The sequence below is a fragment of the Schistocerca nitens genome, chromosome 8 (genome assembly GCF_023898315.1).
Source record: "Schistocerca nitens isolate TAMUIC-IGC-003100 chromosome 8, iqSchNite1.1, whole genome shotgun sequence".
In the NCBI taxonomy this organism is placed as follows: Eukaryota; Metazoa; Arthropoda; class Insecta; order Orthoptera; family Acrididae; genus Schistocerca; species Schistocerca nitens.
In genome coordinates, this window is record NC_064621.1 from 64,664,178 (window position 1) to 64,808,356 (window position 144,179).

A 144,179-nucleotide genomic window follows, 5' to 3' on the forward strand; every position below is an offset into this window, starting at 1 on the left:
TACCACACACAAGTTGACCTGCTGTAGGGAAAAAACGAGTTAGTACATTTAAAACATGATAAAGGTCATTTTAAAATCAACATGAAAAACCAAAATTCCAAAAGAAAGAAATGCTTACCACAGAAAGAAAATGTGTCCTGCTGTGCACCCTCCTCCCACCCCATGGTGCAACAGATGTCCCTTTCTCCAAAATGTACTCAATGGGATCGTAATGTTGCTACCACACACAAGTTGACCTGCTGTGAGGAAAAAACGAGTTAGTACATTTCAAACATGATAAAGGTCATTTTAAAATCATCATGAAAAACCAAAATTTCAAAAGAAAGATATGCTTACCACAGAAAGAAAATGTGTCCTGCTGTGCACCCTCCTCCCACCCCGTGGTGCAACAGATGACCCTTTCTCCAAAAATGTACTCAATGGGATCGTAATGTTGCTACCACACACAAGTTGACCTGCTGTGAGGAAAAAACGAGTTAGTACATTTCAAACATGATAAAGGTCATTTTAAAATCAACATAAAAAACCAAAATTCCAAAAGAAAGAAATGCTTACCACAGAAAGAAAATGTGTCGTGCTGTGCACCCTCCTCCCACCCCGTGGTGCAACAGATGTCCCTTTCTCCAAAAATGTACTCAATGGGATCGTAATGTTGCTACCACACACAAGTTGACCTGCTGTGGGAAAAAAACGAGTTAGTACATTTCAAACATGATAAAGGTCATTTTAAAATCAACATGAAAAACCAAAATTCCAAAAGAAAGAAATGCTTACCACAGAAAGAAAATGTGTCCTGCTGTGCACCCTCCTCCCACCCCGTGGTGCAACAGATGTCCCTTTCTCCAAAAATGTACTCAATGGGATCGTAATGTTGCTACCACACACAAGTTGACCTGCTGTGAGGAAAAAACGAGTTAGTACATTTCAAACATGATAAAGGTCATTTTAAAATCAACATGAAAAACCAAAATTCCAAAAGAAAGAAATGCTTACCACAGAAATAAAATGTGTCCTGCTGTGCACCCTCCTCCCACCCCGTGGTGCAACAGATGTCCCTTTCTCCAAAAATGTACTCAATGGGATCGTAATGTTGCTACCACACACAAGTTGACCTGCTGTAGGGAAAAAACGAGTTAGTACATTTCAAACATGATAAAGGTCATTTTAAAATCAACATGAAAAACCAAAATTCCAAAAGAAAGAAATGCTTACCACAGAAAGAAAATGTGTCCTGCTGTGCACCCTCCTCCCACCCCGTGGTGCAACAGATGTCCCTTTCTCCAAAAATGTACTCAATGGGATCGTAATGTTGCTACCACACACAAGTTGACCTGCTGTGAGGAAAAAACGAGTTAGTACATTTCAAACATGATAAAGGTCATTTTAAAATCAACATGAAAAACCAAAATTCCAAAAGAAAGAAATGCTTACCACAGAAAGAAAATGTGTCCTGCTGTGCACCCTCCTCCCACCCCGTGGTGCAACAGATGACCCTTTCTCCAAAAATGTACTCAATGGGATCGTAATGTTGCTACCACACACAAGTTGACCTGCTGTGAGGAAAAAACAAGTTAGTACATTTCAAACATGATAAAGGTCATTTTAAAATCAACATGAAAAACCAAAATTCCAAAAGAAAGAAATGCTTACCACAGAAAGAAAATGTGTCGTGCTGTGCAGCCTCCGCCCACCCCGTGGTGCAACAGATGTCCCTTTCTCCAAGAATGTACTCAATGGGATCGTAATGTTGCTACCACACACAAGTTGACCTGCTGTGAGGAAAAAACGAGTTAGTACATTTCAAACATGATAAAGGTCATTTTAAAATCAACATGAAAAACCAAAATTCCAAAAGAAAGAAATGCTTACCACAAAAAGAAAATGTGTCCTGCTGTGCACCCTCCTCCCACCCCGTGGTGCAACAGATGCCCTTTCTCCAAAAATGTACTCAATGGGATCGTAATGTTGCTACCACACACAAGTTGACCTGCTGTGAGGAAAAAACGAGTTAGTACATTTCAAACATGATAAAGGTCATTTTAAAATCAACATGAAAAAAAAAATATTCCAAAAGAAAGAAATGCTTACCACAGAAAGAAAATGTGTCGTGCTGTGCACCCTCCTCCCACCCCGTGGTGCAACAGATGTCCCTTTCTCCAAAAATGTACTCAATGGGATCGTAATGTTGCTACCACACACAAGTTGAGCTGCTGTGAGGAAAAAACGAGTTAGTACATTTCAAACATGATAAAGGTCATTTTAAAATCAACATGAAAAACCAAAATTCCAAAAGAAAGAAATGCTTACCACAGAAAGAAAATGTGTCCTGCTGTGCACCCTCCTCCCACCCCGTGGTGCAACAGATGTCCCTTTCTCGAAAAATGTACTCAATGGGATCGTAATGTTGCTACCACACACAAGTTGACCTGCTGTGAGGAAAAAACGAGTTAGTACATTTCAAACATGATAAAGGTCATTTTAAAATCAACATGAAAAACCAAAATTCCAAAAGAAAGAAATGCTTACCACAGAAAGAAAATGTGTCCTGCTGTGCACCCTCCTCCCACCCCGTGGTGCAACAGATGACCCTTTCTCCAAAAATGTACTCAATGGGATCGTAATGTTGCTACCACACACAAGTTGACCTGCTGTGAGGAAAAAACGAGTTAGTACATTTCAAACATGATAAAGGTCATTTTAAAATCAACATGAAAAACCAAAATTCCAAAAGAAAGAAATGCTTACCACAGAAAGAAAATGTGTCCTGCTAAGCACCCTCCTCCCACCCCGTGGTGCAGCAGATGTCCCTTTCTCGAAAAATGTACTCAATGGGATCGTAATGTTGCTACCACACACAAGTTGAGCTGCTGTGAGGAAAAAACGAGTTAGTACATTTCAAACATGATAAAGGTCATTTTAAAATCAACATGAAAAACCAAAATTCCAAAAGAAAGAAATGCTTACCACAGAAAGAAAATGTGTCCTGCTGTGCACCCTCCTCCCACCCCGTGGTGCAACAGATGTCCCTTTCTCCAAAAATGTACTCAATGGGATCGTAATGTTGCTACCACACACAAGTTGACCTGCTGTGAGGAAAAAACGAGTTAGTACATTTCAAACATGATAAAGGTCATTTTAAAATCAACATAAAAAACCAAAATTCCAAAAGAAAGAAATGCTTACCACAGAAATAAAATGTGTCCTGCTGTGCACCCTCCTCCCACCCCGTGGTGCAACAGATGTCCCTTTCTCCAAAAATGTACTCAATGGGATCGTAATGTTGCTACCACACACAAGTTGACCTGCTGTGAGGAAAAAACGAGTTAGTACATTTCAAACATGATAAAGGTCATTTTAAAATCAACATGAAAAACCAAAATTCCAAAAGAAAGAAATGCTTACCAAAGAAAGAAAATGTGTCCTGCTGTGCACCCTCCTCCCACCCCGTGGTGCAACAGATGACCCTTTCTCCAAAAATATACTCAATGGGATCGTAATGTTGCTACCACACACAAGTTGACCTGCTGTGAGGAAAAAACGAGTTAGTACATTTCAAACATGATAAAGGTCATTTTAAAATCAACATGAAAAACCAAAATTCCAAAAGAAAGAAATGCTTACCACAGAAAGAAAATGTGTCCTGCTGTGCACCCTCCTCCCACCCCGTGGTGCAACAGATGTCCCTTTCTCGAAAAATGTACTCAATGGGATCGTAATGTTGCTACCACACACAAGTTGACCTGCTGTGAGGAAAAAACGAGTTAGTACATTTCAAACATGATAAAGGTCATTTTAAAATCAACATGAAAAACCAAAATTCCAAAAGAAAGAAATGCTTACCACAGAAAGAAAATGTGTCCTGCTGTGCACCCTCCTCCCACCCCGTGGTGCAACAGATGTCCCTTTCTCCAAAAATGTACTCAATGGGATCGTAATGTTGCTACCACACACAAGTTGACCTGCTGTGAGGAAAAAACGAGTTAGTACATTTCAAACATGATAAAGGTCATTTTAAAATCAACATAAAAAAACCAAAATTCCAAAAGAAAGAAATGCTTACCACAGAAAGAAAATGTGTCCTGCTGTGCACCCTCCTCCCACCCCGTGGTGCAACAGATGTCCCTTTCTCCAAAAATGTACTCAATGGGATCGTAATGTTGCTACCACACACAAGTTGACCTGCTGTGAGGAAAAAACGAGTTAGTACATTTCAAACATGATAAAGGTCATTTTAAAATCAACATGAAAAACCAAAATTCCAAAAGAAAGAAATGCTTACCACAGAAAGAAAATGTGTCCTGCTGTGCACCCTCCTCCCACCCCGTGGTGCAACAGATGACCCTTTCTCCAAAAATGTATTCAATGGGATCGTAATGTTGCTACCACACACAAGTTGACCTGCTGTGAGGAAAAAACGAGTTAGTACATTTCAAACATGATAAAGGTCATTTTAAAATCAACATGAAAAACCAAAATTCCAAAAGAAAGAAATGCTTACCACAGAAAGAAAATGTGTCCTGCTGTGCACCCTCCTCCCACCCCGTGGTGCAACAGATGTCCCTTTCTCCAAAAATGTACTCAATGGGATCGTAATGTTGCTACCACACACAAGTTGACCTGCTGTGAGGAAAAAACGAGTTAGTACATTTCAAACATGATAAAGGTCATTTTAAAATCAACATGAAATCCAAAATTCCAAAAGAAAGAAATGCTTACCACAGAAAGAAAATGTGTCCTGCTGTGCACCCTCCTACCACCCCGTGGTGCAACAGATGTCCCTTTCTCCAAAAATGTACTCAATGGGATCGTAATGTTGCTACCACACACAAGTTGACCTGCTGTGAGGAAAAAACGAGTTAGTACATTTCAAACATGATAAAGGTCATTTTAAAATCAACATGAAAAACCAAAATTCCAAAAGAAAGAAATGCTTACCACAGAAAGAAAATGTGTCCTGCTGTGCACCCTCCTCCCACCCCGTGGTGCAACAGATGTCCCTTTCTCCAAAAATGTACTCAATGGGATCGTAATGTTGCTACCACACACAAGTTGACCTGCTGTGAGGAAAAAACGAGTTAGTACATTTCAAACATGATAAAGGTCATTTTAAAATCAACATGAAAAACCAAAATTCCAAAAGAAAGAAATGCTTACCAAAGAAAGAAAATGTGTCCTGCTGTGCACCCTCCTCCCACCCCGTGGTGCAACAGATGACCCTTTCTCCAAAAATATACTCAATGGGATCGTAATGTTGCTACCACACACAAGTTGACCTGCTGTGAGGAAAAAACGAGTTAGTACATTTCAAACATGATAAAGGTCATTTTAAAATCAACATGAAAAACCAAAATTCCAAAAGAAAGAAATGCTTACCACAGAAAGAAAATGTGTCCTGCTGTGCACCCTCCTCCCACCCCGTGGTGCAACAGATGTCCCTTTCTCGAAAAATGTACTCAATGGGATCGTAATGTTGCTACCACACACAAGTTGACCTGCTGTGAGGAAAAAACGAGTTAGTACATTTCAAACATGATAAAGGTCATTTTAAAATCAACATGAAAAACCAAAATTCCAAAAGAAAGAAATGCTTACCACAGAAAGAAAATGTGTCCTGCTGTGCACCCTCCTCCCACCCCGTGGTGCAACAGATGTCCCTTTCTCGAAAAATGTACTCAATGGGATCGTAATGTTGCTACCACACACAAGTTGACCTGCTGTGAGGAAAAAACGAGTTAGTACATTTCAAACATGATAAAGGTCATTTTAAAATCAACATAAAAAAACCAAAATTCCAAAAGAAAGAAATGCTTACCACAGAAAGAAAATGTGTCCTGCTGTGCACCCTCCTCCCACCCCGTGGTGCAACAGATGTCCCTTTCTCCAAAAATGTACTCAATGGGATCGTAATGTTGCTACCACACACAAGTTGACCTGCTGTGAGGAAAAAACGAGTTAGTACATTTCAAACATGATAAAGGTCATTTTAAAATCAACATGAAAAACCAAAATTCCAAAAGAAAGAAATGCTTACCACAGAAAGAAAATGTGTCCTGCTGTGCACCCTCCTCCCACCCCGTGGTGCAACAGATGACCCTTTCTCCAAAAATGTATTCAATGGGATCGTAATGTTGCTACCACACACAAGTTGACCTGCTGTGAGGAAAAAACGAGTTAGTACATTTCAAACATGATAAAGGTCATTTTAAAATCAACATGAAAAACCAAAATTCCAAAAGAAAGAAATGCTTACCACAGAAAGAAAATGTGTCCTGCTGTGCACCCTCCTCCCACCCCGTGGTGCAACAGATGTCCCTTTCTCCAAAAATGTACTCAATGGGATCGTAATGTTGCTACCACACACAAGTTGACCTGCTGTGAGGAAAAAACGAGTTAGTACATTTCAAACATGATAAAGGTCATTTTAAAATCAACATGAAAAACCAAAATTCCAAAAGAAAGAAATGCTTACCACAGAAAGAAAATGTGTCCTGCTGTGCACCCTCCTACCACCCCGTGGTGCAACAGATGTCCCTTTCTCCAAAAATGTACTCAATGGGATCGTAATGTTGCTACCACACACAAGTTGACCTGCTGTGAGGAAAAAACGAGTTAGTACATTTCAAACATGATAAAGGTCATTTTAAAATCAACATGAAAAACCAAAATTCCAAAAGAAAGAAATGCTTACCACAGAAAGAAAATGTGTCCTGCTGTGCACCCTCCTCCCACCCCGTGGTGCAACAGATGTCCCTTTCTCCAAAAATGTACTCAATGGGATCGTAATGTTGCTACCACACACAAGTTGACCTACTGTGAGGAAAAAACGAGTTAGTACATTTCAAACATGATAAAGGTCATTTTAAAATCAACATGAAAAACCAAAATTCCAAAAGAAAGAAATGCTTACCACAGAAAGAAAATGTGTCCTGCTGTGCACCCTCCTCCCACCCCGTGGTGCAACAGATGTCCCTTTCTCCAAAAATGTACTCAATGGGATCGTAATGTTGCTACCACACACAAGTTGACCTGCTGTGAGAAAAAAACGAGTTAGTACATTTCAAACATGATAAAGGTCATTTTAAAATCAACATGAAAAACCAAAATTCCAAAAGAAAGAAATGCTTACCACAGAAAGAAAATGTGTCCTGCTGTGCACCCTCCTCCCACCCCGTGGTGCAACAGATGTCCCTTTCTCCAAAAATGTACTCAATGGGATCGTAATGTTGCTACCACACACAAGTTGACCTGCTGTGAGGAAAAAACGAGTTAGTACATTTCAAACATGATAAAGGTCATTTTAAAATCAACATGAAAAACCAAAATTCCAAAAGAAAGAAATGCTTACCACAGAAATAAAATGCGTCCTGCTGTGCACCCTCCTCCCACCCCGTGGTGCAACAGATGTCCCTTTCTCCAAAAATGTACTCAATGGGATCGTAATGTTGCTACCACACACAAGTTGACCTGCTGTAGGGAAAAAACGAGTTAGTACATTTCAAACATGATAAAGGTCATTTTAAAATCAACATGAAAAACCAAATTTCCAAAAGAAAGAAATGCTTACCACAGAAAGAAAATGTGTCCTGCTGTGCACCCTCCTCCCACCCCGTGGTGCAACAGATGTCCCTTTCTCGAAAAATGTACTCAATGGGATCGTAATGTTGCTACCACACACAAGTTGACCTGCTGTGAGGAAAAAACGAGTTAGTACATTTCAAACATGATAAAGGTCATTTTAAAATCAACATAAAAAACCAAAATTCCAAAAGAAAGAAATGCTTACCACAGAAAGAAAATGTGTCCTGCTGTGCACCCTCCTCCCACCCCGTGGTGCAGCAGATGTCCCTTTCTCGAAAAATGTACTCAATGGGATCGTAATGTTGCTACCACACACAAGTTGAGCTGCTGTGAGGAAAAAACGAGTTAGTACATTTCAAACATGATAAAGGTCATTTTAAAATCAACATGAAAAACCAAAATTCCAAAAGAAAGAAATGCTTACCACAGAAAGAAAATGTGTCCTGCTGTGCACCCTCCTCCCACCCCGTGGTGCAACAGATGACCCTTTCTCCAAAAATGTATTCAATGGGATCGTAATGTTGCTACCACACACAAGTTGACCTGCTGTGAGGAAAAAACGAGTTAGTACATTTCAAACATGATAAAGGTCATTTTAAAATCAACATGAAAAACCAAAATTCCAAAAGAAAGAAATGCTTACCACAGAAAGAAAATGTGTCCTGCTGTGCACCCTCCTACCACCCCGTGGTGCAACAGATGTCCCTTTCTCCAAAAATGTACTCAATGGGATCGTAATGTTGCTACCACACACAAGTTGACCTGCTGTGAGGAAAAAACGAGTTAGTACATTTCAAACATGATAAAGGTCATTTTAAAATCAACATGAAAAACCAAAATTCCAAAAGAAAGAAATGCTTACCACAGAAAGAAAATGTGTCCTGCTGTGCACCCTCCTCCCACCCCGTGGTGCAACAGATGTCCCTTTCTCCAAAAATGTACTCAATGGGATCGTAATGTTGCTACCACACACAAGTTGACCTACTGTGAGGAAAAAACGAGTTAGTACATTTCAAACATGATAAAGGTCATTTTAAAATCAACATGAAAAACCAAAATTCCAAAAGAAAGAAATGCTTACCACAGAAAGAAAATGTGTCCTGCTGTGCACCCTCCTCCCACCCCGTGGTGCAACAGATGTCCCTTTCTCCAAAAATGTACTCAATGGGATCGTAATGTTGCTACCACACACAAGTTGACCTGCTGTGAGAAAAAAACGAGTTAGTACATTTCAAACATGATAAAGGTCATTTTAAAATCAACATGAAAAACCAAAATTCCAAAAGAAAGAAATGCTTACCACAGAAAGAAAATGTGTCCTGCTGTGCACCCTCCTCCCACCCCGTGGTGCAACAGATGTCCCTTTCTCCAAAAATGTACTCAATGGGATCGTAATGTTGCTACCACACACAAGTTGACCTGCTGTGAGGAAAAAACGAGTTAGTACATTTCAAACATGATAAAGGTCATTTTAAAATCAACATGAAAAACCAAAATTCCAAAAGAAAGAAATGCTTACCACAGAAATAAAATGCGTCCTGCTGTGCACCCTCCTCCCACCCCGTGGTGCAACAGATGTCCCTTTCTCCAAAAATGTACTCAATGGGATCGTAATGTTGCTACCACACACAAGTTGACCTGCTGTAGGGAAAAAACGAGTTAGTACATTTCAAACATGATAAAGGTCATTTTAAAATCAACATGAAAAACCAAAATTCCAAAAGAAAGAAATGCTTACCACAGAAAGAAAATGTGTCCTGCTGTGCACCCTCCTCCCACCCCGTGGTGCAACAGATGTCCCTTTCTCGAAAAATGTACTCAATGGGATCGTAATGTTGCTACCACACACAAGTTGACCTGCTGTGAGGAAAAAACGAGTTAGTACATTTCAAACATGATAAAGGTCATTTTAAAATCAACATAAAAAACCAAAATTCCAAAAGAAAGAAATGCTTACCACAGAAAGAAAATGTGTCCTGCTGTGCACCCTCCTCCCACCCCGTGGTGCAGCAGATGTCCCTTTCTCGAAAAATGTACTCAATGGGATCGTAATGTTGCTACCACACACAAGTTGAGCTGCTGTGAGGAAAAAACGAGTTAGTACATTTCAAACATGATAAAGGTCATTTTAAAATCAACATGAAAAACCAAAATTCCAAAAGAAAGAAATGCTTACCACAGAAAGAAAATGTGTCCTGCTGTGCACCCTCCTCCCACCCCGTGGTGCAACAGATGTCCCTTTCTCCAAAAATGTACTCAATGGGATCGTAATGTTGCTACCACACACAAGTTGACCTGCTGTGAGGAAAAAACGAGTTAGTACATTTCAAACAAGATAAAGGTCATTTTAAAATCAACATAAAAAACCAAAATTCCAAAAGAAAGAAATGCTTACCACAGAAAGAAAATGTGTCCTGCTGTGCACCCTCCTCCCACCCCGTGGTGCAACAGATGTCCCTTTCTCCAAAAATGTACTCAATGGGATCGTAATGTTGCTACCACACACAAGTTGACCTGCTGTGAGGAAAAAACGAGTTAGTACATTTCAAACATGATAAAGGTCATTTTAAAATCAACATGAAAAACCAAAATTCCAAAAGAAAGAAATGCTTACCAAAGAAAGAAAATGTGTCCTGCTGTGCACCCTCCTCTCACCCCGTGGTGCAACAGATGACCCTTTCTCCAAAAATATACTCAATGGGATCGTAATGTTGCTACCACACACAAGTTGACCTGCTGTGAGGAAAAAACGAGTTAGTACATTTCAAACATGATAAAGGTCATTTTAAAATCAACATGAAAAACCAAAATTCCAAAAGAAAGAAATGCTTACCACAGAAAGAAAATGTGTCCTGCTGTGCACCCTCCTCCCACCCCGTGGTGCAACAGATGTCCCTTTCTCGAAAAATGTACTCAATGGGATCGTAATGTTGCTACCACACACAAGTTGACCTGCTGTGAGGAAAAAACGAGTTAGTACATTTCAAACATGATAAAGGTCATTTTAAAATCAACATGAAAAACCAAAATTCCAAAAGAAAGAAATGCTTACCACAGAAAGTAAATGTGTCCTGCTGTGCACCCTCCTCCCACCCCGTGGTGCAACAGATGTCCCTTTCTCGAAAAATGTACTCAATGGGCTCGTAATGTTGCTACCACACACAAGTTGACCTGCTGTGAGGAAAAAACGAGTTAGTACATTTCAAACATGATAAAGGTCATTTTAAAATCAACATAAAAAACCAAAATTCCAAAAGAAAGAAATGCTTACCACAGAAAGAAAATGTGTCCTGCTGTGCACCCTCCTCCCACCCCGTGGTGCAACAGATGTCCCTTTCTCCAAAAATGTACTCAATGGGATCGTAATGTTGCTACCACACACAAGTTGACCTGCTGTGAGGAAAAAACGAGTTAGTACATTTCAAACATGATAAAGGTCATTTTAAAATCAACATGAAAAACCAAAATTCCAAAAGAAAGAAATGCTTACCACAGAAAGAAAATGTGTCCTGCTGTGCACCCTCCTCCCACCCCGTGGTGCAACAGATGACCCTTTCTCCAAATATGTATTCAATGGGATCGTAATGTTGCTACCACACACAAGTTGACCTGCTGTGAGGAAAAAACGAGTTAGTACATTTCAAACATGATAAAGGTCATTTTAAAATCAACATGAAAAACCAAAATTCCAAAAGAAAGAAATGCTTACCACAGAAAGAAAATGTGTCCTGCTGTGCACCCTCCTCCCACCCCGTGGTGCAACAGATGTCCCTTTCTCCAAAAATGTACTCAATGGGATCGTAATGTTGCTACCACACACAAGTTGACCTGCTGTGAGGAAAAAACGAGTTAGTACATTTCAAACATGATAAAGGTCATTTTAAAATCAACATAAAAAAACCAAAATTCCAAAAGAAAGAAATGCTTACCACAGAAAGAAAATGTGTCCTGCTGTGCACCCTCCTCCCACCCCGTGGTGCAACAGATGTCCCTTTCTCCAAAAATGTACTCAATGGGATCGTAATGTTGCTACCACACACAAGTTGACCTGCTGTGAGGAAAAAACGAGTTAGTACATTTCAAACATGATAAAGGTCATTTTAAAATCAACATGAAAAACCAAAATTCCAAAAGAAAGAAATGCTTACCACAGAAAGAAAATGTGTCCTGCTGTGCACCCTCCTCCCACCCCGTGGTGCAACAGATGACCCTTTCTCCAAAAATGTATTCAATGGGATCGTAATGTTGCTACCACACACAAGTTGACCTGCTGTGAGGAAAAAACGAGTTAGTACATTTCAAACATGATAAAGGTCATTTTAAAATCAACATGAAAAACCAAAATTCCAAAAGAAAGAAATGCTTACCACAGAAAGAAAATGTGTCCTGCTGTGCACCCTCCTCCCACCCCGTGGTGCAACAGATGTCCCTTTCTCCAAAAATGTACTCAATGGGATCGTAATGTTGCTACCACACACAAGTTGACCTGCTGTGAGGAAAAAACGAGTTAGTACATTTCAAACATGATAAAGGTCATTTTAAAATCAACATGAAAAACCAAAATTCCAAAAGAAAGAAATGCTTACCACAGAAAGAAAATGTGTCCTGCTGTGCACCCTCCTACCACCCCGTGGTGCAACAGATGTCCCTTTCTCCAAAAATGTACTCAATGGGATCGTAATGTTGCTACCACACACAAGTTGACCTGCTGTGAGGAAAAAACGAGTTAGTACATTTCAAACATGATAAAGGTCATTTTAAAATCAACATGAAAAACCAAAATTCCAAAAGAAAGAAATGCTTACCACAGAAAGAAAATGTGTCCTGCTGTGCACCCTCCTCCCACCCCGTGGTGCAACAGATGTCCCTTTCTCCAAAAATGTACTCAATGGGATCGTAATGTTGCTACCACACACAAGTTGACCTGCTGTGAGGAAAAAACGAGTTAGTACATTTCAAACATGATAAAGGTCATTTTAAAATCAACATGAAAAACCAAAATTCCAAAAGAAAGAAATGCTTACCAAAGAAAGAAAATGTGTCCTGCTGTGCACCCTCCTCCCACCCCGTGGTGCAACAGATGACCCTTTCTCCAAAAATATACTCAATGGGATCGTAATGTTGCTACCACACACAAGTTGACCTGCTGTGAGGAAAAAACGAGTTAGTACATTTCAAACATGATAAAGGTCATTTTAAAATCAACATGAAAAACCAAAATTCCAAAAGAAAGAAATGCTTACCACAGAAAGAAAATGTGTCCTGCTGTGCACCCTCCTCCCACCCCGTGGTGCAACAGATGTCCCTTTCTCGAAAAATGTACTCAATGGGATCGTAATGTTGCTACCACACACAAGTTGACCTGCTGTGAGGAAAAAACGAGTTAGTACATTTCAAACATGATAAAGGTCATTTTAAAATCAACATGAAAAACCAAAATTCCAAAAGAAAGAAATGCTTACCACAGAAAGAAAATGTGTCCTGCTGTGCACCCTCCTCCCACCCCGTGGTGCAACAGATGTCCCTTTCTCGAAAAATGTACTCAATGGGATCGTAATGTTGCTACCACACACAAGTTGACCTGCTGTGAGGAAAAAACGAGTTAGTACATTTCAAACATGATAAAGGTCATTTTAAAATCAACATAAAAAAACCAAAATTCCAAAAGAAAGAAATGCTTACCACAGAAAGAAAATGTGTCCTGCTGTGCACCCTCCTCCCACCCCGTGGTGCAACAGATGTCCCTTTCTCCAAAAATGTACTCAATGGGATCGTAATGTTGCTACCACACACAAGTTGACCTGCTGTGAGGAAAAAACGAGTTAGTACATTTCAAACATGATAAAGGTCATTTTAAAATCAACATGAAAAACCAAAATTCCAAAAGAAAGAAATGCTTACCACAGAAAGAAAATGTGTCCTGCTGTGCACCCTCCTCCCACCCCGTGGTGCAACAGATGACCCTTTCTCCAAAAATGTATTCAATGGGATCGTAATGTTGCTACCACACACAAGTTGACCTGCTGTGAGGAAAAAACGAGTTAGTACATTTCAAACATGATAAAGGTCATTTTAAAATCAACATGAAAAACCAAAATTCCAAAAGAAAGAAATGCTTACCACAGAAAGAAAATGTGTCCTGCTGTGCACCCTCCTCCCACCCCGTGGTGCAACAGATGTCCCTTTCTCCAAAAATGTACTCAATGGGATCGTAATGTTGCTACCACACACAAGTTGACCTGCTGTGAGGAAAAAACGAGTTAGTACATTTCAAACATGATAAAGGTCATTTTAAAATCAACATGAAAAACCAAAATTCCAAAAGAAAGAAATGCTTACCACAGAAAGAAAATGTGTCCTGCTGTGCACCCTCCTACCACCCCGTGGTGCAACAGATGTCCCTTTCTCCAAAAATGTACTCAATGGGATCGTAATGTTGCTACCACACACAAGTTGACCTGCTGTGAGGAAAAAACGAGTTAGTACATTTCAAACATGATAAAGGTCATTTTAAAATCAACATGAAAAACCAAAATTCCAAAAGAAAGAAATGCTTACCACAGAAAGAAAATGTGTCCTGCTGTGCACCCTCCTCCCACCCCGTGGTGCAACAGATGTCCCTTTCTCCAAAAATGTACTCAATGGGATCGTAATGTTGCTACCACACACAAGTTGACCTACTGTGAGGAAAAAACGAGTTAGTACATTTCAAACATGATAAAGGTCATTTTAAAATCAACATGAAAAACCAAAATTCCAAAAGAAAGAAATGCTTACCACAGAAAGAAAATGTGTCCTGCTGTGCACCCTCCTCCCACCCCGTGGTGCAACAGATGTCCCTTTCTCCAAAAATGTACTCAATGGGATCGTAATGTTGCTACCACACACAAGTTGACCTGCTGTGAGAAAAAAACGAGTTAGTACATTTCAAACATGATAAAGGTCATTTTAAAATCAACATGAAAAACCAAAATTCCAAAAGAAAGAAATGCTTACCACAGAAAGAAAATGTGTCCTGCTGTGCACCCTCCTCCCACCCCGTGGTGCAACAGATGTCCCTTTCTCCAAAAATGTACTCAATGGGATCGTAATGTTGCTACCACACACAAGTTGACCTGCTGTGAGGAAAAAACGAGTTAGTACATTTCAAACATGATAAAGGTCATTTTAAAATCAACATGAAAAACCAAAATTCCAAAAGAAAGAAATGCTTACCACAGAAATAAAATGCGTCCTGCTGTGCACCCTCCTCCCACCCCGTGGTGCAACAGATGTCCCTTTCTCCAAAAATGTACTCAATGGGATCGTAATGTTGCTACCACACACAAGTTGACCTGCTGTGAGGAAAAAACGAGTTAGTACATTTCAAACATGATAAAGGTCATTTTAAAATCAACATGAAAAACCAAAATTCCAAAAGAAAGAAATGCTTACCACAGAAAGAAAATGTGTCCTGCTGTGCACCCTCCTCCCACCCCGTGGTGCAACAGATGTCCCTTTCTCGAAAAATGTACTCAATGGGATCGTAATGTTGCTACCACACACAAGTTGACCTGCTGTGAGGAAAAAACGAGTTAGTACATTTCAAACATGATAAAGGTCATTTTAAAATCAACATAAAAAACCAAAATTCCAAAAGAAAGAAATGCTTACCACAGAAAGAAAATGTGTCCTGCTGTGCACCCTCCTCCCACCCCGTGGTGCAGCAGATGTCCCTTTCTCGAAAAATGTACTCAATGGGATCGTAATGTTGCTACCACACACAAGTTGAGCTGCTGTGAGGAAAAAACGAGTTAGTACATTTCAAACATGATAAAGGTCATTTTAAAATCAACATGAAAAACCAAAATTCCAAAAGAAAGAAATGCTTACCACAGAAAGAAAATGTGTCCTGCTGTGCACCCTCCTCCCACCCCGTGGTGCAACAGATGACCCTTTCTCCAAAAATGTATTCAATGGGATCGTAATGTTGCTACCACACACAAGTTGACCTGCTGTGAGGAAAAAACGAGTTAGTACATTTCAAACATGATAAAGGTCATTTTAAAATCAACATGAAAAACCAAAATTCCAAAAGAAAGAAATGCTTACCACAGAAAGAAAATGTGTCCTGCTGTGCACCCTCCTCCCACCCCGTGGTGCAACAGATGTCCCTTTCTCCAAAAATGTACTCAATGGGATCGTAATGTTGCTACCACACACAAGTTGACCTGCTGTGAGGAAAAAACGAGTTAGTACATTTCAAACATGATAAAGGTCATTTTAAAATCAACATGAAAAACCAAAATTCCAAAAGAAAGAAATGCTTACCACAGAAAGAAAATGTGTCCTGCTGTGCACCCTCCTACCACCCCGTGGTGCAACAGATGTCCCTTTCTCCAAAAATGTACTCAATGGGATCGTAATGTTGCTACCACACACAAGTTGACCTGCTGTGAGGAAAAAACGAGTTAGTACATTTCAAACATGATAAAGGTCATTTTAAAATCAACATGAAAAACCAAAATTCCAAAAGAAAGAAATGCTTACCACAGAAAGAAAATGTGTCCTGCTGTGCACCCTCCTCCCACCCCGTGGTGCAACAGATGTCCCTTTCTCCAAAAATGTACTCAATGGGATCGTAATGTTGCTACCACACACAAGTTGACCTACTGTGAGGAAAAAACGAGTTAGTACATTTCAAACATGATAAAGGTCATTTTAAAATCAACATGAAAAACCAAAATTCCAAAAGAAAGAAATGCTTACCACAGAAAGAAAATGTGTCCTGCTGTGCACCCTCCTCCCACCCCGTGGTGCAACAGATGTCCCTTTCTCCAAAAATGTACTCAATGGGATCGTAATGTTGCTACCACACACAAGTTGACCTGCTGTGAGAAAAAAACGAGTTAGTACATTTCAAACATGATAAAGGTCATTTTAAAATCAACATGAAAAACCAAAATTCCAAAAGAAAGAAATGCTTACCACAGAAAGAAAATGTGTCCTGCTGTGCACCCTCCTCCCACCCCGTGGTGCAACAGATGTCCCTTTCTCCAAAAATGTACTCAATGGGATCGTAATGTTGCTACCACACACAAGTTGACCTGCTGTGAGGAAAAAACGAGTTAGTACATTTCAAACATGATAAAGGTCATTTTAAAATCAACATGAAAAACCAAAATTCCAAAAGAAAGAAATGCTTACCACAGAAATAAAATGCGTCCTGCTGTGCACCCTCCTCCCACCCCGTGGTGCAACAGATGTCCCTTTCTCCAAAAATGTACTCAATGGGATCGTAATGTTGCTACCACACACAAGTTGACCTGCTGTAGGGAAAAAACGAGTTAGTACATTTCAAACATGATAAAGGTCATTTTAAAATCAACATGAAAAACCAAAATTCCAAAAGAAAGAAATGCTTACCACAGAAAGAAAATGTGTCCTGCTGTGCACCCTCCTCCCACCCCGTGGTGCAACAGATGTCCCTTTCTCGAAAAATGTACTCAATGGGATCGTAATGTTGCTACCACACACAAGTTGACCTGCTGTGAGGAAAAAACGAGTTAGTACATTTCAAACATGATAAAGGTCATTTTAAAATCAACATAAAAAACCAAAATTCCAAAAGAAAGAAATGCTTACCACAGAAAGAAAATGTGTCCTGCTGTGCACCCTCCTCCCACCCCGTGGTGCAGCAGATGTCCCTTTCTCCAAAAATGTACTCAATGGGATCGTAATGTTGCTACCACACACAAGTTGACCTGCTGTGAGGAAAAAACGAGTTAGTACATTTCAAACATGATAAAGGTCATTTTAAAATCAACATGAAAAACCAAAATTCCAAAAGAAAGAAATGCTTACCACAGAAAGAAAATGTGTCCTGCTGTGCACCCTCCTCCCACCCCGTGGTGCAACAGATGTCCCTTTCTCCAAAAATGTACTCAATGGGATCGTAATGTTGCTACCACACACAAGTTGACCTGCTGTGAGGAAAAAACGAGTTAGTACATTTCAAACAAGATAAAGGTCATTTTAAAATCAACATAAAAAACCAAAATTCCAAAAGAAAGAAATGCTTACCACAGAAAGAAAATGTGTCCTGCTGTGCACCCTCCTCCCACCCCGTGGTGCAACAGATGTCCCTTTCTCCAAAAATGTACTCAATGGGATCGTAATGTTGCTACCACACACAAGTTGACCTGCTGTGAGGAAAAAACGAGTTAGTACATTTCAAACATGATAAAGGTCATTTTAAAATCAACATGAAAAACCAAAATTCCAAAAGAAAGAAATGCTTACCAAAGAAAGAAAATGTGTCCTGCTGTGCACCCTCCTCTCACCCCGTGGTGCAACAGATGACCCTTTCTCCAAAAATATACTCAATGGGATCGTAATGTTGCTACCACACACAAGTTGACCTGCTGTGAGGAAAAAACGAGTTAGTACATTTCAAACATGATAAAGGTCATTTTAAAATCAACATGAAAAACCAAAATTCCAAAAGAAAGAAATGCTTACCACAGAAAGAAAATGTGTCCTGCTGTGCACCCTCCTCCCACCCCGTGGTGCAACAGATGTCCCTTTCTCGAAAAATGTACTCAATGGGATCGTAATGTTGCTACCACACACAAGTTGACCTGCTGTGAGGAAAAAACGAGTTAGTACATTTCAAACATGATAAAGGTCATTTTAAAATCAACATGAAAAACCAAAATTCCAAAAGAAAGAAATGCTTACCACAGAAAGTAAATGTGTCCTGCTGTGCACCCTCCTCCCACCCCGTGGTGCAACAGATGTCCCTTTCTCGAAAAATGTACTCAATGGGCTCGTAATGTTGCTACCACACACAAGTTGACCTGCTGTGAGGAAAAAACGAGTTAGTACATTTCAAACATGATAAAGGTCATTTTAAAATCAACATAAAAAACCAAAATTCCAAAAGAAAGAAATGCTTACCACAGAAAGAAAATGTGTCCTGCTGTGCACCCTCCTCCCACCCCGTGGTGCAACAGATGTCCCTTTCTCCAAAAATGTACTCAATGGGATCGTAATGTTGCTACCACACACAAGTTGACCTGCTGTGAGGAAAAAACGAGTTAGTACATTTCAAACATGATAAAGGTCATTTTAAAATCAACATGAAAAACCAAAATTCCAAAAGAAAGAAATGCTTACCACAGAAAGAAAATGTGTCCTGCTGTGCACCCTCCTCCCACCCCGTGGTGCAACAGATGACCCTTTCTCCAAATATGTATTCAATGGGATCGTAATGTTGCTACCACACACAAGTTGACCTGCTGTGAGGAAAAAACGAGTTAGTACATTTCAAACATGATAAAGGTCATTTTAAAATCAACATGAAAAACCAAAATTCCAAAAGAAAGAAATGCTTACCACAGAAAGAAAATGTGTCCTGCTGTGCACCCTCCTCCCACCCCGTGGTGCAACAGATGTCCCTTTCTCCAAAAATGTACTCAATGGGATCGTAATGTTGCTACCACACACAAGTTGACCTGCTGTGAGGAAAAAACGAGTTAGTACATTTCAAACATGATAAAGGTCATTTTAAAATCAACATGAAAAACCAAAATTCCAAAAGAAAGAAATGCTTACCACAGAAAGAAAATGTGTCCTGCTGTGCACCCTCCTCCCACCCCATGGTGCAACAGATGTCCCTTTCTCCAAAAATGTACTCAATGGGATCGTAATGTTGCTACCACACACAAGTTGACCTGCTGTGAGGAAAAAACGAGTTAGTACATTTCAAACATGATAAAGGTCATTTTAAAATCAACATGAAAAACCAAAATTCCAAAAGAAAGAAATGCTTACCACAGAAAGAAAATGTGTCCTGCTGTGCACCCTCCTCCCACCCCGTGGTGCAACAGATGTCCCTTTCTCCAAAAATGTACTCAATGGGATCGTAATGTTGCTACCACACACAAGTTGACCTACTGTGAGGAAAAAACGAGTTAGTACATTTCAAACATGATAAAGGTCATTTTAAAATCAACATGAAAAACCAAAATTCCAAAAGAAAGGAATGCTTACCACAGAAAGAAAATGTGTCCTGCTGTGCACCCTCCTCCCACCCCGTGGCGCAACAGATGTCCCTTTCTCCAAAAATGTACTCAATGGGATCGTAATGTTGCTACCACACACAAGTTGACCTGCTGTGAGGAAAAAACGAGTTAGTACATTTCAAACATGATAAAGGTCATTTTAAAATCAACATGAAAAACCAAAATTCCAAAAGAAAGAAATGCTTACCACAGAAAGAAAATGTGTCCTGCTGTGCACCCTCCTCCCACCCCGTGGTGCAACAGATGTCCCTTTCCCGAAAAATGTACTCAATGGGATCGTAATGTTGCTACCACACACAAGTTGACCTGCTGTGAGCAAAAAACGAGTTAGTACATTTCAAACATGATAAAGGTCATTTTAAAATCAACATGAAAAACCAAATTTTCAAAAGAAAGAAATGCTTACCACAGAAAGTAAATGTTTCCTGCTGTGCACCCTCCTCCCACCCCGTGGTGCAACAGATGTTCCTTTCTCCAAAAATGTACTCAATGGGATCGTAATGTTGCTACCACACACAAGTTGACCTGCTGTGAGGAAAAAAACGAGTTAGTACATTTCAAACATGATAAAGGTCATTTTAAAATCAACATGAAAAAAAAATATTCCAAAAGAAAGAAATGCTTACCACAGAAAGAAAATGTGTCCTGCTGTGCACCCTCCTCCCACCCCGTGGTGCAACAGATGTCCCTTTCTCCAAAAATGTACTCAATGGGATCGTAATGATGCTACCACACACAAGTTGACCTGCTGTGAGGAAAAAACGAGTTAGTACATTTCAAACATGATAAAGGTCATTTTAAAATCAACATGAAAAACCAAAATTCCAAAAGAAAGAAATTCTTACCACAGAAAGAAAATGTGTCCTGCTGTGCACCCTCCTCCCGCCCCGTGGTGCAACAGATGTCCCTTTCTCCAAAAATGTACTCAATGGGATCGTAATGTTGCTACCACACACAAGTTGACCTGCTGTGAGGAAAAAACGAGTTAGTACATTTCAAACATGATAAAGGTCATTTTAAAATCAACATGAAAAACCAAAATTCCAAAAGAAAGAAATGCTTACCACAGAAAGGAAATGTGTCCTGCTGTGCACCCTCCTCCCACCCCGCGGTGCAACAGATGACCCTTTCTCCAAAAATGTACTCAATGGGATCGTAATGTTGCTACCACACACAAGTTGACCTGCTGTGAGGAAAAAACGAGTTAGTACATTTCTAACACGATAAAGGTCATTTTATATCAACATGAAAAACCAAAATTCCAAAAGAAAGAAATGCTTACCACAGAAAGAAAATGTGTCCTGCTGTGCACCCTCCTCCCACCCCGTGTTGCAACAGATGTCCCTTTCTCCAAAAATGTACTCAATGGGATCGTAATGTTGCTACCACACACAAGTTGACCTGCTGTGAGGAAAAAACGAGTTAGTACATTTCAAACATGATAAAGGTCATTTTAAAATCAACATGAAAAACCAAAATTCCATAAGAAAGAAATGCTTACCACAGAAACAAAATGTGTCGTGCTGTGCACCCTCCGCCCACCCCGTGGTGCAACAGATGTCCCTTTCTCCAAAAATGTACTCAATGGGATCGTAATGTTGCTACCACACACAAGTTGACCTGCTGTGAGGAAAAAACGAGTTAGTACATTTCAAACATGATAAAGGTCATTTTAAAATCAACATGAAAAACCAAAATTCCAAAAGAAAGAAATGCTTACCACAGAAAGGAAATGTTTCCTGCTGTGCACCCTCCTCCCACCCCGTGGTGCAACAGATGTCCCTTTCTCCTAAAATGTACTCAATGGGATCGTAATGTTGCTACCACACACAAGTTGACCTGCTGTGAGGAAAAAACGAGTTAGTACATTTCAAACATGATAAAGGTCATTTTAAAATCAACATGAAACACCAAAATTCCAAAAGAAAGAAATGCTTACCACAGAAAGAAAATGTGTCCTGCTGTGCACCCTCCTCCCACCCCGTGGTGCAACAGATGTCCCTTTCTCCAAAAATGTACTCAATGGGATCGTAATGTTGCTACCACACACAAGTTGACCTGCTGTGAGGAAAAAACGAGTTAGTACATTTCAAACGTGATAGAGGTCATTTTAAAATCAACATGAAAAACCAAAATTCCAAAAGAAAGAAATGCTTACCACAGAAAGAAAATGTGTCCTGCTGTGCACCCTCCTCCCACCCCGTGGTGCAACAGATGTCCCTTTCTCCAAAAATGTACTCAATGGGATCGTAATGTTGCTACCACACACTAGTTGACCTGCTGTGAGGAAAAAACGAGTTAGTACATTTCAAACATGATAAAGGTCATTTTAAAATCAACATGAAAAACCAAAATTCCAAAAGAAAGAAATGCTTACCACAGAAAGAAAATGTGTCCTGCTGTGCACCCTCCTCCCACCCCGTGGCGCAACAGATGTCCCTTTCTCCAAAAATGTACTCAATGGGATCGTAATGTTGCTACCACACACAAGTTGACCTGCTGTGAGGAAAAAACGAGTTAGTACATTTCAAACATGATAAAGGTCATTTTAAAATCAACATGAAAAACCAAAATTCCAAAAGAAAGAAATGCTTACCACAGAAAGAAAATGTGTCCTGCTGTGCACCCTCCTCCCACCCCGTGGTGCAACAGATGTCCCTTTCCCGAAAAATGTACTCAATGGGATCGTAATGTTGCTACCACACACAAGTTGACCTGCTGTGAGCAAAAAACGAGTTAGTAAATTTCAAACATGATAAAGGTCATTTTAAAATCAACATGAAAAACCAAAATTCCAAAAGAAAGAAATGCTTACCACAGAAAGTAAATGTTTCCTGCTGTGCACCCTCCTCCCACCCCGTGGTGCAACAGATGTTCCTTTCTCCAAAAATGTACTCAATGGGATCGTAATGTTGCTACCACACACAAGTTGACCTGCTGTGAGGAAAAAACGAGTTAGTACATTTCAAACATGATAAAGGTCATTTTAAAATCAACATGAAAAAAAAATATTCCAAAAGAAAGAAATGCTTACCACAGAAAGAAAATGTGTCCTGCTGTGCACCCTCCTCCCACCCCGTGGTGCAACAGATGTCCCTTTCTCCAAAAATGTACTCAATGGGATCGTAATGTTGCTACCACACACAAGTTGACCTGCTGTGAGGAAAAAATGAGTTAGTACATTTCAAACATGATAAAGGTCATTTTAAAATCAACATGAAAAACCAAATTTCCAAAAGAAAGAAATGCTTACCACAGAAAGAAATTGTGTCCTGCTGTGCACCCTCCTCCCACCCCGTGGTGCAACAGATGTCCCTTTCTCCAAAAATGTACTCAATGGGATCGTAATGTTGCTACCACACACAAGTTGACCTGCTTTGAGGAAAAAACGAGTTAGTACATTTCTAACATGATAAAGGTCATTTTAAAATCAACATGAAAAACCAAAATTCCAAAAGAAAGAAATGCTTACCACAGAAAGAAAATGTGTCCTGCTGTGCACCCTCCTCCCACCCCGTGGTGCAACAGATGTCCCTTTCTCCAAAAATGTACTCAATGGGATCGTAATGTTGCTACCACACACAAGTTGACCTGCTGTGAGGAAAAAACGAGTTAGTACATTTCAAACATGATAAAGGTCATTTTAAAATCAACATGAAAAACCAAAATTCCATAAGAAAGAAATGCTTACCACTGAACAAAATGTGTCGTGCTGTGCACCCTCCGCCCTCCCCGTGGTGCAACAGATGTCCCTTTCTCCAAAAATGTACTCAATGGGATCGTAATGTTGCTACCACACACAAGTTGACCTGCTGTGAGGAAAAAATGAGTTAGTACATCTCAAACATGATAAAGGTCATTTTAAAATCAACATGAAAAACCAAAATTCCAAAAGAAAGAAATGCTTACCACAGAAAGGAAATGTTTCCTGCTGTGCACCCTCCTCCCACCCCGTGGTGCAACAGATGTCCCTTTCTCCAAAAATGTACTCAATGGGATCGTAATGTTGCTACCACACACAAGTTGACCTGCTGTGAGGAAAAAACGAGTTAGTACATTTCAAACATGATAAAGGTCATTTTAAAATCAACATGAAAAACCAAAATTCCAAAAGAAAAAAATGCTTACCACAGAAAGAAAATGTGTCCTGCTGTGCACCCTCCTCCCACCCCGTGGTGCAACAGATGTCCCTTTCTCCAAAAATGTACTCAATGGGATCGTAATGTTGCTACCACACACAAGTTGACCTGCTGTGAGGAAAAAACAAGTTAGTACATTTCAAACATGATAAAGGTCATTTTAAAATCAACATGAAAAACCAAAATTCCAAAAGAAAGAAATGCTTACCACAGAAAGAAAATGTGTCCTGCTGTGCACCCTCCTCCCACCCCGTGGTGCAACAGATGTCCCTTTCTCCAAAAATGTACTCAATGGGATCGTAATGTTGCTACCACACACAAGTTGACCTGCTGTGAGGAAAAAACGAGTTAGTACATTTCAAACGTGATAGAGGTCATTTTAAAATCAACATGAAACACCAAAATTCCAAAAGAAAGAAATGCTTACCACAGAAAGGAAATGTTTCCTGCTGTGCACCCTCCTCCCACCCCGTGGTGCAACAGATGTCCCTTTCTCCTAAAATGTACTCAATGGGATCGTAATGTTGCTACCACACACAAGTTGACCTGCTGTGAGGAAAAAACGAGTTAGTACATTTCAAACATGATAAAGGTCATTTTAAAATCAACATGAAAAACCAAAATTCCAAAAGAAAGAAATGCTTACCACAGAAAGAAAATGTGTCCTGCTGTGCACCCTCCTCCCACCCCGTGGTGCAACAGATGTCCCTTTCTCCAAAAATGTACTCAATGGGATCGTAATGTTGCTACCACACACAAGTTGACCTGCTGTGAGGAAAAAACGAGTTAGTACATTTCAAACGTGATAGAGGTCATTTTAAAATCAACATGAAAAACCAAAATTCCAAAAGAAAGAAATGCTTACCACAGAAAGAAAATGTGTCCTGCTGTGCACCCACCTCCCACCCCGTGGTGCAACAGATGTCCCTTTCTCCAAAAATGTACTCAATGGGATCGTAATGTTGCTACCACACACTAGTTGACCTGCTGTGAGGAAAAAACGAGTTAGTACATTTCAAACATGATAAAGGTCATTTTAAAATCAACATGAAAAAAAAATATTCCAAAAGAAAGAAATGCTTACCACAGAAAGAAAATGTGTCCTGCTGTGCACCCTCCTCCCACCCCGTGGCGCAACAGATGTCCCTTTCTCCAAAAATGTACTCAATGGGATCGTAATGTTGCTACCACACACAAGTTGACCTGCTGTGAGGAAAAAACGAGTTAGTACATTTCAAACATGATAAAGGTCATTTTAAAATCAACATGAAAAACCAAAATTCCAAAAGAAAGAAATGCTTACCACAGAAAGAAAATGTGTCCTGCTGTGCACCCTCCTCCCACCCCGTGGTGCAACAGATGTCCCTTTCCCGAAAAATGTACTCAATGGGATCGTAATGTTGCTACCACACACAAGTTGACCTGCTGTGAGGAAAAAACGAGTTAGTACATTTCAAACATGATAAAGGTCATTTTAAAATCAACATGAAAAAAAAATATTCCAAAAGAAAGAAATGCTTACCACAGAAAGAAAATGTGTCCTGCTGTGCACCCTCCTCCCACCCCGTGGTGCAACAGATGTCCCTTTCTCCAAAAATGTACTCAATGGGATCGTAATGTTGCTACCACACACAAGTTGACCTGCTGTGAGGAAAAAACGAGTTAGTACATTTCAAACATGATAAAGGTCATTTTAAAATCAACATGAAAAACCAAATTTCCAAAAGAAAGAAATGCTTACCACAGAAAGAAATTGTGTCCTGCTGTGCACCCTCCTCCCACCCCGTGGTGCAACAGATGTCCCTTTCTCCAAAAATGTACTCAATGGGATCGTAATGTTGCTACCACACACAAGTTGACCTGCTGTGAGGAAAAAACGAGTTAGTACATTTCAAACATGATAAAGGTCATTTTAAAATCAACATGAAAAAAAAATATTCCAAAAGAAAGAAATGCTTACCACAGAAAGAAAATGTGTCCTGCTGTGCACCCTCCTCCCACCCCGTGGTGCAACAGATGTCCCTTTCTCCAAAAATGTACTCAATGGGATCGTAATGTTGCTACCACACACAAGTTGACCTGCTGTGAGGAAAAAATGAGTTAGTACATTTCAAACATGATAAAGGTCATTTTAAAATCAACATGAAAAACCAAATTTCCAAAAGAAAGAAATGCTTACCACAGAAAGAAATTGTGTCCTGCTGTGCACCCTCCTCCCACCCCGTGGTGCAACAGATGTCCCTTTCTCCAAAAATGTACTCAATGGGATCGTAATGTTGCTACCACACACAAGTTGACCTGCTTTGAGGAAAAAACGAGTTAGTACATTTCTAACATGATAAAGGTCATTTTAAAATCAACATGAAAAACCAAAATTCCAAAAGAAAGAAATGCTTACCACAGAAAGAAAATGTGTCCTGCTGTGCACCCTCCTCCCACCCCGTGGTGCAACAGATGTCCCTTTCTCCAAAAATGTACTCAATGGGATCGTAATGTTGCTACCACACACAAGTTGACCTGCTGTGAGGAAAAAACGAGTTAGTACATTTCAAACATGATAAAGGTCATTTTAAAATCAACATGAAAAACCAAAATTCCATAAGAAAGAAATGCTTACCACTGAACAAAATGTGTCGTGCTGTGCACCCTCCGCCCTCCCCGTGGTGCAACAGATGTCCCTTTCTCCAAAAATGTACTCAATGGGATCGTAATGTTGCTACCACACACAAGTTGACCTGCTGTGAGGAAAAAATGAGTTAGTACATCTCAAACATGATAAAGGTCATTTTAAAATCAACATGAAAAACCAAAATTCCAAAAGAAAGAAATGCTTACCACAGAAAGGAAATGTTTCCTGCTGTGCACCCTCCTCCCACCCCGTGGTGCAACAGATGTCCCTTTCTCCAAAAATGTACTCAATGGGATCGTAATGTTGCTACCACACACAAGTTGACCTGCTGTGAGGAAAAAACGAGTTAGTACATTTCAAACATGATAAAGGTCATTTTAAAATCAACATGAAAAACCAAAATTCCAAAAGAAAAAAATGCTTACCACAGAAAGAAAATGTGTCCTGCTGTGCACCCTCCTCCCACCCCGTGGTGCAACAGATGTCCCTTTCTCCAAAAATGTACTCAATGGGATCGTAATGTTGCTACCACACACAAGTTGACCTGCTGTGAGGAAAAAACAAGTTAGTACATTTCAAACATGATAAAGGTCATTTTAAAATCAACATGAAAAACCAAAATTCCAAAAGAAAGAAATGCTTACCACAGAAAGAAAATGTGTCCTGCTGTGCACCCTCCTCCCACCCCGTGGTGCAACAGATGTCCCTTTCTCCAAAAATGTACTCAATGGGATCGTAATGTTGCTACCACACACAAGTTGACCTGCTGTGAGGAAAAAACGAGTTAGTACATTTCAAACGTGATAGAGGTCATTTTAAAATCAACATGAAACACCAAAATTCCAAAAGAAAGAAATGCTTACCACAGAAAGGAAATGTTTCCTGCTGTGCACCCTCCTCCCACCCCGTGGTGCAACAGATGTCCCTTTCTCCTAAAATGTACTCAATGGGATCGTAATGTTGCTACCACACACAAGTTGACCTGCTGTGAGGAAAAAACGAGTTAGTACATTTCAAACATGATAAAGGTCATTTTAAAATCAACATGAAAAACCAAAATTCCAAAAGAAAGAAATGCTTACCACAGAAAGAAAATGTGTCCTGCTGTGCACCCTCCTCCCACCCCGTGGTGCAACAGATGTCCCTTTCTCCAAAAATGTACTCAATGGGATCGTAATGTTGCTACCACACACAAGTTGACCTGCTGTGAGGAAAAAACGAGTTAGTACATTTCAAACGTGATAGAGGTCATTTTAAAATCAACATGAAAAACCAAAATTCCAAAAGAAAGAAATGCTTACCACAGAAAGAAAATGTGTCCTGCTGTGCACCCTCCTCCCACCCCGTGGTGCAACAGATGTCCCTTTCTCCAAAAATGTACTCAATGGGATCGTAATGTTGCTACCACACACTAGTTGACCTGCTGTGAGGAAAAAACGAGTTAGTACATTTCAAACATGATAAAGGTCATTTTAAAATCAACATGAAAAAAAAATATTCCAAAAGAAAGAAATGCTTACCACAGAAAGAAAATGTGTCCTGCTGTGCACCCTCCTCCCACCCCGTGGCGCAACAGATGTCCCTTTCTCCAAAAATGTACTCAATGGGATCGTAATGTTGCTACCACACACAAGTTGACCTGCTGTGAGGAAAAAACGAGTTAGTACATTTCAAACATGATAAAGGTCATTTTAAAATCAACATGAAAAACCAAAATTCCAAAAGAAAGAAATGCTTACCACAGAAAGAAAATGTGTCCTGCTGTGCACCCTCCTCCCACCCCGTGGTGCAACAGATGTCCCTTTCCCGAAAAATGTACTCAATGGGATCGTAATGTTGCTACCACACACAAGTTGACCTGCTGTGAGGAAAAAACGAGTTAGTACATTTCAAACATGATAAAGGTCATTTTAAAATCAACATGAAAAAAAAATATTCCAAAAGAAAGAAATGCTTACCACAGAAAGAAAATGTGTCCTGCTGTGCACCCTCCTCCCACCCCGTGGTGCAACAGATGTCCCTTTCTCCAAAAATGTACTCAATGGGATCGTAATGTTGCTACCACACACAAGTTGACCTGCTGTGAGGAAAAAACGAGTTAGTACATTTCAAACATGATAAAGGTCATTTTAAAATCAACATGAAAAACCAAATTTCCAAAAGAAAGAAATGCTTACCACAGAAAGAAATTGTGTCCTGCTGTGCACCCTCCTCCCACCCCGTGGTGCAACAGATGTCCCTTTCTCCAAAAATGTACTCAATGGGATCGTAATGTTGCTACCACACACAAGTTGACCTGCTGTGAGGAAAAAACGAGTTAGTACATTTCAAACATGATAAAGGTCATTTTAAAATCAACATGAAAAACCAAAATTCCATAAGAAAGAAATGCTTACCACTGAACAAAATGTGTCGTGCTGTGCACCCTCCGCCCACCCCGTGGTGCAACAGATGTCCCTTTCTCCAAAAATGTACTCAATGGGATCGTAATGTTGCTACCACACACAAGTTGACCTGCTGTGAGGAAAAAATGAGTTAGTACATTTCAAACATGATAAAGGTCATTTTAAAATCAACATGAAAAACCAAAATTCCAAAAGAAAGAAATGCTTACCACAGAAAGGAAATGTTTCCTGCTGTGCACCCTCCTCCCACCCCGTGGTGCAACAGATGTCCCTTTCTCCAAAAATGTACTCAATGGGATCGTAATGTTGCTACCACACACAAGTTGACCTGCTGTGAGGAAAAAACGAGTTAGTACATTTCAAACATGATAAAGGTCATTTTAAAATCAACATGAAAAACCAAAATTCCATAAGAAAGAAATGCTTACCACTGAACAAAATGTGTCGTGCTGTGCACCCTCCGCCCACCCCGTGGTGCAACAGATGTCCCTTTCTCCAAAAATGTACTCAATGGGATCGTAATGTTGCTACCACACACAAGTTGACCTGCTGTGAGGAAAAAATGAGTTAGTACATTTCAAACATGATAAAGGTCATTTTAAAATCAACATGAAAAACCAAAATTCCAAAAGAAAGAAATGCTTACCACAGAAAGGAAATGTTTCCTGCTGTGCACCCTCCTCCCACCCCGTGGTGCAACAGATGTCCCTTTCTCCAAAAATGTACTCAATGGGATCGTAATGTTGCTACCACACACAAGTTGACCTGCTGTGAGGAAAAAACGAGTTAGTACATTTCAAACATGATAAAGGTCATTTTAAAATCAACATGAAAAACCAAAATTCCAAAAGAAAAAAATGCTTACCACAGAAAGAAAATGTGTCCTGCTGTGCACCCTCCTCCCACCCCGTGGTGCAACAGATGTCCCTTTCTCCAAAAATGTACTCAATGGGATCGTAATGTTGCTACCACACACAAGTTGACCTGCTGTGAGGAAAAGACAAGTTAGTACATTTCAAACATGATAAAGGTCATTTTAAAATCAACATGAAAAACCAAAATTCCAAAAGAAAGAAATGCTTACCACAGAAAGAAAATGTGTCCTGCTGTGCACCCTCCTCCCACCCCGTGGTGCAACAGATGTCCCTTTCTCCAAAAATGTACTCAATGGGATCGTAATGTTGCTACCACACACAAGTTGACCTGCTGTGAGGAAAAAACGAGTTAGTACATTTCAAACATGATAAAGGTCATTTTAAAATCAACATGAAAAACCAAAATTCCAAAAGAAAGAAATGCTTACCACAGAAAGAAAATGTTTCCTGCTGTGCACCCTCCTCCCACCCCGTGGTGCAACAGATGTCCCTTTCTCCAAAAATGTACTCAATGGGATCGTAATGTTGCTACCACACACAAGTTGACCTGCTGTGAGGAAAAAACGAGTTAGTACATTTCAAACATGATAAAGGTCATTTTAAAATCAACATGAAAAACCAAAATTCCAAAAGAAAGAAATGCTTACCACAGAAAGGAAATGTGTCCTGCTGTGCACCCTCCTCCCACCCCGTGGTGTAACAGATGTTCCTTTCTCCAAAAATGTACTCAATGGGATCGTAATGTTGCTATCACACACAAGTTGACCTGCTGTGAGGAAAAAACGAGTTAGTACATTTCAAACATGATAAAGGTCATTTTAAAATCAACATGAAAAACCAAAATTCCAAAAGAAAGAAATGCTTACCACAGAAAGAAAATGTGTCCTGCTGTGCACCCTCCTCCCACCCCGTGGTGCAACAGATGTCCCTTTCTCCAAAAATGTACTCAATGGGATCGTAAAGTTGCTACCACACACAAGTTGACCTGCTGTGAGGAAAAAACGAGTTAGTACATTTCAAACATGATAAAGGTCATTTTAAAATCAACAAGAAAAACCAAAATTCCAAAAGAAAGAAATGCTTACCACAGAAAGAAAATGTGTCCTGCTGTGCACCCTCCTCCCACCCCCTGGTGCAACAGATGTCCCTTTCTCCAAAAATGTACTTAATGGGATCATAATGTTGCTACCACACACAAGTCGACCTGCTGTGAGGAAAAAACGAGTTAGTACATTTCAAACATGATAAAGGTCATTTTAAAATCAACATAAAAAACCAAAATTCCAAAAGAAAGAAATGCTTACCACAGAAAAAAATGTGTCCTGCTGTGCACCCTCCTCCCACCCCGTGGTGCAACAGATGTCCCTTTCTCCAAAAATGTACTTAATGGGATCATAATGTTGCTACCACACACAAGTCGACCTGCTGTGAGGAAAAAACGAGTTAGTACATTTCAAACATGATAAAGGTCATTTTAAAATCAACATAAAAAACCAAAATTCCAAAAGAAAGAAATGCTTACCACAGAAAAAAATGTGTCCTGCTGTGCACCCTCCTCCCACCCCGTGGTGCAACAGATGTCCCTTTCTCCAAAAATGTACTCAATGGGATCGTAATGTTGCTACCACACACAAGTTGACCTGCTGTGAGGAAAAAACAAGTTAGTACATTTCAAACATGATAAAGGTCATTTTAAAATCAACATGAAAAACCAAAGTTCCAAAAGAAAGAAATGCTTACCACAGAAAGAAAATGTGTCCTGCTGTGCACCCTCCTCCCAGCCCGTGGTGCAACAGATGTCCCTTTCTCCAAAAATGTACTCAATGGGATCGTAATGTTGCTACCATACACAAGTTGACCTGCTGTGAGGAAAAAACGAGTTAGTACATTTCAAACATGATAAAGGTCATTTTAAAATCAACATGAAAAACCAAAATTCCAAAAGAAATGCTTACCACAGAAAGAAAATGTGTCCTGCTGTGCACCCTCCTCCCACCCCTTGGTGCAACAGATGTCCCTTTCTCCAAAAATGTACTCAATGGGATCGTAATGTTGCTACCACACACAAGTTGACCTGCTGTGAGGAAAAAACGAGTTAGTACATTTCAAACATGATAAAGGACATTTTAAAATCAACATGAAAAACCAAAATTCCAAAAGAAAGAAATGCTTACCACAGAAAGAAAATGTGTCCTGCTGTGCACCCTCCTCCCACTCCGTGGTGCAACAGATGTTCCTTTCTCCAAAAATGTACTCAATGGGATCGTAATGTTGCTACCACACACAAGTTGACCTGCTGTGAGGAAAAAACGAGTTAGTACATTTCAAACATGATAAAGGTCATTTTAAAATCAACATGAAAAACCAAAATTCCAAAAGAAAGAAATGCTTACCACAGAAAGAAAATGTGTCGTCCTGTGCACCCTCCTCCCACCCCGTGGTGCAACAGATGTCCCTTTCTCCAAAAATGTACTCAATGGGATCGTAATGTTGCTACCACACACAAGTTGACCTGCTGTGAGGAAAAAACGAGTTAGTACATTTCAAACATGATAAAGGTCATTTTAAAATCAACATGAAAAACCAAAATTCCAAAAGAAAGAAATGCTTACCACAGAAAGAACATGTGTCCTGCTGTGCACCCTCATCCCACCCCGTGGTGCAACAGATGTCCCTTTCTCCAAAAATGTACTCAATGGGATCGTAATGTTGCTACCACACACAAGTTGACCTGCTGTGAGGAAAAAACGATTTAGTAAATTTCAAACATGATAAAGGTCATTTTAAAATCAACATGAAAAACCAAAATTCCAAAAGAAAGAAATGCTTACCACAGAAAGAAAATGTGTCCTGCTGTGCACCCTCCTCCCACCCCGTGGTGCAACAGATGTCCCTTTCTCCAAAAATGTACTCAATGTGATCGTAATGTTGCTACCACACACAAGTTTACCTGCTGTGAGGAAAAAACGAGTTAGTACATTTCAAACATGATAAAGGTCATTTTAAAATCAACATGAAAAACCAAAATTCCAAAAGAAAGAAATGCTTACCACAGAAAGAAAATGTGTCCTGCTGTGCACCCTCCTCCCACCCCGTGGTGCAACACATGTCCCTTTCTCCAAAAATGTACTCAATGGGATCGTAATGTTGCTACCACACACAAGTTGACCTGCTGTGAGGAAAAAATGACTTAGTACATTTCAAACATGATAAAGGTCATTTTAAAATCAACATGAAAAACCAAAATTCCAAAAGAAAGAAATGCTTACCACAGAAAGAAAATGTGTCCTGCTGTGCACCCTCCTCCCACCCCGTGGTGCAACAGATGCCCCTTTCTCCAAAAATGTACTCAATGGGATCGTAATGTTGCTACCACACACAAGTTGACCTGCTGTGAGGAAAAAACGAGTTAGTACATTTCAAACATGATAAAGGTCATTTTAAAATCAACATGAAAAACCAAAATTCCAAAAGAAAGAAATGCTTACCACAGAAAGAAAATGTGTCCTGCTGTGCACCCTCCTCCCACCCCGTGGTGCAACAGATGTCCCTTTCTCCAAAAATGTACTCAATGGGATCGTAATGTTGCTACAACACACAAGTTGACCTGCTGTGAGGAAAAAATGAGTTAGTACATTTCAAACATGATAAAGGTCATTTTAAAATCAACAAGAAATGCTTACCACAGAAAGAAAATGTGTCCTGCTGTGCACCCTCCTCCAACCCCGTGGTGCAACAGATGTCCCTTTCTCCAAAAATGTACTCAATGGGATCGTAATGTTGCTACCACACACAAGTTGACCTGCTGTGAGGAAAAAACGAGTTACTACATTTCAAACATGATAAAAGTCATTTTAAAATCAACATGAAAAACCAAAATTCCAAAAGAAAGAAATGCTTACCACAGAAAGAAAATGTGTCCTGCTGTGCACCCTCCTCCCACCCCGTGGTGCAACAGATGTCCCTTTCTCCAAAAATGTACTCAATGGGATCGTAATGTTGCTACCACACACAAGTTGACGTGCTGTGAGGAAAAAACGAGTTAGTACATTTGAAACATGATAAAGATCATTTTAAAATCAACATGAAAAACCAAAATTCCAAAAGAAATAAATGCCTACCACAGAAAGAAAATGTGTCCTGCTGTGCACCCTCCTCCCACCCCGTGGTGCAACAGATGTCCCTTTCTGAAAAATGTACTCAATGGGATCGTAATGTTGCTACCACACACAAGTTGACCTGCTGTGAGGAAAAAACGAGTTAGTACATTTCAAACATGATAAAGGTCATTTTAAAATCAACATGAAAAACCAAAATTCCAAAAGAAAGAAATGCTTACCACAGAAAGAAAATGTGTCCTGCTGTGCACCCTCCTCCCACCCCTTGGTGCAACAGATGTCCCTTTTTCCAAAAATGTACTCAATGGGATCGTAATGTTGCTACCACACACAAGTTGACCTGCTGTGAGGAAAAAACGAGTTAGTACATTTCAAACATGATAAAGGACATTTTAAAATCAACATGAAAAACCAAAATTCCAAAAGAAAGAAATGCTTACCACAGAAAGAAAATGTGTCCTGCTGTGCACCCTCCTCCCACCCCGTGGTGCAACAGATGTTCCTTTCTCCAAAAATGTACTCAATGGGATCGTAATGTTGCTACCACACACAAGTTGACCTGCTGTGAGGAAAAAACGAGTTAGTACATTTCAAACATGATAAAGGTCATTTTAAAATCAACATGAAAAACCAAAATTCCAAAAGAAAGAAATGCTTACCACAGAAAGAAAATGTGTCCTGCTGTGCACCCTCCTCCCACCCCGTGGTGCAACAGATGTCCCTTTCTCCAAAAATGTACTCAATGGGATCGTAATATTGCTACCACACACAAGTTGACCTGCTGTGAGGAAAAAACGAGTTAATACATTTCAAATATGATAAAGGACATTTTAAAATCAACATGAAAAACCAAAATTCCAAAAGAAAGAAATGCTTACCACAGAAAGAACATGTGTCCTGCTGTGCACCCTCCTCCCACCCCGTGGTGCAACAGATGTCCCTTTCTCCAAAAATGTACTCAATGGGATCGTAATGTTGCTACCACACACAAGTTGACCTGCTGTGAGGATAAAACGAGTTAGCAAATTTCAAACATGATAAAGGTCATTTTAAAATCAACATGAAAAACCAAAATTCCAAAAGAAAGAAATGCTTACCACAGAAAGAAAATGTGTCCTGCTGTGCACCCTCCTCCCACCCCGTGGTGCAACAGATGTTCCTTTCTCCAAAAATGTACTCAATGGGATCGTAATGTTGCTACCACACACAAGTTGACCTGCTGTGAGGAAAAAACGAGTTAGTACATTTCAAACATGATAAAGGTCATTTTAAAATCAACATGAAAAACCAAAATTCCAAAAGAAAGAAATGCTTACCACAGAAAGAAAATGTGTCCTGCTGTGCACCCTCCTCCCACCCCGTGGTGCAACAGATGTCCCTTTCTCCAAAAATGTACTCAATGGGATCGTAATATTGCTACCACACACAAGTTGACCTGCTGTGAGGAAAAAACGAGTTAATACATTTCAAATATGATAAAGGACATTTTAAAATCAACATGAAAAACCAAAATTCCAAAAGAAAGAAATGCTTACCACAGAAAGAACATGTGTCCTGCTGTGCACCCTCCTCCCACCCCGTGGTGCAACAGATGTCCCTTTCTCCAAAAATGTACTCAATGGGATCGTAATGTTGCTACCACACACAAGTTGACCTGCTGTGAGGATAAAACGAGTTAGCAAATTTCAAACATGATAAAGGTCATTTTAAAATCAACATGAAAAACCAAAATTCCAAAAGAAAGAAATGCTTACCACAGAAAGAAAATGTGTCCTGCTGTGCACCCTCCTCCCACCCCTTGGTGCAACAGATGTCCCTTTTTCCAAAAATGTACTCAATGGGATCGTAATGTTGCTACCACACACAAGTTGACCTGCTGTGAGGAAAAAACGAGTTAGTACATTTCAAACATGATAAAGGACATTTTAAAATCAACATGAAAAACCAAAATTCCAAAAGAAAGAAATGCTTACCACAGAAAGAAAATGTGTCCTGCTGTGCACCCTCCTCCCACCCCGTGGTGCAACAGATGTCCCTTTCTCCAAAAATGTACTCAATGGGATCGTAATGTTGCTACCACACACAAGTTGACCTGCTGTGAGGAAAAAATGAGTTAGTACATTTCAAACATGATAAAGGTCATTTTAAAATCAACATGAAAAACCAAAATTCCAAAAGAAAGAAATGCTGACCACAGAAAGAAAATGTGTCCTGCTGTGCACCCTCCTCCCACCCCGTGGTGCAACACATGTCCCTTTCTCCAAAAATGAACTCAATGGGATCGTAATGTTGCTACCACACACAAGTTGACCTGCTGTGAGGAAAAAATGACTTAGTACATTTCAAACATGATAAAGGTCATTTTAAAATCAACATGAAAAACCAAAATTCCAAAAGAAAGAAATGCTTACCACAGAAAGAAAATGTGTCCTGCTGTGCACCCTCCTCCCACCCCGTGGTGCAACAGATGTCCCTTTCTCCAAAAATGTACTCAATGGGATCGTAATGTTGCTACCACACACAAGTTGACCTGCTGTGAGGAAAAAACGAGTTAGTACATTTCAAACATGATAAAGGTCATTTTAAAATCAACATGAAAAACCAAAATTCCAAAAGAAAGAAATGCTTACCACAGAAAGAAAATGTGGCCTGCTGTGCACCCTCCTCCCACCCCGTGGTGCAACAGATGTCCCTTTCTCCAAAAATGTACTCAATGGGATCGTAATGTTGCTACAACACACAAGTTGACCTGCTGTGAGGAAAAAATGAGTTAGTACATTTCAAACATGATAAAGGTCATTTTAAAATCAACAAGAAATGCTTACCACAGAAAGAAAATGTGTCCTGCTGTGCACCCTCCTCCAACCCCGTGGTGCAACAGATGTCCCTTTCTCCAAAAATGTACTCAATGGGATCGTAATGTTGCAACCACACACAAGTTGACCTGCTGTGAGGAAAAAACGAGTTACTACATTTCAAACATGATAAAAGTCATTTTAAAATCAACATGAAAAACCAAAATTCCAAAAGAAAGAAATGCTTACCACAGAAAGAAAATGTGTCCTTCTGTGCACCCTCCTCCCACCCCGTGGTGCAACAGATGTCCCTTTCTCCAAAAATGTACTCAATGGGATCGTAATGTTGCTACCACACACAAGTTGACGTGCTGTGAGGAAAAAACGAGTTAGTACATTTGAAACATGATAAAGGTCATTTTAAAATCAACATGAAAAACCAAAATTCCAAAAGAAATAAATTCCTACCACAGAAAGAAAATGTGTCCTGCTGTGCACCCTCCTCCCACCCCGTGGTGCAACAGATGTCCCTTTCTCAAAAATGTACTCAATGGGATCGTAATGTTGCTACCACTCACAAGTTGACCTGCTGTGAGGAAAAAACGAGTTAGTACATTTCAAACATGATAAAAGTCATTTTAAAATCAACATGAAAAACCAAAATTCCAAAAGAAAGAAATGCTTACCACAGAAAGAAAATGTGTTGTGCTGTGCACCCTCCTCCCACCCCGTGGTGCAACAGATGTCCCTTTCTCCAAAAATGTACTCAATGGGATCGTAATGTTGCTACCACACACAAGTTGACCTGCTGTGAGGAAAAAACGAGTTAGTACATTTCAAACATGATAAAGGACATTTTAAAATCAACATGAAAAACCAAAATTCCAAAAGAAAGAAATGCTTACCACAGAAAGGAAATGTGTCCTGCTGTGCACCCTCCTCCCACCCCGTGGTGCAACAGATGTTCTTTTCTCCAAAAATGTACTCAATGGGATCGTAATGTTGCTACCACACACAAGTTGACCTGCTGTGAGGAAAAAACGAGTTAGTACATTTCAAACATGATAAAGGTCATTTTAAAATCAACATGAAAAACCAAAATTCCAAAAGAAAGAAATGCTTACCACAGAAAGAAAATGTGTCCTGCTGTGCACCCTCCTCCCACCCCGTGGTGCAACAGATGTCCCTTTCTCCAAAAATGTACTCAATGGGATCGTAATGTTGCTACCACACACAAGTTGACCTGCTGTGAGGAAAAAACGAGTTAGTACATTTCAAACATTATAAAGGTCATTTTAAAATCAACAAGAAAAACCAAAATTCCAAAAGAAAGAAATGCTTACCACAGAAAGAAAATGTGTCCTGCTGTGCACCCTCCTCCCACCCCGTGGTGCAACAGATGTCCCTTTCTCCAAAAATGTACTTAATGGGATCATAATGTTGCTACCACACACAAGTTGACCTGCTGTGAGGAAAAAACGAGTTAGTACATTTCAAACATGATAAAGGTCATTTTAAAATCAACATAAAAAACCAAAATTCCAAAAGAAAGAAATGCTTACCACAGAAAAAAATGTGTCCTGCTGTGCACCCTCCTCCCACCCCGTGGTGCAACAGATGTCCCTTTCTCCAAAAATGTACTCAATGGGATCGTAATGTTGCTACCACACACAAGTTGACCTGCTGTGAGGAAAAAACGAGTTAGTACATTTCAAACATGATAAAGGTCATTTTAAAATCAACATGAAAAACCAAAGTTCCAAAAGAAAGAAATGCTTACCACAGAAAGAAAATGTGTCCTGCTGTGCACCCTCCTCCCACCCCGTGGTGCAACAGATGTTCCTTTCTCCAAAAATGTACTCAATGGGATCGTAATGTTGCTACCACACAAAGTTGACCTGCTGTGAGGAAAAAACGAGTTAGTACATTTCAAACATGATAAAGGTCATTTTAAAATCAACATGAAAAACCAAAATTCCAAAAGAAAGAAATGCTTACCACAGAAAGAAAATGTGTCGTCCTGTGCACCCTCCTCCCACCCCGTGGTGCGACAGATGTCCCTTTCTCCAAAAATGTACTCAATGGGATCGTAATATTGCTACCACACACAAGTTGACCTGCTGTGAGGAAAAAACGAGTTAGTACACTTCAAATATGATAAAGGACATTTTAAAATCAACATGAAAAACCAAAATTCCAAAAGAAAGAAATGCTTACCACAGAAAGAACATGTGTCCTGCTGTGCACCCTCCTCCCACCCCGTGGTGCAACAGATGTCCCTTTCTCCAAAAATGTACTCAATGGGATCGTAATGTTGCTACCACACACAAGTTGACCTGCTGTGAGGAAAAAACGAGTTAGTAAATTTCAAACATGATAAAGGTCATTTTAAAATCAACATGAAAAACCAAAATTCCAAAAGAAAGAAATGCTTACCACAGAAAGAAAATGTGTCCTGCTGTGCACCCTCCTCCCACCCCGTGGTGCAACAGATGTCCGTTTCTCCAAAAATGTACTCAATGGGATCGTAATGTTGCTACCACACACAAGTTGACCTGCTGTGAGGAAAAAACGAGTTAGTACATTTCAAACATGATAAAGGTCATTTTAAAATCAACATGAAAAACCAAAATTCCAAAAGAAAGAAATGCTTACCACAGAAAGAAAATGTGTCCTGCTGTGCACCCTCCTCCCACCCCGTGGTGCAACACATGTCCCTTTCTCCAAAAATGTACTCAATGGGATCGTAATGTTGCTACCACACACAAGTTGACCTGCTGTGAGGAAAAAATGAGTTAGTACATTTCAAACATGATAAAGGTCATTTTAAAATCAACATGAAAAACCAAAATTCCAAAAGAAAGAAATGTTTACCACAGAAAGAAAATGTGTCCTGCTGTGCACCCTCCTCCCACCCCGTGGTGCAACACATGTCCCTTTCTCCAAAAATGTACTCAATGGGATCGTAATGTTGCTACCACACACAAGTTGACCTGCTGTGAGGAAAAAATGAGTTAGTACATTTCAAACATGATAAAGGTCATTTTAAAATCAACATGAAAAACCAAAATTCCAAAAGAAAGAAATGCTTACCACAGAAAGAAAATGTGTCCTGCTGTGCACCCTCCTCCCACCCCGTGGCGCAACAGATGTCCCTTTCTCCAAAAATGTACTCAATGGGATCGTAATGTTGCTACCACACACAAGTTGACCTGCTGTGAGGAAAAAACGAGTTAGTACATTTCAAACATGATAAAGGTCATTTTAAAATCAACATGAAAAACCAAAATTCCAAAAGAAAGAAATGCTTACCACAGAAAGAAAATGTGTCCTGCTGTGCACCCTCCTCCCACCCCGTGGTGCAACAGATGTCCCTTTCTCCAAAAATGTACTCAATGGGATCGTAATGTTGCTACAACACACAAGTTGACCTGCTGTGAGGAAAAATGAGTTAGTACATTTCAAACATGATAAAGGTCATTTTAAAATCAACAAGAAATGCTTACCACTAAAAGGAAATGTGTCCTGCTGTGCACCCTCCTCCAACCCCGTGGTGCAACAGATGTCCCTTTCTCCAAAAATGTACTCAATGGGATCGTAATGTTGCTACCACACACAAGTTGACCTGCTGTGAGGAAAAAACGAGTTACTACATTTCAAACATGATAAAAGTCATTTTAAAATCAACATGAAAAACCAAAATTCCAAAAGAAAGAAATGCTTACCACAGAAAGAAAATGTGTCCTGCTGTGCACCCTCCTCCCACCCCGTGGTGCAACAGATGTCCCTTTCTCCAAAAATGTACTCAATGGGATCGTAATGTTGCTACCACACACAAGTTGACGTGCTGTGAGGAAAAAACGAGTTAGTACATTTGAAACATGATAAAGGTCATTTTAAAATCAACATGAGAAACCAAAATTCCAAAAGAAATCAATGCCTACCACAGAAAGAAAATGTGACCTGCTGTGCACCCTCCTCCCACCCCGTGGTGCAACAGATGTCCCTTTCTCGAAAAATGTACTCAATGGGATCGTAATGTTGCTACCACACACAAGTTGACCTGCTGTGAGGAAAAAACGAGTTACTACATTTCAAACATGATAAAGGTCATTTTAGAATCAACATGAAAAACCAAAATTCCAAAAGAAAGAAATGCTTACCACAGAAAGAAAATGTGTCGTGCTGTGCACCCTCCTCCCACCCCTTGGTGCAACAGATGTCCCTTTCTCCAAAAATGTACTCAATGGGATCGTAATGTTGCTACAACACACAAGTTGACCTGCTGTGAGGAAAAAACGAGTTAGTACATTTCAAACATGATAAAGGTCATTTTAAAATCAACATGAAAAACCAAAATTCCAAAAGAAAGAAATGCTTACCACAGAAAGAAAATGTGTCCTGCTGTGCACCCTCCTCCCACCCCGTGGTGCAACAGATGTCCCTTTCTCCAAAAATGTACTCAATGGGATCGTAATGTTGCTACCACACACAAGTTGACCTGCTGTGAGGAAGAAACGAGTTAGTACATTTCAAACATGATAAAGGTCATTTTAAAATCAACATGAAAAACCAAAATTCCAAAAGAAAGAAATGCTTACCACAGAAAGAAAATGTGTCCTGCTGTGCACCCTTCTCCCACCCCGTGGCGCAACAGATGTCCCTTTCTCCAAAAATGTACTCAATGGGATCGTAATGTTGCTACAACACACAAGTTGACCTGCTGTGAGGAAAAAATGAGTTAGTACATTTCAAACATGATAAAGGTCATTTTAAAATCAACAAGAAATGCTTACCACAGAAAGAAAATGTGTCCTGCTGTGCACCCTCCTCCAACCCCGTGGTGCAACAGATGTCCCTTTCTCCAAAAATGTACTCAATGGGATCGTAATGTTGCTACCACACACAAGTTGACCTGCTGTGAGGAAAAAACGAGTTAGTACATTTCAAACATGATAAAAGTCATTTTAAAATCAACATGAAAAACCAAAATTCCAAAAGAAAGAAATGCTTACCACAGAAAGAAAATGTGTCCTGCTGTGCACCCTCCTCCCACCCCGTGGTGCAACAGATGTCCCTTTCTCCAAAAATGTACTCAATGGGATCGTAATGTTGCTACCACACACAAGTTGACCTGCTGTGAGGAAAAAACGAGTTAGTACATTTCAAACATGATAAAGGTCATTTTAAAATCAACATGAAAAACCAAAATTCCAAAAGAAAGAAATGCTTACCACAGAAAGAAAATGTGTCCTGCTGTGCACCCTCCTCCCACCCCGTGGTGCAACAGATGTCCCTTTCTCCAAAAATGTAATCAATGGGATCGTAATGTTGCTACCACACATAAGTTGACCTGCTGTGAGGAAAAAACGAGTTAGTACATTTCAAACATGATAAAGGTCATTTTAAAATCAACATGAAAAACCAAAATTCCAAAAGAAAGGAATGCTTACCACAGAAAGAAAATGTGTCCTGCTGTGCACCCTCCTCCCACCCCGTGGTGCAACAGATGTCCCTTTCTCCAAAAATGTACTCAATGGGATCGTAATGTTGCTACCACACACAAGCTGACCTGCTGTGAGGAAAAAACGAGTTAGTACATTTCAATCATGATTAAAGTCATTTTAAAATCAACATGAAAAACCAAAATTCCAAAAGAAAGAAATGCTTACCACAGAAAGAAAATGTGTCCTGCTGTGCACCCTCCTCCAACCCCGTGGTGCAACAGATGTCCCTTTCTCCAAAAATGTACTCAATGGGATCGTAATGTTGCTACAACACACAAGTTGACCTGCTGTGAGGAAAAAACGAGTTAGTACATTTCAAACATGATAAGGGTCATTTTAAAATCAACATGAAAAACCAAAATTCCAAAAGAATGAAATGCTTACCACAGAAAGAAAATGTGTCCTGCTGTGCACCCTCCTCCCACCCCGTGGTGCAACAGATGACCCCTTTCTCCAAAAATGTACTCAATGGGATCGTAATGTTGCTACCACACACAAGTTGACCTGCTGTGAGGAAAAAACGAGTTAGTACATTTCAAACATGATAAAGGTCATTTTAAAATCAACATGAAAAACCAAAATTCCAAAAGAAAGAAATGCTTACCACAGAAAGGAAATGTTTCCTGCTGTGCACCCTCCTCCCACCCCGTGGTGCAACAGATGTTCCTTTCTCCAAAAATGTACTCAATGGGATCGTAATGTTGCTACCACACACAAGTTGACCTGCTGTGAGGAAAAAACGAGTTAGTAAATTTCAAACATGATAAAGGTCATTTTAAAATCAACATGAAAAAAAAATATTCCAAAAGAAGGAAATGCTTACCACAGAAAGAAAATGTGTCCTGCTGTGCACCCTCCTCCCACCCCGTGGTGCAACAGATGTCCCTTTCTCCAATAATGTACTCAATGGGATCGTAATGTTGCTACCACACACAAGTTGACCTGCTGTGAGGAAAAAACGAGTTAGTACATTTCAAACATGATAAAGGTCATTTTAAAATCAACATGAAAAACCAAAATTCCAAAAGAAAGGAATGCTTACCACAGAAAGAAAATGTGTCCTGCTGTGCACCCTCCTCCCACCCCGTGGTGCAACAGATGTCCCTTTCTCCAAAAATGTACTCAATGGGATCGTAATGTTGCTACCACACACAAGCTGACCTGCTGTGAGGAAAAAACGAGTTAGTACATTTCAATCATGATTAAAGTCATTTTAAAATCAACATGAAAAACCAAAATTCCAAAAGAAAGAAATGCTTACCACAGAAAGAAAATGTGTCCTGCTGTGCACCCTCCTCCAACCCCGTGGTGCAACAGATGTCCCTTTCTCCAAAAATGTACTCAATGGGATCGTAATGTTGCTACAACACACAAGTTGACCTGCTGTGAGGAAAAAACGAGTTAGTACATTTCAAACATGATAAGGGTCATTTTAAAATCAACATGAAAAACCAAAATTCCAAAAGAATGAAATGCTTACCACAGAAAGAAAATGTGTCCTGCTGTGCACCCTCCTCCCACCCCGTGGTGCAACAGATGACCCCTTTCTCCAAAAATGTACTCAATGGGATCGTAATGTTGCTACCACACACAAGTTGACCTGCTGTGAGGAAAAAACGAGTTAGTACATTTCAAACATGATAAAGGTCATTTTAAAATCAACATGAAAAACCAAAATTCCAAAAGAAAGAAATGCTTACCACAGAAAGGAAATGTTTCCTGCTGTGCACCCTCCTCCCACCCCGTGGTGCAACAGATGTTCCTTTCTCCAAAAATGTACTCAATGGGATCGTAATGTTGCTACCACACACAAGTTGACCTGCTGTGAGGAAAAAACGAGTTAGTAAATTTCAAACATGATAAAGGTCATTTTAAAATCAACATGAAAAAAAAATATTCCAAAAGAAGGAAATGCTTACCACAGAAAGAAAATGTGTCCTGCTGTGCACCCTCCTCCCACCCCGTGGTGCAACAGATGTCCCTTTCTCCAATAATGTACTCAATGGGATCGTAATGTTGCTACCACACACAAGTTGACCTGCTGTGAGGAAAAAACGAGTTAGTACATTTCAAACATGATAAAGGTCATTTTAAAATCAACATGAAAAACCAAAATTCCAAAAGAAAGAAATGCTTACCACAGAAAGAAAATGTGTCCTGCTGTGCACCCTCCTCCCACCCCGTGGTGCAACAGATGTCCCTTTCTCCAAAAATGTACTCAATGGGATCGTAATGTTGCTACCACACACAAGTTGACCTGCTGTGAGGAAAAAACGAGTTAGTACATTTCAAACATGATAAAGGTCATTTTAAAATCAACATAAAAAACCAAAATTCCAAAAGAAAGAAATGCTTACCACAGAAAGAAAATGTGTCCTGCTGTGCACCCTCCTCCCACACCGTGGTGCAACACATGTACCTTTCTCCAAAAATGTACTCAATGGGATCGTAATGTTGCTACCACACACAAGTTGACCTGCTGTGAGGAAAAAACGAGTTAGTACATTTCAAACATGATAAAGGTCATTTTAAAATCAACATGAAAAACCAAAATTCCAAAAGAAAGAAATGCTTACCACAGAAAGAAAATGTGTCCTGCTGTGCACCCCCCTCCCACCCCGTGGTGCAACAGATGTCCCTTTCTCGAAAAATGTACTCAATGGGATCGTAATGTTGCTACCACACACAAGTTGACCTGCTGTGAGGAAAAAACGAGTTAGTACATTTCAAACATGATAAAGGTCATTTTAAAATCAACATGAAAAACCAAAATTCCAAAAGAAAGAAATGCTTACCACAGAAAGAAAATGTGTCCTGCTGTGCACCCTCCGCCCACCCCGTGGTGCAACAGATGTCCCTTTCTCCAAAAATGTACTCAATGGGATCGTAATGTTGCTACCACACACAAGTTGACCTGCTGTGAGGAAAAAACGAGTTAGTACATTTCAAACATGATAAAGGTCATTTTAAAATCAACATGAAAAACCAAAATTCCAAAAGAAAGAAATGCTTACCACAGAAAGAAAATGTGTCCTGCTGTGCACCCTCCTCCCACCCCGTGGTGCAACAGATGTCCCTTTCTCCAAAAATGTAATCAATGGGATCGTAATGTTGCTACCACACATAAGTTGACCTGCTGTGAGGAAAAAACGAGTTAGTACATTTCAAACATGATAAAGGTCATTTTAAAATCAACATGAAAAACCAAAATTCCAAAAGAAAGGAATGCTTACCACAGAAAGAAAATGTGTCCTGCTGTGCACCCTCCTCCCACCCCGTGGTGCAACAGATGTCCCTTTCTCCAAAAATGTACTCAATGGGATCGTAATGTTGCTACCACACACAAGCTGACCTGCTGTGAGGAAAAAACGAGTTAGTACATCTCAAACATGATAAAGGTCATTTTAAAATCAACATGAAAAACCAAAATTCCAAAAGAAAGAAATGCTTACCACAGAAAGGAAATGTTTCCTGCTGTGCACCCTCCTCCCACCCCGTGGTGCAACAGATGTCCCTTTCTCCAAAAATGTACTCAATGGGATCGTAATGTTGCTACCACACACAAGTTGACCTGCTGTGAGGAAAAAACGAGTTAGTACATTTCAAACATGATAAGGGTCATTTTAAAATCAACATGAAAAACCAAAATTCCAAAAGAATGAAATGCTTACCACAGAAAGAAAATGTGTCCTGCTGTGCACCCTCCTCCCACCCCGTGGTGCAACAGATGACCCCTTTCTCCAAAAATGTACTCAATGGGATCGTAATGTTGCTACCACACACAAGTTGACCTGCTGTGAGGAAAAAACGAGTTAGTACATTTCAAACATGATAAAGGTCATTTTAAAATCAACATGAAAAACCAAAATTCCAAAAGAAAGAAATGCTTACCACAGAAAGGAAATGTTTCCTGCTGTGCACCCTCCTCCCACCCCGTGGTGCAACAGATGTTCCTTTCTCCAAAAATGTACTCAATGGGATCGTAATGTTGCTACCACACACAAGTTGACCTGCTGTGAGGAAAAAACGAGTTAGTAAATTTCAAACATGATAAAGGTCATTTTAAAATCAACATGAAAAAAAAATATTCCAAAAGAAGGAAATGCTTACCACAGAAAGAAAATGTGTCCTGCTGTGCACCCTCCTCCCACCCCGTGGTGCAACAGATGTCCCTTTCTCCAATAATGTACTCAATGGGATCGTAATGTTGCTACCACACACAAGTTGACCTGCTGTGAGGAAAAAACGAGTTAGTACATTTCAAACATGATAAAGGTCATTTTAAAATCAACATGAAAAACCAAAATTCCAAAAGAAAGAAATGCTTACCACAGAAAGAAAATGTGTCCTGCTGTGCACCCTCCTCCCACCCCGTGGTGCAACAGATGTCCCTTTCTCCAAAAATGTACTCAATGGGATCGTAATGTTGCTACCACACACAAGTTGACCTGCTGTGAGGAAAAAACGAGTTAGTACATTTCAAACATGATAAAGGTCATTTTAAAATCAACATAAAAAACCAAAATTCCAAAAGAAAGAAATGCTTACCACAGAAAGAAAATGTGTCCTGCTGTGCACCCTCCTCCCACACCGTGGTGCAACACATGTACCTTTCTCCAAAAATGTACTCAATGGGATCGTAATGTTGCTACCACACACAAGTTGACCTGCTGTGAGGAAAAAACGAGTTAGTACATTTCAAACATGATAAAGGTCATTTTAAAATCAACATGAAAAACCAAAATTCCAAAAGAAAGAAATGCTTACCACAGAAAGAAAATGTGTCCTGCTGTGCACCCCCCTCCCACCCCGTGGTGCAACAGATGTCCCTTTCTCGAAAAATGTACTCAATGGGATCGTAATGTTGCTACCACACACAAGTTGACCTGCTGTGAGGAAAAAACGAGTTAGTACATTTCAAACATGATAAAGGTCATTTTAAAATCAACATGAAAAACCAAAATTCCAAAAGAAAGAAATGCTTACCACAGAAAGAAAATGTGTCCTGCTGTGCACCCTCCGCCCACCCCGTGGTGCAACAGATGTCCCTTTCTCCAAAAATGTACTCAATGGGATCGTAATGTTGCTACCACACACAAGTTGACCTGCTGTGAGGAAAAAACGAGTTAGTACATTTCAAACATGATAAAGGTCATTTTAAAATCAACATGAAAAACCAAAATTCCAAAAGAAAGAAATGCTTACCACAGAAAGAAAATGTGTCCTGCTGTGCACCCTCCTCCCACCCCGTGGTGCAACAGATGTCCCTTTCTCCAAAAATGTAATCAATGGGATCGTAATGTTGCTACCACACATAAGTTGACCTGCTGTGAGGAAAAAACGAGTTAGTACATTTCAAACATGATAAAGGTCATTTTAAAATCAACATGAAAAACCAAAATTCCAAAAGAAAGGAATGCTTACCACAGAAAGAAAATGTGTCCTGCTGTGCACCCTCCTCCCACCCCGTGGTGCAACAGATGTCCCTTTCTCCAAAAATGTACTCAATGGGATCGTAATGTTGCTACCACACACAAGCTGACCTGCTGTGAGGAAAAAACGAGTTAGTACATTTCAATCATGATTAAAGTCATTTTAAAATCAACATGAAAAACCAAAATTCCAAAAGAAAGAAATGCTTACCACAGAAAGAAAATGTGTCCTGCTGTGCACCCTCCTCCAACCCCGTGGTGCAACAGATGTCCCTTTCTCCAAAAATGTACTCAATGGGATCGTAATGTTGCTACAACACACAAGTTGACCTGCTGTGAGGAAAAAACGAGTTAGTACATTTCAAACATGATAAGGGTCATTTTAAAATCAACATGAAAAACCAAAATTCCAAAAGAATGAAATGCTTACCACAGAAAGAAAATGTGTCCTGCTGTGCACCCTCCTCCCACCCCGTGGTGCAACAGATGACCCCTTTCTCCAAAAATGTACTCAATGGGATCGTAATGTTGCTACCACACACAAGTTGACCTGCTGTGAGGAAAAAACGAGTTAGTACATTTCAAACATGATAAAGGTCATTTTAAAATCAACATGAAAAACCAAAATTCCAAAAGAAAGAAATGCTTACCACAGAAAGGAAATGTTTCCTGCTGTGCACCCTCCTCCCACCCCGTGGTGCAACAGATGTTCCTTTCTCCAAAAATGTACTCAATGGGATCGTAATGTTGCTACCACACACAAGTTGACCTGCTGTGAGGAAAAAACGAGTTAGTAAATTTCAAACATGATAAAGGTCATTTTAAAATCAACATGAAAAAAAAATATTCCAAAAGAAGGAAATGCTTACCACAGAAAGAAAATGTGTCCTGCTGTGCACCCTCCTCCCACCCCGTGGTGCAACAGATGTCCCTTTCTCCAATAATGTACTCAATGGGATCGTAATGTTGCTACCACACACAAGTTGACCTGCTGTGAGGAAAAAACGAGTTAGTACATTTCAAACATGATAAAGGTCATTTTAAAATCAACATGAAAAACCAAAATTCCAAAAGAAAGAAATGCTTACCACAGAAAGAAAATGTGTCCTGCTGTGCACCCTCCTCCCACCCCGTGGTGCAACAGATGTCCCTTTCTCCAAAAATGTACTCAATGGGATCGTAATGTTGCTACCACACACAAGTTGACCTGCTGTGAGGAAAAAACGAGTTAGTACATTTCAAACATGATAAAGGTCATTTTAAAATCAACATAAAAAACCAAAATTCCAAAAGAAAGAAATGCTTACCACAGAAAGAAAATGTGTCCTGCTGTGCACCCTCCTCCCACACCGTGGTGCAACACATGTACCTTTCTCCAAAAATGTACTCAATGGGATCGTAATGTTGCTACCACACACAAGTTGACCTGCTGTGAGGAAAAAACGAGTTAGTACATTTCAAACATGATAAAGGTCATTTTAAAATCAACATGAAAAACCAAAATTCCAAAAGAAAGAAATGCTTACCACAGAAAGAAAATGTGTCCTGCTGTGCACCCCCCTCCCACCCCGTGGTGCAACAGATGTCCCTTTCTCGAAAAATGTACTCAATGGGATCGTAATGTTGCTACCACACACAAGTTGACCTGCTGTGAGGAAAAAACGAGTTAGTACATTTCAAACATGATAAAGGTCATTTTAAAATCAACATGAAAAACCAAAATTCCAAAAGAAAGAAATGCTTACCACAGAAAGAAAATGTGTCCTGCTGTGCACCCTCCGCCCACCCCGTGGTGCAACAGATGTCCCTTTCTCCAAAAATGTACTCAATGGGATCGTAATGTTGCTACCACACACAAGTTGACCTGCTGTGAGGAAAAAACGAGTTAGTACATTTCAAACATGATAAAGGTCATTTTAAAATCAACATGAAAAACCAAAATTCCAAAAGAAAGAAATGCTTACCACAGAAAGAAAATGTGTCCTGCTGTGCACCCTCCTCCCACCCCGTGGTGCAACAGATGCCCTTTCTCCAAAAATGTACTCAATGGGATCGTAATGTTGCTACCACACACAAGTTGACCTGCTGTGAGGAAAAAACGAGTTAGTACATTTCAAACATGATAAAGGTCATTTTAAAATCAACATGAAAAAAAAATATTCCAAAAGAAAGAAATGCTTACCACAGAAAGAAAATGTGTCCTGCTGTGCACCCTCCTCCCACCCCGTGGTGCAACAGATGTCCCTTTCTCCAAAAATGTACTCAATGGGATCGTAATGTTGCTACCACACACAAGTTGACCTGCTGTGAGGAAAAAACGAGTTAGTACATTTCAAACATGATAAAGGTCATTTTAAAATCAACATGAAAAACCAAAATTCCAAAAGAAAGAAATGCTTACCACAGAAAGAAAATGTGTCCTGCTGTGCACCCTCCTCCCACCCCGTGGTGCAACAGATGTCCCTTTCTCCAAAAATGTACTCAATGGGATCGTAATGTTGCTACCACACACAAGTTGACCTGCTGTGAGGAAAAAACAAGTTAGTACATTTCAAACATGATAAAGGTCATTTTAAAATCAACATGAAAAAACAAAATTCCAAAAGAAGGAAATGCTTATCACAGAAAGAAAATGTGTCCTGCTGTGCACCCTCCTCCCACCCCGTGGTGCAACAGATGTCCCTTTCTCCAAAAATGTACTCAATGGGATCGTAATGTTGCTACCACACACAAGTTGACCTGCTGTGAGGAAAAAACGAGTTAGTACATTTCAAACATGATAAAGGTCATTTTAAAATCAACATGAAAAACCAAAATTCCAAAAGAAAGAAATGCTTACCACAGAAAGAAAATGTGTCCTGCTGTGCACCCTCCTCCCACCCCGTGGTGCAACAGATGTCCCTTTCTCCAAAAATGTACTCAATGGGATCGTAATGTTGCTACAACACACAAGTTGACCTGCTGTGAGGAAAAAACGAGTTAGTACATTTCAAACATGATAAAGGTCATTTTAAAATCAACATGAAAAACCAAAATTCCAAAAGAAAGAAATGCTTACCACAGAAAGAAAATGTGTCCTTCTGTGCACCCTCCTCCCACCCCGTGGTGCAACAGATGTCCCTTTCTCCAAAAATGTACTCAATGGGATCGTAATGTTGCTACCACACACAAGTTGACCTGCTGTGAGGAAAAAAACGAGTTAGTACATTTCAAACATGATAAAGGTCATTTTAAAATCAACATGAAAAACCAAAATTCCAAAAGAAAGAAATGCTTACCACAGAAAGAAAATGTGTCCTGCTGTGCACCCTCCTCCCACCCCGTGGTGCAACAGATGTCCCTTTCTCCAAAAATGTACTCAATGGGATCGTAATGTTGCTACCACACACAAGTTGACCTGCTGTGAGAAAAAAACGAGTTAGTACATTTCAAACATGATAAAGGTCATTTTAAAATCAACATGAAAAACCAAAATTCCAAAAGAAAGAAATGCTTACCACAGAAAGAAAATGTGTCCTGCTGTGCACCCTCCTCCCACCCCGTGGTGCAACAGATGACCCCTTTCTCCAAAAATGTACTCAATGGGATCGTAATGTTGCTACCACACACAAGTTGACCTGCTGTGAGGAAAAAACGAGTTAGTACATTTCAAACATGATAAAGGTCATTTTAAAATCAACATGAAAAACCAAAATTCCAAAAGAAAGAAATGCTTACCACAGAAATAAAATGTGTCCTGCTGTGCACCCTCCTCCCACCCCGTGGTGCAACAGATGTCCCTTTCTCCAAAAATGTACTCAATGGGATCGTAATGTTGCTACCACACACAAGTTGACCTGCAGTAGGGAAAAAACGAGTTAGTACATTTCAAACATGATAAAGGTCATTTTAAAATCAACATGAAAAACCAAAATTCCAAAAGAAAGAAATGCTTACCACAGAAAGAAAATGTGTCCTGCTGTGCACCCTCCTCCAACCCCGTGGTGCAACAGATGTCCCTTTCTCCAAAAATGTACTCAATGGGATCGTAATGTTGCTACCACACACAAGTTGACCTGCTGTGAGGAAAAAACGAGTTAGTACATTTCAAACATGATAAAAGTCATTTTAAAATCAACATGAAAAACCAAAATTCCAAAAGAAAGAAATGCTTACCACAGAAAGAAAATGTGTCCTGCTGTGCACCCTCCTCCCACCCCGTGGTGCAACAGATGTCCCTTTCTCCAAAAATGTACTCAATGGGATCGTAATGTTGCTACCACACACAAGTTGACCTGCTGTGAGGAAAAAACGAGTTAGTACATTTCAAACATGATAAAGGTCATTTTAAAATCAACATGAAAAACCAAAATTCCAAAAGAAAGAAATGCTTACCACAGAAAGAAAATGTGTCCTGCTGTGCACCCTCCTCCCACCCCGTGGTGCAACAGATGCCCCTTTCTCCAAAAATGTAATCAATGGGATCGTAATGTTGCTACCACACATAAGTTGACCTGCTGTGAGGAAAAAACGAGTTAGTACATTTCAAACATGATAAAGGTCATTTTAAAATCAACATGAAAAACCAAAATTCCAAAAGAAAGGAATGCTTACCACAGAAAGAAAATGTGTCCTGCTGTGCACCCTCCTCCCACCCCGTGGTGCAACAGATGTCCCTTTCTCCAAAAATGTACTCAATGGGATCGTAATGTTGCTACCACACACAAGCTGACCTGCTGTGAGGAAAAAACGAGTTAGTACATTTCAATCATGATTAAAGTCATTTTAAAATCAACATGAAAAACCAAAATTCCAAAAGAAAGAAATGCTTACCACAGAAAGAAAATGTGTCCTGCTGTGCACCCTCCTCCAACCCCGTGGTGCAACAGATGTCCCTTTCTCCAAAAATGTACTCAATGGGATCGTAATGTTGCTACAACACACAAGTTGACCTGCTGTGAGGAAAAAATGAGTTAGTACATTTCAAACATGATAAGGGTCATTTTAAAATCAACATGAAAAACCAAAATTCCAAAAGAATGAAATGCTTACCACAGAAAGAAAATGTGTCCTGCTGTGCACCCTCCTCCCACCCCGTGGTGCAACAGATGACCCCTTTCTCCAAAAATGTACTCAATGGGATCGTAATGTTGCTACCACACACAAGTTGACCTGCTGTGAGGAAAAAACGAGTTAGTACATTTCAAACATGATAAAGGTCATTTTAAAATCAACATGAAAAACCAAAATTCCAAAAGAAAGAAATGCTTACCACAGAAAGGAAATGTTTCCTGCTGTGCACCCTCCTCCCACCCCGTGGTGCAACAGATGTTCCTTTCTCCAAAAATGTACTCAATGGGATCGTAATGTTGCTACCACACACAAGTTGACCTGCTGTGAGGAAAAAACGAGTTAGTAAATTTCAAACATGATAAAGGTCATTTTAAAATCAACATGAAAAAAAAATATTCCAAAAGAAGGAAATGCTTACCACAGAAAGAAAATGTGTCCTGCTGTGCACCCTCCTCCCACCCCGTGGTGCAACAGATGTCCCTTTCTCCAATAATGTACTCAATGGGATCGTAATGTTGCTACCACACACAAGTTGACCTGCTGTGAGGAAAAAACGAGTTAGTACATTTCAAACATGATAAAGGTCATTTTAAAATCAACATGAAAAACCAAAATTCCAAAAGAAAGAAATGCTTACCACAGAAAGAAAATGTGTCCTGCTGTGCACCCTCCTCCCACCCCGTGGTGCAACAGATGTCCCTTTCTCCAAAAATGTACTCAATGGGATCGTAATGTTGCTACCACACACAAGTTGACCTGCTGTGAGGAAAAAACGAGTTAGTACATTTCAAACATGATAAAGGTCATTTTAAAATCAACATAATAAACCAAAATTCCAAAAGAAAGAAATGCTTACCACAGAAAGAAAATGTGTCCTGCTGTGCACCCTCCTCCCACACCGTGGTGCAACACATGTACCTTTCTCCAAAAATGTACTCAATGGGATCGTAATGTTGCTACCACACACAAGTTGACCTGCTGTGAGGAAAAAACGAGTTAGTACATTTCAAACATGATAAAGGTCATTTTAAAATCAACATGAAAAACCAAAATTCCAAAAGAAAGAAATGCTTACCACAGAAAGAAAATGTGTCCTGCTGTGCACCCCCCTCCCACCCCGTGGTGCAACAGGTGACTCTTTCTCCAAAAATGTACTCAATGGGATCGTAATGTTGCTACCACACACAAGTTGACCTGCTGTGAGGAAAAAACGAGTTAGTACGTTTCAAACATGATAAAGGTCATTTTAAAATCAACATGAAAAACCAAAATTTCAAAAGAAAGAAATGCTTACCACAGAAAGAAAATGTGTCCTGCTGTGCACCCTCCTCCCACCCCGTGGTGCAACAGATGTCCCTTTCTCGAAAAATGTACTCAATGGGATCGTAATGTTGCTACCACACACAAGTTGACCTGCTGTGAGGAAAAAACGAGTTAGTACATTTCAAACATGATAAAGGTCATTTTAAAATCAACATGAAAAACCAAAATTCCAAAAGAAAGAAATGCTTACCACAGAAAGAAAATGTGTCGTGCTGTGCACCCTCCGCCTACCCCGTGGTGCAACAGATGTCCCTTTCTCCAAAAATGTACTCAATGGGATCGTAATGTTGCTACCACACACAAGTTGACCTGCTGTGAGGAAAAAACGAGTTAGTACATTTCAAACATGATAAAGGTCATTTTAAAATCAACATGAAAAACCAAAATTCCAAAAGAAAGAAATGCTTACCACAGAAAGAAAATGTGTCCTGCTGTGCACCCTCCTCCCACCCCGTGGTGCAACAGATGCCCTTTCTCCAAAAATGTACTCAATGGGATCGTAATGTTGCTACCACACACAAGTTGACCTGCTGTGAGGAAAAAACGAGTTAGTACATTTCAAACATGATAAAGGTCATTTTAAAATCAACATGAAAAAAAAATATTCCAAAAGAAAGAAATGCTTACCACAGAAAGAAAATGTGTCCTGCTGTGCACCCTCCTCCCACCCCGTGGTGCAACAGATGTCCCTTTCTCCAAAAATGTACTCAATGGGATCGTAATGTTGCTACCACACACAAGTTGACCTGCTGTGAGGAAAAAACGAGTTAGTACATTTCAAACATGATAAAGGTCATTTTAAAATCAACATGAAAAACCAAAATTCCAAAAGAAAGAAATGCTTACCACAGAAAGAAAATGTGTCCTGCTGTGCACCCTCCTCCCACCCCGTGGTGCAACAGATGTCCCTTTCTCCAAAAATGTACTCAATGGGATCGTAATGTTGCTACCACACACAAGTTGACCTGCTGTGAGGAAAAAACGAGTTAGTACATTTCAAACATGATAAAGGTCATTTTAAAATCAACATGAAAAACCAAAATTCCAAAAGAAGGAAATGCTTACCACAGAAAGAAAATGTGTCCTGCTGTGCACCCTCCTCCCACCCCGTGGTGCAACAGATGTCCCTTTCTCCAAAAATGTACTCAATGGGATCGTAATGTTGCTACCACACACAAGTTGACCTGCTGTGAGGAAAAAACGAGTTAGTACATTTCAAACATGATAAAGGTCATTTTAAAATCAACATGAAAAACCAAAATTCCAAAAGAAAGAAATGCTTACCACAGAAAGAAAATGTGTCCTGCTGTGCACCCTCCTCCCACCCCGTGGTGCAACAGATGTCCCTTTCTCCAAAAATGTACTCAATGGGATCGTAATGTTGCTACCACACACAAGTTGACCTGCTGTGAGGAAAAAACGAGTTAGTACATTTCAAACATGATAAAGGTCATTTTAAAATCAACATGAAAAACCAAAATTCCAAATGAAAGAAATGCTTACCACAGAAAGAAAATGTGTCCTTCTGTGCACCCTCCTCCCACCCCGTGGTGCAACAGATGTCCCTTTCTCCAAAAATGTACTCAATGGGATCGTAATGTTGCTACCACACACAAGTTGACCTGCTGTGAGGAAAAAACGAGTTAGTACATTTCAAACATGATAAAGGTCATTTTAAAATCAACATGAAAAACCAAAATTCCAAAAGAAAGAAATGCTTACCACAGAAAGAAAATGTGTCCTGCTGTGCACCCTCCTCCCACCCCGTGGTGCAACAGATGTCCCTTTCTCCAAAAATGTACTCAATGGGATCGTAATGTTGCTACCACACACAAGTTGACCTGCTGTGAGAAAAAAACGAGTTAGTACATTTCAAACATGATAAAGGTCATTTTAAAATCAACATGAAAAACCAAAATTCCAAAAGAAAGAAATGCTTACCACAGAAAGAAAATGTGTCCTGCTGTGCACCCTCCTCCCACCCCGTGGTGCAACAGATGACCCCTTTCTCCAAAAATGTACTCAATGGGATCGTAATGTTGCTACCACACACAAGTTGACCTGCTGTGAGGAAAAAACGAGTTAGTACATTTCAAACATGATAAAGGTCATTTTAAAATCAACATGAAAAACCAAAATTCCAAAAGAAAGAAATGCTTACCACAGAAAGAAAATGTGTCCTGCTGTGCACCCTCCTCCCACCCCGTGGTGCAACAGATGTCCCTTTCTCCAAAAATGTACTCAATGGGATCGTAATGTTGCTACCACACACAAGTTGACCTGCTGTGAGGAAAAAACGAGTTAGTACATTTCAAACATGATAAAGGTCATTTTAAAATCAACATGAAAAACCAAAATTCCAAAAGAAAGAAATGCTTACCACAGAAAGAAAATGTGTCCTGCTGTGCACCCTCCTCCCACCCCGTGGTGCAACAGATGTCCCTTTCTCCAAAAATGTACTCAATGGGATCGTAATGTTGCTACCACACACAAGTTGACCTGCTGTGAGGAAAAAACGAGTTAGTACATTTCAAACATGATAAAGGTCATTTTAAAATCAACATGAAAAACCAAAATTCCAAAAGAAAGAAATGCTTACCACAGAAAGAAAATGTGTCCTGCTGTGCACCCTCCTCCCACCCCGTGGCGCAACAGATGTCCCTTTCTCCAAAAATGTACTCAATGGGATCGTAATGTTGCTACCACACACAAGTTGACCTGCTGTGAGAAAAAAACGAGTTAGTACATTTCAAACATGATAAAGGTCATTTTAAAATCAACATGAAAAACCAAAATTCCAAAAGAAAGAAATGCTTACCACAGAAAGAAAATGTGTCCTGCTGTGCACCCTCCTCCCACCCCGTGGTGCAACAGATGACCCCTTTCTCCAAAAATGTACTCAATGGGATCGTAATGTTGCTACCACACACAAGTTGACCTGCTGTGAGGAAAAAACGAGTTAGTACATTTCAAACATGATAAAGGTCATTTTAAAATCAACATGAAAAACCAAAATTCCAAAAGAAAGAAATGCTTACCACAGAAATAAAATGTGTCCTGCTGTGCACCCTCCTCCCACCCCGTGGTGCAACAGATGTCCCTTTCTCCAAAAATGTACTCAATGGGATCGTAATGTTGCTACCACACACAAGTTGACCTGCAGTAGGGAAAAAACGAGTTAGTACATTTCAAACATGATAAAGGTCATTTTAAAATCAACATGAAAAACCAAAATTCCAAAAGAAAGAAATGCTTACCACAGAAAGAAAATGTGTCCTGCTGTGCACCCTCCTCCCACCCCGTGGTGCAACAGATGTCCCTTTCTCCAAAAATGTACTCAATGGGATCGTAATGTTGCTACCACACACAAGTTGACCTGCTGTGAGGAAAAAACGAGTTAGTACATTTCAAACATGATAAAGGTCATTTTAAAATCAACATGAAAAACCAAAATTCCAAAAGAAAGAAATGCTTACCACAGAAAGAAAATGTGTCCTGCTGTGCACCCTCCTCCCACCCCGTGGCGCAACAGATGTCCCTTTCTTCAAAAATGTACTCAATGGGATCGTAATGTTGCTACCACACACAAGTTGACCTGCTGTGAGGAAAAAACGAGTTAGTACATTTCAAACATGATAAAGGTCATTTTAAAATCAACATGAAAAACCAAAATTCCAAAAGAAAGACATGCTTACCACAGAAAGAAAATGTGTCCTGCTGTGCACCCTAATCCCACCCCGTGGTGCAACAGATGTCCCTTTCCCGAAATATGTACTCAATGGGATCGTAATGTTGCTACCACACACAAGTTGACCTGCTGTGAGGAAAAAACGAGTTAGTACATTTCAAACATGATAAAGGTCATTTTAAAATCAACATGAAAAACAAAAATTCCAAAAGAAAGAAATGCTTACCACAGAAAGTAAATGTTTCCTGCTGTGCACCCTCCTCCCACCCCGTGGTGCAACAGATGTTCCTTTCTCCAAAAATGTACTCAATGGGATCGTAATGTTGCTACCACACACAAGTTGACCTGCTGTGAGGAAAAAACGAGTTAGTACATTTCAAACATGATAAAGGTCATTTTAAAATCAACATGAAAAAAAAAAATATTCGAAAAGAAAGAAATGCTTACCACAGAAAGAAAATGTGTCCTGCTGTGCACCCTCCTCCCACCCCGTGGTGCAACAGATGTCCCTTTCTCCAAAAATGTACTCAATGGGATCGTAATGTTGCTACCACACACAAGTTGACCTGCTGTGAGGAAAAAACGAGTTAGTACATTTCAAACATGATAAAGGTCATTTTAAAATCAACATGAAAAACCAAAATTCCAAAAGAAAGAAATGCTTACCACAGAAAGAAAATGTGTCCTGCTGTGCACCCTCCTCCCACCCCGTGGTGCAACAGATGACCCCTTTCTCCAAAAATGTACTCAATGGGATCGTAATGTTGCTACCACACACAAGTTGACCTGCTGTGAGGAAAAAACGAGTTAGTACATTTCAAACATGATAAAGGTCATTTTAAAATCAACATAAAAAACCAAAATTCCAAAAGAAAGAAATGCTTACCACAGAAAGAAAATGTGTCCTGCTGTGCACCCTCCTCCCACCCCGTGGTGCAACAGATGTCCCTTTCTCCAAAAATGTACTCAATGGGATCGTAATGTTGCTACCACACACAAGTTGACCTGCTGTGAGGAAAAAACGAGTTAGTACATTTCAAACATGATAAAGGTCATTTTAAAATCAACATGAAAAACCAAAATTCCAAAAGAAAGAAATGCTTACCACAGAAAGGAAATGTGTCCTGCTGTGCACCCTCCTCCCACCCCGTGGTGCAACAGATGACCCTTTCTCCAAAAATGTACTCAATGGGATCGTAATGTTGCTACCACACACAAGTTGACCTGCTGTGAGGAAAAAACGAGTTAGTACATTTCTAACATGATAAAGGTCATTTTAAAATCAACATGAAAAACCAAAATTCCAAAAGAAAGAAATGCTTACCACAGAAAGAAAATGTGTCCTGCTGTGCACCCTCCTCCCACCCCGTGGTGCAACAGATGTCCCTTTCTCCAAAAATGTACTCAATGGGATCGTAATGTTGCTACCACACACAAGTTGACCTGCTGTGAGGAAAAAACGAGTTAGTACATTTCAAACATGATAGAGGTAATTTTAAAATCAACATGAAAAACCAAAATTCCAAAAGAAAGAAATGCTTACCACAGAAAGAAAATGTGTCCTGCTGTGCACCCTCCTCCCACCCCGTGGTGCAACAGATGTCCCTTTCTCCAAAAATGTACTCAATGGGATCGTAATGTTGCTACCACACACAAGTTGACCTGCTGTGAGGAAAAAACGAGTTAGTACATTTCAAACATGATAAAGGTCATTTTAAAATCAACATGAAAAACCAAAATTCCAAAAGAAAGAAATGCTTACCACAGAAAGAAAATGTGTCCTGCTGTGCACCCTCCTCCCACCCCGTGGTGCAACAGATGTCCCTTTCTCCAAAAATGTACTCAATGGGATCGTAATGTTGCTACCACACACAAGTTGACCTGCTGCAGGGAAAAAACGAGTTAGTACATTTCAAACATGATAAAGGTCATTTTAAAATCAACATGAAAAACCAAAATTCCAAAAGAAAGAAATGCTTACCACAGAAAAACATGTGTCCTGCTGTGCACCCTCCTCCCACCCCGTGGTGCAACAGATGTCCCTTTCTCCAAAAATGTACTCAATGGGATCGTAATGTTGCTACCACACACAAATTGACCTGCTGTGAGGAAAAAACGAGTTAGTACATTTCAAACATGATAAAGGTCATTTTAAAATCAACATGAAAAACCAAAATTCCAAAAGAAAGAAATGCTTACCACAGAAAGAAAATGTGTCCTGCTGTGCACCCTCCTCCCACCCCGTGGCGCAACAGATGTCCCTTTCTCCAAAAATGTACTCAATGGGATCGTAATGTTGCTACCACACACAAGTTGACCTGCTGTGAGGAAAAAACGAGTTAGTACATTTCAAACATGATAAAGGTCATTTTAAAATCAACATGAAAAACCAAAATTCCAAAAGAAAGAAATGCTTACCACAGAAAGAAAATGTGTCCTGCTGTGCACCCTCCTCCCACCCCGTGGTGCAACAGATGTCCCTTTCTCCAAAAATGTACTCAATGGGATCGTAATGTTGCTACCACACACAAGTTGACCTGCTGTGAGGAAAAAACGAGTTAGTACATTTCAAACATGATAAAGGTCATTTTAAAATCAACATGAAAAACCAAAATTCCAAAAGAAAGAAATGCTTACCACAGAAAGAAAATGTGTCCTTCTGTGCACCCTCCTCCCACCCCGTGGTGCAACAGATGTCCCTTTCTCCAAAAATGTACTCAATGGGATCGTAATGTTGCTACCACACACAAGTTGACCTGCTGTGAGGAAAAAACGAGTTAGTACATTTCAAACATGATAAAGGTCATTTTAAAATCAACATGAAAAACCAAAATTCCAAAAGAAAGAAATGCTTACCACAGAAAGAAAATGTGTCCTGCTGTGCACCCTCCTCCCACCCCGTGGTGCAACAGATGTCCCTTTCTCCAAAAATGTACTCAATGGGATCGTAATGTTGCTACCACACACAAGTTGACCTGCTGTGAGAAAAAAAACGAGTTAGTACATTTCAAACATGATAAAGGTCATTTTAAAATCAACATGAAAAACCAAAATTCCAAAAGAAAGAAATGCTTACCACAGAAAGAAAATGTGTCCTGCTGTGCACCCTCCTCCCACCCCGTGGTGCAACAGATGACCCCTTTCTCCAAAAATGTACTCAATGGGATCGTAATGTTGCTACCACACACAAGTTGACCTGCTGTGAGGAAAAAACGAGTTAGTACATTTCAAACATGATAAAGGTCATTTTAAAATCAACATGAAAAACCAAAATTCCAAAAGAAAGAAATGCTTACCACAGAAATAAAATGTGTCCTGCTGTGCACCCTCCTCCCACCCCGTGGTGCAACAGATGCCCCTTTCTCCAAAAATGTACTCAATGGGATCGTAATGTTGCTACCACACAGAAGTTGACCTGCTGTAGGGAAAAAACGAGTTAGTACATTTCAAACATGATAAAGGTCATTTTAAAATCAACATGAAAAACCAAAATTCCAAAAGAAAGAAATGCTTACCACAGAAAGAAAATGTGTCCTGCTGTGCACCCTCCTCCCACCCCGTGGTGCAACAGATGTCCCTTTCTCCAAAAATGTACTCAATGGGATCGTAATGTTGCTACCACACACAAGTTGACCTGCTGTGAGGAAAAAACGAGTTAGTACATTTCAAACATGATAAAGGTCATTTTAAAATCAACATGAAAAACCAAAATTCCAAAAGAAAGAAATGCTTACCACAGAAAGAAAATGTGTCCTGCTGTGCACCCTCCTCCCACCCCGTGGCGCAACAGATGCCCCTTTCTCCAAAAATGTACTCAATGGGATCGTAATGTTGCTACCACACACAAGTTGACCTGCTGTGAGGAAAAAACGAGTTAGTACATTTCAAACATGATAAAGGTCATTTTAAAATCAACATGAAAAACCAAAATTCCAAAAGAAAGAAATGCTTACCACAGAAAGAAAATGTGTCCTGCTGTGCACCCTAATCCCACCCCGTGGTGCAACAGATGTCCCTTTCCCGAAATATGTACTCAATGGGATCGTAATGTTGCTACCACACACAAGTTGACCTGCTGTGAGCAAAAAACGAGTGAGTACATTTCAAACATGATAAAGGTCATTTTAAAATCAACATGAAAAACCAAAATTCCAAAAGAAAGAAATGCTTACCACAGAAAGTAAATGTTTCCTGCTGTGCACCCTCCTCCCACCCCGTGGTGCAACAGATGTTCCTTTCTCCAAAAATGTACTCAATGGGATCGCAATGTTGCTACCACACACAAGTTGACCTGCTGTGAGGAAAAAACGAGTTAGTACATTTCAAACATGATAAAGGTCATTTTAAAATCAACATGAAAAAAAATATTCCAAAAGAAAGAAATGCTTACCACAGAAAGAAAATGTGTCCTGCTGTGCACCCTCCTCCCACCCCGTGGTGCAACAGATGTCCCTTTCTCCAAAAATGTACTCAATGGGATCGTAATGTTGCTACCACACACAAGTTGACCTGCTGTGAGGAAAAAACGAGTTAGTACATTTCAAACATGATAAAGGTCATTTTAAAATCAACATGAAAAACCAAAATTCCAAAAGAAAGAAATGCTTACCACAGAAAGAAAATGTGTCCTGCTGTGCACCCTCCTCCCACCCCGTGGTGCAACAGATGTCCCTTTCTCCAAAAATGTACTCAATGGGATCGTAATGTTGCTACCACACACAAGTTGAACTGCTGTGAGGAAAAAACGAGTTAGTACATTTCAAACATGATAAAGGTCATTTTAAAATCAACATGAAAAACCAAAATTCCAAAAGAAAGAAATGCTTACCACAGAAAGAAAATGTGTCCTGCTGTGCACCCTCCTCCCACCCCGTGGTGCAACAGATGTCCCTTTCTCCAAAAATGTACTCAATGGGATCGTAATGTTGCTACCACACACAAGTTGACCTGCTGTGAGGAAAAAACGAGTTAGTACATTTCAAACATGATAAAGGTCATTTTAAAATCAACATGAAAAACCAAAATTCCAAAAGAAAGAAATGCTTACCACAGAAAGGAAATGTGTCCTGCTGTGCACCCTCCTCCCACCCCGTGGTGCAACAGATGACCCTTTCTCCAAAAATGTACTCAATGGGATCGTAATGTTGCTACCACACACAAGTTGACCTGCTGTGAGGAAAAAACGAGTTAGTACATTTCTAACATGATAAAGGTCATTTTAAAATCAACATGAAAAACCAAAATTCCAAAAGAAAGAAATGCTTACCACAGAAAGAAAATGTGTCCTGCTGTGCACCCTCCTCCCACCCCGTGGTGCAACAGATGTCCCTTTCTCCAAAAATGTACTCAATGGGATCGTAATGTTGCTACCATACACAAGTTGACCTGCTGTGAGGAAAAAACGAGTTAGTACATTTCAAACATGATAAAGGTCATTTTAGAATCAACATGAAAAAAAAATATTCCAAAAGAAAGAAATGCTTACCACAGAAAGAAAATGTGTCCTGCTGTGCACCCTCCTCCCACCCCGTGGTGCAACAGATGTCCCTTTCTCCAAAAATGTACTCAATGGGATCGTAATGTTGCTACCACACACAAGTTGACCTGCTGTGAGGAAAAAACGAGTTAGTACATTTCAAACATGATAAAGGTCATTTTAAAATCAACATGAAAAACCAAAATTCCAAAAGAAAGAAATGCTTACCACAGAAAGAAAACGTGTCCTGCTGTGCACCCTCCTCCCACCCCGTGGTGCAACAGATGTCCCTTTCTCGAAAAATGTACTCAATGGGATCGTAATGTTGCTACCACACACAAGTTGAACTGCTGTGAGGAAAAAACGAGTTAGTACATTTCAAACATGATAAAGGTCATTTTAAAATCAACATAAAAAACCAAAATTCCAAAAGAAAGAAATGCTTACCACAGAAAGAAAATGTGTCCTGCTGTGCACCCTCCTCCCACCCCGTGGTGCAACAGATGTCCCTTTCTCCAAAAATGTACTCAATGGGATCGCAATGTTGCTACCACACACAAGTTGACCTGCTGTGAGGAAAAAACGAGTTAGTACTTTTCAAACATGATAAAGGTCATTTTAAAATCAACATGAAAAACCAAAATTCCAAAAGAAAGAAATGCTTACCACAGAAATAAAATGTGTCCTGCTGTGCACCCTCCTCCCACCCCGAGGTGCAACAGATGACCCTTTCTCCAAAAATGTACTCAATGGGATCGTAATGTTGCTACCACACACAAGTTGACCTGCTGTGAGGAAAAAACAAGTTAGTACATTTCAAACATGATAAAGGTCATTTTAAAATCAACATGAAAAACCAAAATTCCAAAAGAAAGAAATGCTTACCACAGAAAGAAAATGTGTCCTGCTGTGCACCCTCCTCCCACCCCGTGGTGCAACAGATGTCCCTTTCTCCAAAAATGTACTCAATGGGATCGTAATGTTGCTACCACACACAAGTTGACCTGCTGTGAGGAAAAAACGAGTTAGTACATTTCAAACATGATAAAGGTCATTTTAAAATCAACATGAAAAACCAAAATTCCAAAAGAAAGAAATGCTTACCACAGAAAGAAAATGTGTCCTGCTGTGCACCCTCCTCCCACCCCGTGGTGCAACAGATGTCCCTTTCTCCAAAAATGTACTGAATGGGATCGTAATGTTGCTACCACACACAAGTTGACCTGCTGTGAGGAAAAAACGAGTTAGTACATTTCAAACATGATAAAGGTCATTTTAAAATCAACATGAAAAACCAAAATTCCAAAAGAAAGAAATGCTTACCACAGAAAGAAAATGTGTCCTGCTGTGCACCCTCCTCCCACCCCGTGGTGCAACAGATGTCCCTTTCTCCAAAAATGTACTCAATGGGATCGTAATGTTGCTACCACACACAAGTTGACCTACTGTGAGGAAAAAACGAGTTAGTACATTTCAAACATGATAAAGGTCATTTTAAAATCAACATGAAAAACCAAAATTCCAAAAGAAAGAAATGCTTACCACAGAAAGAAAATGTGTCCTGCTGTGCACCCTCCTCCCACCCCGTGGTGCAACAGATGTCCTTTTCTCCAAAAATGTACTCAATGGGATCGTAATGTTGCTACCACACACAAGTTGACCTGCTGTGAGAAAAAAAAGAGTTAGTACATTTCAAACATGATAAAGGTCATTTTAAAATCTACATGAAAAACCAAAATTCCAAAAGAAAGAAATGCTTACCACAGAAAGAAAATGTGTCCTGCTGTGCACCCTCCTCCCACCCCGTGGTGCAACAGATGTCCCTTTCCCGAAAAATGTACTCAATGGGATCGTAATGTTGCTACCACACACAAGTTCACCTGCTGTGAGCAAAAAACGAGTTAGTACATTTCAAACATGATAAAGGTCATTTTAAAATCAACATGAAAAACCAAAATTCCAAAAGAAAGAAATGCTTACCACAGAAAGTAAATGTTTCCTGCTGTGCACCCTCCTCCCACCCCGTGGTGCAACAGATGTTCCTTTCTCCAAAAATGTACTCAATGGGATCGTAATGTTGCTACCCACACACAAGTTGACCTGCTGTGAGGAAAAAACGAGTTAGTACATTTCAAACATGATAAGGTCATTTTAAAATCAACATGAAAAAAAAATATTCCAAAAGAAAGAAATGCTTACCACAGAAAGAAAATGTGTCCTGCTGTGCACCCTCCCTCCCACCCCCGTGGTGCAACAGATGTCCCTTTCTCCAAAAATGTACTCAATGGGATCGTAATGTTGCTACCACACCAACAAGTTGACCTGCTGTGAGGAAAAAACGAGTTAGTACATTTCAAACATGATAAAGGGTCATTTTAAAATCAACATGAAAAACCAAAATTCCAAAAGAAAGAAATGCTTACCACAGAAAGAAAATGTGTCCTGCTGTGCACCCTCCTCCCACCCCGTGGTGCAACAGATGTCCCTTTCTCCAAAAATGTACTCAATGGGATCGTAATGTTGCTACCACACACAAGTTGACCTGCTGTGAGGAAAAAACGAGTTAGTACATTTCAAACATGATAAAGGTCATTTTAAAATCAACATAAAAAACCAAAATTCCAAAAGTAAGAAATGCTTACCACAGAAAGAAAATGTGTCCTGCTGTGCACCCTCCTCCCACCCCGTGGTGCAACAGATGTCCCTTTCTCCAAAAATGTACTCAATGGGATCGTAATGTTGCTACCACACACAAGTTGACCTGCTGTGAGGAAAAAACGAGTTAGTACATTTCAAACATGATAAAGGTCATTTTAAAATCAACATGAAAAACCAAAATTCCAAAAGAAAGAAATGCTTACCACAGAAATAAAATGTGTCCTGCTGTGCACCCTCCTCCCACCCCGTGGTGCAACAGATGTCCCTTTGTCCAAAAATGTACTCAATGGGATCGTAATGTTGCTACCACACACAAGTTGACCTGCTGTGAGGAAAAAACGAGTTAGTACATTTCTAACATGATAAAGGTCATTTTAAAATCAACATGAAAAACCAAAATTCCAAAAGAAAGAAATGCTTACCACAGAAAGAAAATGTGTCCTGCTGTGCACCCTCCTCCCACGCCGTGGTGCAACAGATGTCCCTTTCTCGAAAAATGTACTCAATGGGATCGTAATGTTGCTACCACACACAAGTTGACCTGCTGTGAGGAAAAAACGAGTTAGTACATTTCAAACATGATAAAGGTCATTTTAAAATCAACATGAAAAACCAAAATTCCAAAAGAAAGAAATGCTTACCACAGAAACAAAATGTGTCGTGCTGTGCACCCTCCGCCCACCCCGTGGTGCAACAGATGTCCCTTTCTCCAAAAATGTACTCAATGGGATCGTAATGTTGCTACCACACACAAGTTGACCTGCTGTGAGGAAAAAACGAGTTAGTACATTTCAAACATGATAAAGGTCATTTTAAAATCAACATGAAAAACCAAAATTCCAAAAGAAAGAAATGCTTACCACAGAAAGGAAATGTTTCCTGCTGTGCACCCTCCTCCCACCCCGTGGTGCAACAGATGTCCCTTTCTCCAAAAATGTACTCAATGGGATCGTAATGTTGCTACCACACACAAGTTGACCTGCTGTGAGGAAAAAACGAGTTAGTACATTTCAAACATGATAAAGGTCATTTTAAAATCAACATGAAAAACCAAAATTCCAAAAGAAAGAAATGCTTACCACAGAAAGAAAATGTGTCCTGCTGTGCACCCTCCTCCCACCCCGTGGTGCAACAGATGTCCCTTTCTCCAAAAATGTACTCAATGGGATCGTAATGTTGCTCCCACACACAAGTTGACCTGCTGTGAGGAAAAAACGAGTTAGTACATTTCAAACATGATAAAGGTCATTTTAAAATCAACATGAAAAACCAAAGTTCCAAAAGAAAGAAATGCTTACCACAGAAAGAAAATGTGTCCTGCTGTGCACCCTCCTCCCACCCCGTGGTGCAACAGATGTCCCTTTCTCCAAAAATGTACTCAATGGGATCCTAATGTTGCTACCACACACAAGTTGACCTGCTGTGAGGAAAAAACGAGTTAGTACATTTCAAACATGATAAAGGTCATTTTAAAATCAACATGAAAAACCAAAATTCCAAAAGAAAGAAATGCTTACCACAGAAAGAAAATGTGTCCTGCTGTGCACCCTCCTCCCACCCCGTGGTGCAACAGATGTCCCTTTCTCCAAAAATGTACTCAATGGGATCGTAATGTTGCTACCACACACAAGTTGACCTGCTGTGAGGAAAAAACGAGTTAGTACATTTCAAACATGATAAAGGTCATTTTTAAATCAACATGAAAAACCAAAATTCCAAAAGATAAAAATGCTTACCACAGAAAGAAAATGTGTCCTGCTGTGCACCCTCCTTCCACCCCGTGGTGCAACAGATGTCCCTTTCTCCAAAAATGTACTCAATGGGATCGTAATGTTGCTACCACACACAAGTTGCCCTGCTGTGAGGAAAAAACGAGTTAGTACATTTCAAACATGATAAAGGTCATTTTAAAATCAACATGAAAAACCAAAATTCCAAAAGAAAGAAATGCTTACCACAGAAAGAAAATGTGTCCTGCTGTGCACCCTCCTCCCACACCGTGGTGCAACAGATGTCCCTTTCTCCAGAAATGTACTCAATGGGATCGTAATGTTGCTACCACACACAAGTTGACCTGCTGTGAGGAAAAAACGAGTTAGTACATTTCAAACATGATAAAGGTCATTTTAAAATCAACATGAAAAACCAAAATTCCAAAAGAAAGAAATGCTTACCACAGAAAGAAAATGTGTCCTGCTGTGCACCCTCCTCCCACCCCGTGGTGCAACAGATGTCCCTTTCTCCAAAAATGTACTCAATGGGATCGTAATGTTGCTACCACACACAAGTTGACCTGCTGTGAGGAAAAAACGAGTTAGTACATTTCAAACATGATAAAGGTCATTTTAAAATCAACATGAAAAACCAAAATTCCAAAAGAAAGAAATGCTTACCACAGAAAGAAAATGTGTCCTGCTGTGCACCCTCCTCCCACCCCGTGGTGCAACAGATGTCCCTTTCTCCAAAAATGTACTCAATGGGATCGTAATGTTGCTACCACACACAAGTTGACCTGCTGTGAGGAAAAAACGAGTTAGTACATTTCAAACATGATAAAGGTCATTTTAAAATCAACATGAAAAACCAAAATTCCAAAAGATAAAAATGCTTACCACAGAAAGAAAATGTGTCCTGCTGTGCACCCTCCTTCCACCCCGTGGTGCAACAGATGTCCCTTTCTCCAAAAATGTACTCAATGGGATCGTAATGTTGCTCCCACACACAAGTTGACCTGCTGTGAGGAAAAAACGAGTTAGTACATTTCAAACATGATAAAGGTCATTTTAAAATCAACATGAAAAACCAAAGTTCCAAAAGAAAGAAATGCTTACCACAGAAAGAAAATGTGTCCTGCTGTGCACCCTCCTCCCACCCCGTGGTGCAACAGATGTCCCTTTCTCCAAAAATGTACTCAATGGGATCCTAATGTTGCTACCACACACAAGTTGACCTGCTGTGAGGAAAAAACGAGTTAGTACATTTCAAACATGATAAAGGTCATTTTAAAATCAACATGAAAAACCAAAATTCCAAAAGAAAGAAATGCTTACCACAGAAAGAAAATGTGTCCTGCTGTGCACCCTCCTCCCACCCCGTGGTGCAACAGATGTCCCTTTCTCCAAAAATGTACTCAATGGGATCGTAATGTTGCTACCACACACAAGTTGACCTGCTGTGAGGAAAAAACGAGTTAGTACATTTCAAACATGATAAAGGTCATTTTAAAATCAACATGAAAAACCAAAATTCCAAAAGATAAAAATGCTTACCACAGAAAGAAAATGTGTCCTGCTGTGCACCCTCCTTCCACCCCGTGGTGCAACAGATGTCCCTTTCTCCAAAAATGTACTCAATGGGATCGTAATGTTGCTACCACACACAAGTTGCCCTGCTGTGAGGAAAAAACGAGTTAGTACATTTCAAACATGATAAAGGTCATTTTAAAATCAACATGAAAAACCAAAATTCCAAAAGAAAGAAATGCTTACCACAGAAAGAAAATGTGTCCTGCTGTGCACCCTCCTCCCACACCGTGGTGCAACAGATGTCCCTTTCTCCAGAAATGTACTCAATGGGATCGTAATGTTGCTACCACACACAAGTTGACCTGCTGTGAGGAAAAAACGAGTTAGTACATTTCAAACATGATAAAGGTCATTTTAAAATCAACATGAAAAACCAAAATTCCAAAAGATAAAAATGCTTACCACAGAAAGAAAATGTGTCCTGCTGTGCACCCTCCTTCCACCCCGTGGTGCAACAGATGTCCCTTTCTCCAAAAATGTACTCAATGGGATCGTAATGTTGCTACCACACACAAGTTGACCTGCTGTGAGGAAAAAACGAGTTAGTACATTTCAAACATGATAAAGGTCATTTTAAAATCAACATGAAAAACCAAAATTCCAAAAGAAAGAAATGCTTACCACAGAAAGGAAATGTTTCCTGCTGTGCACCCTCCTCCCACCCCGTGGTGCAACAGATGTCCCTTTCTCCAAAAATGTACTCAATGGGATCGTAATGTTGCTACCACACACAAGTTGACCTGCTGTGAGGAAAAAACGAGTTAGTACATTTCAAACATGATAAAGGTCATTTTAAAATCAACATGAAAAACCAAAATTCCAAAAGAAAGAAATGCTTACCACAGAAAGAAAATGTGTCCTGCTGTGCACCCTCCTCCCACCCCGTGGTGCAACAGATGTCCCTTTCTCCAAAAATGTACTCAATGGGATCGTAATGTTGCTCCCACACACAAGTTGACCTGCTGTGAGGAAAAAACGAGTTAGTACATTTCAAACATGATAAAGGTCATTTTAAAATCAACATGAAAAACCAAAGTTCCAAAAGAAAGAAATGCTTACCACAGAAAGAAAATGTGTCCTGCTGTGCACCCTCCTCCCACCCCGTGGTGCAACAGATGTCCCTTTCTCCAAAAATGTACTCAATGGGATCCTAATGTTGCTACCACACACAAGTTGACCTGCTGTGAGGAAAAAACGAGTTAGTACATTTCAAACATGATAAAGGTCATTTTAAAATCAACATGAAAAACCAAAATTCCAAAAGAAAGAAATGCTTACCACAGAAAGAAAATGTGTCCTGCTGTGCACCCTCCTCCCACCCCGTGGTGCAACAGATGTCCCTTTCTCCAAAAATGTACTCAATGGGATCGTAATGTTGCTACCACACACAAGTTGACCTGCTGTGAGGAAAAAACGAGTTAGTACATTTCAAACATGATAAAGGTCATTTTAAAATCAACATGAAAAACCAAAATTCCAAAAGATAAAAATGCTTACCACAGAAAGAAAATGTGTCCTGCTGTGCACCCTCCTTCCACCCCGTGGTGCAACAGATGTCCCTTTCTCCAAAAATGTACTCAATGGGATCGTAATGTTGCTACCACACACAAGTTGCCCTGCTGTGAGGAAAAAACGAGTTAGTACATTTCAAACATGATAAAGGTCATTTTAAAATCAACATGAAAAACCAAAATTCCAAAAGAAAGAAATGCTTACCACAGAAAGAAAATGTGTCCTGCTGTGCACCCTCCTCCCACACCGTGGTGCAACAGATGTCCCTTTCTCCAGAAATGTACTCAATGGGATCGTAATGTTGCTACCACACACAAGTTGACCTGCTGTGAGGAAAAAACGAGTTAGTACATTTCAAACATGATAAAGGTCATTTTAAAATCAACATGAAAAACCAAAATTCCAAAAGAAAGAAATGCTTACCACAGAAAGAAAATGTGTCCTGCTGTGCACCCTCCTCCCACCCCGTGGTGCAACAGATGTCCCTTTCTCCAAAAATGTACTCAATGGGATCGTAATGTTGCTACCACACACAAGTTGACCTGCTGTGAGGAAAAAACGAGTTAGTACATTTCAAACATGATAAAGGTCATTTTAAAATCAACATGAAAAACCAAAATTCCAAAAGATAAAAATGCTTACCACAGAAAGAAAATGTGTCCTGCTGTGCACCCTCCTCCCACCCCGTGGTGCAACAGATGTCCCTTTCTCCAAAAATGTACTCAATGGGATCGTAATGTTGCTACCACACACAAGTTGACCTGCTGTGAGGAAAAAACGAGTTAGTACATTTCAAACATGATAAAGGTCATTTTAAAATCAACATGAAAAACCAAAATTCCAAAAGAAAGAAATGCTTACCACAGAAAGAAAATGTGTCCTGCTGTGCACCCTCCTCCCACCCCGTGGTGCAACAGATGTCCCTTTCTCCAAAAATGTACTCAATGGGATCGTAATGTTGCTACCACACACAAGTTGACCTGCTGTGAGGAAAAAACGAGTTAGTACATTTCAAACATGATAAAGGTCATTTTAAAATCAACATGAAAACCCAAAATTCCAAAAGAAAGAAATGCTTACCACAGAAAGAAAATGTGTCCTGCTGTGCACCCTCCTCCCACCCCGTGGTGCAACAGATGTCCCTTTCTGCAAAAATGTACTCAATGGGATCGTAATGTTGCTACCACACACAAGTTGACCTGCTGTGAGGAAAAACGAGTTAGTACATTTCAAACATGATAAAGGTCATTTTAAAATCAACATGAAAAACCAAAATTCCAAAAGAAAGAAATGCTTACCACAGAAAGAAAATGTGTCGTGCTGTGCACCCTCCTCCCACCCCGTGGTGCCACAGATGTCCCTTTCTCCAAAAATGTACTCAATGGGATCGTAATGTTGCTACCACACACAAGTTGACCTGCTGCGAGGAAAAAACGAGTTAGTACATTTCAAACATGATAAAGGTCATTTTAAAATCAACATGAAAAAAAAATATTCCAAAAGAAAGAAATGCTTACCACAGAAAGAAAATGTGTCCTGCTGTGCACCCTCCTCCCACCCCGTGGTGCAACAGATGTCCCTTTCTCCAAAAATGTACTCAATGGGATCGTAATGTTGCTACCACACACAAGTTGACCTGCTGTGAGGAAAAAACGAGTTAGTACATTTCAAACATGATAAAGGTCATTTTAAAATCAACATGAAAAACCAAAATTCCAAAAGAAAGAAATGCTTCCCACAGAAAGAAAATGTGTCCTGCTGTGCACCCTCCTCCCACCCCGTGGTGCAACAGATGTCCCTTTCTCCAAAATTGTACTCAATGGGATCGTAATGTTGCTACCACACACAAGTTGACCTGCTGTGAGGAAAAAACGAGTTAGTACATTTCAAACATGATAAAGGTCATTTTAAAATCAACATAAAAAACCAAAATTCCAAAAGAAAGAAATGCTTACCACAGAAAGAAAATGTGTCCTGCTGTGCACCCTCCTCCCACCCCGTGGTGCAACAGATGTCCCTTTCTCCAAAAATGTACTCAATGGGATCGTAATGTTGCTACCACACACAAGTTGACCTGCTGTGAGGAAAAAATGAGTTAGTACATTTCAAACATGATAGAGGTCATTTTAAAATCAACATGAAAAACCAAAATTCCAAAAGAAAGAAATGCTTACCACAGAAAGAAAATGTGTCCTGCTGTGCACCCTCCTCCCACCCCGTGGTGCAACAGATGTCCCTTTCTCCAAAAATGTACTCAATGGGATCGTAATGTTGCTACCACACACAAGTTGACCTGCTATGAGGAAAAAACGAGTTAGTACATTTCAAACATGATAAAGGTCATTTTAAAATCAACATGAAAAACCAAAATTCCAAAAGAAAGAAATGCTTACCACAGAAACAAAATGTGTCCTGCTGTGCACCCTCCTCCCACCCCGTGGCGCAACAGATGTCCCTTTCTCCAAAAATGTACTCAATGGGATCGTAATGTTGCTACCACACACAAGTTGACCTGCTGTGAGGAAAAAACGAGTTAGTACATTTCAAACATGATAAAGGTCATTTTAAAATCAACATGAAAAACCAAAATTCCAAAAGAAAGAAATGCTTACCACAGAAAGAAAATGTGTCCTGCTGTGCACCCTCCTCCCACCCCGTGGTGCAACAGATGTCCCTTTCCCGAAAAATGTACTCAATGGGATCGTAATGTTGCTACCACACACAAGTTGACCTGCTGTGAGCAAAAAACGAGTTAGTACATTTCAAACATGATAAAGGTCATTTTAAAATCAACATGAAAAACCAAAATTCCAAAAGAAAGAAATGCTTACCACAGAAAGTAAATGTTTCCTGCTGTGCACCCTCCTCCCACCCCGTGGTGCAACAGATGTTCCTTTCTCCAAAAATGTACTCAATGGGATCGTAATGTTGCTACCACACACAAGTTGACCTGCTGTGAGGAAAAAACGAGTTAGTACATTTCAAACATGATAAAGGTCATTTTAAAATCAACATGAAAAACCAAAATTCCAAAAGAAAGAAATGCTTACCACAGAAAGAAAATGTGTCCTGCTGTGCACCCTCCTCCCACCCCGTGGTGCAACAGATGTCCCTTTCTCCAAAAATGTACTCAATGGGATCGTAATGTTGCTACCACACACAAGTTGACCTGCTGTGAGGAAAAAACGAGTTAGTACATTTCAAACATGATAAAGGTCATTTTAAAATCAACATGAAAAACCAAAATTCCAAAAGAAAGAAATGCTTACCACAGAAAGAAAATGTGTCCTGCTGTGCACCCTCCTCCCACCCCGTGGTGCAACAGATGTCCCTTTCTGCAAAAATGTACTCAATGGGATCGTAATGTTGCTACCACACACAAGTTGACCTGCTGTGAGGAAAAAACGAGTTAGTACATTTCAAACATGATAAAGGTCATTTTAAAATCAACATAAAAAACCAAAATTCCAAAAGAAAGAAATGCTTACCACAGAAAGAAAATGTGTCCTGCTGTGCACCCTCCTCCCACCCCGTGGTGCAACAGATGTCCCTTTCTCCAAAAATGTACTCAATGGGATCGTAATGTTGCTACCACACACAAGTTGACCTGCTGTGAGGAAAAAACGAGTTAGTACATTTCAAACATGATAAAGGTCATTTTAAAATCAACATGAAAAACTAAAATTCCAAAAGAAAGAAATGCTTACCACAGAAAGGAAATGTTTCCTGCTGTGCACCCTCCTCCCACCCCGTGGTGCAACAGATGTCCCTTTCTCCAAAAATGTACTCAATGGGATCGTAATGTTGCTACCACACACAAGTTGAACTGCTGTGAGGAAAAAACGAGTTAGTACATTTCAAACATGATAAAGGTCATTTTAAAATCAACATGAAAAACCAAAATTCCAAAAGAAAGAAATGCTTACCACAGAAAGAAAATGTGTCCTGCTGTGCACCCTCCTCCCACTCCGTGGTGCAACAGATGTCCCTTTCTCCAAAAATGTACTCAATGGGATCGTAATGTTGCTACCACACACAAGTTGACCTGCTGTGAGGAAAAAACGAGTTAGTACATTTCAAACATGATAGAGGTCATTTTAAAATCAACATGAAAAACCAAAATTCCAAAAGAAAGAAATGCTTACCACAGAAATAAAATGTGTCCTGCTGTGCACCCTCCTCCCACCCCGAGGTGCAACGGATGTCCCTTTCTCCAAAAATGTACTCAATGGGATCGTAATGCTGCTACCACACACAAGTTGACCTGCTGCAGGGAAAAAACGAGTTAGTACATTTCAAACATGATAAAGGTCATTTTAAAATCAACATGAAAAACCAAAATTCCAAAAGAAAGAAATGCTTACCACAGAAAGAAAATGTGTCCTGCTGTGCACCCTCCTCCCACCCCGTGGTGCAACAGATGTCCCTTTCTCCAAAAATGTACTCAATGGGATCGTAATGTTGCTACCACACACAAGTTGACCTGCTGTGAGGAAAAAACGAGTTAGTACATTTCAAACATGATAAAGGTCATTTTAAAATCAACATGAAAAACCAAAATTCCAAAAGAAAGAAATGCTTACCACAGAAAGAAAATGTGTCCTGCTGTGCACCCTCCTCCCACCCCGTGGCGCAACAGATGTCCCTTTCTCCAAAAATGTACTCAATGGGATCGTAATGTTGCTACCACACACAAGTTGACCTGCTGTGAGGAAAAAACGAGTTAGTACATTTCAAACATGATAAAGGTCATTTTAAAATCAACATGAAAAACCAAAACTCCAAAAGAAAGAAATGCTTACCACAGAAAGAAAATGTGTCCTGCTGTGCACCCTCCTCCCACCCCGTGGTGCAACAGATGTCCCGTTCCCGAAAAATGTACTCAATGGGATCGTAATGTTGCTACCACACACAAGTTGACCTGCTGTGAGCAAAAAACGATTTAGTACATTTCAAACATGATAAAGGTCATTTTAAAATCAACATGAAAAACCAAAATTCCAAAAGAAAGAAATGCTTACCACAGAAAGTAAATGTTTCCTGCTGTGCACCCTCCTCCCACCCCGTGGTGCAACAGATGTTCCTTTCTCCAAAAATGTACTCAATGGGATCGTAATGTTGCTACCACACACAAGTTGACCTGCTGTGAGGAAAAAACGAGTTAGTACATTTCAAACATGATAAAGGTCATTTTAAAATCAACATGAAAAAAAAATATTCCAAAAGAAAGAAATGCTTACCACAGAAAGAAAATGTGTCCTGCTGTGCACCCTCCTCCCACCCCGTGGTGCAACAGATGTCCCTTTCTCCAAAAATGTACTCAATGGGATCGTAATGTTGCTACCACACACAAGTTGACCTGCTGTGAGGAAAAAACGAGTTAGTACATTTCAAACATGATAGAGGTCATTTTAAAATCAACATGAAAAACCAAAATTCCAAAAGAAAGAAATGCTTACCACAGAAAGAAAATGTGTCCTGCTGTGCACCCTCCTCCCACCCCGTGGTGCAACAGATGTCCCTTTCTCCAAAAATGTACTCAATGGGATCGTAATGTTGCTACCACACACAAGTTGACCTGCTATGAGGAAAAAACGAGTTAGTACATTTCAAACATGATAAAGGTCATTTTAAAATCAACATGAAAAACCAAAATTCCAAAAGAAAGAAATGCTTACCACAGAAATAAAATGTGTCCTGCTGTGCACCCTCCTCCCACCCCGTGGTGCAACGGATGTCCCTTTCTCCAAAAATGTACTCAATGGGATCGTAATGTTGCTACCACACACAAGTTGACCTGCTGCAGGGAAAAAACGAGTTAGTACATTTCAAACATGATAAAGGTCATTTTAAAATCAACATGAAAAACCAAAATTCCAAAAGAAAGAAATGCTTACCACAGAAAGAAAATGTGTCCTGCTGTGCACCCTCCTCCCACCCCGTGGTGCAACAGATGTCCCTTTCTCCAAAAATGTACTCAATGGGATCGTAATGTTGCTACCACACACAAGTTGACCTGCTGTGAGGAAAAAACGAGTTAGTACATTTCAAACATGATAAAGGTCATTTTAAAATCAACATGAAAAACCAAAATTCCAAAAGAAAGAAATGCTTACCACAGAAACAAAATGTGTCCTGCTGTGCACCCTCCTACACCCCGTGGCGCAACAGATGTCCCTTTCTCCAAAAATGTACTCAATGGGATCGTAATGTTGCTACCACACACAAGTTGACCTGCTGTGAGGAAAAAACGAGTTAGTACATTTCAAACATGATAAAGGTCATTTTAAAATCAACATGAAAAACCAAAATTCCAAAAGAAAGAAATGCTTACCACAGAAAGAAAATGTGTCCTGCTGTGCACCCTCCTCCCACCCCGTGGTGCAACAGATGTCCCTTTCCCGAAAAATGTACTCAATGGGATCGTAATGTTGCTACCACACACAAGTTGACCTGCTGTGAGGAAAAAACGAGTTAGTACATTTCAAACATGATAAAGGTCATTTTAAAATCAACATGAAAAACCAAAATTCCAAAAGAAAGAAATGCTTACCACAGAAAGGAAATGTGTCCTGCTGTGCACCCTCCTCCCACCCCGTGGTGCAACAGATGACCCTTTCTCCAAAAATGTACTCAATGGGATCGTAATGTTGCTACCACACACAAGTTGACCTGCTGTGAGGAAAAAACGAGTTAGTACATTTCAAACATGTTAAAGGTCATTTTAAAATCAACATGAAAAACCAAAATTCCAAAAGAAAGAAATGCTTACCACAGAAAGAAAATGTGTCCTGCTGTGCACCCTCCTCCCACCCCGTGGTGCAACAGATGTCCCTTTCTTCAAAAATGTACTCAATGGGATCGTAATGTTGCTACCACACACAAATTGACCTGCTGTGAGGAAAAAACGAGTTAGTACATTTCAAACACGATAAAGGTCATTTTAAAATCAACATGAAAAACCAAAATTCCAAAAGAAAGAAATGCTTACCACAGAAAGAAAATGTGTCCTGCTGTGCACCCTCCTCCCACCCCGTGGTGCAACAGATGTCCCTTTCTCCAAAAATGTACTCAATGGGATCGTAATGTTGCTACCACACACAAGTTGACCTGCTGTGAGGAAAAAACAAGTTAGTACATTTCAAACATGATAAAGGTCATTTTAAAATCAACATGAAAAACCAAAATTCCAAAAGAAAGAAATGCTTACCACAGAAAGAAAATGTGTCCTGCTGTGCACCCTCCTCCCACCCCGTGGTGCAACAGATGTCCCTTTCTCCAAAAATGTACTCAATGGGATCGTAATGTTGCTACCACACACAAGTTGACCTGCTGTGAGGAAAAAACGAGTTAGTACATTTCAAACATGATAAAGGTCATTTTAAAATCAACATAAAAAACCAAAATTCCAAAAGAAAGAAATGCTTACCACAGAAAGAAAATGTGTCCTGCTGTGCACCCTCCTCCCACCCCGTGGTGCAACAGATGTCCCTTTCTCCAAAAATGTACTCAATGGGATCGTAATGTTGCTACCACACACAAGTTGACCTGCTGTGAGGAAAAAACGAGTTAGTACATTTCAAACATGATAAAGGTCATTTTAAAATCAACATGAAAAACCAAAATTCCAAAAGAAAGAAATGCTTACCACAGAAAGAAAATGTGTCCTGCTGTGCACCCTCCTCCCACCCCGTGGTGCAACAGATGTCCCTTTCTCCAAAAATGTACTCAATGGGATCGTAATGTTGCTACCACACACAAGTTGACCTGCTGTGAGGAAAAAACGAGTTAGTACATTTCAAACATGATAAAGGTCATTTTAAAATCAACATGAAAAACCAAAATTCCAAAAGAAAGAAATGCTTACCACAGAAACAAAATGTGTCGTGCTGTGCACCCTCCGCCCACCCCGTGGTGCAACAGATGTCCCTTTCTCCAAAAATGTACTCAATGGGATCGTAATGTTGCTACCACACACAAGTTGACCTGCTGTGAGGAAAAAACGAGTTAGTACATTTCAAACATGATAAAGGTCATTTTAAAATCAACATGAAAAACCAAAATTCCAAAAGAAAGAAATGCTTACCACAGAAAGGAAATATTTCCTGCTGTGCACCCTCCTCCCACCCCGTGGTGCAACAGATGTCCCTTTCTCCAAAAATGTACTCAATGGGATCGTAATGTTGCCACCACACACAAGTTGACCTGCTGTGAGGAAAAAACGAGTTAGTACATTTCAAACATGATAAAGGTCATTTTAAAATCAACATGAAAAACCAAAATTCCAAAAGAAAGAAATGCTTACCACAGAAAGAAAATGTGTCCTGCTGTGCACCCTCCTCCCACCCCGTGGGTCAACAGATGTCCCTTTCTCCAAAAATGTACTCAATGGGATCGTAATGTTGCTACCACACACAAGTTGAACTGCTGTGAGGAAAAAACGAGTTAGTACATTTCAAACATGATAGAGGTCATTTTAAAATCAACATGAAAAACCAAAATTCCAAAAGAAAGAAATGCTTACCACAGAAAGAAAATGTGTCCTGCTGTGCACCCTCCTCCCACCCCGTGGTGCAACAGATGTCCCTTTCTCCAAAAATGTACTCAATGGGATCGTAATGTTGCTACCACACACAAGTTGACCTGCTGTGAGGAAAAAACGAGTTAGTACATTTCAAACATGATAAAGGTCATTTTAAAATCAACATGAAAAACCAAAATTCCAAAAGAAAGAAATGCTTACCACAGAAATAAAATGTGTCCTGCTGTGCACCCTCCTCCCACCCCGTGGTGCAACAGATGTCCCTTTCTCCAAAAATGTACTCAATGGTATCGTAATGTTGCTACCACACACAAGTTGACCTGCTGCAGGGAAAAAACGAGTTAGTACATTTCAAACATGATAAAGGTCATTTTAAAATCAACATGAAAAACCAAATTTCCAAAAGAAAGAAATGCTTACCACAGAAAGAAAATGTGTCCTGCTGTGCACCCTCCTCCCACCCCGTGGTGCAACAGATGTCCCTTTCTCCAAAAATGTACTCAATGGGATCGTAATGTTGCTACCACACACAAGTTGACCTGCTGTGAGGAAAAAACGAGTTAGTACATTTCAAACATGATGAAGGTCATTTTAAAATCAACATGAAAAACCAAAATTCCAAAAGAAAGAAATGCTTACCACAGAAAGAAAATGTGTCCTGCTGTGCACCCTCCTCCCACCCCGTGGCGCAACAGATGTCCCTTTCTCCAAAAATGTACTCAATGGGATCGTAATGTTGCTACCACACACAAGTTGACCTGCTGTGAGGAAAAAACGAGTTAGTACATTTCAAACATGATAAAGGTCATTTTAAAATCAACATGAAAAACCAAAATTCCAAAAGAAAGAAATGCTTACCACAGAAAGAAAATGTGTCGTCCTGTGCACCCTCCTCCCATCCCGTGGTGCAACAGATGTCCCTTTCTCCAAAAATGTACTCAATGGGATCGTAATGTTGCTACCACACACAAGTTGACCTGCTGTGAGGAAAAAACGAGTTAGTACATTTCAAATATGATAAAGGACATTTTAAAATCAACATGAAAAACCAAAATTCCAAAAGAAAGAAATGCTTACCACAGAAAGAAAATGTGTCCTGCTGTGCACCCTCCTCCCACCCTGTGGTGCAACAGATGTCCCTTTCTCCAAAAATGTACTCAATGGGATCGTAATGTTGCTACCACACACAAGTTGACCTGCTGTGAGGAAAAAACGAGTTAGTACATTTCAAACATGATAAAGGTCATTTTAAAGTCAACATGAAAAACCAAAATTCCAAAAGAAAGAAATGCTTACCACAGAAAGAAAATGTGTCCTGCTGTGCACCCTCCTCCCACCCCGTGGTGCAACAGATGTCCCTTTCTCCAGAAATGTACTCAATGGGATCGTAATGTTGCTACCACACACAAGTCGACCTGCTGTGAGGAAAAAACGAGTTAGTACATTTCAAACATGATAAAGGTCATTTTAAAATCAACATGAAAAACCAAAATTCCAAAAGAAAGAAATGCTTACCACAGAAAGAAAATGTGTCCTGCTGTGCACCCTCCTCCCACCCCGTGGTGCAACAGATGTCCCTTTCTCCAAAAATGTACTCAATGGGATCGTAATGTTGCTACCACACACAAGTTGACCTGCTGTGAGGAAAAAACGAGTTAGTACATTTCAAACATGATAAAGGTCATTTTAAAATCAACATGAAAAACCAAAATTCCAAAAGAAAAAAATGCTTACCACAGAAAGAAAATGTGTCCTGCTGTGCACCCTCCTCCCACCCCGTGGTGCAACAGATGTCCCTTTCTCCAAAAATGTACTCAATGGGATCGTAATGTTGCTACCATACACAAGTTGAGCTGCTGTGAGGAAAAAACGAGTTAGTACATTTCAAACATGATAAAGGTCATTTTAAAATCAACATGAAAAACCAAAATTCCAAAAGAAAGAAATGCTTACCACAGAAAGAAAATGTGTCGTGCTGTGCACCCTCCTCCCACCTCGTGGTGCAACAGATGTCCCTTTCTCCAAAAATGTACTCAATGGGATCGTAATGTTGCTACCACACACAAGTTGACCTGCTGTGAGGAAAAAACGAGTTAGTACATTTCAAACATGATAAAGGATATTTTAAAATCAACATGAAAAACCAAAATTCCAAAAGAAAGAAATGCTTACCACAGAAAGGAAATGCGTCCTGCTGTGCACCCTCCTCCCACCCCGTGGTGCAACAGATGTTCCTTTCTCCAAAAATGTACTCAATGGGATCGTAATGTTGCTACCACACACAAGTTGACCTGCTGTGAGGAAAAAACGAGTTAGTACATTTCAAACATGATAAAGGTCATTTTAAAATCAACATGAAAAACCAAAATTCCAAAAGAAAGAAATTCTTACCACAGAAAGAAAATGTGTCCTGCTGTGCACCCTCCTCCCACCCCGTGGTGCAGCAGATGTCCCTTTCTCCAAAAATGTACTCAATGGGATCGTAATGTTGCTACCACACACAAGTTGACCTGCTGTGAGGAAAAAACGAGTAAGTACATTTCAAACATGATAAAGGTCATTTTAAAATCAACATGAAAAACCAAAATTCCAAAAGAAAGAAATGCTTACCACAGAAAGAAAATGTGTCCTGCTGTGCACCCTCCTCCCACCCCGTGGTGCAACAGATGTCCCTTTCTCCAAAAATGTACTCAATGGGATCGTAATGTTGCTACCACACACAAGTTGACCTGCTGTGAGGAAAAAACGAGTTAGTACATTTCAAACATGATAAAGGTCATTTTAAAATCAACATGAAAAACCAAAATTCCAAAAGAAAGTAATGCTTACCACAGAAAGAAAATGTGTCCTGCTGTGCACCCTCCTCCCACCCCGTGGTGCAACAGATGTCCCTTTCTCCAAAAATGTACTTAATGGGATCATAATGTTGCTACCACACACAAGTTGACCTGCTGTGAGGAAAAATCGAGTTAGTACATTTCAAACATGATAAAGGTCATTTTAAAATCAACATAAAAAACCAAAATTCCAAAAGAAAGAAATGCTTACCACAGAAAGAAAATGTGTCCTGCTGTGCACCCTCCTCCCACCCCGTGGTGCAACAGATGTCCCTTTCTCCAAAAATGTACTCAATGGGATCGTAATGTTGCTACCACACACAAGTTGACCTGCTGTGAGGAAAAAACGAGTTAGTACATTTCAAACATGATAAAGGTCATTTTAAAATCAACATGAAAAACCAAAGTTCCAAAAGAAAGAAATGCTTACCACAGAAAGAAAATGTGTCCTGCTGTGCACCCTCCTCCCACCCCGTGGTGCAACAGATGTCCCTTTCTCCAAAAATGTACTCAATGGGATCGTAATGTTGCTACCACACACAAGTTGACCTGCTGTGAGGAAAAAACGAGTTAGTACATTTCAAACATGATAAAGGTCATTTTAAAATCAACATGAAAAACCAAAATTCCAAAAGAAAGAAATGCTTACCACAGAAAGAAAATGTGTCCTGCTGTGCACCCTCCTCCCACCCCTTGGTGCAACAGATGTACCTTTCTCCAAAAATGTACTCAATGGTATCGTAATGTTGCTACCACACACAAGTTGACCTGCTGTGAGGAAAAAACGAGTTAGTACATTTCAAACATGATAAAGGACATTTTAAAATCAACATGAAAAACCAAAATTCCAAAAGAAAGAAATGCTTACCACAGAAAGAAAATGTGTCCTGCTGTGCACCCTCCTCCCACCCCGTGGTGCAACAGATGTTCCTTTCTCCAAAAATGTACTCAATGGGATCGTAATGTTGCTACCACACACAAGTTGACCTGCTGTGAGGAAAAAACGAGTTAGTACATTTCAAACATGATAAAGGTCATTTTAAAATCAACATGAAAAACCAAAATTCCTAAAGAAAGAAATGCTTACCACAGAAAGAAAATGTGTCCTGCTGTGCACCCTCCTCCCACCCCGTGGTGCAACAGATGTCCCTTTCTCCAAAAATGTACTCAATGGGATCGTAATGTTGCTACCACACACAAGTTGACCTGCTGTGAGGAAAAAACGAGTTAGGACATTTCAAACATGATAAAGGTCATTTTAAAATCAACATGAAAAACCAAAATTCCAAAAGAAAGAAATGCTTACCACAGAAAGAAAATGTGTCCTGCTGTGCACCCTCCTCCCACCCCGTGGTGCAACAGATGTCCCTTTCTCCAAAAATATACTCAATGGGATCGTAATGTTGCTACCACACACAAGTTGACCTGCTGTGAGGAAAAAACGAGTTAGTACATTTCAAACATGATAAAGGTCATTTTAAAATCAACATGAAAAACCAAAGTTCCAAAAGAAAGAAATGCTTACCACACAAAGAAAATGTGTCCTGCTGTGCACCCTCCTCCCACCCCGTGGTGCAACAGATGTCCCTTTCTCCAAAAATGTACTCAATGGGATCGTAATGTTGCTACCACACACAAGTTGACCTGCTGTGAGGAAAAAACGAGTTAGTACATTTCAAACATGATAAAGGACATTTTAAAATCAACATGAAAAACCAAAATTCCAAAAGAAAGAAATGCTTACCACAGAAAGGAAATGTGTCCTGCTGTGCACCCTCCTCCCACCCCGTGGTGCAACAGATGTCCCTTTCTCCAAAAATGTACTCAATGGGATCGTAATGTTGCTACCACACACAAGTTGACCTGCTGTGAGGAAAAAACGAGTTAGTACATTTCAAACATGATAAAGGTCATTTTAAAATCAACATGAAAAACCAAAATTCCAAAAGAGAGAAATGCTTACCACAGAAAGAAAATGTGTCCTGCTGTGCACCCTCCTCCCACCCCGTGGTGCAACAGATGTCCCTTTCTCCAAAAATGTACTCAATGGGATCGTAATGTTGCTACCACACACAAGTTGACCTGCTGTGAGGAAAAAACGAGTTAGTACATTTCAAACATGATAAAGGTCATTTTAAAATCAACATGAAAAACCAAAATTCCAAAAGAAAAAAATGCTTACCACAGAAAGAAAATGTGTCCTGCTGTGCACCCTCCTCCCACCCCGTGGTGCAAAAGATGTCCCTTTCTCCAAAAATGTACTCAATGGGATCGTAATGTTGCTACCACACACAAGTTGACCTGCTGTGAGGAAAAAACGAGTTAGTACATTTCAAACATGATAAAGGTCATTTTAAAATCAACATGAAAAACCAAAATTCCAAAAGAAAGAAATGCTTACCACAGAAAGAAAATGTGTCCTGCTGTGCACCCTCCTCCCACCTCGTGGTGCAACAGATGTCCCTTTCTCCAAAAATGTACTCAATGGGATCGTAATGTTGCTACCACACACAAGTTGACCTGCTGTGAGGAAAAAACGAGTTAGTACATTTCAAACATGATAAAGGATATTTTAAAATCAACATGAAAAACCAAAATTCCAAAAGAAAGAAATGCTTACCACAGAAAGAAAATGCGTCCTGCTGTGCACCCTCCTCCCACCCCGTGGTGCAACAGATGTTCCTTTCTCCAAAAATGTACTCAATGGGATCGTAATGTTGCTACCACACACAAGTTGACCTGCTGTGAGGAAAAAACGAGTTAGTACATTTCAAACATGATAAAGGTCATTTTAAAATCAACATGAAAAACCAAAATTCCAAAAGAAAGAAATGCTTACCACAGAAAGAAAATGTGTCCTGCTGTGCACCCTCCTCCCACCCCGTGGTGCAACAGATGTCCCTTTCTCCAAAAATGTACTCAATGGGATCGTAATGTTGCTACCACACACAAGTTGACCTGCTGTGAGGAAAAAACGAGTTAGTACATTTCAAACATGATAAAGGTCATTTTAAAATCAACATGAAAAACCAAAATTCCAAAAGAAAAAAATGCTTACCACAGAAAGAAAATGTGTCCTGCTGTGCACCCTCCTCCCACCCCGTGGTGCAACAGATGTCCCTTTCTCCAAAAATGTACTCAATGGGATCGTAATGTTGCTACCACACACAAGTTGACCTGCTGTGAGGAAAAAACGAGTTAGTACATTTCAAACATGATAAAGGTCATTTTAAAATCAACATGAAAAACCAAAATTACAAAAGAAAGAAATGCTTACCACAGAAAGAAAATGTGTCGTGCTGTGCACCCTCCTCCCACCTCGTGGTGCAAAAGATGTCCCTTTCTCCAAAAATGTACTCAATGGGATCGTAATGTTGCTACCACACACAAGTTGACCTGCTGTGAGGAAAAAACGAGTTAGTACATTTCAAACATGATAAAGGATATTTTAAAATCAACATGAAAAACCAAATTCCAAAAGAAAGAAATGCTTACCACAGAAAGGAAATGCGTCCTGCTGTGCACCCTCCTCCCACCCCGTGGTGCAACAGATGTTCCTTTCTCCAAAAATGTACTCAATGGGATCGTAATGTTGCTACCACACACAAGTTGACCTGCTGTGAGGAAAAAACGAGTTAGTACATTTCAAACATGATAAAGGTCATTTTAAAATCAACATGAAAAACCAAAATTCCAAAAGAAAGAAATGCTTACCACAGAAAGAAAATGTGTCCTGCTGTGCACCCTCCTCCCACACCGTGGTGCAACAGATGTCCCTTTCTCCAAAAATGTACTCAATGGGATCGTAATGTTGCTACCACACACAAGTTGACCTGCTGTGAGGAAAAAACGAGTAAGTACATATCAAACATGATAAAGGTCATTTTAAAATCAACATGAAAAACCAAAATTCCAAAAGAAAGAAATGCTTACCACAGAAAGAAAATGTGTCCTGCTGTGCACCCTCCTCCCACCCCGTGGTGCAACAGATGTCCCTTTCTCCAAAAATGTACTCAATGGGATCGTAATGTTGCTACCACACACAAGTTGACCTGCTGTGAGGAAAAAACGAGTTAGTACATTTCAAACATGATAAAGGTCATTTTAAAATCAACATGAAAAACCAAAATTCCAAAAGAAAGAAATGCTTACCACAGAAAGAAAATGTGTCGTGCTGTGCACCCTCCTCCCACCCCGTGGTGCAACAGATGTCCCTTTCTCCAAAAATGTACTCAATGGGATCGTAATGTTGCTACCACACACAAGTTGACCTGCTGTGAGGAAAAAACGAGTTAGTACATTTCAAACATGATAAAGGACATTTTAAAATCAACATGAAAAACCAAAATTCCAAAAGAAAGAAATGCTTACCACAGAAAGGAAATGTGTCCTGCTGTGCACCCTCCTCCCACCCCGTGGTGCAACAGATGACCCTTTCTCCAAAAATGTACTCAATGGGATCGTAATGTTGCTACCACACACAAGTTGACCTGCTGTGAGGAAAAAACGAGTTAGTACATTTCAAACATGATAAAGGTCATTTTAAAATCAACATGAAAAACCAAAATTCCAAAAGAAAGAAATGCTTACCACAGAAAGAAAATGTGTCCTGCTGTGCACCCTCCTCCCACCCCGTGGTGCAACAGATGTCCCTTTCTCCAAAAATGTACTCAATGGGATCGTAATGTTGCTACCACACACAAGTTGACCTGCTGTGAGGAAAAAACGAGTTAGTACATTTCAAACATGATAAAGGTCATTTTAAAGTCAACAAGAAAAACCAAAATTCCAAAAGAAAGAAATGCTTACCACAGAAAGAAAATGTGTCCTGCTGTGCACCCTCCTCCCACCCCGTGGTGCAACAGATGTCCCTTTCTCCAAAAATGTACTTAATGGGATCATAATGTTGCTACCACACACAAGTTGACCTGCTGTGAGGAAAAATCGAGTTAGTACATTTCAAACATGATAAAGGTCATTTTAAAATCAACATAAAAAACCAAAATTCCAAAAGAAAGAAATGCTTACCACAGAAAGAAAATGTGTCCTGCTGTGCACCCTCCTCCCACCCCGTGGTGCAACAGATGTCCCTTTCTCCAAAAATGTACTCAATGGGATCGTAATGTTGCTACCACACACAAGTTGACCTGCTGTGAGGAAAAAACGAGTTAGTACATTTCAAACATGATAAAGGTCATTTTAAAATCAACATGAAAAACCAAAGTTCCAAAAGAAAGAAATGCTTACCACAGAAAGAAAATGTGTCCTGCTGTGCACCCTCCTCCCACCCCGTGGTGCAACAGATGTCCCTTTCTCCAAAAATGTACTCAATGGGATCGTAATGTTGCTACCACACACAAGTTGACCTGCTGTGAGGAAAAAACGAGTTAGTACATTTCAAACATGATAAAGGTCATTTTAAAATCAACATGAAAAACCAAAATTCCAAAAGAAAGAAATGCTTACCACAGAAAGAAAATGTGTCCTGCTGTGCACCCTCCTCCCACCCCTTGGTCCAACAGATGTACCTTTCTCCAAAAATGTACTCAATGGGATCGTAATGTTGCTACCACACACAAGTTGACCTGCTGTGAGGAAAAAACGAGTTAGTACATTTCATACATGATAAAGGACATTTTAAAATCAACATGAAAAACCAAAATTCCAAAAGAAAGAAATGCTTACCACAGAAAGAAAATGTGTCCTGCTGTGCACCCTCCTCCCACCCCGTGGTGCAACAGATGTTCCTTTCTCCAAAAATGTACTCAATGGGATCGTAATGTTGCTACCACACACAAGTTGACCTGCTGTGAGGAAAAAACGAGTTAGTACATTTCAAACATGATAAAGGTCATTTTAAAATCAACATGAAAAACCAAAATTCCTAAAGAAAGAAATGCTTACCACAGAAAGAAAATGTGTCCTGCTGTGCACCCTCCTCCCACCCCGTGGTGCAACAGATGTCCCTTTCTCCAAAAATATACTCAATGGGATCGTAATGTTGCTACCACACACAAGTTGACCTGCTGTGAGGAAAAAACGAGTTAGTACATTTCAAACATGATAAAGGTCATTTTAAAATCAACATGAAAAACCAAAGTTCCAAAAGAAAGAAATGCTTACCACAGAAAGAAAATGTGTCCTGCTGTGCACCCTCCTCCCACCCCGTGGTGCAACAGATGTCCCTTTCTCCAAAAATGTACTCAATGGGATCGTAATGTTGCTACCACACACAAGTTGACCTGCTGTGAGGAAAAAACGAGTTAGTACATTTCAAACATGATAAAGGACATTTTGAAATCAACATGAAAAACCAAAATTCCAAAAGAAAGAAATGCTTACCACAGAAAGGAAATGTGTCCTGCTGTGCACCCTCCTCCCACCCCGTGGTGCAACAGATGTCCCTTTCTCCAAAAATGTACTCAATGGGATCGTAATGTTGCTACCACACACAAGTTGACCTGCTGTGAGGAAAAAACGAGTTAGTACATTTCAAACATGATAAAGGTCATTTTAAAATCAACATGAAAAACCAAAATTCCAAAAGAAAGAAATGCTTACCACAGAAAGAAAATGTGTCCTGCTGTGCACCCTCCTCTCACCCCGTGGTGCAACAAATGTCCCTTTCTCCAAAAATGTACTCAATGGGATCGTAATGTTGCTACCACACACAAGTTGACCTGCTGTGAGGAAAAAACGAGTTAGTACACTTCAAACATGATAAAGGTCATTTTAAAATCAACATGAAAACCAAAATTCCAAAAGAAAGAAATGCTTACCACAGAAAGAAAATGTGTCCTGCTGTGCACCCTCCTCCCACCCCGTGGTGCAACAGATGTCCCTTTCTCCAAAAATGAACTTAATGGGATCGTAATGTTGCTACCACACACAAGATGACCTGCTGTGAGGAAAAAACGAGTTAGTACATTTCAAACATGATAAAGGTCATTTTAAAATCAACATAAAAAACCAAAATTCCAAAAGAAAGAAATGCTTACCACAGTAAGAAAATGTGTCCTGCTGTGCACCCTCCTCCACCCCGTGGTGCAACAGATGTCCCTTTCTCCAAAAATGTACTAAATGGGATCGTAATGTTGCTACCACACACAAGTTGACCTGCTGTGAGGAAAAAACGAGTTAGTACATTTCAAACATGATAAAGGTCATTTTAAAATCAACATGAAAAACCAAAATTCCAAAAGAAAGAAATGCTTACCACACAAAGAAAATGTGTCCTGCTGTGCACCCTCCTCCCACCCCGTGGTGCAACAGATGTCCCTTTCTCCAAAAATGTACTCAATGGGATCGTAATGTTGCTACCACACACAAGTTGACCTGCTGTGAGGAAAAAACGAGTTAGTACATTTCAAACATGATAAAGGTCATTTTAAAATCAACATGAAAAACCAAAATTCCAAAAGAAAGAAATGCTTACCACAGAAAGAAAATGTGTCCTGCTGTGCACCCTCCTCCCACCCCGTGGTGCACAGATGTCCCTTTCTCCAAAAATGTTCTCAATGGGATCGTAATGTTGCTACCACACACAAGTTGACCTGCTGTGAGGAAAAAACGAGTTAGTACATTTCAAACATGATGAAGGTCATTTTAAAATCAACATGAAAAACCAAAATTCCAAAAGAAAGAAATGCTTACCACAGAAAGAAAATGTGTCCTGCTGTGCACCCTCCTCCCACCCCTTGATGCAACAGATGTCCCTTTCTCCAAAAATGTACTCAATGGGATCGTAATGTTGCTACCACACACAGGTTGACCTGCTGTGAGGAAAAAACGAGTTAGTACATTTCAAACATGATGAAGGTCATTTTAAAATCAACATGAAAAACCAAAATTCCAAAAGAAAGAAATGCTTACCACAGAAAGAAAATGTGTCCTGCTGTGCACCCTCCTCCCACCCCGTGGTGCAACAGATGTCCCTTTCTCCAAAAATGTACTCAATGGGATCGTAATGTTGCTACCACACACAAGTTGACCTGCTGTGAGGAAAAAACGAGTTAGTACATTTCAAACATGATAAAGGTCATTTTAAAATCAACATGAAAAACCAAAATTCCAAAAGAAAGAAATGCATACCACAGAAAGAAAATGTGTCCTGCTGTGCACCCTCCTCCCACCCCGTGGTGCAACAGATGTCCCTTTCTCCAAAAATGTACTCAATGGGATTGTAATGTTGCTACCACACACAAGTTGACCTGCTGTGAGGAAAAAACGAGTTAGTACATTTCAAACATGATAAAGGTCATTTTAAAATCAACATGGAAAACCAAAATTCCAAAAGAAAGAAATGCTTACCACAGAAAAAAAATGTGTCCTGCTGTGCACCCTCCTCCCACCCCGTGGTGCAACAGATGTCCCTTTCTCCAAAAATGTACTCAATGGGATCGTAATGTTGCTACCACACACAAGTTGACCTGCTGTGAGGAAAAAACGAGTTAGTACATTTCAAACATGATAAAGGTCATTTTAAAATCAACATGAAAAACCAAAATTCCAAAAGAAAGAAATGCTTACCACAGAAAGAAAATGTGTCCTGCTGTGCACCCTCTTCCCACCTCGTGGTGCAACAGATGTCCCTTTCTCCAAAAATGTACTCAATGGGATCGTAATGTTGCTACCACACACAAGTTGACCTGCTGTGAGGAAAAAACGAGTTAGTACATTTCAAACATGATAAAGGTCATTTTAAAATCAACATGAAAAACCAAAATTCCAAAAGAAAGAAATGCTTACCACAGAAAGAAAATGTGTCCTGCTGTGCACCCTCCTCCCACCCCGTGGTGCAACAGATGTCCCTTTCTCCAAAAATGTACTCAATGGGATCGTAATGTTGCTACCACACACAAGTTGACCTGCTGTGAGGAAAAAACGAGTTAGTACATTTCAAACATGATAAAGGACATTTTAAAATCAACATGAAAAACCAAAATTCCAAAAGAAAGAAATGCTTACCACAGAAAGGAAATGTGTCCTGCTGTGCACCCTCCTCCCTCCCCGTGGTGCAACAGATGTTCCTTTCTCCAAAAATGTACTCAATGGGATCGTAATGTTGCTACCACACACAAGTTGACCTGCTGTGAGGAAAAAACGAGTTAGTACATTTCAAACATGATAAAGGTCATTTTAGAATCAACATGAAAAACCAAAATTCCAAAAGAAAGAAATGCTTACCACAGAAACAAAATGTGTCGTGCTGTGCATCCTCCTCCCACCCCTTGATGCAACAGATGTCCCTTTCTCCAAAAATGTACTCAATGGGATCGTAATGTTGCTACCACACACAAGTTGACCTGCTGTGAAGAAAAAACGAGTTAGTACATTTCAAACATGATGAAGGTCATTTTAAAATCAACATGAAAAACCAAAATTCCAAAAGAAAGAAATGCTTACCACAGAAAGAAAATGTGTCCTGCTGTGCACCCTCCTCCCACCCCGTGGTGCAACAGATGTCCCTTTCTCCAAAAATGTACTCAATGGGATCGTAATGTTCTACCACACACAAGTTGACCTGCTGTGAGGAAAAAACGAGTTAGTACATTTCAAACATGATAAAGGTCATTTTAAAATCAACATGAAAAACCAAAATTCCAAAAGAAAGAAATGCTTACCGCAGAAAGAAAATGTGTCCTGCTGTGCACCCTCCTCCCACCCCGTGGTGCAACAGATGTCCCTTTCTCGAAAAATGTACTCAATGGGATCGTAATGTTGCTACCACACACAAGTTGACCTGCTGTGAGGAAAAAACGAGTTAGTACATTTCAAACATGATAAAGGACATTTTAAAATCAACATGAAAAACCAAAATTCCAAAAGAAAGAAATGCTTACCACAGAAAGGAAATGTGTCCTGCTGTGCACCCTCCTCCCACCCCGTGGTGCAACAGATGTTCCTTTCTCCAAAAATGTACTCAATGGGATCGTAATGTTGCTACCACACACAAGTTGACCTGCTGTGAGGAAAAAACGAGTTAGTACATTTCAAACATGATAAAGGTCATTTTAAAATCAACATGAAAAACCAAAATTCCAAAAGAAAGAAATGCTTACCACAGAAAGAAAATGTGTCCTGCTGTGCACCCTCCTCCCACCCCTTGATGCAACAGATGTCCCTTTCTCCAAAAATGTACTCAATGGGATCGTAATGTTGCTACCACACACAAGTTGACCTGCTGTGAAGAAAAAACGAGTTAGTACATTTCAAACATGATGAAGGTCATTTTAAAATCAACATGAAAAACCAAAATTCCAAAAGAAAGAAATGCTTACCACAGAAAGAAAATGTGTCCTGCTGTGCACCCTCCTACCACCCCGTGGTGCAACAGATGTCCCTTTCTCCAAAAATGTACTCAATGGGATCGTAATGTTGCTACCACACACAAGTTGACCTGCTGTGAGGAAAAAACGAGTTAGTACATTTCAAACATGATAAAGGTCATTTTAAAATCAACATGAAAAACCAAAATTCCAAAAGAAAGAAATGCATACCACAGAAAGAAAATGTGTCCTGCTGTGCACCCTCCTCCCACCCCGTCGTGCAACAGATGTCCCTTTCTCCAAAAATGTACTCAATGGGATCGTTATGTTGCTACCACACACAAGTTGACCTGCTGTGAGGAAAAAACGAGTTAGTACATTTCAAACATGATAAAGGTCATTTCAAAATCAACATGGAAAACCAAAATTCCAAAAGAAAGAAATGCTTACCACAGAAAGAAAATGTGTCCTGCTGTGCACCCTCCTCCCACCCCGTGGTGCAACAGATGTCCCTTTCTCCAAAAATGTACTCAATGGGATCGTAATGTTGCTACCACACACAAGTTGACCTGCTGTGAGGAAAAAACGAGTTAGTACATTTCAAACATGATAAAGGTCATTTTAAAATCAACATGAAAAACCAAAATTCCAAAAGAAAGAAATGCTTACCACAGAAAGAAAATGTGTCCTGCTGTGCACCCTCCTCCCACCCCGTGGTGCAACAGATGTCCCTTTCTCCAAAAATGTACTCAATGGGATCGTAATGTTGCTACCACACACAAGTTGACCTGCTGTGAGGAAAAAACGAGTTAGTACATTTCAAACATGATAAAGGTCATTTTAAAATCAACATGAAAAACCAAAATTCCAAAAGAAAGAAATGCATACCACAGAAAGAAAATGTGTCCTGCTGTGCACCCTCCTCCCACCCCGTGGTGCAACAGATGTCCCTTTCTCCAAAAATGTACTCAATGGGATCGTAATGTTGCTACCACACACAAGTTGACCTGCTGTGAGGAAAAAACGAGTTAGTACATTTCAAACATGATAAAGGTCATTTTAAAATCAACATGGAAAACCAAAATTCCAAAAGAAAGAAATGCTTACCACAGAAAGAAAATGTGTCCTGCTGTGCACCCTCCTCCCACCCCGTGGTGCAACAGATGTCCCTTTCTCCAAAAATGTACTCAATGGGATCGTAATGTTGCTACCACACACAAGTTGACCTGCTGTGAGGAAAAAACGAGTTAGTACATATCAAACATGATAAAGGTCATTTTAAAATCAACATGAAAAACCAAAATTCCAAAAGAAAGAAATGCTTACCACAGAAAGAAAATGTGTCCTGCTGTGCACCCTCCTCCCTCCCCGTGGTGCAACAGATGTTCCTTTCTCCAAAAATGTACTCAATGGGATCGTAATGTTGCTACCACACACAAGTTGACCTGCTGTGAGGAAAAAACGAGTTAGTACATTTCAAACATGATAAAGGTCATTTTAAAATCAACATGAAAAACCAAAATTCCAAAAGAAAGAAATGCTTACCACAGAAAGAAAATGTGTCCTGCTGTGCACCCTCCTCCCACCCCTTGATGCAACAGATGTCCCTTTCTCCAAAAATGTACTCAATGGGATCGTAATGTTGCTACCACACACAAGTTGACCTGCTGTGAAGAAAAAACGAGTTAGTACATTTCAAACATGATGAAGGTCATTTTAAAATCAACATGAAAAACCAAAATTCCAAAAGAAAGAAATGCTTACCACAGAAAGAAAATGTGTCCTGCTGTGCACCCTCCTCCCACCCCGTGGTGCAACAGATGTCCCTTTCTCCAAAAATGTACTCAATGGGATCGTAATGTTGCTACCACACACAAGTTGACCTGCTGTGAGGAAAAAACGAGTTAGTACATTTCAAACATGATAAAGGTCATTTTAAAATCAACATGAAAAACCAAAATTCCAAAAGAAAGAAATGCATACCACAGAAAGAAAATGTGTCCTGCTGTGCACCCTCCTCCCACCCCGTGGTGCAACAGATGTCCCTTTCTCCAAAAATGTACTCAATGGGATCGTAATGTTGCTACCACACACAAGTTGACCTGCTGTGAGGAAAAAACGAGTTAGTACATTTCAAACATGATAAAGGTCATTTTAAAATCAACATGGAAAACCAAAATTCCAAAAGAAAGAAATGCTTACCACAGAAAGAAAATGTGTCCTGCTGTGCACCCTCCTCCCACCCCGTGGTGCAACAGATGTCCCTTTCTCCAAAAATGTACTCAATGGGATCGTAATGTTGCTACCACACACAAGTTGACCTGCTGTGAGGAAAAAACGAGTTAGTACATTTCAAACATGATAAAGGTCATTTTAAAATCAACATGAAAAACCAAAATTCCAAAAGAAAGAAATGCTTACCACAGAAAGAAAATGTGTCCTGCTGTGCACCCTCCTCCCACCCCATGGTGCAACAGATGTCCCTTTCTCCAAAAATGTACTCAATGGGATCGTAATGTTGCTACCACACACAAGTTGACCTGCTGTGAAGAAAAAACGAGTTAGTACATTTCAAACATGATAAAGGTCATTTTAAAATCAACATGAAAAACCAAAATTCCAAAAGAAAGAAATGCTTACCACAGAAAGAAAATGTGTCCTGCTGTGCACCCTCCTCCCACCCCGTGGTGCAACAGATGTCCCTTTCTCCAAAAATGTACTTAATGGGATCATAATGTTGCTACCACACACAAGTTGACCTGCTGTGAGGAAAAAACGAGTTAGTACATTTCAAACATGATAAAGGTCATTTTAAAATCAACATAAAAAACCAAAATTCCAAAAGAAAGAAATGCTTACCACAGAAAGAAAATGTGTCCTGCTGTGCACCCTCCTCCCACCCCGTGGTGCAACAGATGTCCCTTTCTCCAAATATGTACTCAATGGGATCGTAATGTTGCTACCACACACAAGTTGACCTGCTGTGAGGAAAAAACGAGTTAGTACATTTCAAACATGATAAAGGTCATTTTAAAATCAACATGAAAAACCAAAATTCCAAAAGAAAGAAATGCTTACCACAGAAAGAAAATGTGTCCCGCTGTGCACCCTCCTCCCACCCCGTGGTGCAACAGATGTCCCTTTCTCCAAAAATGTACTCAATGGGATCGTAATGTTGCTACCACACACAAGTTGACCTGCTGTGAGGAAAAATCGAGTTAGTACATTTCAAACATGATAAAGGTCATTTTAAAATCAACATGAAAAACCAAAATTCCAAAAGAAAGAAATGCTTACCACAGAAAGAAAATGTGTCCTGCTGTGCACCCTCCTCCCACCCCGTGGCGCAACAGATGTCCCTTTCTCCAAAAATGTACTCAATGGGATCGTAATGTTGCTACCACACAAAGTTGACCTGCTGTGAGGAAAAAACGAGTTAGTACATTTCAAACATGATAAAGGTCATTTTAAAATCAACATGAAAAACCAAAATTCCAAAAGAAAGAAATGCTTACCACAGAAAGAAAATGTGTCCTGCTGTGCACCCTCCTCCCACCCCGTGGTGCAACAGATGTCCCTTTCTCCAAAAATGTACTCAATGGGATCGTAATGTTGCTACCACACACAAGTTGACCTGCTGTGAGGAAAAAACGAGTTAGTACATTTCAAACATGATAAAGGTCATTTTAAAATCAACATGAAAAACCAAAATTCCAAAAGAAAGAAATGCTTACCACAGAAAGAAAATGTGTCCTGCTGTGCACCCTCCTCCCACCCCGTGGCGCAACAGATGTCCCTTTCTCCAAAAATGTACTCAATGGGATCGTAATGTTGCTACCTCACTCAAGTTGACCTGCTGTGAGGAAAAAACGAGTTAGTACATTTCAAACATGACAAAGGTCATTTTAAAATCAACATAAAAAACCAAAATTCCAAAAGAAAGAAATGATTACCACAGAAAGAAAATGTGTCCTGCTGTGCACACTTCTCCCACCCCGTGGTGCAACAGATGTCCCTTTCTCCAAAAATGTACTCAATGGGATCGTAATGTTGCTACCACACACAAGTTGACCTGCTGTGAGGAAAAAACGAGTTAGTACATTTCAAACATGATAAAGGTCATTTTAAAATCAACATGAAAAACCAAAATTCCAAAAGAAAGAAATGCTTCCCACAGAAAGAAAATGTGTCCTGCTGTGCACCCTCCTCCCACCCCGTGGTGCAACAGATGTACCTTTCTCCAAAAATGTACTCAATGGGATCGTAATGTTGCTACCACACACAAGTTGACCTGCTGTGAGGAAAAAACGAGTTAGTACATTTCAAACATGATAAAGGTCATTTTAAAATCAACATGAAAAACCAAAATTCCAAAAGAAAGAAATGCATACCACAGAAAGAAAATGTGTCCTGCTGTGCACCCTCCTCCAACCCCGTGGTGCAACAGATGTCCCTTTCTCCAAAAATGTACTCAATGGGATCGTAATGTTGCTACCACACACAAGTTGACCTGCTGTGAGGAAAAAACGAGTTAGTACATTTCAAACATGATAAAGGTCATTTTAAAATCAACATGGAAAACCAAAATTCCAAAAGAAAGAAATGCTTACCACAGAAAGAAAATGTGTCCTGCTGTGCACCCTCCTCCCACCCCGTGGTGCAACAGATGTCCCTTTCTCCAAAAATGTACTCAATGGGATCGTAATGTTGCTACCACACACAAGTTGACCTGCTGTGAGGAAAAATCGAGTTAGTACATTTCAAACATGATAAAGGTCATTTTAAAATCAACATGAAAAACCAAAATTCCAAAAGAAAGAAATGCTTACCACAGAAAGAAAATGTGTCCTGCTGTGCACCCTCCTCCCACCCCGTGGCGCAACAGATGTCCCTTTCTCCAAAAATGTACTCAATGGGATCGTAATGTTGCTACCACACACAAGTTGACCTGCTGTGAGGAAAAAACGAGTTAGTACATTTCAAACATGATAAAGGTCATTTTAAAATCAACATGAAAAACCAAAATTCCAAAAGAAAGAAATGCTTACCACAGAAAGAAAATGTGTCCTGCTGTGCACCCTCCTCCCACCCCGTGGTGCAACAGATGTCCCTTTCTCCAAAAATGTACTCAATGGGATCGTAATGTTGCTACCACACACAAGTTGACCTGCTGTGAGGAAAAAACGAGTTAGTACATTTCAAACATGATAAAGGTCATTTTAAAATCAACATGAAAAACCAAAATTCCAAAAGAAAGAAATGCTTACCACAGAAAGAAAATGTGTCCTGCTGTGCACCCTCCTCCCACCCCGTGGCGCAACAGATGTACCTTTCTCCAAAAATGTACTCAATGGGATCGTAATGTTGCTACCTCACTCAAGTTGACCTGCTGTGAGGAAAAAACGAGTTAGTACATTTCAAACATGACAAAGGTCATTTTAAAATCAACATAAAAAACCAAAATTCCAAAAGAAAGAAATGCTTACCACAGAAAGAAAATGTGTCCTGCTGTGCACCCTTCTCCCACCCCGTGGTGCAACAGATGTCCCTTTCTCCAAAAATGTACTCAATGGGATCGTAATGTTGCTACCACACACAAGTTGACCTGCTGTGAGGAAAAAACGAGTTAGTACATTTCAAACATGATAAAGGTCATTTTAAAATCAACATGAAAAACCAAAATTCCAAAAGAAAGAAATGCTTACCACAGAAAGAAAATGTGTCCTGCTGTGCACCCTCCTCCCACCCCGTGGTGCAACAGATGTCCCTTTCTCCAAAAATGTACTCAATGGGATCGTAATGTTGCTACCACACACAAGTTGACCTGCTGTGAGGAAAAAACGAGTTAGTACATTTCAAACATGATAAAGGTCATTTTAAAATCAACATGAAAAACCAAAATTCCAAAAGAAAGAAATGCTTACCACAGAAAGAAAATGTGTCCTGCTGTGCACCCTCCTCCCACCCCGTGGTGCAACAGATGTCCCTTTCTCCAAAAATGTACTCAATGGGATCGTAATGTTGCTACCACACACAAGTTGACCTGCTGTGAGGAAAAAACGAGTTAGTACATTTCAAACATGATAAAGGTCATTTTAAAATCAACATGAAAAACCAAAATTCCAAAAGAAAGAAATGCTTACCACAGAAAGGAAATGTGTCCTGCTGTGCACCCTCCTCCCTCCCCGTGGTGCAACAGATGTTCCTTTCTCCAAAAATGTACTCAATGGGATCGTAATGTTGCTACCACACACAAGTTGACCTGCTGTGAGGAAAAAACGAGTTTGTACATTTCAAACATGATAAAGGTCATTTTAAAATCAACATGAAAAACCAAAATTCCAAAAGAAAGAAATGCTTACCACAGAAAGAAAATGTGTCCTGCTGTGCACCCTCCTCCCACCCCATGGTGCAACAGATGTCCCTTTCTCCAAAAATGTACTCAATGGGATCGTAATGTTGCTACCACACACAAGTTGACCTGCTGTGAGGAAAAAACGAGTTAGTACATTTCAAACATGATAAAGGTCATTTTAAAATCAACATGAAAAACCAAAATTCCAAAAGAAAGAAATGCTTACCACAGAAAGAAAATGTGTCCTGCTGTGCACCCTCCTCCCACCCCGTTGTGCAACAGATGTCCCTTTCTCCAAAAATGTACTTAATGGGATCATAATGTTGCTACCACACACAAGTTGACCTGCTGTGAGGAAAAAACGAGTTAGTACATTTCAAACATTATAAAGGTCATTTTAAAATCAACATAAAAAAACAAAATTCCAAAAGAAAGAAATGCTTACCACAGAAAGAAAATGTGTCCTGCTGTGCACCCTCCTCCCACCCCGTGGTGCAACAGATGTCCCTTTCTCCAAAAATGTACTCAATGGGATCGTAATGTTGCTACCACACACAAGTTGACCTGCTGTGGGGAAAAAACGAGTTAGTACATTTCAAACATGATAAAGGTCATTTTAAAATCAACATGAAAAACCAAAATTCCAAAAGAAAGAAATGCTTACCACAGAAAGAAAATGTGTCCTGCTGTGCACCCTCCTCCCACCCCGTGATGCAACAGATGCCCCTTTCTCCAAAAATGTACTCAATGGGATCGTAATGTTGCTACCACACACAAGTTGACCTGCTGTGAGGAAAAATCGAGTTAGTACATTTCAAACATGATAAAGGTCATTTTAAAATCAACATGAAAAACCAAAATTCCAAAAGAAAGAAATGCTTACCACAGAAAGAAAATGTGTCCTGCTGTGCACCCTCCTCCCACCCCGTGGCGCAACAGATGTCCCTTTCTCCAAAAATGTACTCAATGGGATCGTAATGTTGCTACCACACAAAGTTGACCTGCTGTGAGGAAAAAACGAGTTAGTACATTTCAAACATGATAAAGGTCATTTTAAAATCAACATGAAAAACCAAAATTCCAAAAGAAAGAAATGCTTACCACAGAAAGAAAATGTGTCCTGCTGTGCACCCTCCTCCCACCCCGTGTTGCAACAGATGTCCCTTTCTCCAAAAATGTACTCAATGGGATCGTAATGTTGCTACCACACACAAGTTGACCTGCTGTGAGGAAAAAACGAGTTAGTACATTTCAAACATGATAAAGGTCATTTTAAAATCAACATGAAAAACCAAAATTCCAAAAGAAAGAAATGCTTACCACAGAAAGAAAATGTGTCCCACCCCGTGGCGCAACAGATGTCCCTTTCTCCAAAAATGTACTCAATGGGATCGTAATGTTGCTACCTCACTCAAGTTGACCTGCTGTGAGGAAAAAACGAGTTAGTACATTTCAAACATGATAAAGGTCATTTTAAAATCAACATAAAAAACCAAAATTCCAAAAGAAAGAAATGCTTACCACAGAAAGAAAATGTGTCCTGCTGTGCACCCTCCTCCCACCCCGTGGTGCAACAGATGTCCCTTTCTCCAAAAATGTACTCAATGGGATCGTAATGTTGCTACCACACACAAGTTGACTTGCTGTGAGGAAAAAACGAGTTAGTACATTTCAAACATGATAAAGGTCATTTTAAAATCAACATAAAAAACAAAAATTCCAAAAGAAAGAAATGCTTACCACAGAAAGAAAATGTGTCCTGCTGTGCACCCTCCTCCCACCCCGTGGTGCAACAGATGTCCCTTTCTCCAAAAATGTACTCAATGGGATCGTAATGTTGCTACCACACACAAGTTGACCTGCTGTGAGGAAAAAACGAGTTAGTACATTTCAAACATGATAAAGGACATTTTAAAATCAACATGAAAAACCAAAATTCCAAAAGAAAGAAATGCTTACCACAGAAAGAAAATGTGTCCTGCTGTGCACCCTCCTCCCACCCCGTGGTGCAACAGATGTCCCTTTCTCCAAAAATGTACTCAATGGGATCGTAATGTTGCTACCACACACAAGTTGACCTGCTGTGAGGAAAAATCGAGTTAGTACATTTCAAACATGATAAAGGTCATTTTAAAATCAACATGAAAAACCAAAATTCCAAAAGAAAGAAATGCTTACCACAGAAAGAAAATGTGTCCTGCTGTGCACCCTCCTCCCACCCCGTGGCGCAACAGATGTCCCTTTCTCCAAAAATGTACTCAATGGGATCGTAATGTTGCTACCACACAAAGTTGACCTGCTGTGAGGAAAAAACGAGTTAGTACATTTCAAACATGATAAAGGTCATTTTAAAATCAACATGAAAAACCAAAATTCCAAAAGAAAGAAATGCTTACCACAGAAAGAAAATGTGTCCTGCTGTGCACCCTCCTCCCACCCCGTGGTGCAACAGATGTCCCTTTCTCCAAAAATGTACTCAATGGGATCGTAATGTTGCTACCACACACAAGTTGACCTGCTGTGAGGAAAAAACGAGTTAGTACATTTCAAACATGATAAAGGTCATTTTAAAATCAACATGAAAAACCAAAATTCCAAAAGAAAGAAATGCTTACCACAGAAAGAAAATGTGTCCTGCTGTGCACCCTCCTCCCACCCCGTGGCGCAACAGATGTCCATTCTCCAAAAATGTACTCAATGGGATCGTAATGTTGCTACCTCACTCAAGTTGACCTGCTGTGAGGAAAAAACGAGTTAGTACATTTCAAACATGATAAAGGTCATTTTAAAATCAACATGAAAAACCAAAATTCCAAAAGAAAGAAATGCTTACCACAGAAAGAAAATGTGTCCTGCTGTGCACCCTCCTCCCAAACCGTGGTGCAACAGATGTCCCTTTCTCCAAAAATGTACTCAATGGGATCGTAATGTTGCTACCACACACAAGTTGACCTGCTGTGAGGAAAAAACGAGTTAGTACATTTCAAACATGATAGAGGTCATTTTAAAATCAACATGAAAAACCAAAATTCCAAAAGAAAGAAATGCTTACCACAGAAAGAAAATGTGTCCTGCTGTGCACCCTCCTCCCACCCCGTGGCGCAACAGATGTCCCTTTCTCCAAAAATGTACTCAATGGGATCGTAATGTTGCTACCACACACAAGTTGACCTGCTGTGAGGAAAAAACGAGTTAGTACATTTCAAACATGATAAAGGTCATTTTAAAATCAACATGAAAAACCAAAATTCCAAAAGAAAGAAATGCTTACCACAGAAAGAAAATGTGTCCCACCCCGTGGCGCAACAGATGTCCCTTTCTCCAAAAATGTACTCAATGGGATCGTAATGTTGCTACCTCACTCAAGTTGACCTGCTGTGAGGAAAAAACGAGTTAGTACATTTCAAACATGATAAAGGTCATTTTAAAATCAACATGAAAAACCAAAATTCCAAAAGAAAGAAATGCTTACCACAGAAAGAAAATGTGTCCTGCTGTGCACCCTCCTCCCACCCCGTGGTGCAACAGATGTCCCTTTCTCCAAAAATGTACTCAATGGGATCGTAATGTTGCTACCACACACAAGTTGACTTGCTGTGAGGAAAAAACGAGTTAGTACATTTCAAACATGATAAAGGTCATTTTAAAATCAACATAAAAAACAAAAATTCCAAAAGAAAGAAATGCTTACCACAGAAAGAAAATGTGTCCTGCTGTGCACCCTCCTCCCACCCCGTGGTGCAACAGATGTCCCTTTCTCCAAAAATGTACTCAATGGGATCGTAATGTTGCTACCACACACAAGTTGACCTGCTGTGAGGAAAAAACGAGTTAGTACATTTCAAACATGATAAAGGACATTTTAAAATCAACATGAAAAACCAAAGTTCCAAAAGAAAGAAATGCTTACCACAGAAAGAAAATGTGTCCTGCTGTGCACCCTCCTCCCACCCCGTGGTGCAACAGATGTCCCTTTCTCCAAAAATGTACTCAATGGGATCGTAATGTTGCTACCACACACAAGTTGACCTGCTGTGAGGAAAAATCGAGTTAGTACATTTCAAACATGATAAAGTTCATTTTAAAATCAACATGAAAAACCAAAATTCCAAAAGAAAGAAATGCTTACCACAGAAAGAAAATGTGTCCTGCTGTGCACCCTCCTCCCACCCCGTGGCGCAACAGATGTCCCTTTCTCCAAAAATGTACTCAATGGGATCGTAATGTTGCTACCACACAAAGTTGACCTGCTGTGAGGAAAAAACGAGTTAGTACATTTCAAACATGATAAAGGTCATTTTAAAATCAACATGAAAAACCAAAATTCCAAAAGAAAGAAATGCTTACCACAGAAAGAAAATGTGTCCTGCTGTGCACCCTCCTCCCACCCCGTGGTGCAACAGATGTCCCTTTCTCCAAAAATGTACTCAATGGGATCGTAATGTTGCTACCACACACAAGTTGACCTGCTGTGAGGAAAAAACGAGTTAGTACATTTCAAACATGATAAAGGTCATTTTAAAATCAACATGAAAAACCAAAATTCCAAAAGAAAGAAATGCTTACCACAGAAAGAAAATGTGTCCTGCTGTGCACCCTCCTCCCACCCCGTGGCGCAACAGATGTCCCTTTCTCCAAAAATGTACTCAATGGGATCGTAATGTTGCTACCTCACTCAAGTTGACCTGCTGTGAGGAAAAAACGAGTTAGTACATTTCAAACATGATAAAGGTCATTTTAAAATCAACATGAAAAACCAAAATTCCAAAAGAAAGAAATGCTTACCACAGAAAGAAAATGTGTCCTGCTGTGCACCCTCCTCCCAAACCGTGGTGCAACAGATGTCCCTTTCTCCAAAAATGTACTCAATGGGATCGTAATGTTGCTACCACACACAAGTTGACCTGCTGTGAGGAAAAAACGAGTTAGTACATTTCAAACATGATAAAGGTCATTTTAAAATCAACATGAAAAACCAAAATTCCAAAAGAAAGAAATGCTTACCACAGAAAGAAAATGTGTCCTGCTGTGCACCCTCCTCCCACCCCGTGGCGCAACAGATGTCCCTTTCTCCAAAAATGTACTCAATGGGATCGTAATGTTGCTACCTCACTCAAGTTGACCTGCTGTGAGGAAAAAACGAGTTAGTACATTTCAAACATGATAAAGGTCATTTTAAAATCAACATGAAAAACCAAAATTCCAAAAGAAAGAAATGCTTACCACAGAAAGAAAATGTGTCCTGCTTGATTTGATTTGATTTGATTTATTTCGTGTTCCATAGGTCCAACTGTGTTGGATACACAAGGACGTGGAACGAGTCAGTTTTTTACAAATACAATCTGATAATCTAATAGCATATACAGAAATTTGAGTACATAATTATATAAAAATTTATACAGTAAATTCTTTGGGCAGCAATACAGAAAAAGAAAATACATATTTTCTTAGAATCATTAAAACACTACAGAACACAGATACGGAGAACACACAGTTACAGAGCTCAGGTTAAATAAAATTCATAGTGGCATTATGTCAACTTGTATTATATAATATTAAAATATTACAATTTATTTAGTTAAAAATTCATCTAGACTGTAAAAAGCTTTTTCTAGCAAAAATATTTTTAGTGCTTTCTTAAACTCACTCTTGTTATGAATCTCTGTCTTTATTTTGGGAGGAAGAGCATTGAAGAGTTTTGCTCCAGTGTAGTGGACACCCTTTTGTGCCAAGCTCAAATTTCTGAGTTCACTGTGTATGTCATTCTTCCTCCGTGTATTATGCTCGTGATAATTACTGTTTGGTTGAAATATCTCTATATTTTTACAAACAAAACACATGAGAGAAAAAATATATTGGCATGTAGTTGTGTATATTTTAAGATTACGAAAACTATTTCTACAAGAGTCTCTTGGGCGCAATCCACATATAATTCTTAAAGCTCGCTTCTGTGCAATGAACACTTTCCTTGCTAATGGCTGGTTGCCCCAAAAAATAATTCCGTACTCAATGAGACAATGAAAATAGCCATAATATGCCACTTTTGCAGTGTTAGGTTCAACACATGTAGTGACAACCCGTAAAGCATAGGTAGCAGAGCTAAGCCTCTTACAGAGGTCAATAATATGTGAAGACCAGTTCATTTTCTTGTCAATGTGCACTCCAAGAAATTTTGTTGTTTCCATTCTAACTATTGGTTGATTACCACATGTCACACTTATCTCTCTCTCTTTTTCTGTTTTTGTACAGAATTGAATAAAGCTGGTCTTACTGGAATTTAATGAGAGACCATTCACCTTGAACCAATTAACTATATCTGAGAGTATGTGATTAATGAGTTCCTCAAGATTGTTGTCTGTTCTACTGCTCATAAAAATTGTGGTATCATCAGCAAATAATGTAAATTTACACGGCAGGCTTGTACATGATGGTAGATCATTTATAAAAATCAGGAATAATAGTGGCCCAAGAATTGAGCCCTGGGGCACTCCACATGTAATGGAACTCCATTCAGAATCTGAGGAAGTGTCACATACTCCACCCAAGCTATTCAACACAACTTTTTGTTTCCTGTCTTGGAGGTAAGATTGTAGCCAATTGCCTGCAACACCACTTATTCCTACTAATTTTGCTTTTTGCAAGAGAATCTGGTGATCAACACAGTCAAACGCTTTGGATAAATCACAGAAGACACCAAGTGCTAGCATTTTTTCATTAAGAGTTTCTAGGACTTCATTTGCAAGTGCGTAGACTGCATCTTCTGTTGAACGGCCCTTTTGAAAGCCAAACTGGCTCTTACTGAGAACTTCGTTCTTCATGAGATGAACAGTAATTCTTACATGTATTAGCTTTTCTAGAATTTTGGAGAAAGCTGTCAGCAAAGAGATAGGTCGATAGTTAGTTAGTTCAGCTTTATCACCCTTTTTGTACAGGGGCTTCACAATGGCATACTTAAGTCTACTGGGAACCACACCTTTCTGAAGGGAAGCATTGAAAATATGACAGAGAATGTCCCTTATCCACACACAAGAATATTTCAATAAATTACTAGATATATTATCAACCCCTGCAGAATTCGTACTTTTTAGAGACATGATGATTTTTTGAATTTCTTCTACAGTAACAGGATTAAGGTGCATTTCTGAAATTTTGTTTGAATATACGGCTTGACAAAGAGTAACAGCTTCGTCAACATCGGGCTTGCAACCAATCTGTTGAGTTACCGATAGGAAGTGTTTATTAAAAATCTCAGCCACCGTTTTGGGGTTATCTACTAGGATACCTTCATATCTGATATTATTTATATCTTCTTTACTTGTTGTATCTCTTCCTGTCTCTTTTTTTACAATGTTCCAAATTGCTTTTATTTTATTATTAGAATTATCTATTTTCTTCTCATAATAAAGGGCTTTTGATTTCTGTATTAGTTTCTTCAAAATTTTACAGTATATTCTATAGTGTTCCCATTTTTCTACATCTTTACAGAATCTTATTGCAGCATAAGTTTCCCTTTTGGTTTTACATGACTATTTTATACCTTTTGTAATCCAAGGCTTGCTTACAGAATTGGAGGCCCTGTTTCTGACCCATTTCTTGGGAAATATTTCTTCAAAAAGAGCACAGAATTCATTTATAAAACAGTTAAATTTAGTATCAACATCATCATGGCTATATACTAAAGACCAATCCATTTGCTGCAACCTGTGGTTGAAAGTTTCTTTCGCCTCTTCATTAATTACTCTTATGAATTTCCATCGAGGAAATTCTTTTTTGAACAGATTAACGTCATAAATAGTGAGAATTTGTCCATCATGATCTGAAAGCCCACTTATAACCTGCCTGACAATATAATTCTGATGTCTATTTACATCTAAAAAAATGTTGTCTATCATAGTTTGGCACTCGGATGTAATTCTTGTTGGGAAGTTTATTACTGATGTCAGATTGTGTAAGGTCATCACAATCTCAAAGTCTATTTTATTCTTATTTTCTGTCAAAAAGTTTATATTGAAATCACCTAATACTACAATATCCTTCGCTTTTGAATGTAACCATGACAGTAGTAGTTCCATTGAATGCAGAAAAGTTTTTATGTCGCCTGAAGGAGCCCTGTAGACAGCCAACACTATTATTGGGTAGAATTTAGTTGTTATTTCTGTGGCACATGCCTCAAATTGTTGTTCCACACAATATTCCTTAATATCTATAGCTTTGTATGCTACACTATCCTTAACATAAATTGCTACTCCACCTTTATCTTTACTTTCCCTACAATAGTATGTTACTAAAGTATAACTTACTATAGATGGCAAGGCACATTTATCAGTAACATGGTGCTCAGTTAAGCACAAAATCTGGGCATTATTTATACTGTCCTTTTCACTAATGTTAATAAGGAGTTGGTCTGTTTTGTTTAAGAGGCCCCTTATGTTTTGATGAAAGAAAGAGATGCCTTCCTCTTGCTTTTTTATTCTATTAGTGCTGTTACCTGACTGAGAATCCATTGGAGTCTGCCTTGAGACAGGAGAGAGGAGACACCTGACACTACCTACTGTTGTCCCTTCTTTTTCTTCAGGCCCACACATAAAAAATCGTTGAGATGAGAAGGAGGCTCAGCATTTCTTCTGTCCAACAGCCTTCTATTTGTTGTTGTTGATGGTGGTGCTGTTTCTGACACTGCTGTGCACCCTCCTCCCAAACCGTGGTGCAACAGATGTCCCTTTCTCCAAAAATGTACTCAATGGGATCGTAATGTTGCTACCACACACAAGTTGACCTGCTGTGAGGAAAAAACGAGTTAGTACATTTCAAACATGATAAAGGTCATTTTAAAATCAACATGAAAAACCAAAATTCCAAAAGAAAGAAATGCTTACCACAGAAATAAAATGTGTCCTGCTGTGCACCCTCCTCTCACCCCGTGGTGCAACAGATTTCGCTTTCTCCAAAAATGTACTCAATGGGATCGTAATGTTGCTACCACACACAAGTTGACCTGCTGTGAGGAAAAAACGAGTTAGTACATTTCAAACATGATAAAGGTCATTTTAAAATCAACATGAAAAACCAAAATTCCAAAAGAAAGAAATGCTTACCACAGAAAGAAAATGTGTCCTGCTGTGCACCCTCCTACCACCCCGTGGTGCAACAGATGTCCCTTTCTCCAAAAATGTACTCAATGGGATCGTAATGTTGCTACCACACACATGTTGACCTGCTGTGAGGAAAAAACGAGTTAGTACATTTCAAACATGATAAAGGTCATTTTAAAATCAACATGAAAAACCAAAATTCCAAAAGAAAGAAATGCTTACCACAGAAAGAAAATGTGTCCTGCTGTGCACCCTCCTCCCACCCCGTGGCGCAACAGATGTCCCTTTCTCCAAAAATGTACTCAATGGGATCGTAATGTTACTACCACACACAAGTTGACCTGCTGTGAGGAAAAAACGAGTTAGTACATTTCAAACATGATAGAGGTCATTTTAAAATCAACATGAAAAACCAAAATTCCAAAAGAAAGAAATGCTTACCACAGAAAGAAAATGTGTCCTGCTGTGCACCCTCCTCCCACCCCGTGGTGCAACAGATGTCCCTTTCTCCAAAAATGTACTCAATGGGATCGTAATGTTGCTACCACACACAAGTTGACCTGCTGTGAGGAAAAAACGAGTTAGTACATTTCAAACATGATAAAGGTCATTTTAAAATCAACATGAAAAACCAAAATTCCAAAAGAAAGAAATGCTTACCACAGAAAGAAAATGTGTCCTGCTGTGCACCCTCCTCCCACCCCGTGGTGCAACAGATGTCCCTTTCTCCAAAAATGTACTCAATGGGATCGTAATGTTGCTACCACACACAAGTTGACCTGCTGTGAGGAAAAATCGAGTTAGTACATTTCAAACATGATAAAGGTCATTTTAAAATCAACATGAAAAACCAAAATTCCAAAAGAAAGAAATGCTTACCACAGAAAGAAAATGTGTCCTGCTGTGCACCCTCCTCCCACCCCGTGGTGCAACAGATGTCCCTTTCTCCAAAAATGTACTCAATGGGATCGTAATGTTGCTACCACACACAAGTTGACCTGCTGTGAGGAAAAAACGAGTTAGTACATTTCAAACATGATAAAGGTCATTTTAAAATCAACATGAAAAACCAAAATTCCAAAAGAAAGAAATGCTTACCACAGAAAGAAAATGTGTCCTGCTGTGCACCCTCCTCCCACCCCGTGGTGCAACAGATGTCCCTTTCTCCAAAAATGTACTCAATGGGATCGTAATGTTGCTACCACACACAAGTTGACGTGCTGTGAGGAAAAACGAGTTAGTACATTTCAAACATGATATAGGTCATTTTAAAATCAACATGAAAAACCAAAATTCCAAAAGAAAGAAATGCTTACCACAGAAAGAAAATGTGTCCTGCTGTGCACCCTCCTCCCACCCCATGGTACAACAGATGTCCCTTTCTCCAAAAATGTACTCAATGGGATCGTAATGTTGCTACCACACACAAGTAGACCTGCTGTGAGGAAAAAACGAGTTAGTACATTTCAAACATGATAAAGGTCATTTTAAAATCAACATGAAAAACCAAAATTCCAAAAGAAAGAAATGCGTACCACAGAAAGAAAATGTGTCCTGCTGTGCACCCTCCTCCCACCCCGTGGTGCAACAGATGTCCCTTTCTCCAAAAATGTACTCAATGGGATCGTAATGTTGCTACCACACACAAGTTGACCTGCTGTGAGGAAAAAACGAGTTAGTACATTTCAAACATGATAAAGGTCATTTTAAAATCAACATGAAAAACCAAAATTCCAAAAGAAAGAAATGCTTACCACAGAAAGAAAATGTGTCCTGCTGTGCACCCTCCTCCCACCCCGTGGCGCAACAGATGTCCCTTTCTCCAAAAATGTACTCAATGGGATCGTAATGTTGCTACCACACACAAGTTGAACTGCTGTGAGGAAAAAACGAGTTAGTATATTTCAAACATGGTAAAGGTCATTTTAAAATCAACATGAAAAACCAAAATTCCAAAAGAAAGAAATGCTTACCACAGAAAGAAAATGTGTCCTGCTGTGCACCCTCCTCCCACCCCGTGGTGCAACAGATGTCCCTTTCTCCAAAAATGTTCTCAATGGGATCGTAATGTTGCTACCACACACAAGTTGACCTGCTGTGAGGAAAAAACGAGTTAGTACATTTCAAACATGATAAAGGTCATTTTAAAATCAACATGAAAAACCAAAATTAAAAAGAAAAAAATGCTTATCACAGAAAGAAAATGTGTCCTGCTGTGCAGCCTCCTCCCACCCCTTGATGCAACAGATGTCCCTTTCTCCAAAAATGTACTCAATGGGATCGTAATGTTGCTACCACACACAAGTTGACCTGCTGTGAGGAAAAAACGAGTTAGTACATTTCAAACATGATAAAGGTCATTTTAAAATCAACATGAAAAACCAAAATTCCAAAAGAAAGAAATGCTTACCACAGAAAGAAAATGTGTCCTGCTGTGCACCCTCCTCCCACCCCGTGGTGCAACAGATGTCCCTTTCTCCAAAAATGTACTCAATGGGATCGTAATGTTGCTACCACACACAAGTTGACCTGCTGTGAGGAAAAAACGAGTTTGTACATTTCAAACATGATAAAGGTCATTTTAAAATCAACATGAAAAACCAAAATTCCAAAAGAAAGAAATGCTTACCACAGAAAGAAAATGTGTCCTGCTGTGCACCTTCCTCCCACCCCGTGGTGCAACAGATGTCCCTTTCTCCAAAAATGTACTCAATGGGATCGTAATGTTGCTACCACACACAAGTTGACCTGCTGTGAGGAAAAAACGAGTTAGTACATTTCAAACGTGATAAAGGTCATTTTAAAATCAACATGAAAAACCAAAATTCCAAAAGAAAGAAATGCTTACCACAGAAAGAAAATGTGTCCTGCTGTGCACCCTCCTCCCACCCCGTGGTGCAACAGATGTCCCTTTCTCCAAAAATGTACTCAATGGGATCGTAATGTTGCTACCACACACAAGTTGACCTGCTGTGAGGAAAAAACGAGTTAGTACATTTCAAACATGATAAAGGTCATTTTAAAATCAACATGAAAAACCAAAATTCCAAAAGAAAGAAATGCTTACCACAGAAATAAAATGTGTCCTGCTGTGAACCCTCCTCTCACCCCGTGGTGCAACAGATTTCGCTTTCTCCAAAAATGTACTCAATGGGATCGTAATGTTGCTACCACACACAAGTTGACCTGCTGTGAGGAAAAAACGAGTTAGTACATTTCAAACATGATAAAGGTCATTTTAAAATCAACATGAAAAACCAAAATTCCAAAAGAAAGAAATGCGTACCACAGAAAGAAAATGTGTCCTGCTGTGCACCCTCCTACCACCCCGTGGTGCAACAGATGTCCCTTTCTCCAAAAATGTACTCAATGGGATCGTAATGTTGCTACCACACACATGTTGACCTGCTGTGAGGAAAAAACGAGTTAGTACATTTCAAACATGATAAAGGTCATTTTAAAATCAACATGAAAAACCAAAATTCCAAAAGAAAGAAATGCTTACCACAGAAAGAAAATGTGTCCTGCTGTGCACCCTCCTCCCACCCCGTGGCGCAACAGATGTCCCTTTCTCCAAAAATGTACTCAATGGGATCGTAATGTTACTACCACACACAAGTTGACCTGCTGTGAGGAAAAAACGAGTTAGTACATTTCAAACATGATAGAGGTCATTTTAAAATCAACATGAAAAACCAAAATTCCAAAAGAAAGAAATGCTTACCACAGAAAGAAAATGTGTCCTGCTGTGCACCCTCCTCCCACCCCGTGGTGCAACAGATGTCCCTTTCTCCAAAAATGTACTCAATGGGATCGTAATGTTGCTACCACACACAAGTTGACCTGCTGTGAGGAAAAAACGAGTTAGTACATTTCAAACATGATAAAGGTCATTTTAAAATCAACATGAAAAACCAAAATTCCAAAAGAAAGAAATGCTTACCACAGAAAGAAAATGTGTCCTGCTGTGCACCCTCCTCCCACCCCGTGGTGCAACAGATGTCCCTTTCTCCAAAAATGTACTCAATGGGATCGTAATGTTGCTACCACACACAAGTTGACCTGCTGTGAGGAAAAATCGAGTTAGTACATTTCAAACATGATAAAGGTCATTTTAAAATCAACATGAAAAACCAAAATTCCAAAAGAAAGAAATGCTTACCACAGAAAGAAAATGTGTCCTGCTGTGCACCCTCCTCCCACCCCGTGGTGCAACAGATGTCCCTTTCTCCAAAAATGTACTCAATGGGATCGTAATGTTGCTACCACACACAAGTTGACCTGCTGTGAGGAAAAAACGAGTTAGTACATTTCAAACATGATAAAGGTCATTTTAAAATCAACATGAAAAACCAAAATTCCAAAAGAAAGAAATGCTTACCACAGAAAGAAAATGTGTCCTGCTGTGCACCCTGCTCCCACCCCGTGGTGCAACAGATGTCCCTTTCTCCAAAAATGTACTCAATGGGATCGTAATGTTGCTACCACACACAAGTTGACGTGCTGTGAGGAAAAACGAGTTAGTACATTTCAAACATGATATAGGTCATTTTAAAATCAACATGAAAAACCAAAATTCCAAAAGAAAGAAATGCTTACCACAGAAAGAAAATGTGTCCTGCTGTGCACCCTCCTCCCACCCCATGGTACAACAGATGTCCCTTTCTCCAAAAATGTACTCAATGGGATCGTAATGTTGCTACCACACACAAGTAGACCTGCTGTGAGGAAAAAACGAGTTAGTACATTTCAAACATGATAAAGGTCATTTTAAAATCAACATGAAAAACCAAAATTCCAAAAGAAAGAAATGCGTACCACAGAAAGAAAATGTGTCCTGCTGTGCACCCTCCTCCCACCCCGTGGTGCAACAGATGTCCCTTTCTCCAAAAATGTACTCAATGGGATCGTAATGTTGCTACCACACACAAGTTGACCTGCTGTGAGGAAAAAACGAGTTAGTACATTTCAAACATGATAAAGGTCATTTTAAAATCAACATGAAAAACCAAAATTCCAAAAGAAAGAAATGCTTACCACAGAAAGAAAATGTGTCCTGCTGTGCACCCTCCTCCCACCCCGTGGCGCAACAGATGTCCCTTTCTCCAAAAATGTACTCAATGGGATCGTAATGTTGCTACCACACACAAGTTGAACTGCTGTGAGGAAAAAACGAGTTAGTATATTTCAAACATGGTAAAGGTCATTTTAAAATCAACATGAAAAACCAAAATTCCAAAAGAAAGAAATGCTTACCACAGAAAGAAAATGTGTCCTGCTGTGCACCCTCCTCCCACCCCGTGGTGCAACAGATGTCCCTTTCTCCAAAAATGTTCTCAATGGGATCGTAATGTTGCTACCACACACAAGTTGACCTGCTGTGAGGAAAAAACGAGTTAGTACATTTCAAACATGATAAAGGTCATTTTAAAATCAACATGAAAAACCAAAATTAAAAAGAAAAAAATGCTTATCACAGAAAGAAAATGTGTCCTGCTGTGCAGCCTCCTCCCACCCCTTGATGCAACAGATGTCCCTTTCTCCAAAAATGTACTCAATGGGATCGTAATGTTGCTACCACACACAAGTTGACCTGCTGTGAGGAAAAAACGAGTTAGTACATTTCAAACATGATAAAGGTCATTTTAAAATCAACATGAAAAACCAAAATTCCAAAAGAAAGAAATGCTTACCACAGAAAGAAAATGTGTCCTGCTGTGCACCCTCCTCCCACCCCGTGGTGCAACAGATGTCCCTTTCTCCAAAAATGTACTCAATGGGATCGTAATGTTGCTACCACACACAAGTTGACCTGCTGTGAGGAAAAAACGAGTTTGTACATTTCAAACATGATAAAGGTCATTTTAAAATCAACATGAAAAACCAAAATTCCAAAAGAAAGAAATGCTTACCACAGAAAGAAAATGTGTCCTGCTGTGCACCTTCCTCCCACCCCGTGGTGCAACAGATGTCCCTTTCTCCAAAAATGTACTCAATGGGATCGTAATGTTGCTACCACACACAAGTTGACCTGCTGTGAGGAAAAAACGAGTTAGTACATTTCAAACGTGATAAAGGTCATTTTAAAATCAACATGAAAAACCAAAATTCCAAAAGAAAGAAATGCTTACCACAGAAAGAAAATGTGTCCTGCTGTGCACCCTCCTCCCACCCCGTGGTGCAACAGATGTCCCTTTCTCCAAAAATGTACTCAATGGGATCGTAATGTTGCTACCACACACAAGTTGACCTGCTGTGAGGAAAAAACGAGTTAGTACATTTCAAACATGATAAAGGTCATTTTAAAATCAACATGAAAAACCAAAATTCCAAAAGAAAGAAATGCTTACCACAGAAAGAAAATGTGTCCTCCTGCGCACCCTCCTCCCACCCCGTGGTACAACAGATTTCGCTTTCTCCAAAAATGTACTCAATGGGATCGTAATGTTGCTACCACACACAAGTTGACCTGCTGTGAGGAAAAAACGAGTTAGTACATTTCAAACATGATAAAGGTCATTTTAAAATCAACATAAAGAACCAAAATTCCAAAAGAAAGAAATGCTTACCACAGAAAGAAAATGTGTCCTGCTGTGCACCCCCTCCCACCCCGTGGTGCAACAGATGTCCCTTTCTCCAAAAATGTACTCAATGGGATCGTAATGTTGCTACCACACACAAGTTGACCTGCTGTGAGGAAAAAACGAGTTAGTACATTTCAAACATGATAAAGGTCATTTTAAAATCAACATGAAAAACCAAAATTCCAAAAGAAAGAAATGCTTACCACAGAAAGAAAATGTGTCCTGCTGTGCACCCTCCTCCCACCCCGTGGTGCAACAGATGTCCCTTTCTCCAAAAATGTACTCAATGGGATCGTAATGTTGCTACCACACACAAGTTGTCCTGCTGTGAGGAAAAAACGAGTTAGTACATTTCAAACATGATAAAGGTCATTTTAAAATCAACATGAAAAACCAAAATTCCAAAAGAAAGAAATGCTTACCAAAGAAAGAAAATGTGTCCTGCTGTGCACCCTCCTCCCACCCCGTGGTGCAACAGATGTCCCTTTCTCCAAAAATGTACTCAATGGGATCGTAATGTTGCTACCACACACAAGTTGACCTGCTGTGAGGAAAAAACGAGTTAGTACATTTCAAACATGATAAAGGTCATTTTAAAATCAACATGAAAAACCAAAATTCCAAAAGAAAGAAATGCTTACCACAGAAAGAAAATGTGTCCTGCTGTGCACCCTTCTCCCACCCCGTGGAGCAACAGATGTCCCTTTCTCCAAAAATGTACTCAATGGGATCGTAATGTTGCTACCACACACAAGTTGACGTGCTGTGAGGAAAAAACGAGTTAGTACATTTCAAACATGATAAAGGTCATTTTAAAATCAACATGAAAAACCAAAATTCCAAAAGAAAGAAATGCTTACCACAGAAAGAAAATGTGTCCTGCTGTGCAGCCTCCTCCCACCCCATGGTGCAACAGATGTCCCTTTCTCCAAAAATGTACTCAATGGGATCGTAATGTTGCTACCACACACAAGTTGACCTGCTGTGAGGAAAAAACGAGTTAGTACATTTCAAACATGATAAAGGTCATTTTAAAATCAACATGAAAAACCAAAATTCCAAAAGAAAGAAATGCTTACCACAGAAAGAAAATGTGTCCTGCTGTGCACCCTCCTCCCACCCCGTGGTGCAACAGATGTCCCTTTCTCCAAAAATGTACTCAATGGGATCGTAATGTTGCTACCACACACAAGTTGACCTGCTGTGAGGAAAAAACGAGTTAGTACATTTCAAACATGATAAAGGTCATTTTAAAATCAACATGAAAAACCAAAATTCCAAAAGAAAGAAATGCTTACCACAGAAAGAAAATGTGTCGTGCTGTGCACCCTCCTCCCACCCCGTGGTGCAACAGATGTCCCTTTCTCCAAAAATGTACTCAATGGGATCGTAATGTTGCTACCACACACAAGTTGACCTGCTGTGAGGAAAAAACGAGTTAGTACATTTCAAACATGATAAAGGTCATTTTAAAATCAACATGAAAAACCAAAATTCCAAAAGAAAGAAATGCTTACCACAGAAAGAAAATGTGTCCTGCTGTGCACCCTCCTCCCACCCCGTGGTGCAACAGATGTCCCTTTCTCCAAAAATGTACTCAATGGGATCGTAATGTTGCTACCACACACAAGTTGACCTGCTGTGAGGAAAAAACGAGTTAGTACATTTCAAACATGATAAAGGTCATTTTAAAATTGAACATAAAGAACCAAAATTCCAAAAGAAAGAAATGCTTACCACAGAAAGAAAATGTGTCGTGCTGTGCACCCTCCTCCCACCCCGTGGTGCAACAGATGTCCCTTTCTCCAAAAATGTACTCAATGGGATCGTAATGTTGCTACCACACACAACTTGACCTGCTGTGAGGAAAAAACGAGTTAGTACATTTCAAACATGATAAAGGTCATTTTAAAATCAACATGAAAAACCAAAATTCCAAAAGAAAGAAATGCTTACCACAGAAAGAAAATGTGTCCTGCTGTGCACCCTCCTCCCACCCCGTGGTGCAACAGATGTCCCTTTCTCCAAAAATGTACTCAATGGGATCGTAATGTTGCTACCACACACAAGTTGACCTGCTGTGAGGAAAAAACGAGTTAGTACATTTCAAACATGATAAAGGTCATTTAAAAATCAACATGAAAAACCAAAATTCCAAAAGAAAGAAATGCTTACCACAGAAAGAAAATGTGTCCTGCTGTGCACCCTCCTCCCACCCCGTGGTGCAACAGATGTCCCTTTCTCCAAAAATGTACTCAATGGGTTCGTAATGTTGCTACCACACACAAGTTGACCTGCTGTGAGGAAAAAACGAGTTAGTACATTTCAAACATGATAAAGGTCATTTTAAAATCAACATGAAAAACCAAAATTCCAAAAGAAAGAAATGCTTACCACAGAAAGAAAATGTGTCCTGCTGTGCACCCTCGTCCCACCCCGTGGTGCAACAGATGTCCCTTTCTCCAAAAATGTACTCAATGGGATCGTAATGTTGCTACCACACACAAGTTGACCTGCTGTGAGGAAAAAACGAGTTAGTACATTTCAAACATGATAAAGGTCATTTTAAAATCAACATGAAAAACCAAAATTCCAAAAGAAAGAAATGCTTACCACAGAAAGAAAATGTGTCCTGCTGTGCACCCTCCTCCCACCCCGTGGTGCAACAGATGTCCCTTTCTCCAAAAATGTACTCAATGGGATTGTAATGTAGCTACCACACACAAGTTGACCTGCTGTGAGGAAAAAACGAGTTAGTACATATCAAACATGATAAAGGTCATTTTAAAATCAACATGAAAAACCAAAATTCCAAAAGAAAGAAATGCTTACCACAGAAAGAAAATGTGTCCTGCTGTGCACCCTCGTCCCACCCCGTGGTGCAACAGATGTCCCTTTCTCCAAAAATGTACTCAATGGGATCGTAATGTTGCTACCACACACAAGTTGACCTGCTGTGAGGAAAAAATGAGTTAGTACATTTCAAACATGATAAAGGTCATTTTAAAATCAACATGAAAAACCAAAATTCCAAAAGAAAGAAATGCTTACCACAGAAAGGAAATGTGTCCTGCTGTGCACCCTCCTCCCTCCCTGTGGTGCAACAGATGTTCCTTTCTCCAAAAATGTACTCAATGGGATCGTAATGTTGCTACCACACACAAGTTGACCTGCTGTGAGGAAAAAACGAGTTTGTACATTTCAAACATGATAAAGGTCATTTTAAAATCAACTGAAAAACCAAAATTCCAAAAGAAAGAAATGCTTACCACAGAAAGAAAATGTGTCCTGCTGTGCAGCCTCCTCCCACCCCATGGTGCAACAGATGTCCCTTTCTCCAAAAATGTACTCAATGGGATCGTAATGTTGCTACCACACACAAGTTGACCTGCTGTGAGGAAAAAACGAGTTAGTACATTTCAAACATGATAAAGGTCATTTTAAAATCAACATGAAAAACCAAAATTCCAAAAGAAAGAAATGCTTACCACAGAAAGAAAATGTGTCCTGCTGTGCACCCTCCTCCCACCCCGTGGTGCAACAGATGTCCCTTTCTCCAAAAATGTACTTAATGGGATCGTATTGTTGCTACCACACACAAGTTGACCTGCTGTGAGGAAAAAACGAGTTATTACGTTTCAAACATGATAAAGGTCATTTTAAAATCAACATGAAAAACCAAAATTCCGAAAGAAAGAAATGCTTACCACAGAAAGAAAATGTGTCCTGCTGTGCACCCTCCTCCCACCCCGTGGTGCAACAGATGTCCCTTTCTCCAAAAATGTACTCAATGGGATCGTAATGTTGCTACCACACACAAGTTGACCTGCTGTGAGGAAAAAACGAGTTTGTACATTTCAAACATGATAAAGGTCATTTTAAAATCAACATGAAAAACCAAAATTCCAAAAGAAAGAAATGCTTACCACAGAAAGGAAATGTGTCCTGCTGTGCACCCTCCTCCCACCCCGTGGTGCAACAGATGTCCCTTTCTCCAAAAATGTACTTAATGGGATCATAATGTTGCTACCACACACAAGTTGACCTGCTGTGAGGAAAAAACGAGTTAGTACATTTCAAACATGATAAAGGTCATTTTAAAATCAACATGAAAAACCAAAATTCCAAAAGAAAGAAATGCTTACCACAGAAAGAAAATGTGTCCTGCTGTGCACCCTCCTCCCACCCCGTGGTGCAACAGATGTCCCTTTCTCCAAAAATGTACTCAATGGGATCGTAATGTTGCTACCACACACAAGTTGACCTGCTGTGAGGAAAAAACGAGTTTGTACATTTCAAACATGATAAAGGTCATTTTAAAATCAACATGAAAAACCAAAATTCCAAAAGAAAGATATGCTTACCACAGAAAGAAAATGTGTCGTGCTGTGCACCCTCCTCCCACCCCGTGGTGCAACAGATGTCCCTTTCTCCAAAAATGTACTCAATGGGATCGTAATGTTGCTACCACACACAAGTTGACCTGCTGTGAGGAAAAATCGAGTTAGTACATTTCAAACATGATAAAGGTCATTTTAAAATCAACATGAAAAACCAAAATACCAAAAGAAAGAAATGCTTACCACAGAAAGAAAATGTGTCGCGCTGTGCACCCTCCTCCCACCCCGTGGTGCAACAGATGTCCCTTTCTCCAAAAATGTACTCAATGGGATCGTAATGTTGCTACCACACACAAGTTGACCTGCTGTGAGGAAAAAACGAGTTAGTACATTTCAAACATGATAAAGGTCATTTTAAAATCAACATGAAAAACCAAAATTCCAAAAGAAAGAAATGCTTACCACAGAAAGAAAATGTGTCCTGCTGTGCACCCTCCTCCCACCCCGTGGTGCAACAGATGTCCCTTTCTCCAAAAATGTACTCAATGGGATCGTAATGTTGCTACCACACACAAGTTGACCTGCTGTGAGGAAAAAACGAGTTAGTACATTTCAAACATGATAAAGGTCATTTTAAAATCAACATGAAAAACCAAAATTCCAAAAGAAAGATATGCTTACCACAGAAAGAAAATGTGTCCTGCTGTGCACCCTCCTCCCACCCCGTGGTGCAACAGATGTCCCTTTCTCCAAAAATGTACTCAATGGGATCGTAATGTTGCTACCACACACAAGTTGACCTGCTGTGAGGAAAAATCGAGTTAGTACATTTCAAACATGATAAAGGTCATTTTAAAATCAACATGAAAAACCAAAATACCAAAAGAAAGAAATGCTTACCACAGAAAGAAAATGTGTCGCGCTGTGCACCCTCCTCCCACCCCGTGGTGCAACAGATGTCCCTTTCTCCAAAAATGTACTCAATGGGATCGTAATGTTGCTACCACACACAAGTTGACCTGCTGTGAGGAAAAATCGAGTTAGTACATTTCAAACATGATAAAGGTCATTTTAAAATCAACATGAAAAACCAAAATTCCAAAAGAAAGAAATGCTTACCACAGAAAGAAAATGTGTCGCGCTGTGCACCCTCCTCCCACCCCGTGGTGCAACAGATGTCCCTTTCTCCAAAAATGTACTCAATGGGATCGTAATGTTGCTACCACACACAAGTTGACCTGCTGTGAGGAAAAAACGAGTTAGTACATTTCAAACATGATAAAGGTCATTTTAAAATCAACATGAAAAACCAAAATTCCAAAAGAAAGAAATGCTTACCACAGAAAGAAAATGTGTCCTGCTGTGCACCCTCCTCCCACCCCGTGGCGCAACAGATGTCCCTTTCTCCAAAAATGTACTCAATGGGATCGTAATGTTGCTACCTCACTCAAGTTGACCTGCTGTGAGGAAAAAACGAGTTAGTACATTTCAAACATGATAAAGGTCATTTTAAAATCAACATAAAAAACCAAAATTCCAAAAGAAAGAAATGCTTACCACAGAAAGAAAATGTGTCCTGCTGTGCACCCTCCTCCCACCCCGTGGTGCAACAGATGTCCCTTTCTCCAAAAATGTACTCAATGGGATCGTAATGTTGCTACCACACACAAGTTGACCTGCTGTGAGGAAAAAACGAGTTAGTACATTTCAAACATGATAAAGGTCATTTTAAAATCAACATAAAAAACCAAAATTCCAAAAGAAAGAAATGCTTACCACAGAAAGAAAATGTGTCCTGCTGTGCACCCTCCTCCCACCCCGTGGTGCAACAGATGTCCCTTTCTCCAAAAATGTACTCAATGGGATCGTAATGTTGCTACCACACACAAGCTGACCTGCTGTGAGGAAAAAACGAGTTAGTACATTTCAAACATGATAAAGGTCATTTTAAAATCAACATGAAAAACCAAAATTCCAAAAGAAAGAAATGCTTACCACAGAAAGAAAATGTGTCCTGCTGTGCACCCTCCTCCCACCCCGTGGCGCAACAGATGTCCCTTTCTCCAAAAATGTACTCAATGGGATCGTAATGTTGCTACCTCACTCAAGTTGACCTGCTGTGAGGAAAAAACGAGTTTGTACATTTCAAACATGATAAAGGTCATTTTAAAATCAACATGAAAAACCAAAATTCCAAAAGAAAGAAATGCTTACCACAGAAAGAAAATGTGTCCTGCTGTGCACCCTCCTCCCAAACCGTGGTGCAACAGATGTCCCTTTCTCCAAAAATGTACTCAATGGGATCGTAATGTTGCTACCACACACAAGTTGACCTGCTGTGAGGAAAAAACGAGTTAGTACATTTCAAACATGATAAAGGTCATTTTAAAATCAACATGAAAAACCAAAATTCCAAAAGAAAGAAATGCTTACCACAGAAAGAAAATGTGTCCTGCTGTGCACCCTCCTCCCACCCCGTGGTGCAACAGATGTCCCTTTCTCCAAAAATGTACTTAATGGGATCGTAATGTTGCTACCACACACAAGTTGACCTGCTGTGAGGAAAAAACGAGTTATTACATTTCAAACATGATAAAGGTCATTTTAAAATCAACATGAAAAACCAAAATTCCAAAAGAAAGAAATGCTTACCACAGAAAGAAAATGTGTCCTGCTGTGCACCCTCCTCCCACCCCGTGGTGCAACAGATGTCCCTTTCTCCAAAAATGTACTCAATGGGATCGTAATGTTGCTACCACACACAAGTTGACCTGCTGTGAGGAAAAAACGAGTTAGTACATTTCAAACATGATAAAGGTCATTTTAAAATCAACATGAAAAACCAAAATTCCAAAAGAAAGAAATGCTTACCACAGAAAGAAAATGTGTCCTGCTGTGCACCCTCCTCCCACCCCGTGGTGCAACAGATGTCCCTTTCTCCAAAAATGTACTCAATGGGATCGTAATGTTGCTACCACACACAAGTTGACCTGCTGTGAGGAAAAATCGAGTTAGTACATTTCAAACATGATAAAGGTCATTTTAAAATCAACATGAAAAACCAAAATTCCAAAAGAAAGAAATGCTTACCACAGAAAGAAAATGTGTCCTGCTGTGCACCCTCCTCCCACCCCGTGGCGCAACAGATGTCCCTTTCTCCAAAAATGTACTCAATGGGATCGTAATGTTGCTACCACACAAAGTTGACCTGCTGTGAGGAAAAAACGAGTTAGTACATTTCAAACATGATAAAGGTCATTTTAAAATCAACATGAAAAACCAAAATTCCAAAAGAAAGAAATGCTTACCACAGAAAGAAAATGTGTCGTGCTGTGCACCCTCCTCCCACCCCGTGGTGCAACAGATGTCCCTTTCTCCAAAAATGTACTCAATGGGATCGTAATGTTGCTACCACACACAAGTTGACCTGCTGTGAGGAAAAAACGAGTTAGTACATTTCAAACATGATAAAGGTCATTTTAAAATCAACATGAAAAACCAAAATTCCAAAAGAATGAAATGCTTACCACAGAAAGAAAATGTGTCCTGCTGTGCACCCTCCTCCCACCCCGTGGCGCAACAGATGTCCCTTTCTCCAAAAATGTACTCAATGGGATCGTAATGTTGCTACCTCACTCAAGTGGACCTGCTGTGAGAAAAAACGAGTTAGTACATTTCAAACATGATAAAGGTCATTTTAAAATCAACATAAAAAACCAAAATTCCAAAAGAAAGAAATGCTTACCACAGAAAGAAAATGTGTCCTGCTGTGCACCCTCCTCCCACCCCATGGTGCAACAGATGTCCCTTTCTCCAAAAATGTACTCAATGGGATCGTAATGTTGCTACCACACACAAGTTGACCTGCTGTGAGGAAAAAACGAGTTAGTACATTTCAAACATGATAAAGGTCATTTTAAAATCAACATAAAAAACCAAAATTCCAAAAGAAAGAAATGCTTACCACAGAAAGAAAATGTGTCCTGCTGTGCACCCTCCTCCCACCCCGTGGTGCAACAGATGTCCCTTTCTCCAAAAATGTACTCAATGGGATCGTAATGTTGCTACCACACACAAGCTGACCTGCTGTGAGGAAAAAACGAGTTAGTACATTTCAAACATGATAAAGGTCATTTTAAAATCAACATGAAAAACCAAAATTCCAAAAGAAAGAAATGCTTACCACAGAAAGAAAATGTGTCCTGCTGTGCACCCTCCTCCCACCCCGTGGTGCAACAGATGTCCCTTTCTCCAAAACTGTACTCAATGGGATCGTAATGTTGCTACCACACAAAGTTGACCTGCTGTGAGGAAAAAACGAGTTAGTACATTTCAAACATGATAAAGGTCATTTTAAAATCAACATGAAAAACCAAAATTCCAAAAGAAAGAAATGCTTACCACAGAAAGAAAATGTGTCCTGCTGTGCACCCTCCTCCCACCCCGTGGTGCAACAGATGTCCCTTTCTCCAAAAATGTACTCAATGGGATCGTAATGTTGCTACCACACACAAGTTGACCTGCTGTGAGGAAAAAACGAGTTAGTACATTTCAAACATGATAAAGGTCATTTTAAAATCAACATGAAAAACCAAAATTCCAAAAGAAAGAAATGCTTACCACAGAAAGAAAATGTGTCCTGCTGTGCACCCTCCTCCCACCCCGTGGCGCAACAGATGTCCCTTTCTCCAAAAATGTACTCAATGGGATCGTAATGTTGCTACCTCACTCAAGTTGACCTGCTGTGAGGAAAAAACGAGTTAGTACATTTCAAACATGATAAAGGTCATTTTAAAATCAACATGAAAAACCAAAATTCCAAAAGAAAGAAATGCTTACCACAGAAAGAAAATGTGTCCTGCTGTGCACCCTCCTCCCAAACCGTGGTGCAACAGATGTCCCTTTCTCCAAAAATGTACTCAATGGGATCGTAATGTTGCTACCACACACAAGTTGACCTGCTGTGAGGAAAAAACGAGTTAGTACATTTCAAACATGATAAAGGTCATTTTAAAATCAACATGAAAAACCAAAATTCCAAAAGAAAGAAATGCTTACCACAGAAAGAAAATGTGTCCTACTGTGCACCCTCCTCTCACCCCGTGGTGCAACAGATTTCGCTTTCTCCACAAATGTACTCAATGGGATCGTAATGTTGCTACCACACACAAGTTGACCTTCTGTGAGGAAAAAACGAGTTAGTACATTTCAAACATGATAAAGGTCATTTTAAAATCAACATGAAAAACCAAAATTCCAAAAGAAAGAAATGCTTACCACAGAAAGAAAATGTGTCCTGCTGTGCACCCTCCTACCACCCCGTGGTGCAACAGATGTCCCTTTCTCCAAAAATGTACTCAATGGGATCGTAATGTTGCTACCACACACAAGTTGACCTGCTGTGAGGAAAAAACGAGTTAGTACATTTCAAACATGATAAAGGTCATTTTAAAATCAACATGAAAAACCAAAATTCCAAAAGAAAGAAATGCTTACCACAGAAAGAAAATGTGTCCTGCTGTGCACCCTCCTCCCACCCCGTGGTGCAACAGATGTCCCTTTCTCCAAAAATGTACTCAATGGGATCGTAATGTTGCTACCACACACAAGTTGACCTGCTGTGAGGAAAAAACGAGTTAGTACATTTCAAACATGATAGAGGTCAATTTAAAATCAACATGAAAAACCAAAATTCCAAAAGAAAGAAATGCTTACCACAGAAAGAAAATGTGTCCTGCTGTGCACCCTCCTCTCACCCCGTGGTGCAACAGATTTCGCTTTCTCCAAAAATGTACTCAATGGGATCGTAATGTTGCTACCACACACAAGTTGACCTGCTGTGAGGAAAAAACGAGTTAGTACATTTCAAACATGATAAAGGTCATTTTAAAATCAACATGACTAACCAAAATTCCAAAAGAAAGAAATGCTTACCACAGAAAGAAAATGTGTCCTGCTGTGCACCCTCCTCCCACCCCGTGGTGCAACAGATGTCCCTTTCTCCAAAAATGTACTCAATGGGATCGTAATGTTGCTACCACACACAAGTTGACCTGCTGTGAGGAAAAAACGAGTTAGTACATTTCAAACATGATAGAGGTCATTTTAAAATCAACATGAAAAACCAAAATTCCAAAAGAAAGAAATGCTTACCACAGAAAGAAAATGTGTCCTGCTGTGCACCCTCCTCCCACCCCGTGGTGCAACAGATGTCCCTTTCTCCAAAAATGTACTCAATGGGATCGTAATGTTGCTACCACACACAAGTTGACCTGCTGTGAGGAAAAAACGAGTTTGTACATTTCAAACATGATAAAGGTCATTTTAAAATCAACATGAAAAACCAAAATTCCAAAAGAAAGAAATGCTTACCACAGAAAGAAAATGTGTCCTGCTGTGCACCCTCCTCCCACCCCGTGGTGCAACAGATGTCCCTTTCTCCAAAAATGTACTCAATGGGATCGTAATGTTGCTACCACACACAAGTTGACCTGCTGTGAGGAAAAATCGAGTTAGTACATTTCAAACATGATAAAGGTCATTTTAAAATCAACATGAAAAACCAAAATTCCAAAAGAAAGAAATGCTTACCACAGAAAGAAAATGTGTCCTGCTGTGCACCCTCCTCCCACCCCGTGGTGCAACAGATGTCCCTTTCTCCAAAAATGTACTCAATGGGATCGTAATGTTGCTACCACACACAAGTTGACCTGCTGTGAGGAAAAAACGAGTTAGTACATTTCAAACATGATAAAGGTCATTTTAAAATCAACATGAAAAACCAAAATTCCAAAAGAAAGAAATGCTTACCACAGAAAGAAAATGTGTCCTGCTGTGCACCCTCCTCCCACCCCGTGGTGCAACAGATGTCCCTTTCTCCAAAAATGTACTCAATGGGATCGTAATGTTGCTACCACACACAAGTTGACCTGCTGTGAGGAAAAAACGAGTTAGTACATTTCAAACATGATATAGGTCATTTTAAAATCAACATGAAAAACCAAAATTCCAAAAGAAAGAAATGCTTACCACAGAAAGAAAATGTGTCCTGCTGTGCACCCTCCTCCCACCCCATGGTACAACAGATGTCCCTTTCTCCAAAAATGTACTCAATGGGATCGTAATGTTGCTACCACACACAAGTTGACCTGCTGTGAGGAAAAAACGAGTTAGCACATCTCAAACATGATAAAAGTCATTTTAAAATCAACATGAAAAACCAAAATTCCAAAAGAAAGAAATGCGTACCACAGAAAGAAAATGTGTCCTGCTGTGCACCCTCCTCCCACCCCGTGGTGCAACAGATGTCCCTTTCTCCAAAAATGTACTCAATGGGATCGTAATGTTGCTACCACACACAAGTTGACCTGCTGTGAGGAAAAAACGAGTTAGTACATTTCAAACATGATAAAGGTCATTTTAAAATCAACATGAAAAACCAAAATTCCAAAAGAAAGAAATGCTTACCACAGAAAGAAAATGTGTCCTGCTGTGCACCCTCCTCCCACCCCGTGGCGCAACAGATGTCCCTTTCTCCAAAAATGTACTCAATGGGATCGTAATGTTGCTACCACACACAAGTTGAACTGCTGTGAGGAAAAACCGAGTTAGTATATTTCAAACATGGTAAAGGTCATTTTAAAATCAACATGAAAAACCAAAATTCCAAAAGAAAGAAATGCTTACCACAGAAAGAAAATGTGTCCTGCTGTGCACCCTCCTCCCACCCCGTGGTGCAACAGATGTCCCTTTCTCCAAAAATGTTCTCAATGGGATCGTAATGTTGCTACCACACACAAGTTGACCTGCTGTGAGGAAAAAACGAGTTAGTACATTTCAAACATGATAAAGGTCATTTTAAAATCAACATGAAAAACCAAAATTAAAAAGAAAAAAATGCTTATCACAGAAAGAAAATGTGTCCTGCTGTGCAGCCTCCTCCCACCCCTTGATGCAACAGATGTCCCTTTCTCCAAAAATGTACTCAATGGGATCGTAATGTTGCTACCACACACAAGTTGACCTGCTGTGAGGAAAAAACGAGTTAGTACATTTCAAACATGATAAAGGTCATTTTAAAATCAACATGAAAAACCAAAATTCCAAAAGAAAGAAATGCTTACCACAGAAAGAAAATGTGTCCTGCTGTGCACCCTCCTCCCACCCCGTGGTGCAACAGATGTCCCTTTCTCCAAAAATGTACTAAATGGGATCGTAATGTTGCTACCACACACAAGTTGACCTGCTGTGAGGAAAAAACGAGTTAGTACATTTCAAACATGATAAAGGTCATTTTAAAATCAACATGAAAAACCAAAATTCCAAAAGAAAGAAATGCTTACCACAGAAAGAAAATGTGTCCTGCTGTGCACCCTCCTCCCACCCCGTGGTGCAACAGATGTCCCTTTCTCCAAAAATGTACTCAATGGGATCGTAATGTTGCTACCACACACAAGTTGACCTGCTGTGAGGAAAAAACGAGTTAGTACATTTCAAACATGATAAAGGTCATTTTAAAATCAACATAAAGAACCAAAATTCCAAAAGAACGAAATGCTTACCACAGAAAGAAAATGTGTCCTGCTGTGCACCCCCTCCCACCCCGTGGTGCAACAGATGTCCCTTTCTCCAAAAATGTACTCAATGGGATCGTAATGTTGCTACCACACACAAGTTGACCTGCTGTGAGGAAAAAACGTGTTTGTACATTTCAAACATGATAAAGGTCATTTTAAAATCAACATGAAAAACCAAAATTCCAAAAGAAAGAAATGCTTACCACAGAAAGAGAATGTGTCCTCCTGTGCACCTTCCTCCCACCCCGTGGTGCAACAGATGTCCCTTTCTCCAAAAATGTACTCAATGGGATCGTAATGTTGCTACCACACACAAGTTGACCTGCTGTGAGGAAAATACGAGTTAGTACATTTCAAACATGATAAAGGTCATTTTAAAATCAACATGAAAAACCAAAATTCCAAAAGAAAGAAATGCTTACCACAGAAAGAAAATGTGTCCTGCTGTGCACCCTCCTCCCACCCCGTGGTGCAACAGATGTCCCTTTCTCCAAAAATGTACTCAATGGGATCGTAATGTTGCTACCACACACAAGTTGACCTGCTGTGAGGAAAAAACGAGTTTGTACATTTCAAACATGATAAAGGTCATTTTAAAATCAACATGAAAAACCAAAATTCCAAAAGAAAGAAATGCTTACCACAGAAAGCAAATGTGTCCTGCTGTGCACCCTCCTCCCACCCCGTGGTGCAACAGATGTCCCTTTCTCCAAAAATGTACTCAATGGGATCGTAATGTTGCTACCACACACAAGTTGACCTGCTGTGAGGAAAAAACGAGTTAGTACATTTCAAACATGATAAAGGTCATTTTAAAATCAACATAAAGATCCAAAATTCCAAAAGAAGGAAATGCTTACCACAGAAAGAAAATGTGTCCTGCTGTGCACCCCCTCCCACCCCGTGGTGCAACAGATGTCCCTTTCTCCAAAAATGTACTCAATGGGATCGTAATGTTGCTACCACACACAAGTTGACCTGCTGTGAGGAAAAAACGAGTTAGTACATTTCAAACATGATAAAGGTCATTTTAAAATCAACATGAAAAACCAAAATTCCAAAAGAAAGAAATGCTTACCACAGAAAGAAAATGTGTCCTGCTGTGCACCCTCCTCCCACCCCGTGGTGCAACAGATGTCCCTTTCTCCAAAAATGTACTCAATGGGATCGTAATGTTGCTACCACACACAAGTTGACCTGCTGTGAGGAAAAAACGAGTTAGTACATTTCAAACATGATAAAGGTCATTTTAAAATCAACATGAAAAACCAAAATTCCAAAAGAAAGAAATGCTTACCACAGAAAGAAAATGTGTCCTGCTGTGCACCCTCCTCCCACCCCGTGGTGCAACAGATGTCCCTTTCTCCAAAAATGTACTCAATGGGATCGTAATGTTGCTACCACACACAAGTTGACCTGCTGTGAGGAAAAAACGAGTTTGTACATTTCAAACATGATAAAGGTCATTTTAAAATCAACATGGAAAACCAAAATTCCAAAAGAAAGAAATGCTTACCACAGAAAGAAAATGTGTCCTGCTGTGCACCCTCCTCCCACCCCGTGGTGCAACAGATGTCCCTTTCTCCAAAAATGTACTCAATGGGATCGTAATGTTGCTACCACACACAAGTTGACCTGCTGTGAGGAAAAAACGAGTTAGTACATTTCAAACATGATAAAGGTCATTTTAAAATCAACATGAAAAACCAAAATTCCAAAAGAAAGAAATGCTTACCACAGAAAGAAAATGTGTCGTGCTGTGAACCCTCCTCCCACCCCATGGTGCAACAGATGTCCCTTTCTCCAAAAATGTACTCAATGGGATCGTAATGTTGCTACCACACACAAGTTGACCTGCTGTGAGGAAAAAACGAGTTAGTACATTTCAAACATGATAAAGGTCATTTTAAAATCAACATGAAAAACCAAAATTCCAAAAGAAAGAAATGCTTACCACAGAAAGAAAATGTGTCGTGCTGTGCACCCTCCTCCCACCCCGTGGTGCAACAGATGTCCCTTTCTCCAAAAATGTACTCAATGGGATCGTAATGTTGCTACCACACACAAGTTGACCTGCTGTGAGGAAAAAACGAGTTAGTACATTTCAAACATGATAAAGGTCATTTTAAAATCAACATGAAAAACCAAAATTCCAAAAGAAAGAAATGCTTACCACAGAAAGAAAATGTGTCGTGCTGTGAACCCTCCTCCCACCCCATGGTGCAACAGATGTCCCTTTCTCCAAAAATGTTCTCAATGGGATCGTAATGTTGCTACCACACACAAGTTGACCTGCTGTGAGGAAAAAACGAGTTAGTACATTTGAAACATGATAAAGGTCATTTTAAAATCAACATGAAAAACCAAAATTAAAAAGAAAAAAATGCTTATCACAGAAAGAAAATGTGTCCTGCTGTGTAACCTCCTCCCACCCCTTGATGCAACAGATGTCCCTTTCTCCAAAAATGTACTCAATGGGATCGTAATGTTGCTACCACACACAAGTTGACCTGCTGTGAGGAAAAAACGAGTTAGTACATTTCAAACATGATAAAGGTCATTTTAAAATCAACATGAAAAACCAAAATTCCAAAAGAAAGAAATGCTTACCACAGAAAGAAAATGTGTCCTGCTGTGCACCCTCCTCCCACCCCGTGGTGCAACAGATGTCCCTTTCTCCAAAAATGTACTCAATGGGATCGTAATGTTGCTACCACACACAAGTTGACCTGCTGTGAGGAAACAACGAGTTAGTACATTTCAAACATGATAAAGGTCATTTTAAAATCAACATGAAAAACCAAAATTCCAAAAGAAAGAAATGCTTACCACAGAAAGAAAATGTGTCGTGCTGTGCACCCTCCTCCCACCCCGTGGTGCAACAGATGTCCCTTTCTCCAAAAATGTACTCAATGGGATCGTAATGTTGCTACCACACACAAGTTGACCTGCTGTGAGGAAAAAATGAGTTAGTACATTTCAAACATGATAAAGGTCATTTTAAAATCAACATGAAAACCAAAATTCCAAAAGAAAGAAATGCTTACCACAGAAAGAAAATGTGTCCTGCTGTGCACCCTCCTCCCACCCCGTGGTGCAACAGATGTCCCTTTCTCCAAAAATGTACTCAATGGGATCGTAATGTTGCTACCTCACTCAAGTTGACCTGCTGTGAGGAAAAAACGAGTTAGTACATTTCAAACATGATAAGGGTCATTTTAAAATCAACATGAAAAACCAAAATTCCAAAAGAAAGAAATGCTTACCACAGAAAGAAAATGTGTCGTGCTGTGCACCCTCCTCCCACCCCGTGGTGCAACAGATGTCCCTTTCTCCAAAAATGTACTCAATGGGATCGTAATGTTGCTACCACACACAAGTTGACCTGCTGTGAGGAAAAAACGAGTTAGTACATTTCAAACATGATAAAGGTCATTTTAAAATCAACATGAAATACCAAAATTCCAAAAGAAAGAAATGCTTACCACAGAAAGCAAATGTGTCCTGCTGTGCACCCTCCTCCCACCCCGTGGTGCAACAGATGTCCCTTTCTCCAAAAATGTACTCAATGGGATCGTAATGTTGCTACCACACACAAGTTGACGTGCTGTGAGGAAAAAACGAGTTAGTACATTTCAAACATGATATAGGTCATTTTAAAATCAACATGAAAAACCAAAATTCCAAAAGAAAGAAATGCTTACCACAGAAAGAAAATGTGTCCTGCTGTGCACCCTCCTCCCACCCCATGGTACAACAGATGTCCCTTTCTCCAAAAATGTACTCAATGGGATCGTAATGTTGCTACCACACACAAGTTGACCTGCTGTGAGGAAAAAACGAGTTAGCACATCTCAAACATGATAAAGGTCATTTTAAAATCAACATGAAAAACCAAAATTCCAAAAGAAAGAAATGCGTACCACAGAAAGAAAATGTGTCCTGCTGTGCACCCTCCTCCCACCCCGTGGTGCAACAGATGTCCCTTTCTCCAAAAATGTACTCAATGGGATCGTAATGTTGCTACCACACACAAGTTGACCTGCTGTGAGGAAAAAACGAGTTTGTACATTTCAAACATGATAAAGGTCATTTTAAAATCAACATGAAAAACCAAAATTCCAAAAGAAAGAAATGCTTACCACAGAAAGAAAATGTGTCCTCCTGTGCACCTTCCTCCCACCCCGTGGTGCAACAGATGTCCCTTTCTCCAAAAATGTACTCAATGGGATCGTAATGTTGCTACCACACACAAGTTGACCTGCTGTGAAGAAAAAACGAGTTAGTACATTTCAAACATGATAAAGGTCATTTTAAAATCAACATGAAAAACCAAAATTCCAAAAGAAAGAAATGCTTACCACAGAAAGTAAATGTGTCCTGCTGTGCACCCTCCTCCCACCCCGTGGTGCAACAGATGTCCCTTTCTCCAAAAATGTACTCAATGGGATCGTAATGTTGCTACCACACACAAGTTGACCTGCTGTGAGGAAAAAACGAGTTAGTACATTTCAAACATGATAAAGGTCATTTTAAAATCAACATAAAGAACCAAAATTCCAAAAGAAGGAAATGCTTACCACAGAAAGAAAATGTGTCCTGCTGTGCACCCCCTCCCACCCCGTGGTGCAACAGATGTCCCTTTCTCCAAAAATGTACTCAATGGGATCGTAATGTTGCTACCACACACAAGTTGACCTGCTGTGAGGAAAAAACGAGTTAGTACATTTCAAACATGATAAAGGTCATTTTAAAATCAACATGAAAAACCAAAATTCCAAAAGAAAGAAATGCTTACCACAGAAAGAAAATGTGTCCTCCTGTGCACCTTCCTCCCACCCCGTGGTGCAACAGATGTCCCTTTCTCCAAAAATGTACTCAATGGGATCGTAATGTTGCTACCACACACAAGTTGACCTGCTGTGAAGAAAAAACGAGTTAGTACATTTCAAACATGATAAAGGTCATTTTAAAATCAACATGAAAAACCAAAATTCCAAAAGAAAGAAATGCTTACCACAGAAAGTAAATGTGTCCTGCTGTGCACCCTCCTCCCACCCCGTGGTGCAACAGATGTCCCTTTCTCCAAAAATGTACTCAATGGGATCGTAATGTTGCTACCACACACAAGTTGACCTGCTGTGAGGAAAAAACGAGTTAGTACATTTCAAACATGATAAAGGTCATTTTAAAATCAACATAAAGAACCAAAATTCCAAAAGAAGGAAATGCTTACCACAGAAAGAAAATGTGTCCTGCTGTGCACCCCCTCCCACCCCGTGGTGCAACAGATGTCCCTTTCTCCAAAAATGTACTCAATGGGATCGTAATGTTGCTACCACACACAAGTTGACCTGCTGTGAGGAAAAAACGAGTTAGTACATTTCAAACATGATAAAGGTCATTTTAAAATCAACATGAAAAACCAAAATTCCAAAAGAAAGAAATGCTTACCACAGAAAGAAAATGTGTCCTGCTGTGCACCCTCCTCCCACCCCGTGGTGCAACAGATGTCCCTTTCTCCAAAAATGTACTCAATGGGATCGTAATGTTGCTACCACACACAAGTTGACCTGCTGTGAGGAAAAAACGAGTTAGTACATTTCAAACATGATAAAGGTCATTTTAAAATCAACATGAAAAACCAAAATTCCAAAAGAAAGAAATGCTTACCACAGAAAGAAAATGTGTCCTGCTGTGCACCCTCCTCCCACCCCGTGGTGCAACAGATGTCCCTTTCTCCAAAAATGTACTCAATGGGATCGTAATGTTGCTACCACACACAAGTTGACCTGCTGTGAGGAAAAAACGAGTTAGTACATTTCAAACATGATAAAGGTCATTTTAAAATCAACATGAAAAACCAAAATTCCAAAAGAAAGAAATGCTTACCACAGAAAGAAAATGTGTCCTGCTGTGCACCCTCCTCCCACCCCGTGGTGCAACAGATGTCCCTTTCTCCAAAAATGTACTCAATGGGATCGTAATGTTGCTACCACACACAAGTTGACCTGCTGTGAGGAAAAAACGAGTTAGTACATTTCAAACATGATAAAGGTCATTTTAAAATCAACATGAAAAACCAAAATTCCAAATGAAAGAAATGCTTACCACAGAAAGAAAATGTGTCGTGCTGTGCACCCTCCTCCCACCCCATGGTGCAACAGATGTCCCTTTCTCCAAAAATGTACTCAATGGGATCGTAATGTTGCTACCACACACAAGTTGATCTGCTGTGAGGAAAAAACGAGTTAGTACATTTCAAACATGATAAAGGTCATTTTAAAATCAACATGAAAAACCAAAATTCCAAAAGAAAGAAATGCTTACCACAGAAAGAAAATGTGTCCTGCTGTGCACCCTCCTCCCACCCCGTGGTGCAACAGATGTCCCTTTCTCCAAAAATGTACTCAATGGGATCGTAATGTTGCTACCACACACAAGTTGACCTGCTGTGAGGAAAAAACGAGTTAGTACATTTCAAACATGATAAAGGTCATTTTAAAATCAACATGAAAAAACAAAATTTCAAAAGAAAGAAATGCTTACCACAGAAAGAAAATGTGTCCTGCTGTGCACCCTCCTCCCACCCCGTGGCGCAACAGATGTCCCTTTCTCCAAAAATGTACTCAATGGGATCGTAATGTTGCTACCACACACAAGTTGACCTGCTGTGAGGAAAAAACGAGTTAGTACATTTCAAACATGGTAAAGGTCATTTTAAAATCAACATGAAAAACCAAAATTCCAAAAGAAAGAAATGCTTACCACAGAAAGAAAATGTGTCCTGCTGTGCACCCTCCTCCCACCCCGTGGTGCAACAGATGTCCCTTTCTCCAAAAATGTACTCAATGGGATCGTAATGTTGCTACCACACACAAGTTGACGTGCTGTGAGGAAAAAACGAGTTAGTACATTTCAAACATGATATAGGTCATTTTAATATCAACATGAAAAACCAAAATTCCAAAAGAAAGAAATGCGTACCACAGAAAGAAAATGTGTCCTGCTGTGCACCCTCCTCCCACCCCATGGTACAACAGATGTCCCTTTCTCCAAAAATGTACTCAATGGGATCGTAATGTTGCTACCACACACAAGTTGACCTGCTGTGAGGAAAAAACGAGTTAGCACATCTAAAACAGATAAAGGTCATTTTAAAATCAACATGAAAAACCAAAATTCCAAAAGAAAGAAATGCGTACCACAGAAAGAAAATGTGTCCTGCTGTGCACCCTCCTCCCACCCCGTGGTGCAACAGATGTCCCTTTCTCCAAAAATGTACTCAATGGGATCGTAATGTTGCTACCACACACAAGTTGACCTGCTGTGAGGAAAAAACGAGTTTGTACATTTCAAACATGATAAAGGTCATTTTAAAATCAACATGAAAAACCAAAATTCCAAAAGAAAGAAATGCTTACCACAGAAAGAAAATGTGTCCTCCTGTGCACCTTCCTCCCACCCAGTGGTGCAACAGATGTCCCTTTCTCCAAAAATGTACTCAATGGGATCGTAATGTTGCTACCACACACAAGTTGACCTGCTGTGAGGAAAAAACGAGTTAGTACATTTCAAACATGATAAAGGTCATTTTAAAATCAACATGAAAAACCAAAATTCCAAAAGAAAGAAATGCTTACCACAGAAAGAAAATGTGTCCTGCTGTGCACCCTCCTCCCACCCCGTGGTGCAACAGATGTCCCTTTCTCCAAAAATGTACTCAATGGGATCGTAATGTTGCTACCACACACAGGTTGACCTGCTGTGAGGAAAAAACGAGTTAGTACATTTCAAACATGATAAAGGTCATTTTAAAATCAACATGAAAAACCAAAATTCCAAAAGAAAGAAATGCTTACCACAGAAAGCAAATGTGTCCTGCTGTGCACCCTCCTCCCACCCCGTGGTGCAACAGATGTCCCTTTCTCCAAAAATGTACTCAATGGGATCCTAATGTTGCTACAACACACAAGTTGACCTGCTGTGAGGAAAAAACGAGTTAGTACATTTCAAACATGATAAAGGTCATTTTAAAATCAACATAAAGAACCAAAATTCCAAAAGAAGGAAATGCTTACCACAGAAAGAAAATGTGTCCTGCTGTGCACCCCCTCCCACCCCGTGGTGCAACAGATGTCCCTTTCTCCAAAAATGTACTCAATGGGATCGTAATGTTGCTACCACACACAAGTTGACCTGCTGTGAGGAAAAAACGAGTTAGTACATTTCAAACATGATAAAGGTCATTTTAAAATCAACATGAAAAACCAAAATTCCAAAAGAAAGAAATGCTTACCACAGAAAGAAAATGTGTCCTGCTGTGCACCCTCCTCCCACCCCGTGGTGCAACAGATGTCCCTTTCTCCAAAAATGTACTCAATGGGATCGTAATGTTGCTACCACACACAAGTTGACCTGCTGTGAGGAAAAAACGAGTTAGTACATTTCAAACATGATAAAGGTCATTTTAAAATCAACATGAAAAACCAAAATTCCAAAAGAAAGAAATGCTTACCACAGAAAGAAAATGTGTCCTGCTGTGCACCCTCCTCCCACCCCGTGGTGCAACAGATGTCCCTTTCTCCAAAAATGTACTCAATGGGATCGTAATGTTGCTACCACACACAAGTTGACCTGCTGTGAGGAAAAAACGAGTTAGTACATTTCAAACATGATAAAGGTCATTTTAAAATCAACATGAAAAACCAAAATTCCAAAAGAAAGAAATGCTTACCACAGAAAGCAAATGTGTCCTGCTGTGCACCCTCCTCCCACCCCGTGGTGCAACAGATGTCCCTTTCTCCAAAAATGTACTCAATGGGATCGTAATGTTGCTACCACACACAAGTTGACCTGCTGTGAGGAAAAAACGAGTTAGTACATTTCAAACATGATAAAGGTCATTTTAAAATCAACATGAAAAACCAAAATTCCAAATGAAAGAAATGCTTACCACAGAAAGAAAATGTGTCGTGCTGTGCACCCTCCTCCCACCCCATGGTGCAACAGATGTCCCTTTCTCCAAAAATGTACTCAATGGGATCGTAATGTTGCTACCACACACAAGTTGATCTGCTGTGAGGAAAAAACGAGTTAGTACATTTCAAACATGATAAAGGTCATTTTAAAATCAACATGAAAAACCAAAATTCCAAAAGAAAGAAATGCTTACCACAGAAAGAAAATGTGTCCTGCTGTGCACCCTCCTCCCACCCCGTGGTGCAACAGATGTCCCTTTCTCCAAAAATGTACTCAATGGGATCGTAATGTTGCTACCACACACAAGTTGACCTGCTGTGAGGAAAAAACGAGTTAGTACATTTCAAACATGATAAAGGTCATTTTAAAATCAACATGAAAAAACAAAATTTCAAAAGAAAGAAATGCTTACCACAGAAAGAAAATGTGTCCTGCTGTGCACCCTCCTCCCACCCTGTGGCGCAACAGATGTCCCTTTCTCCAAAAATGTACTCAATGGGATCGTAATGTTGCTACCACACACAAGTTGACCTGCTGTGAGGAAAAAACGAGTTAGTACATTTCAAACATGGTAAAGGTCATTTTAAAATCAACATGAAAAACCAAAATTCCAAAAGAAAGAAATGCTTACCACAGAAAGAAAATGTGTCCTGCTGTGCACCCTCCTCCCACCCCGTGGTGCAACAGATGTCCCTTTCTCCAAAAATGTTCGCAATGGGATCGTAATGTTGCTACCACACACAAGTTGACCTGCTGTGAGGAAAAAACGAGTTAGTACATTTGAAACATGATAAAGGTCATTTTAAAATCAACATGAAAAACCAAAATTAAAAAGAAAAAAATGCTTATCACAGAAAGAAAATGTGTCCTGCTGTGTAACCTCCTCCCACCCCTTGATGCAACAGATGTCCCTTTCTCCAAAAATGTACTCAATGGGATCGTAATGTTGCTACCACACACAAGTTGACCTGCTGTGAGGAAAAAACGAGTTAGTACATTTCAAACATGATAAAGGTCATTTTAAAATCAACATGAAAAACCAAAATTCCAAAAGAAAGAAATGCTTACCACAGAAAGAAAATGTGTCCTGCTGTGCACCCTCCTCCCACCCCGTGGTGCAACAGATGTCCCTTTCTCCAAAAATGTACTCAATGGGATCGTAATGTTGCTACCACACACAAGTTGACCTGCTGTGAGGAAACAACGAGTTAGTACATTTCAAACATGATAAAGGTCTTTTTAAAATCAACATGAAAAACCAAAATTCCAAAAGAAAGAAATGCATACCACAGAAAGCAAATGTGTCCTGCTGTGCACCCTCCTCCCACCCCGTGGTGCAACAGATGTCCCTTTCTCCAAAAATGTACTCAATGGGATCGTAATGTTGCTACCACACACAAGTTGACCTGCTGTGAGGAAAAAACGAGTTAGTACATTTCAAACATGATAAAGGTCATTTTAAAATCAACATGAAAAACCAAAATTCCAAAAGAAAGAAATGCTTACCACAGAAAGAAAATGTGTCGTCCTGTGCACCCTCCTCCCACCCCGTGGTGCAACAGATGTCCCTTTCTCCAAAAATGTACTCAATGGGATCGTAATGTTGCTACCACACACAAGTTGACCTGCTGTGAGGAAAAAACGAGATAGTACATTTCAAACATGATAAAGGTCATTTTAAAATCAACATGAAAAACCAAAATTCCAAAAGCAAGAAATGCTTACCACAGAAAGAAAATGTGTCCTGCTGTGCACCCTCCTCCCACCCCGTGGTGCAACAGATGTCCCTTTCTCCAAAAATGTACTCAATGGGATCGTAATGTTGCTACCACACACAAGTTGAACTGCTGTGAGGAAAAAATGAGTTAGTACATTTCAAACATGATAGAGGTCATTTTAAAATCAACATGAAAAACCAAAATTCCAAAAGAAAGAAATGCTTACCACAGAAAGAAAATGTGTCGTGCTGTGCACCCTCCTCCCACCCCGTGGCGCAACAGATGTCCCTTTCTCCAAAAATGTACTCAATGGGATCATAATGTTGCTACCTCACTCAAGTTGACCTGTTGTGAGGAAAAAACGAGTTAGTACATTTCAAACATGATAAAGGTCATTTTAAAATCAACATGAAAAACCAAAATTCCAAAAGAAAGAAATGCTTACCACAGAAAGAAAATGTGTCGTGCTGTGCACCCTCCTCCCACCCCGTGGTGCAACAGATGTCCCTTTCTCCAAAAATGTACTCAATGGGATCGTAATGTTGCTACCACACACAAGTTGACCTGCTGTGAGGAAAAATCGAGTTAGTACATTTCAAACATGATAAAGGTCATTTTAAAATCAACATGAAAAACCAAAATTCCAAAAGAAAGAAATGCTTACCACAGAAAGAAAATGTGTCCTGCTGTGCACCCTCCTCCCACCCCGTGGTGCAACAGATGTCCCTTTCTCCAAAAATGTACTCAATGGGATCGTAATGTTGCTACCACACACAAGTTGACCTGCTGTGAGGAAAAAACGAGTTAGTACATTTCAAACATGATAAAGGTCATTTTAAAATCAACATGAAAAACCAAAATTCCAAAAAAAAGAAATGCTTACCACAGAAAGAAAATGTGTCCTGCTGTGCACCCTCCTCCCACCCCGTGGTGCAACAGATGTCCCTTTCTCCAAAAATGTACTCAATGGGATCGTAATGTTGCTACCACACACAAGTTGACCTGCTGTGAGGAAAAAACGAGTTAGTACATTTCAAACATGATATAGGTCATTTTAAAATCAACATGAAAAACCAAAATTCCAAAAGAAAGAAATGCTTACCACAGAAAGAAAATGTGTCCTGCTGTGCACCCTCCTCCCACCCCATGGTACAACAGATGTCCCTTTCTCCAAAAATGTACTCAATGGGATCGTAATGTTGCTACCACACACAAGTTGACCTGCTGTGAGGAAAAAACGAGTTAGCACATCTCAAACATGATAAAGGTCATTTTAAAATCAACATGAAAAACCAAAATTCCAAAAGAAAGAAATGCGTACCACAGAAAGAAAATGTGCCCTGCTGTGCACCCTCCTCCCACCCCGTGGTGCAACAGATGTCCCTTTCTCCAAAAATGTACTCAATGGGATCGTAATGTTGCTACCACACACAAGTTGACCTGCTGTGAGGAAAAAACGAGTTAGTACATTTCAAACATGATAAAGGTCATTTTAAAATCAACATGAAAAACCAAAATTCCAAAAGAAAGAAATGCTTACCACATAAAGAAAATGTGTCCTGCTGTGCACCCTCCTCCCACCCCGTGGCGCAACAGATGTCCCTTTCTCCAAAAATGTACTCAATGGGATCGTAATGTTGCTACCACACACAAGTTGAACTGCTGTGAGGAAAAAACGAGTTAGTACATTTCAAACATGGTAAAGGTCATTTTAAAATCAACATGAAAAACCAAAATTCCAAAAGAAAGAAATGCTTACCACAGAAAGAAAATGTGTCCTGCTGTGCACCCTCCTCCCACCCCGTGGTGCAACAGATGTCCCTTTCTCCAAAAATGTTCGCAATGGGATCGTAATGTTGCTACCACACACAAGTTGACCTGCTGTGAGGAAAAAACGAGTTAGTACATTTGAAACATGATAAAGGTCATTTTAAAATCAACATGAAAAACCAAAATTAAAAAGAAAAAAATGCTTATCACAGAAAGAAAATGTGTCCTGCTGTGTAACCTCCTCCCACCCCTTGATGCAACAGATGTCCCTTTCTCCAAAAATGTACTCAATGGGATCGTAATGTTGCTACCACACACAAGTTGACCTGCTGTGAGGAAAAAACGAGTTAGTACATTTCAAACATGATAAAGGTCATTTTAAAATCAACATGAAAAACCAAAATTCCAAAAGAAAGAAATGCTTACCACAGAAAGAAAATGTGTCCTGCTGTGCACCCTCCTCCCACCCCGTGGTGCAACAGATGTCCCTTTCTCCAAAAATGTACTCAATGGGATCGTAATGTTGCTACCACACACAAGTTGACCTGCTGTGAGGAAACAACGAGTTAGTACATTTCAAACATGATAAAGGTCTTTTTAAAATCAACATGAAAAACCAAAATTCCAAAAGAAAGAAATGCATACCACAGAAAGCAAATGTGTCCTGCTGTGCACCCTCCTCCCACCCCGTGGTGCAACAGATGTCCCTTTCTCCAAAAATGTACTCAATGGGATCGTAATGTTGCTACCACACACAAGTTGACCTGCTGTGAGGAAAAAACGAGTTAGTACATTTCAAACATGATAAAGGTCATTTTAAAATCAACATGAAAAACCAAAATTCCAAAAGAAAGAAATGCTTACCACAGAAAGAAAATGTGTCGTCCTGTGCACCCTCCTCCCACCCCGTGGTGCAACAGATGTCCCTTTCTCCAAAAATGTACTCAATGGGATCGTAATGTTGCTACCACACACAAGTTGACCTGCTGTGAGGAAAAAACGAGATAGTACATTTCAAACATGATAAAGGTCATTTTAAAATCAACATGAAAAACCAAAATTCCAAAAGAAAGAAATGCTTACCACAGAAAGAAAATGTGTCGTGCTGTGCACCCTCCTCCCACCCCGTGGTGCAACAGATGTCCCTTTCTCCAAAAATGTACTCAATGGGATCGTAATGTTGCTACCACACACAAGTTGACCTGCTGTGAGGAAAAATCGAGTTAGTACATTTCAAACATGATAAAGGTCATTTTAAAATCAACATGAAAAACCAAAATTCCAAAAGAAAGAAATGCTTACCACAGAAAGAAAATGTGTCCTGCTGTGCACCCTCCTCCCACCCCGTGGTGCAACAGATGTCCCTTTCTCCAAAAATGTACTCAATGGGATCGTAATGTTGCTACCACACACAAGTTGACCTGCTGTGAGGAAAAAACGAGTTAGTACATTTCAAACATGATAAAGGTCATTTTAAAATCAACATGAAAAACCAAAATTCCAAAAAAAAGAAATGCTTACCACAGAAAGAAAATGTGTCCTGCTGTGCACCCTCCTCCCACCCCGTGGTGCAACAGATGTCCCTTTCTCCAAAAATGTACTCAATGGGATCGTAATGTTGCTACCACACACAAGTTGACCTGCTGTGAGGAAAAAACGAGTTAGTACATTTCAAACATGATATAGGTCATTTTAAAATCAACATGAAAAACCAAAATTCCAAAAGAAAGAAATGCTTACCACAGAAAGAAAATGTGTCCTGCTGTGCACCCTCCTCCCACCCCATGGTACAACAGATGTCCCTTTCTCCAAAAATGTACTCAATGGGATCGTAATGTTGCTACCACACACAAGTTGACCTGCTGTGAGGAAAAAACGAGTTAGCACATCTCAAACATGATAAAGGTCATTTTAAAATCAACATGAAAAACCAAAATTCCAAAAGAAAGAAATGCGTACCACAGAAAGAAAATGTGCCCTGCTGTGCACCCTCCTCCCACCCCGTGGTGCAACAGATGTCCCTTTCTCCAAAAATGTACTCAATGGGATCGTAATGTTGCTACCACACACAAGTTGACCTGCTGTGAGGAAAAAACGAGTTAGTACATTTCAAACATGATAAAGGTCATTTTAAAATCAACATGAAAAACCAAAATTCCAAAAGAAAGAAATGCTTACCACATAAAGAAAATGTGTCCTGCTGTGCACCCTCCTCCCACCCCGTGGCGCAACAGATGTCCCTTTCTCCAAAAATGTACTCAATGGGATCGTAATGTTGCTACCACACACAAGTTGAACTGCTGTGAGGAAAAAACGAGTTAGTACATTTCAAACATGGTAAAGGTCATTTTAAAATCAACATGAAAAACCAAAATTCCAAAAGAAAGAAATGCTTACCACAGAAAGAAAATGTGTCCTGCTGTGCACCCTCCTCCCACCCCGTGGTGCAACAGATGTCCCTTTCTCCAAAAATGTTCTCAATGGGATCGTAATGTTGCTACCACACACAAGTTGACCTGCTGTGAGGAAAAAACGAGTTAGTACATTTGAAACATGATAAAGGTCATTTTAAAATCAACATGAAAAACCAAAATTAAAAAGAAAAAAATGCTTATCACAGAAAGAAAATGTGTCCTGCTGTGCAGCCTCCTCCCACCCCTTGATGCAACAGATGTCCCTTTCTCCAAAAATGTACTCAATGGGATCGTAATGTTGCTACCACACACAAGTTGACCTGCTGTGAGGAAAAAACGAGTTAGTACATTTCAAACATGATAAAGGTCATTTTAAAATCAACATGAAAAACCAAAATTCCAAAAGAAAGAAATGCTTACCACAGAAAGAAAATGTGTCCTGCTGTGCACCCTCCTCCCACCCCGTGGTGCAACAGATGTCCCTTTCTCCAAAAATGTACTCAATGGGATCGTAATGTTGCTACCACACACAAGTTGACCTGCTGTGAGGAAAAAACGAGTTTGTACATTTCAAACATGATAAAGGTCATTTTAAAATCAACATGAAAAACCAAAATTCCAAAAGAAAGAAATGCTTACCACAGAAAGAAAATGTGTCCTGCTGTGCACCTTCCTCCCACCCCGTGGTGCAACAGATGTCCCTTTCTCCAAAAATGTACTCAATGGGATCGTAATGTTGTTACCACACACAAGTTGACCTGCTGTGAGGAAAAAACGAGTTAGTACATTTCAAACATGATAAAGGTCATTTTAAAATCAACATGAAAAACCAAAATTCCAAAAGAAAGAAATGCTTACCACAGAAAGAAAATGTGTCCTGCTGTGCACCCTCCTCCCACCCCGTGGTGCAACAGATGTCCCTTTCTCCAAAAATGTACTCAATGGGATCGTAATGTTGCTACCACACACAAGTTGACCTGCTGTGAGGAAAAAACGAGTTAGTACATTTCAAACATGATAAAGGTCATTTTAAAATCAACATGAAAAACCAAAATTCCAAAAGAAAGAAATGCTTACCACAGAAAGCAAATGTGTCCTGCTGTGCACCCTCCTCCCACCCCGTGGTGCAACAGATGTCCCTTTCTCCAAAAATGTACTCAATGGGATCGTAATGTTGCTACCACACACAAGTTGACCTGCTGTGAGGAAAAAACGAGTTAGTACATTTCAAACATGATAAAGGTCATTTTAAAATCAACATAAAGAACCAAAATTCCAAAAGAAGGAAATGCTTACCACAGAAAGAAAATGTGTCCTGTTGTGCACCCCCTCCCACCCCGTGGTGCAACAGATGTCCCTTTCTCCAAAAATGTACTCAATGGGATCGTAATGTTGCTACCACACACAAGTTGACCTGCTGTGAGGAAAAAACGAGTTAGTACATTTCAAACATGATAAAGGTCATTTTAAAATCAACATGAAAAACCAAAATTCCAAAAGAAAGAAATGCTTACCACAGAAAGAAAATGTGTCCTGCTGTGCACCCTCCTCCCACCCCGTGGTGCAACAGATGTCCCTTTCTCCAAAAATGTACTCAATGGGATCGTAATGTTGCTACCACACACAAGTTGACCTGCTGTGAGGAAAAAACGAGTTAGTACATTTCAAACATGATAAAGGTCATTTTAAAATCAACATGAAAAACCAAAATTCCAAAAGAAAGAAATGCTTACCACAGAAAGCAAATGTGTCCTGCTGTGCACCCTCCTCCCACCCCGTGGTGCAACAGATGTCCCTTTCTCCAAAAATGTACTCAATGGGATCGTAATGTTGCTACCACACACAAGTTGACCTGCTGTGAGGAAAAAACGAGTTAGTACATTTCAAACATGATAAAGGTCATTTAAAAATCAACATGAAAAACCAAAATTCCAAAAGAAAGAAATGCTTACCACAGAAAGAAAATGTGTCCTGCTGTGCACCCTCCTCCCACCCCGTGGTGCAACAGATGTCCCTTTCTCCAAAAATGTACTCAATGGGATCGTAATGTTGCTACCACACACAAGTTGACGTGCTGTGAGGAAAAAACGAGTTAGTGCATTTCAAACATGATAAAGGTCATTTTAAAATCAACATGAAAAACC